Source organism: Narcine bancroftii, chromosome 1 (assembly GCF_036971445.1).
Source record: "Narcine bancroftii isolate sNarBan1 chromosome 1, sNarBan1.hap1, whole genome shotgun sequence".
NCBI lineage: Eukaryota > Metazoa > Chordata > Chondrichthyes > Torpediniformes > Narcinidae > Narcine > Narcine bancroftii.
This window is the reverse complement of record NC_091469.1, coordinates 84,032,804-84,176,982: the sequence shown is the minus strand read 5'-3', so window position 1 is coordinate 84,176,982 and position 144,179 is coordinate 84,032,804. Positions and strand designations below refer to the sequence as shown.

Below are 144,179 nucleotides of genomic sequence, written 5' to 3'. Positions count from 1 at the left end.
AACCTTGGGTTGCTGTAAATGAAACAAGTAAATTATTCCAAAATATTTATACATATTCATTTTATAATCATATAACCATTTACGGAGCGGAAACAGGCCATGTCGGCCTTTCGAGTCCGCACCGGTTCACTAATATATCTAATGTACTGGCCTCATAATTCTAATCAAATGTATTAATATAGGGTTATCCATATTATAATCTTTATGTATATATGTGACTATTATGTGCTGGATGTATGTGTGCACATCATGGTCTGTTTTGAAACATTGCTTTGTCTGGTTACAATTGGATGATAATGAACTTTATCACCCGCTAACTCCAACTCTCACCTGGAGAGGCTGTCTGAGGCTGAACCTGCACCTCTTTTTCCACCCTGTCTTAGCTCATAAACAGCTAAAATCAATGGTCACCACGTTCAACATTTCACCCTATCCCTCCGTTCTCTCACATAAGTCAGTCCCCGTGGCCCAGCTCCTCTGTGGTTCCTGTGCTCACCAGCTCAAACATGGAGAGAGTGAGTAAATGTAAGTTCTTGGGAATCATTTTTCTGGAGGATCTTCCTTGGACTCAACACACTAATGGTATCATGAAGAAAGCATGTCAGTGCCTCTACATCTTCATGAGTTTGTGGAGTTTTGGTATGACATCGGGATCCCTGGCAAATTTATTCAGATGTGTGGCAGAAAGTGTGCTAACAATCTGACTACAATTACTCAGGAGGATTGGAGAAATTTGAGAAAAGATAGTATGACAAAAATTGTGAATGTAAGATACAGATTAGTTCATTATAATTTTATACAACAATTGCATTTAACTCCTGAGAAATTAATAATTTACTTTCCACAGATTTATGTTTTGAATGTCAGAAAGAAGTAGGAATATTTTTACATTCTACATGGCTTTGTGTAAAGTTTAAACCCTTTTGGATGCAGTTTAAGGAACTTCTACAAAATATTCTTAAAGTTAAACTTGCAATGGATCCATCAATATTTTTGTGAAGTAATATTAAACAGATTTGTTTGTAAGTAAGATTAGATAAATTTCAAATAGCATTTTTGAGATCAGCATTAGCAGTAGCAAGAAAATGTATTGTGATTTCTTGGAAAAATTGATATAGAGTTGAATTTATATAGATACCAGACAGAATTGAGATCTTGTATACCACTGGAAAAAAGAACATATAATTTATGAGATAATTATCTTTTTTATCGGCAAGTTTGGAGCACTTATTTGGATTATATGGGTTTAATATTTTGAATAATTTTGCCTCGGTGTGGTGGAAGTACTTCAGTCCATAACAGTTATCTGTTATTGTAAGTTTATATCTCCTTTTTTCTTTCTTTTCCTTTTTCTTTTTGAGGGGGTTAGATAGGTGGTAGTTTAGGGATGGTTTTAGGTAAGGGGTATGAAAAGGGGGAGGGTTTATTGATTAGGGGGAGAAAGAGGGGTTTTTGTTATACACTATATATTAATATTATATATTGTGTACTAATTGTTTATTAATTGTATGCATAATAGTTTTTAAATTTTAAATAAAGTATTTTTAAAAATCTGACCACAGCAGAAGTACCCTGTGAACGCTTCCTACCACCCTCACCAGGTTCTGTCAGTGACCCGATCACAGCTGCTGTACTCCAGGAGCACCTGAAGTGCAACTTCTGCAGCCTGGGCAAGCTCCTGAGGGAACACTGCCCAGTGAAAGACATGGTTTGCTCCAGTTGCAGGAAGGGACACTATGCTAAAGTGTGTAGATTCCAACTCCTTCCCAGCAGTGCCGCATGTGGACTATAGGGGCCACCATCTTGGATGCTACCTTCACCAGGAACTAGCAGCACCATGTGCGAGTCATGGGGGGGCTGCAGTCTTGGGCACCATCTTCGGGACACAGCAGTGTGAGAAACAGAAATACCCTCACAGAAATTGCTCGAAACAAAAATTGAGAACAAAGAACATTTATTATACAACAATGCAAAGTTGGGTGCTTTCCCTTACCCTGGGAATATACACACACACTGGGGCTCACCCAACTTTTATACAGTTTATTTCAGTATAGAAGTACCCTCCAGCTTACATTCCTCTGGATGAGTTTGGCATTAGGCAATCCTGTCTGCCTACGTGCTGTTTCTGTGAACTTGGAGGACCAGGGAGTATCCCTGTCTGTGTCCCATCATGTCATTCCTTATTGTCCTTATTACAAGCCTGCCTTTGCCCTTATTCACACCTTCCCAACCCTCAGGGCTTACTAACTCTTATATGCAGAACTTCTTTGGCTTGGCTTCGCGGACGAAGATTTAAGGAGGGGGTAAAAGTCCACGTCAGCTGAAGGCTCGTTTGTGGCTGACAAGTCCGATGCGGGACAGGCAGACACGGTTGCAGCGGCTGCAGGGGAAAATTGGTTGGTTGTGGTTGGGTGTTGGGATTTTCCTCCTTTGCCTTTTTTCAGTGAGGTGGGCTCTGCGGTCTTCTTCAAAGGAGGTTGCTGCCCGCCAAACTGTGAGGCGCCAAGATGCACGGTTTGAGGCGTTATCAGCCCACTGGCGGTGGTCAATGTGGCAGGCACCAAGAGATTTCTTTAGGCAGTCCTTGTACCTTTTCTTTGGTGCACCTCTGTCACGGTGGCCAGTGGAGAGCTCGCCATATAACACGATCTTGGGAAGGCGATGGTCCTCCATTCTGGAGACATGACCCATCCAGCGCAGCTGGATCTTCAGCAGCGTGGACTCGATGCTGTCGACCTCTGCCATCTCGAGTACTTCGACGTTAGGGATGAAAGTGCTCCAATGGATGTTGAGGATGGAGCGGAGACAACGCTGGTGGAAGCGTTCTAGGAGCCGTAGGTGATGCCGGTAGAGGACCCATGATTCGGAGCCGAACAGGAGTGTGGGTATGACAACGGCTCTGTATACACTTATCTTTGTGAGGTTTTTCAGTTGGTTGTTTTTCCAGACTCTTTTGTGTAGTCTTCCAAAGGCGTTATTTGCCTTGGCGAGTCTGTTGTCTATCTCATTGTCGATCCTTGCATCTGATGAAATGGTGCAGCCGAGATAGGTAAACTGGTTGACCGTTTTGAGTTTTGTGTGCCCGATGGAGATGTGGTAGTAATGGTGGGGAGCTGGCTGATGGAGGACCTCAGTTTTCTTCATGCTGACTTCCAGGCCAAACATTTTGGCAGTTTCCGCAAAGCAGGATGTCAAGCGCTGAAGAGCTGGCTCTGAATGGGCAACTAAAGCGGCATCGTCTGCAAAGAGTAGTTCACGGACAAGTTTCTCTTGTGTCTTGGTGTGAGCTTGCAGGCGCCTCAGATTGAAGAGACTGCCATCCGTGCGGTACCGGATGTAAACAGCGTCTTCATTGTTGGGGTCTTTCATGGCTTGGTTCAGCATCATGCTGAAGAAGATTGAAAAGAGGGTTGGTGCGAGAACACAGCCTTGCTTCACGCCATTGTTAATGGAGAAGGGTTCAGAGAGCTCATTGCTGTATCTGACCCGACCTTGTTGGTTTTCGTGCAGTTGGATAATCATGTTGAGGAACTTTGGGGGACATCCGATGCGCTCTAGTATTTGCCAAAGCCCTTTCCTGCTCACGGTGTCGAAGGCTTTGGTGAGGTCAACAAAGGTGATGTAGAGTCCTTTGTTTTGTTCTCTGCACTTTTCTTGGAGCTGTCTGAGGGCAAAGACCATGTCAGTAGTTCCTCTGTTTGCGCGAAAGCCGCACTGTGATTCTGGGAGAATATTCTCGGCGACACTAGGTATTATTCTATTTAGTAGAATCCTAGCGAAGATTTTGCCTGCAATGGAGAGCAACATGATTCCCCTGTAGTTTGAGCAGTCTGATTTCTCGCCTTTGTGTTTGTACAGGGTGATGATGGTGGCATCACGAAGATCCTGAGGCAGTTTTCCTTGGTCCCAACAAAGCTTGAAAAACTCATGCAGTTTGGCATGCAGAGTTTTGCCGCCAGCCTTCCAGACCTCTGGGGGGATTCCATCCATACCTGCTGCTTTGCCACTTTTCAGATGTTCGATTGCCTTATATGTCTCATCCAGGGTGAGGACCTCATCCATCTCTAGCCTTAGGGGCTGTTGAGGGAGCTGGAGCAGGGCGGAATCTTGGACTGAGCGGTTGGCACTGAAAAGAGATTGGAAGTGTTCTGACCATCGGTTGAGGATGGAGATCTTGTCGCTGAGGAGGACTTTGCCGTCTGAGCTGCGCAGCGGGCTTTGGACTTGGGGTGAGGGGCCGTACACAGCCTTTAGAGCCTCGTAGAAACCCCTGAAGTCGCCAATGTCCGCGCTGAGCTGAGTTCGTTTGGCGAGGCTAGTCCACCACTCATTTTGGATCTCCTGGAGTTTGCGCTGAAGATGGCTGCATGCGCGACGGAAGGCTTGTTTCTTCTCTGGACAGGACGGCTTTGTAAGGTGAGCCTGGTGGGCAGCTCGCTTCTTTGCCAGCAGCTCCTGGATTTCCTGGCTGTTTTCGTCAAACCAGTCCTTGTTTTTCCTGGAGGAGAAGCCCAGTACCTCTTCAGTGGATTGCAGTATGGTAGTCTTCAACTGATCCCAGAGGGTTTCAGGGGACGGGTCCGTGAGGCGGGTTGCATCGTCGAGCTTTGCTTTGAGGTTTGCCTGGAAGTTTCCTCTCGCTTCGTCTGACTGCAGGTTTCCAACATTGAACCTCTTTCTGGGGGCTTTACTGTTCCTGGGCTTTGGCTTGAAGTGAAGGTTGAGCTTGCAGCGAACCAGCCGGTGGTCAGTGTGGCATTCCGCGCTAGGCATGACCCTGGTGTGGAGCACATCTCGTTTGTCACTTTCTCGCACCAGGATGTAGTCCAGGAGGTGCCAGTGTTTGGATCGGGGATGCATCCAGGTGGTCTTAAGGCTGTCCCTCTGCTGAAAAAGGGTGTTTGTAATGACAAGCCGCTGTTCTGCGCAGAGCTCCAACAGGAGGCGCCCATTGTCGTTGCACTTGCCGACGCCATGCTTGCCCAGGATTCCTGGCCAGGTTTCTGAGTCTTTGCTGACACGAGCGTTGAAGTCGCCCAGGATGACAACCTTGTCGGCTGTAGGGGTGCGTTGGATGAGGTTGCGCAGGTCGGTGTAGAACTTGTCCTTTTCTGCTGGTTCCGCCTGGAGGGTTGGAGCATAGACACTGATGAGGGTGATGCGACGCTTGTTTTGAAGGGGGAGTCGCATGGACATGATTCGGTCCGAGAGGCCTGTCGGAAGGTTTTCGAGTTTGGAGGCAATGAAGCTCTTGACCATGAAGCCTACGCCAGATAGGCGTCGTTCATCCGAAGGCTTGCCAGACCAATAGAGTGTGTAGCCCGCGCCGCGTTCTTGGAGGCTGCCTACATCTGCCAGGCGGACTTCACTGAGAGCGGCTATGTCGATGTCAAGTCTGAGGAGTTCATGTGCGATGAGGGCAGACCGACGTTCAGGTCGGTGGCTGTCAGCCTTGGCTAGCATGGTTCTGATGTTCCAGCATGGTAGCTTGAGTTTGTGAGCATCTTTTGAGGGGGAGGACGTGGAGGGGGAGGACGTGGAGGGGGAGGACGTGGACCTGTCCTTGGGCCTGCGCAAAGGAGCTTTTAGGTGGAGTGCAGTGTGCCCAGTACTGGCCCCACCCTTTACACCCATGGTTCGTGTGCCGAAAAAAAATGCAGAACTTACTATTCTGTCTAAGGCTTACTAATTACATATGCGGAACTTGCTGACTCTGTCTAAGGCTAGAAGACCCTTATCTTATTCAAACTAACTTTACTTCCTACATTCTATCCTATTCATACTGGCTTTATTCATTACACATATATCCATACTAGCTTTCTTCATCTCTCATATTTTTATATTAGTTTTACTCATCTCTCACAGCAGTGCCACATGCAACCTGTGGGGGTCGTCATCTTGGACACCGCCGTGTTCCAAATCAGCACGTGATCTCTCTGCTGCAGCAACAAGCAATGTTCTGACACTAGCCTCCATCACACTCGACCAGAACAGCCCACATCAGCTTGCCAGGTCAATGATGGATATTCAAGTACATGGCCACGGACGAGTTTCCTGTTCAATAGTGGGAGCACAGAGAGCTTCATTAATCCTGACATGGTGCAGCGCTATTCCCTTGTGGTAAGGCTAATAAACTAAAAGGTCTCGTTGGCCTCAAAGTCACATACGGCAGATATCTGTGGCTACTGCACAGTGACTCTAACCATGTGGGGTACAGACTATAAAGATTAAACTTTTGGTGATGCTGCAGCTCTGTGCTGCCATGCTACTGGACTTGATTTTCAATGTCGCCTTAAAAGTGTGACAATGGAGTTCGATGGGCCCATTCACCCCTCACTGTCTTTAACCAGCAGTTCTCAAAATCACCCACTGTGCTCCACCCACCCTTCACAGCCCCTCCCCCTCCATCGCACATAGCAAGCAACCCAGTCACTCATCGGCTATGCTCAAAATCACCCTTCCACCGTTGTTCGCCAATCTCACCCCTGACTGTAAACCCGCCGCCACCAAATGTAGACAGTACAGTGCCAGGGACAGGGCCTTTATTTGGGCGGAGCTGCAGCGGCTACTTAATGAGGGGATCATTACATCACACCCCAAAAGTTTAATAAATGGGACCCAACAGTATCAGACAGATGTTTTCGCTGTAAAAAGGAAATGGGACCAACAATACATGCAATTTGGACATGTGAGAAAGTGAAAAAATTTTGGGAAGATCTAAACCAGATATTAAATAAAATCACAAAAAGCAATATACCAAAAAACCCAGAGATCTTCCTTCTAAGTAATATAAGAAATAAAAAATTTGGACTCAATTTGGATGGAGCACAAAAAAGATTTATTATGATAGCCCTAGCTGTAGCAAAAAAATGTATTATGTCAACCTGGAAATTAGAAGACAACTTGAGAATACAACAATGGTACATAGAAATAAATAAATGTATTCCATTAGAAAAAATAACATATAATTTAAGAAATAACACCACAATATTTGAACAAATATTGGAACCATACATGAAATACAATAGAGAAATCCTACCATGGACCTCCACCACCTAAAATGACAGAAGAAGAAGATAACGAAATGAACTGACTCAGTATATAAAAGTAAAAGACAAAAATTTCTTGTTTATTTTTATTAAGTGATGACTTTGTTTAACAGGTTTAATGTATCTTATAGATTGAACTTTGAATAAATGGGAAGGGGGGGGCGAGGGAGGGAGGGAAGGGAGGGGGGAAAGGGGGAGAAAATGACATATATATCATATATCAAGAGAAAAATGTCTGTATGTATTTTGGTCAGTATGGTTTATAGTGTGAAAAATAAAAAAATAATTTAAAAAAATGAGGGGATCATTGAGGCCAGCACCAGCCTTTGGAGAGCACAGGTGGTGGTGGTGAGGAATGAGGAGAAGAACCAATAGGTATACACAACTAGATGCATATCCCCTCCCCCATATATCCGATATGGTGAACCAAATCGCACAGTATCGGGTCTTCTCTACCATCGAACTAAAATCTGCATATCATCAACTCCTTATCTGCCAAGAGGACTGCCAATATACTGGGTTTAAAGCAACTTCTACCACTTCCTGCGGGTCCCCTCGGCATCACCAATGGAATTTTGGCCTTCCAGCTGGAGATGAACCGCATGGTAGATCAGTATGAGCTGCAGGCCACATTCCTGTATCTGGACAATGTCACCATCTGTGGCCTCAACCTACAGGACATGACACCAACCTTCAAAAAATCCTCCAAACTGCCAAGCTCCTCAATCACATGTACAATAAGGTCGTGCGTATTTCGCACAACCCCCCTTGTCGTCCTTGGCTGTATCATTGATAATGGAGTCACTGGTCCAGACCCTGACTGCATGTGCCCACTCCTGGAACTTCCCCTTTCCGACAGCCTTCAGGCCCTGAAAAGGTGTCTAGGGTTTTTGTCTTACTATGGCCAGTGGGTCCCTAACTATGCGGACAAGGCCTGCCCCCTCGTCAAATCCACCTCTTTTTCTCTGATACCAGAGGCCTGTGTAGCCTTCAGCCGCATCAAGGCAGATATTGCCAAGGCCACAATTCATGCTGTGGATCAATCCACCCCATTCCAGGTGGAAAGTGATGCATCAGACTTCACTCTGGCTGCTACCCTTAACCAGGCGGGCAATTGGTTTCTTTTCCCGTACCCACCAGGGCCCCAAAATTCGACACTCCTCTATCAAGAAGGAGGCCCAAACCATTGTCGAGGTAGTGTGGCACTGGAGACACTACCTAGCCAGTAATCAATTAACTCTGCTAACTGACCAGCATTCATGTTCAATAATCAGCAGTGGGGTAAAATCAAGAAAGAAAAGATATTGAACTGTCCATCTTCAATTATGAAATCTTGTACTGGCAAGGGAAACTCAGTGAGCTACCTGATGCCCTATCCCATGGGACCTGTGCCAGCAAACCGACTGACTGCTCACAAGTCCTTCACAATGATCTCTGCCACCCCGTAGTTACCAGGTTCTTCCACTTTGTCAAAGCCCACAACCTGCAGTTCTCCATTGAAGAGATGAGGTCAATGACCAAAAACTGCCAGGTCTGCAGAGTGCAATACATACTTCTACCGGCCAGACAAAGTGCAGTTGATAAAGTGCACCCGCCCCTTTGAATGCCCGAGTGTCGACTTCAAAGGACCTCTGCCCTCCACTGGCACAGCTCATTGCTCATAAAAGAGGATCCCTGATCTCTGAATGCAGCTGGGGAAGCTGAATAGAGTGAAGAGACTGCGCAGGGCCTTGATAACAATGTATACATGATCCACGGATCACAATGTATACTTCCTCATTGTTATTGGTGAGTACTCCCGTTTTCTGTTTGCCATCCCCTGGTCTGACATAACAGCTGCTACAGTTATCAAGGCCCTGCGCAGTCTCTTCTCTCTATTCAGCTTCCCCAGCTGCATTCAGGAATCAGGAATCCTCTTTTATGAGCAATGAGCTGTGCCAGTACCTGCTGGACAGAGACATTGCCACAAGCAGGATCACCAGCTACAATCCCTGGTGGAATGGGCATGTAGAAACGGAGAACACCATAGTCTGCAATGCCGTTCTCCTAACCCTGCAGTCTAGGGACCTTCCAGTATCCCACTGGAAAGAGGTCTTCCGTGAGGTGCTCCACTCTATCAGGACCCTCTTATGTACTGCCATAAATGTCACACCGCATGAACATAGGCTTTCCTTTCCCAGAAAATCTGTGACAAGGACCACGCTGCCAGTGCGGCTGACATCCCCAGGGCTGATCCTCCTCCAGAATCATATGAGGAGCCAAAAGTCTGATCCTCTGGTAGAAAGTGTCCACCTCCTCCATGCCAATCCCCAATATGCCCATGTAGTGTACCCTGATGGGCATGAGGACACTGTCTCTGTCAGAGATCTGGCGCTCTCAGGGGCTTTGGAGACTTCGACATCACTTCACATCCCCCTCACCCCTAGCCACCCACGATGCTCCAGGGCCATCGCACATTCCCTCACCCCCATCAAAGGACACACCAGACTCGTCGCCAGATACCCACCAGCCCAACGCTGACAATTGCACATAGGTGCCACAGAATGCCCAGGTCCCCGCCACTGCGCTGCAATCGCAGTCAGTATTATGACAGTCACAGCAAAAATCCAGACCACCTGAAAGACTTAATTTGTAACTGTAGCATCACCACTTCACCCCGCTGAACTCTTTAAAGAAAACAAGGGGTGAACACATTGGGGACAGAAATAAATCTCAACACAGCCACTTAACTCTGTATTCCACAGTTCAGTGCTGATATTTCAAATATTTTAAATGAGAGTCTTCCAAAGTATTATGAGGTGGTTTAAATACCAACAACAATAAAACTTTAACATTGCATATTTAAAACTGAGGGTCAGAAATTTCAAACCCACGCTTTTCAAAACCATGCTATACTTGTATTTCACAATCAGTTTGTTTACATTTTTATTTGTTTGCATATGTGAATTGAGTACAGTTATTTTTTTGCACTACCAATTATGGTAGTGGTAATTCTGCCTTGCCCACAGAAATAAGAATCTTGCCCCAACCTTAGTTACTTTGATCACATATCCGTCCTGCTCGCCCAGCATACAGACCATTGGCAAACAAATTAGATCAGCTCTCAAGGAGATCAGGATGTGGCCAGTGTGAGGGTGGGGGGTGGGGGGGAGATGGTTGGCCGGGAGCCACAGCAGTGTTGCAAGACTACTTTGAGACCATGGTCTGGAGCTGTTTCAGGGAGGCGGCCACCTACAATGGTCATGTAAACATAGAGGAGTACACGACCTCAGTGGCTGGTTACATTAGCAAATGCATTGAGGATGTCACCTAGATAAAAGGCTTCACAACCAGGGCTAACTAGAAACCATGGTTGAATGCAGAGGGCTGGGACCTTCTTAGAGCTTATGATGCTGCTGCCTTCTGGGCAGGGTGTAGATCAGCCAGGGTTGAACTCTTCCGTGCAATCTGGAAGGGAAAGCGGGGGTACATACAGAAGATCCACAAACAGCTGTGCAACAATGGTGACAGAAATTGCATGTAGCAAGGCATCAAGACTATTACGGATAACAAGTCAACCTTATGAGTTAAGAATGATGACGCCTTCCTTCCAGACAGATTGAGCATCTTTTTTTTTTTATTTTTTTATTTTTCACACCATAAATCGCATTAACCATGATACACACTTTTTCCTTTTCACACATATACAGTGCCATTTTCTCCCCCCCCCCTCCCTCCTCCCATCCCACCCTCCCTACCTCCCCCCTCCCATCCATTTAAGGTATAAAATCTAGGATACATTAAACCAGTCAGAAAATGTTGTCATTCAATAAAAATACACCAGAAATTCTACTGAGTCCATTCTTTTCATTTCCTTTTCCTTCCGTTAACTTAGGTAGTGATTGTCCCCGGTAGGTTTTCGCTATTGTGTTTAATGTAAGGCTCCCATATTTGTTCGAATATTTCAATATTATTTCTTAAACTATATGTTATTTTTTCTAATGGAATACATTTATTCATTTCTATATACCATTGTTATATTTTCAAATTATCTTCCAACTTCCAATTTGACATAATACATTTTTTTGCTACGGCTAGAGCTATCTTAACAAATCTTTTTTGTGCATCCTCCAAATCAATTCCAAATTCTTTGTTTTTTATGTTACTTAGGAGGAAGATCTCTGGATTCTTTGGTATATTGTTTTCTGTAATTTTATTTAATATCTGATTGAGATCTTCCCAAAATTTTTCTACTTTCTCACATGTCCAGATTGCATGAATTGTTGTTCCCATTTCTTTTTTACATCGAAAACATCTATCAGATACTGTTGGGTCCCATTTATTTAACTTTTGAGGTGTAATGTATAGCCTGTGTATCCAGTTATATTGTATCATACGTAACCTCGTATTTATTGAATTTCTCATCGTTCCAGAGCATAACTTCTCCCATGTTTCCTTTTTTATCTTTATATTTAAATCTTGTTCCCATTTTTGTTTAGTTTTACCATTTGTTTCCTCATTCTCCTTTTCTTGCAGTTTAATATACATATTTGTTATAAATCTTTTGATTATCATTGTATCTGTAATTACATATTCAAAGTTACTTCCCTCTGGCAAACTCAAACTGCTTCCTAATTTATCCTTCAAGTAGGATCTCAACTGGTAATATGCCAGCGCTGTATCTTGAGTTATATTGTATTTATCTTTCATTTGTTCAAAGGATAAGAATCTATTTCCTGAAAAACAATTTCCTATTCTTTTAATCCCTTTTTTCTCCCATTCTCTAAAGGAAAGGTTATCTATTGTAAAAGGGAGTAACTTGTTTTGCGTCAATATTAGTTTTGGCAATTGATAATTTGTTTTATTTCTTTCTACATGAATCTTCTTCCAAATATTGAGTAGATGATGTAATACTGGAGAACTTCTATGTTGTACCAATTTTTCATCCCATTTATATAATATGTGTTCAGGTATCTTTTCCCCTATTTTATCTAATTCTAACCTAGTCCAATCTGGCTTTTCCCTTGTTTGATAAAAATCTGATAGGTATCTTAATTGTGCGGCTCTGTAATAATTTTTAAAGTTTGGCAGTTGTAAGCCTCCTTGTTTATACCATTCTGTTAATTTATCTAGTGCTATCCTCAGTTTCCCCCCTTTCCATAAAAATTTCCTTATTATTTTCTTTAACTCCTTGAAGAATTTCTCTGTCAGTTGTATTGGCAATGCCTGAAATAGGTATAATATCCTTGGAAAAATGTTCATTTTAATACAGTTTATCCTTCCTATTAGTGTTAGTGGTAAATCTTTCCAATGCTCTAAATCGTCCTGTAATTTTTTCATTAGTGGATAATAATTGAGTTTATATAGTTGGCCAAGATTTTTGTTTATTTGTACACCTAGGTATCTTATTGCTTGCATTTGCCATCTAAATGGTGATTCCTTCTTAAATTTTGAGAAATCCACATTATTCATAGGCATTGCTTCACTTTTATTTACGTTGATCTTGTAACCCGACACTTCTCCATATTCCTTCAATTTCTTATATAATTCTTTTATTGATAGTTCTGGTTCTGTTAAGTATACTATAACATCATCCGCAAATAAACTGATTTTATATTCCTTGTCTTTTATTTTTATCCCTTTTATATTATTTTCTGTTCTTATCAATTCTGCTAGTGGTTCTATAGCTAACGCAAACAATAAAGGTGATAGTGGGCATCCCTGCCATGTTGACCTGCTTAAGTTAAATTGCTTTGATACATGTCCATTTACTGTCACTTTCGCTAATGGTCCCTTATATAATGTTTTAATCCAATTAATATACTTCTCCGGTAAACTGAATTTTTGCAATACTTTGAACAAATAATTCCATTCTACTCTGTCAAAGGCCTTCTCTGCGTCTAAAGCAACTGCTACTGTTGGTGCTTTATTCCCTTCTACTGCATGAATTAAGTTAATAAATTTACAAATATTGTCTGTTGTGCGTCTTTTTTTGATAAATCCAGTTTGGTCTAGATTTACCATTTTCGGTACATACTCTGCTAATCTGTTTGCTAATAGTTTAGCTATTATCTTATAATCTCTGTTAAGTAAAGATATTGGTCTATATGACGCTGGTGTGAGTGGATCTTTCCCTTGCTTTAGTATTACTGTAATTATTGCTGTTTTACATGAATCTGGTAAGCTTTGTGTTTTATCAATCTGGTTGATTACTTCCAGGAGGGGCGGAATTAATAAGTCTTTAAATGTTTTATAAAATTCTATTGGGAAACCATCCTCTCCTGGTGTCTTATTATTTGGTAATTTTTTTATTATCTCTTGTATTTCTACTATTCCAAATGGCTCTGTTAATCTATTTTGTTCCTCTATTTGTAGTTTTGGTAGTTCAACTTTAGTTAGAAATTCATCTATTTTCCCTTCTTTCCCTTCGTTTTCAGTTCGGTATAATTGTTCATAGAATTCTCTAAAGTTTTCCTTAATTTCTTTTGGATTATATGTAATTTGTTTGTCTTTTTTCCTTGATGCCAATACCATTTTCTTAGCTTGTTCTGTCTTAAGCTGCCATGCTAGGATTTTGTGCGTTTTTTCACCTAGTTCATAATATTTCTGTTTTGTCTTCATTATATTCTTCTCCACCTTATATGTTTATAGTGTTTCATAATTTATTTTTTTATCCGCCAATTCTCTTCTTTTAGTTGTATCTTCCTTCATTGCTAATTCTTTTTCTATATTTACTATTTCCCTTTCCAACTGCTCTGTTTCCTGATTATAGTCCTTCTTCATCTTGGTTACATAACTTATTATTTGCCCTCTAATGAATGCTTTCATTGCATCCCATAGTATAAACTTATCTTTCACTGATTTTGTATTTATTTCAAAATACATTTTAATTTGTTTTTCAATAAATTCTCTAAAATCCTGCCTTTTAAGTAACATGGGGTTTAATCTCCATCTATACATTCTTGGAGGGATGTCCTCTAACTTTACTGTCAATATTAAGGGTGAATGGTCCGATAGTATTCTAGCTTTATATTCTGGGTTTTTTTACTCTATCTTGCATACGAGCTGATAACAAAAATAGGTCTATTCTTGAGTATGTTTTATGTCTAGCCGAGTAATATGAATACTCATTTTCCTTTGGGTGTTGTTTCCTCCATATATCCAAAAGTTGCATTTCTTCCATCGATTTAATTATAAATTTAGTTACTTCGTTCTTTCTGTTAATTTTTTTCCCAGTTTTGTCCATATTTGAATCCAAATTCAGGTTGAAATCTCCTCCTATTAATATGTTCCCTTGCGTATCTGCTATCTTCAAAAAGATATCTTGCATAAACTTTTGATCTTCTTCGTTAGGTGAATATACATTGAGTAGATTCCAAAACTCCGAATATATCTGACATTTTATCATTACATATCTCCCTGCTGGATCTATTATTTCCTCTTCTATTTTAAATGGCACATTTTTACTAATTAATATAGCTACTCCTCTTGCTTTTGAATTATATGATGCTGCTGTTACGTGTCCTACCCAATCTCTCTTTAATTTCTTGTGCTCCAATTCAGTTAAATCTGTTTCTTGCACAAATGCTATATCAATTTTTTCTTTTTTCAGTAAATTTAGCAGTTTCTTCCTTTTAATTTGGTTATGTATTCCATTAATATTTAAAGTCATATAGTTCAACGTAGCCATTTTATACTTTGTTTATCTTCCCTTTCCGTTTCTCGATCATTACCTTTCCTTCTTATCCATTTCTGTTTTCTTGTTTTGAACCCTTTATAAGACAACATTCCTAAAACATCAAACATTTTCCTTATTCTCCTATTTAAAACTTCTTTAGCCCCAATCCCCCCTTCCCCTCCTGAGTTGTCCTTTATCCCTTGTCGGACAACCACATCTCCCCTCTACATTTGGATTTGCGAATTCACTCGCAAGCGTCAGCTGATTTTGCAGTGACCGCAACTCCTCCCCACCCAGCCCCCCTCAGAAAAGATTTCACTTTTCATATGTGACAAAGGTCACTCTTTTAATTCCCTCCTTATTCCCTCTATTCCATTTCCTTCCCTTATTAATTCTTGTCTATACTATCTATATTTTCCTCTAAATATGGATACATTCATGTATGCACATTATACATATACACACATATACCTCTTTACCCACATACATATAAATCGTGGTCATTTTTACTCTTATTACATGTCTTCATCTCTCTGTTTGTTTTGTAGTTTTTCTGCAAATTTCCTTGCTTCCTCTGGATCCGAGAATAGTTTTTTTTCCATAAGATCGTTTTCGATGTATTGAACTCCTTCCTCTTCTTCAGGAGTTCAAAACTTATGTGTCTTTTTAGTTCGCAGTCTTTTGTACTCTCGTTACACGTCTTCATCCCTCAGTCTATTTTGTAATTGTTCTGCAAATTTTCGTGCTTCCTCTGGATCCGAGAATAGTCTGTTTTACTGTCCTGGAATAAATATTTTCAATACCGCTGGATGCTTTAGTATAAATTTATACCCTTTCTTCCATAAAATCGCCTTTGCTGTATTGAACTCCTTTCTCTTCTTCAGGAGTTCAAAACTTATATCTGGATAAATGAAGATTTTTTGCCCTTTGTACTCCAGTGGCTTGTTGCCCTCTCTTACTTTTTCCATTGTTTTCTCCAGTACCTTTTCTCTTGTAGTATATCTTAGGAATTTTACTAAAATAGATCTTGGCTTTTGTTGTGGTTGTGGTTTAAAGGCCAATGCTCTATGTGCCCTTTCTATTTCCATTTCTTGCTGTAGTTCTGGACATCCTAGGATCCTAGGGATCCAATCTTTTATAAACTCTCTCATATTCTTGCCTTCTTCATCTTCCTTAAGGCCCACTATCTTTATGTTATTTCTTCTGTTATAATTTTCCATTATATCTATTTTCTGAGCTAACAGTTCTTGTGTCTCTTTAACTTTTTTATTAGATTCCTCTAATTTCTTTTTTAAGTCCTCTACTTCCATTTCTACTGCTGCTTCTCGTTCTTCCACCTTGTCCATTTTTTTTCCCATTTCTGATAAGGTCATATCTATTTTATTCATTTTCTCTTCTGTATTGTTTATTCTTCTTCTTAAATCATTAAATTCTTGCGCTTGCCATTCTTTAAATGACTCCATGTATTCTTTAATAAGAGAAAGTATATCCTTTGTCTTGCCTTTCCCTTCTTCTTCTATTTCACTGTACTCTTCCTCTTCCTCTTCTTCTTCCTCTGGGTTGGCCATCTGTTGTTTCTTTGTTGTCCTTTTCTTCTCTTCTTTCTTGTTTTCGTTGTCTTCTATATTCTCCTCTTGCTGCAGGTGTCATTGCCGGCTGCGGAGATCGACTCCCCAGCTGGGAGTAGGTGTGTTTTTTTGCATGCGCGGTTGCGCACTTTTACTCGGCTCAGTGAGCCATTTTTGTAGTCCACTTTCTACCGACCTGAGGGAGCGGGTTTCTCTCTCCACCGCCGGCCTCCTTGAACAGGTAAGGCCTTCTCCTTCTTCTTCCGTTGTCTTCTCTTCCTCTCTTCTTACCGTTGGTTTTGACTTTTCTTTTTTCGTCGCCATCTTCTTTCCACCTTTATACTCACTTTACTTTAATTTTTATTTTTGTCCCTTTGTGTTTTCCTTTGTTTTTTCCGACTTTTCTGGAGAGGGCTGGAGTTCACCGTCCGGCCACTACTCCATCACGTGACTCCTCCACAGATTGAACATCTTCTATGCACATTTGATGAGAAGAACAGGATGACGCTAAAGAAAGCTCCGTGTCCCCTGATGAATGGGCCCTCTGCATAACCACGGCCGAGGTGAAGAGAACCCTATCCAAGGTGAACCCACACAAGGTGGCAGGACCAGACAATATACCTGGTCAGGTACTGAAGAACTGCATAGACCAATTGACAAATGTCTTCACAGACATCTTCAACACCTCACTGTAGCAGTCCATCGTTCCCACAGGGTTCTAGACAGCCATCATCATCCCTATGGCACTGACCTCCAACATTATGAAATGCTTCGAGCATCTGGTGATGGAATGCATCGAAACACACCTTCAAGAGATGCTGGATCCCTTTCAGTTTGCCTCTAGAGAAAACTGTTCCACACATGATACTATAGCCTTTTCCCTTCACTCAATCCTGACCCACCTGGAGAACAACACCTCATAAGCCAGACAGCTGTTCATTGACATCAGCTCAGCATTTAATATAATCATTCCCTAGAGGCTGGTGAAGAAGCTGTCCTCGCTGGGACTCAACATCCCTCTCTGTGACTGGATCCTGGTCTTCCTAACGGAAAGACTATAATCTGTCTGGGTTGGTAGCAGGATGTCGAGCAACATCACGCTGAACACTGGTGCACCTCATGGCTGTGTGCTCAGCCCACTCCTGTTCACACTACTGACCCACAACTGCATCGCCAGATCCAGCTCAAACAGTGTCATCGAGTTTGCAGATAACACAACAGTAATCGGCCTCAACAGCATCAATGAGGAGTCGCTCTACAGAGAAGAGGTGGAAAATCTCATGAAATTGTGCGAGACAATGACCTGAGTCTCAACGTAGACAAGATGAAGGAGATGATTGTGGACTTCAGGAGAATCAGGAACAACCACCCTCCACTGCACATCAACATCTCTGTAGCAGAGAGCGTGGAGAGCAATGTTCCTTGGAGTTAACTGAACTAGTGACCTATCGTAGGCACTTAACATCTCCTCATTTGTCAGGAAGGCACATCAGCGACTGCATGTCCAGAGAAGACTGAAGCGGGCAAGGCTACTGGCCACCATTATGTCAATCTTCTATAGGAGTTCTATCAAAAGCTCCCTGACTGGCTGCATCAGTGTGATATGGTTGCTGCAGAGAAATGGATAAAGGTCAATCCACAGGACTATAGGAGAGGATCATTGGAGTCTCCTTCTCCCCTCCCCCACCACACCAAATCCCATCAACGTGATCTACTGGGATCGTTTTCTGACCAGAGCAAACAAAATTATTGAGGATCTCTGCCACTCTGCACACAGCATCTTTCAGCTGCTCCCATTGGGGAAGAGATACAGGAGGATCAGGGCCAGCACTAGCAGGCGGAGGAGCAGTTTCTTCCCACGGGCAGTGAGAAGCTCACCCGAGCCATCAGAGACTCTCTTATTCATGGAACAATACCTATATATTTATTTACTTCAGATAAATGTTGCATTTGCATCGTTTATATGTCTGTTGTGTTCCTATTTATTTAATCTGCTGCATGGTCCTTGAGAAATACTATCTTATCTTTACTGGGCATTGCGTTAGTAGTTAAGGCATGAGCGACAAATTGATTGGTGCGTCTGCACGCTTTGCACCGAAGCCCGGAGAATGCTTTTCACCAGGTTATGCTTGGACTTGAATCTCATGTCTGTCCCTCTATCTGAAAGTCAAACTGTGGAGTCCTTCTCCAGTCCCAAATTATTCTATTTTGAGGGTGGGTTTTTTTAAATTATTTCAGACTAAAATGATCATCGCATTTATTCTTTTTAGCAAAGACCGTTCTAATTCATGGGAAATACTTTATTGCCATTGGTTTGCGCTCTCCTCCGCGTTTTAGTTAAAGTCCCTGAAAAGTGGCTGAGTGCATGGAGATATTTATTTATTTTTGCTTCCTGCGCCTCTTCGCTGCCGCTCTGAACTTTGCCTGCAGCCGGTGCGAGTGCGCTGTGCGGCTGCAGCGAGGGAGCGGCGTGGAGCAGGTACTGCACGGGCGCGCGAAGGGTCCGATCCCGGGGGCTCCGGCGGCTGTCAAGCAAAGCGGGTCGCTGTGAGGGCTGTCAATCAAAACTGGGATTATGGATTTGCTGCCAATCAAAGTGGGGCCGGGGGTGGGGGTCACCAATCAAAGCCGGGAGTAGGGGGCCAACTGTCAGTCAATCCCCGGGACTCCGGTCCAACGTGGCGGGTTGTCGAGATTTCCGATGCGAGGCTTCGGGCCTGTCTGCCGTTAAAGGCCCGGCGTTACAGGGTCGCCTTTCTGCCCCATTCTTATTAACCTTGCATCCTCCGCCATGTGGGCCTGAGGGGTTGGAGCAAGATGGCCTGGCCGAATGGAGGTCTCTTTTGCCCTGCTCTTTCTTATGCCCCGGGTCGGAGGATACAGCTTGGGCCTCGGGATTGGTTTGGATGCGAGCCGGCTGCAGCTTGAGGGAGGACGGAAGCGGAAGGCTCGGCTTCCAGCGGCATCAGGACTGCGGGGAGGGGAGAAGAAGGTGGGGGTGGTGGTGGTGAAGGAGAGGGAGAGAGTCCTGGTTTGAGCCTGAACACAGTGTGGGTCATCACCCCCTTGCACTTGCATGCTACCACAAACACCTCACTTTATGCCCCTTAACGTGAGGAAAAGCTTTCTGTTTTACAGCCTCATCGTAGATGAGCTACCAACTATCCTTCACCCAACTTTAATTTGTATTGTATTAACTGTACAGAATTTTTTTTCCAACAATAGAATTTATTCACAATAAATTATTTACAAAGAAAACCTTTCACAGCCTTTTCACATCCTAAATCATATCTCTACTACATTCCCATTTGGGATACATTTGTTCTCTAAATACCCCATTGCCACCACTGTGGCGCCTTGTTTCTTCTCCCCCTTCTGTTTGATGGACTTCCCCTCAGTGCCGGTCGTGGGAGAACTCTCGAATGTGGTCCTTCCCCACAGTGCCCTTGTCAGTGCATCTCTCAGCATGTACTGCATCCTGAAATGTGGCATTGGCAGCATTCCCACACCAACATCTCTGCAGGCTGAAAGGCTAACAGGTTTCAGGCATACCAAAGTGTGTCTTTCACCATTGATTGTCTTCCATTTGTTCTGGATGTCAGTGTGTATGTGTGTGTTGGGGGGCTGGGGGTGGTGGGGGACAGCCATAGATCAAAGACCCCTCTGTCACTGCTGTTGGGGATGAACCACGTCAAGGACCTTCTTCACACTTTGCGAATCTGCATTCAGCAAAGAGGTGGGAAGCTGTCTCAGAAATGGGTCAACCTTTTCACTAACTGCAGTCTTGGAAGAGGTGAAGAAAGTTCAAGTGTAACTATTTTTAAAATGAATAGATCTCTTGTTTATTTCTTCAAGTTAAAGTGGAATTTTTTTAGCAATTGGGTCAGAACCATTATTAACATCTTGGGTATCTACATTCAAAAGTGACTCTGTGAAAAGAGCGATGCAAACTTTATGAAAGTTTTATTTGCAGCAGCAAATAGCATGTTGCCATAATTTTTTCCATTTCAAGATATCTTGGTTTGGTCATGTGGGCTGTGTGTTGGTTGCATGCTATGTGTGCAGTTTGTGAATTAGTGGTAGGTGAATAGCTCATGTTATCCTGTCATATCTAGTTTGGGTTGTTAGTTCTATTTCTGCATTAATGCTGAAATTATCCCTCAACACATGAAATATTTTCCTTTTGATTAACTTACTTGTTGAGTTGGGATAGCATAACTGAGTAGTGGGGCTTTAGCAAAGTGGATTGTTATACTATTGAAGTTGTGATGGTGAAAGAATGCTGCACCATTGTCCAATTTCAAGGGTGGTTTCTACCATCAGAGATGTCTTCTCAGATAAAACATCTGCCCTTAGCTGCTTGTGAGAGTTCCTAACAGGTTCATATTGGAATAAGAGCAGGAGAGTCCAACAGTACAAAATTAAACCAGATTTTTTTTTCTGTCACTTTCATTAATGACAAAAGCAGAAGAATGTTCCTCCAAATGTACTGACTCTAACAAAGCAACAGCACAATATGTGTTAAGATCACCAGATATAAGAGCAGAAGAAGCCCAATTGGATCTGCTCTGCCATTTAATCATGAGCTGATCCTTATCACTCAGCCCCACTTCCCAGCGTTACTACCCATGCTAGTATCCTTCATGTAATTCCATGAGCTCTAATCTTATTAAGCAGACTCGTATGTGGAACCTTGTCAAGGGCCTTTTAAAAGTCCAAGTACACAACATCCACTGCTTCTCCTGTGTCTATCCTGTTAGTAATCTCAAAAAATTGTAGTAAGTTTGTCATGCATAATTTTCCTTTAAGGAAACCTATCTTGTGATCCTCCTCCAGGTACTCTTTAACCTCATCTTTGACAATTGATTCCAACATCTTCCCAACCACCGAAGTCAGACTAATAGGTCTATAGTTTCCTTTCTGCTGCTTCCTTCCCTTAGAAAGCGGAGTGACATTCGCAATTCTCTAGTCCTCCGGGACCATGCAAAATCCATTGATTCCTGGAAGATCATTACCAATGCCTCCACAATCTCTGCAGCAACCTCCTTCAGAACTCGAGGGGGCGTTCCATCCGGTCCAGGAGTTTTATCTACCCTTAGACCATTTAGCTTCCCAAGTAACCTTCTTTATCGAGATTTTGACAGTATTCACTTCTTTTCCCAGAAACCCTTGAGAGTCTAGTAAGCTACTACCTATACTGTCTTCTAGTGTGAAGACTGATCCAGAATATTCATTCAGTTCCTCTGCCATCTCCATACAATCTCTTCAGCATAATTTTTCTAACAATCCAATGTCTACTCTTGACTCTCTTTTGCTCTTTATATACTTAAAAAAGCATTTAGAACCGTCTTTGATAGTATTCCTTTTGTAATTTCTATTTTCCTTCCTAATCACCTTCTTAGTTGCCTTCTGTTTTTAAAAGTTTCCTAGTCCTCGATCTTCACACTAATTTTTGTTTCCTTGTCTGCCCTCTCTTTAGCTTTTATTTTGGCTTTAACTTCCCTCATAATGGTCTCATTTTTTCCATTCACAACTTTCTTTCCTTTTGGTATGTACCTGTCCTGCACTTGCCTCATTTTTTTTTGCAGACTCCAGCAGATCTGCTATCTTCCCTAACAATGAGCTTTTCTAATCAACTTTGACCAGATCCTTCCTCATGCGACAGGAATTTCCTTTACTCCACTGAAATATCGCCTCTCCTTTGAAAATTTCAGAGTGAACTCTATCATATTGTGATTACTGCCTCCTAAGGGTCCCTTTACCTGAACCTCTAATCATCTCTGGTTCATTTGATAGCGCCCAATCCAAAACAGCCAATCCCCTTTGGGCTCATCAACAAGCTGCTCAAAAAGTCATCCTTTAGGCATTCAACAAACTCTCCCTCTTAGGATCCCATACCGACCTGACTTTCCCAAACTACTTTCTTGTTAAAATCCCCCAGGATTACTGTAACATTGTCCTTTTTTAAAAATTTCCTGCTGTATTTTGTAGTTCACATCCCAACTGTTGTTTGGAGGCCTTTATACAAATCCCATTAGGGTCCTTTTAACTTTACTATTCCTTAACTAAACCCATAAGGATACTACCAATTCTGATCTGATATAATTTCTTTCCAATGATCTAATATTGTTGTTTACCAGCAGACCCGCACTGCCCCCTCTGCCTGCCTGTCTATTCTTCTGATACACCATGTATCCTTGGATATTCAGCTCCCATCCTTTGGCCACGACTCAATAATAGCCACAACATTGTACCTGCCAATATGTAACTGTATTGCAAGATCATCCACCTTGTTTCTAATGTTGCATGCAGTTAAGTATAATAGCTTTAAACCAGTTTCTGAATGCACTATTTTTCTGTCATCCCTCTGGTTGCAATATTGTCCCATCACCTGCTTGTCGTCCTTGCTGCACACTATCCTTGGTTTATTTCTGTTTTGCCCTTCATCAGTTCTGATACACTGGTTCCCTTCTCCCTTCAAAATTAATTTAAGCTGAATCAATTTTAGTTGCAGCAGTTTTTTAATTATTTTGGTTCTGCATTGTTTTACAGGATGTGAGAGGTGCAGCATTACGAGGCCCATTGTCCAGTCTGTCTCTTTCCTGCTATAATGTTCTTAATGAATTTGGTGCCTGTCTCTGCAGTACAGACAGATTGGCAATCTTTTGGAGCATCTTCAAGCTACAGCCTCCCTGTGGGTTTCTCCATTCCAAGGGAGAATTTCTCCGCTGTGGGAAGTACTCTTGACGTAAATGTACAAATGATTGTCGAAAACCTGCAACCCCGTGACTCATCTCATGCCATGAACAATGACCCCAATAGTAACGCGAAAACAAACCTAGACACAAAATGGCGGAGCGAGGGCGCATTAGACAACCGCGTTATCAAAGTTTTAAAAGGGGCCGCTGTAGAGGACTTGAAGACCGGATATCCGACGTGCACACTTGGGACAGAGGAATCCAATTTGGGCCAATGTGTCCTGGACACAGATAGTGATGAGTCTGTTGACCGAAGTATAGAAGAGGCCATTCAGGAATACTTAAAGAAGAAGACAGAAGAAAATTGCTCCATATCAAGCACCTTAAATGACGCAGAAGTCCCCCCTGGGATATATCCAGCCGTCAAAGATTCTGCTCGAAATGCCAATAATGGTATCTCGCTGGAAGGTGAGGTGGTTCCCACTGAGTTTGAACTAGACCTGGTTAACATTGACCCACTGCATGGCTCTCCAGAGGTCACTGCAGATTCCAGGTGTTCCTCTCCCTCCAGCATCAACAGCAATGACTCGTTTGAACTGAGCATACAAGCTGAGATCGAAAGGTTCTTGCAAGACAAGCGGAAGAAGGAAAGCAGCAATCCCAGCCACAAGCTGGCCTCTGAGAGTGAGCCAACACAAAAGGAAAATCTACTTCAGGCAGATCTGAAAAGCAAGAAGAGGTATGTCAAACCCAGCACAGGGAGCCAAATGCAGATTGTCAAAGCGTTGATGACAAATCCCAACACTCAAGTTACTGGCACCAAATCCACTGATGTGGATGAAGCTGGCAGCATCTGCAAAACTGGGAAAAGCAATGAAAGGAATCCCAAGGGCCATAAAAAGATGGCCAGTGAGAAGAAACCAACAGCAATTCCTATCTCTAAGGAACTCTACAGAAGTAGTAACATCCAATGGAACATGAACACTGGATTCTCTGATCCAAAACCCAATTCCATAACCACCGAAACTGAGCTATCTGATTCTAGTAGTGATGACGGGATTGAGGAAGCCATCCAACTTTACCAATTAGAACAGAAGAAAACCAAGGATGTTCCCTTTGCCCTTGGATTGTTGCCTCACAACCCCCCATGCTCTTTGGATGCCTGTGATCCAGCAAAGGGTGAGGAAAAGGAAACACTACAAGTATCTCTGAGAAAAAAGTGGAAGCAAGGTGCACCCAAGTCTGTGGATGCAAAGTCACTACATTCCCTCAATCCTTTTGATACTGTCTCCACTGATCAGATGGCTGCTAACTTCTTAAAACAAGAGGAAAGAAAATGGACAAACTCCTTAGATTTGAAAAGAATGGAAACTTCATCAGAATTTTTCCATAAACAGGAAGTGTCTTTGGTGCTTGGAATACATCCACATACAGACAGCATAACAAGTACGACTCTGTTGCAAAGGGCCACTGCTGACTCCCAGCAAATCACCTCCTCTGACAGTGACGAGAGTTCAGTGGATAGCAGCGACAGCATTGAAAAGGAAATTCAAAATTACTTGGCTCTGAAGGTGAACCAAGGCAATCAGAAATTAAATGGAATGGAAACTGTGAGCGAATCAGACAGACTCGTGCCTCCAGAATTGAAAGAAGAAGATGGTCTGAACAACTCCCCATCTTTATTCTCTGCTTTGCCTTCCATTCAGGTGCCATTATTGCAGAAAGAAAGACTGAAGAATAATGTCAGCACTGATCATAAACTTGGAACAGCAAACCTAAGAGAAAGTCAGCAAAAAGGTAGTGGGTTTCCTATTTCCAGGACTAACTCCAATGCTGCCACTTCCAAAAGTAAGCTTAAAGGTGGCTTGTTGGAACGAGATTCTTTTGATGCAAGTAATGTACAGGACAGCAAGGCAGTCAACAGAAAGCAAGACAAGTTATCCCCTGTGAACTGGGCTGCCAATGAACAGACCTGGCACAAGCCAGTCCATGATGCCTGGCAGACAGATGACAAAAGTAGCTCGTTAGACAGCGATGAAGATCTGGATACTGCTACAAAGGATCTCTTGAAAACCAGAAAAAGAATGGGGAAAAGATTAAGGGACTCCAAGAGCCGGTGCAGGAAGCGAGTACGGTTTACAGGAGCAGAGGTACTTACTTTCACTGACCAAAGCACTGGTTTTGGTGACCAAACTCACAAGGTTTCTGGTGAAGGTTTTGTCGTAAGCCATGCTCCCTTGAAGAGCTGTTTGTCAAAAACTAGCAAAGCAGTTTGTCGAAGTTATTTGGATTTTAAAAGTAAGAGCAGCAAAAGAGCAGGGGAGACATCAGAAGGTGAAGGAAGAGGCAAAGTGGCCAGAATGGGAAGGCCAGTGATGGTATCATTATCTGTTACTCCATCCACTGTGGCTGAAGGGCTGAACCAAAAAACCATAACAAGTGAGAGCAGTTCTGGGGACAGTGATGATGGGATCGAGCAGGAAATTCTGAGGTTCTTGGCAGAGAAGGCTAGGGGGAATAGCACAACAGAAGAGAGCTTGAAAGGCCACATTGCAATGCAAAACTTTACGGAACATGGCAAAGAAAACAGATCATCAGAGGTGTCAGATCATGGTGGAGGAATGCCTTCAGTTTCTCAACCAGTTGAGGGAACTTGCAGCATTGGTACGAAGGGACCACATCACGAGGAAGAGGAGGTTGCGGCTTGGTATTCATTTGGAGGTACGGAGAATACTGCTGCTGAAAGCAAACCTACCCTTCATGGGCCTGATTTGCTTCAGGACCTTCATACTGCTCACAGTGCAGAGCACCAGACTGAGCACAGACAGGTTGTTGGGGAATTATCAGCTGTGTTCCAAACAGAAGCTAAAACTGGGATTGATCAAGGGAATTTACAAGTTACTACTGCAGGCTGTCGAAGTAAAGAGAATTGTATCCGCCACTTTGCCTTGCACAGTAACGTCCTGCAGGACCGAGAGGTTAATGATCCCTTAGGAAGCTGTATCACCCAGAACCTACAGGAGAGAGAGACGGTTCATCATTTCAAAACAATTCAACCCAAGGTTCAGCAGCAAAATATACAGTATATTGCTAATGGACAGCTTCAACCAAAAGCAGCTGAAGTGAGGTCTTCTGAGGAATCTGTAAGCAAATTGAAATTATGGGGTGTCTTCTTGACTGAATCTCTCAATGATATTATGCCAGAAGGCAGGGAGAAGGATGTCAGCTGTGAGGCTAAATGTTCTATAGAAAGTCAGTCACATGTAGGATCCAGTGCAGACCAGAGCCCAAATGCTGCAGTTAAAAGATATTCACACCTAGATTGGGCAGTGAGTGACAAATCAAAACCTGAAACAGGTGGCTATCCAGATAGACTTTCAGGATCTCTGATCCCATCAGTAAGTCCTGGTGTCCTTTCCAATGAAACAAGTGGCCTGCCTTGGATTACCTGGTTGAAGCAGAGTGACCATAATTATCAGAGTGAAATGAGGAATGAGGTGAGGTCAAAGCAAGATGCGAGCTTTGAATGCTCTAACTCTGTGACACCACGTTCATGTGAAAACACCAGCCTATTAATGGCTGTACATTCCACACCCTCAATCTGCAAGGAAACCAGCAGCGTAGATCTGAGCATGCATAGTGCAGAGTCGGGGACTGCTAAAGAAATGGTGAGTGCTGAGGAAACTTCTGAAGAGAAGGCCATCAGTCAGTGCACAGGTAAAGAAAATGATGAAACTTTCCAAGCCTGTAGCAGCCATTGAACAAGGCTCTGTTGGAAACTGAGAATGAGGAGAAAGATGACAGGAAGAAAAGAACAGGAGAGGCAGCTGAGGGGTGGGTATAGACCTGAACCTTTTTATGACAAAGCTAATGGTCAATCAGATGATGACAATAGAGTGGAGACGAGAGTTCAGGACAGCAGGGACAGGATGTTGAGGTGTAAGTATAATATTATACAGTAGTTTTTTTCTCTTAATTATTTAAAAATAAAAGGCAGCACATTTGGTGTAGCAGTTAGCGCGATGCCGTTACAGCACTAGCGATCAAGACCGGGGTTCAAATCCCGCGCTGTCTGTAAGGAGTTTGTATATTCTCCCTGGGTCTGCATGAGTTTTCCCCAGGGACTCTGGTTTCCTCCCACCGTTCGATGTGTACTGGGGTGTAGTTAAATTGGGCAGCACTGACTCGTGGGCCGAAATTGCCCGTTACCATGCTGTATGTCTAAATTAGAAATATAGCTGTAAAGTTTCATTGTAGACAGTGGAATGTTGATAAGTGATCCTAAGACCATTTTTGGCTGTGGTGGTGAAAGGTTATCCCAGGATTTGATTAACAGCTAAGAAAAGATTTTTTCTTCAGAAATATCCTTCACTGTCTTTTCAAAGCAAATAGGTTGATTAAGATACGATTGTAAAGTTTAAGGGATTCCCCCCCACCCCCACGGCTGAGACCCATCCCATGAAAAATATTTGGAATTCATTTTTAATTTCCCTAGTATGCATAGGGTTTGCCATTTCTCAACTGTAGCTGGTTTGCATTTCCCAGGATGTGCAGCACAATGTCCATTCCATTCACCAATGTTACCCATAGCCACCCACACCAAAATCTGAGAAAATACCTGGGTCTAATTCTTGTTCTTTGCCAGGATCTCAATACCAGCAAGGGTTACTTAACATTCTCTTAGTGAATCAAAGGAGTAAAATCAGATCCTGGCTCTGATGAACACATTCGTGGACTAGCACAGAGGATTGCCTCTGTTAGCCCTTGTATTTGAATTGTACTGATAGGGTTATATGTGAATGACGGTTGGATGATATATTCTGAAGAGTGAAAGCCAAGAAGGGTAAAGATTGTTTTTGAATCGACAATAACAGAAAATGTGAAGAATAAGCCTAACTCAACTGCATGCATCCTGCAAAAGGTACCTGTTTTGCATTTAAATTGTACATTTGTTTTGGCTGTCAAGAAGCTAGAGAGATGTTGTTTAATTATTAACTTTGTACCACGATACTCAGCGTGCCAGGGAGTGAGGTAAACCTGCCAAGGGGAATTTAAGTTTGCATTTTGTTTTTGGAGGTTAAAAATACTGATGCTAAAAAATTAAATAGCTACCTAATCAGGTACTATACTACCAGATGCAGAACAAGACTCCTGCTCTTCTTTTCCTGACTTTAGGCCTTTTCTTCAGCCTTACACTAGCAGCTCCCAAACCCCATTGCTGTAGAGTGATCGTCTTCCCATTCCCATGAAGCATGCATCCTTTGGAAAACAGATCACAGTTCCCAATTCTTGGTTCTAGATTTTGGGAAATGGTGTCAGGAATTCACAAGATATAGGAGCAGAAGTAGGCCCATTGGCCCTTAGAGTCTGCTGTTTAACTGACTTTCACCCTGTAGCGTAGATAAAAAGCTCATAATCGACTGAAGAGAGAATTAATGCTTTTATTAGCTTACAACACAGGTAGGGTTCATGAACAGGCTTCAGAGGGTTTCTGGGTTTAGGCGGGAAACCAGAGTTACATACGGGTCCCCGGGGGTATCTTAGTCGTCAGTGCAGCACATTTCTAGTGAATCCCAGTTCACTACACACCCACACCCAGTCATTCAATAGTTCAAAGTGGTAACAATTGCTATCTCTCAATCACCCTGCAGGTTGGATTTCCCCTTGGATTTAAATTCTAATTTAAGTAAATCATTAAATGAGAAAGCAAAGAGTTTTTACCATTTTAATTCAAAGTATTGAGCTTTAACCAGTAGAAGTTACGTTTCCTCTAAAAGGAGCCACAATGCAATGTAAATTGAGTGGAATAGTTTTGAGTATGCTAGACTCATTGGATTAGCATTTATAAAACCAGTTCCACATTATGGCAGTAAAATAGTTTCTTAATGAAGGAGCCAAGAAGCAACAGATTGACTTCTGTAAAACAAATTACCAAACTCCTGTTTTCCGTGAGGGTATAAAGATTTGACCTCTATATGTTACTTTGAAGAGTTTTCTAATGAGCAGCAGGAAGTACTCTAAAAACATTTATCTGCCTCTGATCTCTGGGAAAGGAGTCACTGTGGTTTGTGTCAGGGTCAACCTGAGCAAAATTATCCAGAATAATTTTTTACACCTCACTGTTCAGTCTCAGCATTGTCCAAGGGTGGGGGCTGTGCAGTTCTCTCCCCAGTCAAATAATCTGTCCACACATACTGAGATTAACATAAGACAATGAGAAAGGATGGTTAGGGTCAAGGTTAACTATTCTGTTGAACAGCTTTCCAAGTGTTGGCGCATTCACAGAATCTCAGGATTTCTCACAACCAAGTTCACATGATTCTTCATTCTTAACATTCTGCAGTAATTTGTTGAGTTCCAGGCCTTCATGGATGCTCCTGGACCCGTTTTGAGTAATCATGGTACATAGCACAATGAAACATGACTTCATGTCAACTAATTGAATTTTAATTCTCCACCTCTATTGGTCTGTATCTCTTTGGTGCCTGCTTTAGTTAGTCCTAGACAAGAAAACCATTGTTTTATGAGTGCATGCCCCACTTTTTGAGTCAGCAATGACTTGAAACTTGGCCTCCAATACTGAGTTTGACCTGACATTGACTCTGGAGGGAGGGGGAAAGTAGATTTGATTCTGCAGATTAACTCCACTTCAGTGGAAATGAAGTGAGAACTTCTGAAAAAAATTGGTCAAGAGTTCTTGTACAACCTTGCTTGATACAGGTCTGCATTAAGATTGATGTGAATGTTTTAGTTAGGCAAAGTATTATAAAGCAAGGATACTTCCATGATTATTTCCCTTATTGGCTTGATGGGATTTGAGCTCAGGCCATTGGGTCACTAGCACAGGGTTCTAAACTACATGTTCAGTAACAAATCCCTGCTAAAATAAAACTGCATTTTTTTTTAATTGTTTCTATTTTGTGTTCTTAAACTTCCCCCCCCCCCCCCCCCACCATTTTTGGTGTATATGTTACCAAATCATTTTCCTATTTTGTGAAATTTTCTTGTGATGTTGAAATTTCTCTGTTTTTGCCTGAGGGGTGTATTGATGCACATACTTTTTAACAAATTATGTGAAAATATTTAAATTATACAGTTCCATATCTTCTTGGTAATTATCTAATAAATAGCAGTCTGAGACTTGTGATGTTGGTTATTCTTTCTTGACTTTTCTGTCAGGGCATTAGGATATAGATTATTGTGTTTGTTTTATCCGCTCCCGTCTTCCTTCCACTTAGCCCACATTTCCCCATCTCTCCCCCTTACACTCCACTTCTTTCTATAACTACCCTCCTTCCCACTCTACTCAGTCTTTCTGTTTCTAATCCTCAACTTTTCTTTTGCTCATTCCTTCTGCCTCTCTCCTAACCTACCTATCCCATTCTCTTTTTTTTCTCTCTTGATGCACATTGAAAGATTTCTGTTTGGTATTTCAAGTGAATCATTTTGTAATCGGACTGCAAAGTATGTTTCTCTTCACTTTGTATAGTTTCTCTGACATAGCCACTTCAACAGAAAGTAATTATAAGCAAAGCATTAGCAGTGGAAAAAGGAGCCAAATAGCTCTGCAGTTTGATTCTAACCATAAGCCATGTATGTCAGCAGCATTTATTACTTGAATCCCTTTGCAGCACATTTTCTCAGATCCTGCACATCTCCATTGCCTCATTTGAACTGTTGTTTATGTTGCCACAATAATTCAATTCCAGAAGGAAATGCAACCAAATCTCTCGAAATCAACCCATATTCCAGTAGAGATCATCTGGATAGCGATCAGGAGTGGGAACCTTGGCTCATTTTTTTTTGCTGTTTGCCCTGATACGAAGAACATCACAGGGCTTGTTCTATGAAAGATGTTGAAAGAAGCCCAAAAAAATGTCTTTAAACCTTAATAGACTTGATCCAATTAATGTAGAACTATAAACACTGGACCACGGAGATTTTGCTTCCTGAACACTTTTGAGTGTATTTTATGGATTTTGTGCTACTGATCACAAAAATCACATGAAAAATTTCCTAACATGCACCGTATTTTTAGATATAACCAGCATGTTTCAAGCATATATGCTTTGGTATACAAAACCACAAAGTGCAACATGTCATTGAAAATTTATTTTCTGCATTCGGACTTGGACGTCTTCCCTGCTGATCTTGATGCAATCACTGATGAACACGGTGAAAGGTTTCACCAGGACATTGCGACCATGAAAAGCAGTATCAGGGGAACTGGAATCCATCATTGCTGGCTGACTATTGTTGGATGTTGACCCGAGAGGCATCAGATGCTGAGTACAACAAAAATCAACAGCAAAGCATTTTCAGGTCAATTCAACCAAAGCAATGTGACATGTACCTCTCACTTTGTTCGTTTTGGATTGGTCACAGTGTTTGAGCTACCGAAAGAAAACAGAGACACACACCAAGAGCACTTCAGTTTATACAAATCTTTATTACTAAATCTAAAGCTGATTTCAAAAAACAATATGCAAGCCCTTCCCAATTATACTTATCAACACCTGGACTGGTCCTAACTGCTGAAACGAGGCAACGACCGCACAATGTAGTAGGTTGTCTGGGCGCCGGTAGCAGCTTCTCCACCTCCCCTGACTGGGACATTGGTTGGAGTCTAGAAGTTCTTCTTCTTGCTGAGAGATGTTTCCACCCCTCAGAGAGCATCAAACTTCAGCAGTGGGACCATGGCTTATATTACCCAAAAATTGTTTACTCATAGCTTATCTCTTTGAATAAATGATTTACTTATCTTCAAGGTCTCCTGACAGTCTGCGACCAACAAAAGACAACTGCATCTCTGGGCCTCATGGTGTAAATTAGATTATGTCTTCTGATTCAACTGCATCCCTGGGCCCCATGGTGTAAATTAGATTATGTCGGCTTCATACATTATTCTCAAAGTAGGTCACTGATACTTAAACGTATAAGCAAAAGCATGGTCTAAATCCTCCATTACATTCCACCCCTTGGTCGCAGTCTGTCACTTATGAAACCTAACAAGCATTCGAGTACAAAAGGAGCGTAAAAGAGAAAACAAAACTACAATAATCACAAAAATAAGCAATAATGCGAGCAACCAACGGAGAATAGTGTGGCCCAATCCCCCAAATGTACCAGCTAACCATGAAAAAGGATTCCAACCAAGGCTCAAACTATCTTTTTGTAATAGTCCGAATTCCAAATGCAAATTCCCCCTTGGCTAGTATTAAGGGCCGTACCGGCCAACATATTAATACCCAGGATACACTCGTCAGTGGCAGCCACCAGGGCATGTAACCATACAGGGGAACAGCCATCACCCACCATGGCGCGGAGTTTTATTTCCTTCGCCAGGGTGATCACTCCTCCCATCCCCTCTATTCAAAATGTCGGTCCAGTTCAGATGTTGGGGTTTCCAGGAATCACCGAGTGCTCCGCACCGGTATCGACCAACAAAGCCAAATATTGGCGGTCATTACCCCCACCCCAATGGATTGTTAACAGTATGTAGGGCTGCGGGTCCCCGTGTATCTGCCTTATCTCATTGGAATAGACACAGGAATCCTGCCCACACCCTCATGCCTTAGTAGGGTTCGGGAGCTTCCAGGACCATATGCTACTATTATCCATAACAGCTTTTTTAACCATTGTTATATCTTATCATGGGTAACTGGAGCAAGAGAAGCTGGCTCGATAGGAGCAGCAGTGGGAGCAGAAGGCACAGCTGGGGATGATGTTCCCATGACTTCCTCTTATAAAGGGCATAAAGGACCGCAGTAGGTTTCCCATCAACATCACTTTTAGGTATGCCTAACATTAACAAGGTCAGAAAAAGGTCCTTTCTTGTTGGTCCGTTATTAGCAGCAGCCCCTCTCCTTTCATCCTGCTTGTCTGATTTAACCTGGGTTGTACGTGAGTGGATTTTACCTCCCAACTCTAATTCTCAAAACCCAGATAAGGCATGCACCACCTCAGACGCAGGGTGCCCAATTAGCGGACTAGTTACGGACAGAACCAGTCCCCAAACAGTGGGTTGGGCGGAACGAACCAATCGGATATGCATTCTGGCCATGAACATCTCTTCGTCAGGGCTCCCCCCACATACCCACAGCCTCAAACGCCCTGCATACAAGGCAGAGGCCATGGCCTGTTGACGAATTACTGCTACACCCTCCTCTGGGGTGCCCCAATTGTTTTGCAAATGTAAATCCCAATCGACTGGTGAAGGGTATACTCGTAACAGGGCATCCCTTAGAGTGGCAAGTAAGTAATCCACCCCTCTCCTACCACATAGCTTAGCAGTGACCCGGATATCCGTAGTCAATGTTCCTAATCCCAACAATTCCTCAGGGTTTAAATATACATTACCCCCTCCTTGTTCCCAAACACGCAGGAGCCAGGCCGCCAGAGTTTCTCCCGTCTTTTGCCTAAATTGATCTCCAATGGCAGCCAGCTCTTTTACAGAGAAATCACGTATCATTGACTCCTTCCGACCCCTGTTCCCACTTTGGCCCACAGGGCCCTCTACCCAATGGACGGGAGGAGGCCCAGGCCATCCTGTAGAGGGGGTGGGCCATAGAGCATAAGCAGGGTTGCGGTTACCTTCCCCTGGGTCCGCTTGGGAGATCGGGGTATCTATCCCTTCAATCTCTACCATTACATCATACCAGATATTCCTGTCCCAATCATCAATTACATCAGGATTGTCGCCATTCCTTACCATGGCACGAATACAATGTGGATCGGGTTCTACCCCTTGCTTTTCCTTATCTGCACAGAGCTGCTGCTGGAGTTTAATATGGCAGATCGTTTGGACATGTTTATCCTCCCATTCTTTGGCTCAGTCCTAATTGGTGCGAACAATCTCGCTCATCGTGGAACAGCGTCACATGGCTTCTATCTCCTCCAGTTGCTCTCTCGTGCTGGGATTCTACTTCTCGCTGAAGTAATTCTGCTTCATGCTGAATGGCGCAACGCAAGGCTGTGGCCAGCAACCAAAAACCGTCCATCAGTGTCCCCTTTATATCAGGAAATTTACTTTCTCGAAGGAGAGTGGCAACCCGCTCTCCCAGAGGAGTACTTGATGGATCTAACCTCTCATCCCAACTAATGGGTGGTCCTAACAAAGACAGGGTATTGGCCAACATGCCAAACCCATCGTGTTTGGAAGTCCATCCCAGAATCAAGAACTACTCAGGGCTCACCTCTTTCTTTCGGCGAAACATCTCGAGACCAACCCTACTCGCAGCGCCAATTGTCCTGGGTAAACTTGTACCTCTCACTTTGTTCGTTTTAGATGGGTCACAGTGTTTGAGCTACCGAAAGAAAACAGAGACACACACCAAGAGCACATCAGTTTATACAAATCTTTATTACTAAATCTAAAGCTGATTTCAAACTACAATATGCAAGCCCTTCCCAATTATACTTATCAACGCCTGGACTGGTCCTAACTGCTGAAACGAGGCAACGACCGCACAATGTAGTAGGTTGTCTGGGTGCCGGTAGCAGTTTCTCCACCTCCCCCGACCGGGACGTTGGTTGGAGTCTAGAAGTTCTTTTTGCTGAGAGACTTTTCCATCCCTCAGAGAGTCTCAAACTTCAGCAGTGGGACCATGGCTTATATTACCCAAAAAATGTTTACTCATAGCTTATCTCTTTGAATAAATGATTTACTTATCTTCAAGGTCCCCTGACAATCTGCAACCAACAAAAGACAACTGCATCTCTGGGCCTCATGGTGGAAATTAGATTATGTCTACTGATTCAACTGCATCCCTGGGCCCCATGGTGGAATTTGAATTATGTCTTCTGATTCAAGTGCATCTCTGGGCCTCATGGTGTAAATTAGATTATGTCGGCTTCATACATTATTCTCAAAGTAGGTTACTGATACTTAAACTTGTATAAGCAAAAGCATGATCTAAATCCTCCATTACACACCATAATTATGAGATTAAATATGCTAAATTCATTAAAAGTTTCCTTGTGTTCATATTGAAGTTGTTTATCATAATCCCTGATTTTTTTTCCCCAAGAAGTAAGCCTTTTGAAAAAAAGTTGTTGTCCAGTATAATCAGGACAACTGTTCGATATAGACTATGACAGCAGACTATGAAAGTCACTAATTCAAAAGGTTCCTGCTCAGAACGTGGTGTGTGCGTTAGATCAGACATCACTTTGAACATGTGTGTGTTCAACTTGATTAAATGAAACCTTGTTCACTGTGTCTATTTCTGGTGAGACTGCAAGATTCAAGCTGAATGCTGTGTAGTACCCACAGCAAAGTGAATGATATTTGTGAACGTGTCAGTTGAATTGACAACGCACACTTAATGCCATTCAGTCAGCAAGGGTGGTATAAAAGTGCAGCACACCTTTTAAATTCTGTTCCTGGGCTTCCCGGAGCGATTCTAATTTATTTATCACTTACCTCACACACTCTTAACTTTCCCATCTGGTTGGAATCCAGTATAGAATAAATGTGAACCCCTGCCAAGAATTCTACCTTCTTGTAATTGGGGGTGTGAATGTGAGCCAATTATCACTACCTCAACATGTGCAAACATACAAATATAGTGCAGGAGCAGCCATGATTTTATCAACTTTGGTCAGACTTGCGATTATGTACAAGTTATCATTCTCATTTGAAAGCAATCTATTTGTGATCTTCGGATTTGCTAAATAAGGATACCATCTGGAGTGGTACTGAGTCATAGAGATCAGGGTCAATCACGTGTTGGGAGAAAGCTGCTTGCAGTTCAGACGTTGAAGTTGGCTCCAGTGCCCTCCAACTGGTACAGGATTAAATTAATTCAGCCTGACAGTAATATTTGAATACAGTTCCCATTAATTCCACCAAGTTAACAGGATCTCATGTAAGGGGTTAACCTTTCGTGTTTTCAGCTTATAAATTCTAACAGCAGATAAATATTATATTCTTAAGCCATCCTTTTATGCTTCAATGTTTGTCAGGGAATTAAATCTGATCATTATGACAAACATGAAGCTTTCTTTCATTTACCGATATCTCAGTCTAATCCTGCAGTATCATTTGGATGCCTTCTCAACTGTGTCAACATTGCAGGTGGCCATTTCTGACAAGCGTAATGACGATTCATCTCAACGGGAGAGCTTACAACCTACAGTTTCACATACGTAACAAGACAGACCATCCAAATCGAAGCTGGAAATTGTTGCAGCTGATTCAAGTTATCTGCTGTATTTATGCTTTATTCCGCATCAGTGGAGGTGAATGTTTGTGATTATGCTGCAGTTTATCACATAGACTCGAAATGTTCGTTCCAAAACACTCTGCCTTGCTGCCTTCCACGTGTAGTCACCCAAAATTATGCAATTGGCAAACGGCAATTAAAGTTGCAATGAAAGTTTATTACAGTAAACCCAGAGCTTCCATCTACTTTTATTTATTTATGGGATCTTGGCATCATTGGCAAAGCTGGGGTTCATTACTCATCCTGAATTATTCTCAAGAAGCCATTAGTGCAACCTCTTTGTCGAGATGTTTCCCTTCATGTGTTAAAGATGCATATAAGATAGTGACCCAAGATTTTGACCCATTGATGAAGTGATGGGAGTCCATTTCTAATCTAAGGAAATGTATATAATTGAGAGGGGATTTTGCGAGATGGGTTGCTCCTGTGTATCTGCTGCCTAAATGCTGGAAATTTGCGGAAGTTGCTGCTTGTGGTGAACGTCTGCCAAGCTGCCTGTCTCCCCTCTGGCGAGCCTTGCATTGGCTTTGCATTATCTCTACTGTTAAGGACACCCACCTTGGGTATAACTATATGCATCTATTGTCTTTCATTATTGTACCATGAGTTTCTGCTAATAAAAGCCATGAATATTGTCTGATCGCATCGTCTTTGTCTACTTCATCAACTGGCACTTCAATTTTATTAGCAGAAATGGATGCAGCACTCAAGCCAGAGCGGCTGATACTCGACCAGTCTGCCCCGAGGACCAGAGAAATTTTCAACCACTGGATTGTGGTTGAAACAACGAGGTCGATGAGGCGATAGAGTGGGGCCACCTGAACTCTCTGCTCGGTGAGGTCCCTTTCGCTATAACGCAAGGAGCTACCACTCTGCTATAGCCCGGGAACGTCTGACTGCTTACTTTGCAGCGCCACGGAATGTGGTGATTGCTCGACACCAGTTGCTGACTAGATGCCAGAAACCCGGGGAAAGTGATGCTGCCTACGCACTGGCCCTCGACTCGCTGGCAAACGAATGTGATGTCAGGGCAGTCAATGTGCAACAATACCGCAAAGCCTTGAAGCTGGAAGCTTTTGTCAACGGGATTAACTCCAGTTACATCTGACAAAGGCTGCTGGAGATGGAGCCCTTAACCTACGACCGGGCAGTCACTCCAGCCAAAACACTGAGAAGTGCCATGCGGTCCAGTGAAATGCTAGAAACCGAAAAGGAAACATCCAGAAGTGCTGGAACCCCGAAGGAAAGAAAAGGGCGAACACCTGAAAAATGCTACTTCTGTGATAAGAGCTGGCACCCCAGAAAGAAGTGCCCAGCTCGATTTGCTACCTGCAGCTATTGTGGGAAACTCGGCCACTTCGCTAAAGCGTGTAAGGCGAAAAGTACTCACACTGATAAGAAGAAGAGAAGCACCAAGAAAATGCATCCTGGAGCTGCAGGAGTGAAAGACAACTGTGAAAAGAGGGAATCTTCAGATGAGCAGACTGAATCGAGTTCAAGTGACAGTGAGGTGAGATCCTCTGTGATAGCTCAATTGACTCCAAAGTTTGGAGGATGTTACGGACTGGAACGGTCGACTATGAAGGGGGAGGTGAATGGCAAGACTCTTGATTGTCTAATAGACTCGGGGAGTACTGACAGCTACATCCACGAGAGAGTTGCCAGAGCCTTAAATTTGTGGAGATATCCAGCAAACCGAAAGATATCGATGGCTTGTAATGAACTTACAAAAACTGTACGGGACAAGTGTAAAGTTACTTTAAATTTGCAGGGACATTGCCTTGCTGATGTGTGGCTCTTTATTATGCCAGAGCACTGCAGCCCTGTGTTACTGGGGTTAGATATTCAATCTCAGATGAACAGTGTAGTGTTAAATTTCGGTGGGCCACTACCCACACTTAACATCCCTCGCGCTAGTTACTGTGGTCTGTCCGCATTAAAGATCAAGAGTGATTTTCAGTGATTTATCCCCTGAGCGTCAGCCGATTGCCACTAAGAGCCGTTCTTACAGCAAAGAGGATCGTGAGTTTATCAAAGCGGAGACCCAGAGTCCTCTTAAAGAGAGAGTAATTGAACCTAGTAAGAGTCCATGGCGGGCCCAAGTGGTAGTCATGAAAAATCACAATAAGAGACAACTGGCTATTGACTACAGCCAGACAATCAACTGTTACACGAACCTGGATGCCTACCCCTTGCCACGCATCAATGAAATGATTAATCAGATAGTGCAATACAAAGTGTAATCCACTATCAACCTCAAAGCAGCTTATTACCATCCCCATTAAGAAAAGGGAACAGCATTATATGGCTTTTGAGGCTGATGGGTACCTTTTGGGGTCACTAATGGTGTGTCAGTGTTTCAGAGGGAAATGGATAAGATTGTTAGGATGTATGAGTTACAGGGTACGTTTCCCTATCTGGATAATGTCACTATCTGGGAAAACACAGATTGAGCACGACAACAACTTAAAGAAATTTTTAGCAATAGCTAAAGAACTTAACCTTACATTTAACGAGGGCAAATGTGTGTTCAACGCGACAAAGCTACCCATTCTGGGCTACATTGTCTACAAGGGCAAAATCTGCCCCGACCCGGAAAGAATGGCCCCCCCCCCTTAAGCAGTTACCACCCCAAGACTCAGCAAAAGCCCTTAAAAGATGTATGGGATTCTTTTCCTACTACTGTAAATGGGTTCGGGACTACGCCACAAAAGCACGCCCTCTGTTTGACACTAAATATTTTCCTCACTCTCCAATGGCATTGAAGGCGTTCGAGAGAATTAAAGCTGATATTGCCAAAGCTGCACTCTCGTCCATTGACGACGATGTCCCATTCCATATGGTAATTGATGCCTCAGATTATGCCTTGGCAGGAACCCTTAATCAAAAGGGCAGACCTGTGGCATTCTTCTCCCGCACGTTATGCGGACCTGAACTTAAACATCCTTACTCTCTAGAAGAAGTCAGGAAACTGACTAAAAGCTGTCCCGTTTGTGCAGAATGCAAACCACAATACTTCAAAGCTCTGGAGGCCACTCTTCGAGAGGATTCGGTTAGATTTTAAAAGACCGTTACCTTCCAGCAACAAAAATGTATATTTCCTTACTGTAATTGACGAATATTCCAGGTTTCCCTTTGCGATACCCTGCCTTGACATCTCATCAGCGACTGTCGTTAAGTCATTTGACAGAATTTTCAGCATTTTTGTTTGTCCCAATTACATTCATACCGATCGGAGCTCAGCATTCATGAGCGCTAATCTGCGGCGAGCCCTGCTACAGAAGGGGATTGCCACCAGCTGTACCAAAAGCTACAACCCGCAGGACAATGGGCAGGTTGAAAGGACTAATGCTACAGTCTGGAAGACTGTTAATCTTGATTTAAAAACATGTGGTTACCCGGTGGCAGGAGGTGCTGCCTGAGGCGCTACATTCTATTCGGTCATTATTGTGTACTGCAACAAATCAAACACCTCATGAACGTATGTTTGCCTTTCCTAGGAAATCAGGAACTGTGATGGACTGGCCAGCCTGTTTATCTGAGCCTGGAACTATGCTGCTGAAGAGCCATGCTCAGGCGCGTAAAACAGACCCCCTAGTCCAACCAGTTCAGCTACTGCATACCAACCCCAACTACGCTCACGTTAAATTTCCAGAGGGGAGTACTGACACTGTACCCTTAAGAGATCTGGCCTTGCCTGGTTTGCTGCTTCCTCACACCCCTACTTAGAGTGAGCCTGAGAGATTAGATGGCCATGCTGAGGCTCCACTGCATGGGTCCTGAAGCCAGTCCTTCCCACACTACAGACCCAGGAACTGTACCAGTTCCCAAGGTTGCAAAGGACCCACCTGTTTCGAGAAGAAGCACCAGAATTTGTAAACAACCTGATAGGCTGACATAGTCTTAAAACATCTCATTATATTTCAATTGCTTGCTAGATACTGGCATATTTTGGCTGTTAGAGTATTCTCAATACCAAACATGGTATCCATGTATCACTTGCTTCAGTCTTTCCTAGCTGCTGTCCTTTTGATTTTAACCCTTCTTCTGCGGGGGTGGAGAATGGTGAATGTCTGCCAAGCTGCCTGTCTCCCCTCTGGCAAGCCTTGCTGTACTAACATTGGCTGTGCATTATCTCTACTGTTAAGGACACTTCCCTTGGGTATAACTGTGTATGCACCTATTGTCTTTCATTATTGTACCAAGAGTTTCTGCAAATAAAAGCCATGATTATTGTTTGATCACATTGTCTTTGTCTAATTCATCAGCTGGCACTTCAATGCTGAAGAAGACACTGCACAATATCTTACAGATAGTAGAGACTTCAATGTGCCAGCACAGCCTTTGGTCAATCGAGGGAAAGGTATTTGAAGATGAAGTCCTCAGACTTGGTACAAAATTCATCCCTGCACTTACTAATATTTCTGAGACTGACAGTCATTTCAGGCCACTGGAAAAAAATATTAACACTGCCCTAACAAAATCCTCCAAATTTACTGGAAAGACGTGAACCAATGTCAGTCACCTCTCCCAAATAACATCCACAATCTTGGGGCGACATCAGGAAGGCCACGATGTTTGTGTACCTGACATGAGTCTGCTGAAATTGACACCCCATTCCAAGTTCTTTCATGGAACTAGATTACCAGACCAAAAAAATAATTCAAGGATGTTTTCAAAGTATCCTTGAAGAAATGCAACACTCTCACCGACCCTTGTAAATCTCTAGCCTATAAATACTCATGCGAGAAGAAGCATTCAGGCTGGTTTTGAGAACCCTGAAGCTTTGCACTATAAGTCCACAGAGGACCTGCACAAGCAATGGAAGCAGACCACCACCATCTGTTCACCCATCTCAGTGACCTTTATGGAAAATGCTGGCACACAAGGCTGCAACAGCCACTTTGGCTCCGTTTAACGGCCATATCCCTGACCCTATACGTTTTGTTTATGATCATCAAAAACTCAAAGAAATTAGAAACACACATAGAATTTTAAAGTAGAGGATCAGACTGCTAAGATTCTGAGTGGTTTTAACTTGCTGAAGAAATAGAGCCAGTCTATAGTAAACTGTGGAATGGATTGCTGAAGACACAAGAAAGACCATTGGAGATGCAAGGGAGGCTGTCTGAAGAACTGCTGGAGGAGGCAAAAATATGGCAAGATGCCTGGCATCGGAATCAGACCAAGAATTAATCTCTTCAGACCTGCACTCCCAATGATCTTACTCACTGGAGGAGAAAATGGATCTCCTGAGGCTGTATATGAACCATAGAGAACTGCAAAGTTTCTGTGCTCTGGTGATTACAGAAATGTGTCTCCAGGAAACCTCCCAGACTCAGCGATCCAGCTAGATGGCCTTATTTCTCTAGGGCAGACAGAGATACTCCTGCTTCTGGCAAGATTCGAGGAGAAAGACACTGCATTTACATCAGCGAGTACTGGTGCACAAATGTCTCTGCTGTAAGGCTTTCTGCTCTTCAAAGTTACCTGATAGTGAAATGCAGACCCTTTAACTTGCCCAGGGAATTCTTGCCACACTGATTACTACATTTTACCACTAATTTGACTAATGAAGGTGTTGCAATGAGGGAGATTTATGGTGCAATCTCTAAAGCCCAAACCTCCCACCCTGAAGGTGCCATTATTGTAGCTGGTGACTTCAACCATGCCAACCTGAAAGCAGTTCTACTACAGTTTCCAACAGCATGCAAACTTGACCACCAAAGGAGAGAACATCCTGGAACGGGTGTGCACCAACATCCTTGGTGCATAAAAGGCTCCCCTCACCCCCACCTTAATTACTTGGATCACATATCCATCCAGCTAACCCCAACAAACAGACCATTGCAAAACGAACTAAGCCAATTTGCAAGGATATCCCGACATGGCTTGGGCATCGTGACAAGACTGCTTTGAGACTACAGACTGGAGCTGCTTCAGGGAGTCAGCCACCTACAGTGGTCACATTAACATCTAGGAGTACACCAGCTCAGAGACTAACTGCATTAGTAAGTGCATTGAGGATGTCACTGACATCAAATGCTTCACAACCAGGCCTAATATGGTTGGATGCAGAGGTCCGGGCACTTCTCAGAACTTGTGATGCTGCTTTCAGGAGAGAAGACAAGATGGCACTAAGATCAACCAGGGCAGTACTCTCCTTTGCAATCCAGAAGCCAAAACGTGGGTGCACACAGACAGCTGTGTGAAAGCCACAACACAAGGCATGTGGCAAGGGATCAAAACTATAACAGACCACAAGACATTCTTGCAAGTCAAAGACAGCAATGCCTTCCTTCCAGACAGACTGAAAATCTTCTATACGGTTTAATGAGAACAAGATGATGCCGAAGAAAGCTCAGTATCTCCCTCATGACCTACATAACCACGACCAGGGTGAAGAGAATCCTATTTAAACTGAACGCATACAAGGCAGCGGGAACAGACAATGCACCTGGTCAGGTACTGACTGTCTGCGTGGGCCAACTGATGGAGGGCGTTACAGATCTCTTCAACACATCACTGTAGCAGTCCATCATCCCCGCAGGTTTCAGGAAAGCCACCATCGTCCCAGCAGTAACAGGCCTCAATGACTACGGATCAGTGGAACTGATATCCACCATTATGAAATGCTTTGAGCATCTGGTGGTGGAATGCATCAAAGCACACCTCCCAGAGATATTGGACCCATTTCAATTTGCTTCCAGATGGAATAGTTTCACTGATGATGCTACAATCTTGTATCTCCATTCCATTCTAACCCACCTGGTGAATAACACTTCATAAACCAGGTTGCTGTTCATCAACCAGATCAGCATTTAATATGATCATTCCCCAGAGGCTGGAGGAGAGGCTGTCCTCACTGGAACTCAACACCCCTCTTTGTAACTGGATTCTGGACTTCCTAACAGTAAGTCTGTTCAGGTCAGTAGCAGAACATTGAGCACCATCACACTGAGCACTGGCTCACCTCAGGGCTGTGTGCTCAGCCCACTCCTGTTCACACTATTGACCCATGACTGGAAAGTGAGATCCATCAAGTTTGCAGATGACACAACAGTAGTTGGCCTCATCAGCAACAGTGATGGCTTGCACCACAGAGAAGAGATGGAAAATCTTGTGTTATGGTGCAAGAATAACAACCTCTCAATGTGAATAAGACAAAGGAAATGATTGTGGACTTCAGGAGGTCTAGGAACAACCACTCTTGACTACACATCAATAACTATGCAGTGGGGAGAGTGGAGAGTACTAAGTTCCTTAAAGTTCACTTAACTAGTGACCTATCCTGGACACACAATAGGAAGGCACAACAGTGACTGCACTTCCTGAGAAGACTTAAGTGGGCAAGGCTACTGGCCACCATTATGCCAACCTTCTATGGGAGCTCTATCAATAGCGTCTTGGCCAGCTGCATCACAGTGTGATACGGTTGTGCAGAGAACTGGATCAGAGGCCACACATCTCAGAATCCACAAAACCAGAATGGTAATAAGTCACTGTTAATCCCAAAGGACTAGGTAAGAAGCCAGTGGCGACATTGGCTGCCTTCACTTTGCAGATACATGCAGTCAACAATCTGTCAATTAGGTATGGGATTCCTTGAGGGGATCAATACAAATTCCAAACAATTTCGCAGTCAAATTTTTATCAAGTTACAGGAAGTTGGAGTTGATAGCAAGGCAGCATGCGTTGATCATCCCAAACTACACTTGAGAAGGTAGTGATGAGTTGCCTTCTTAAACTGCTGTAAACTTGCTGGTGAAGGTACACTCATTTCATTGTTGGGTAGAACCTTCCAGGATTGACACTGAAACAATGAAGGAATGGCATCCTATTTTAGAAAGGTACGACTTTATTGGGAAAGTGCAGCTAACTTCTTTGTTCATGTTGCCCTTAACCTTTTCTCTGTGGAAGAGATTGGGTTTGAAGGTTACTCTTGGAACAGCTGTGGCATCCTGTCTTCATTCACTGTCAATGTCATGAGTTCAGACTCCTTGCAGATTGAGTTAAGGTTGAAACTGTTTCACATATCCAAAGGAGTGCTACATAATCTGACCTGACATCTTTCAAATGAGTTGTCTGCCCTTGCAATTGTAAGTTAAAAAATATTTTCAGTGCTTTTGGAAGAAAAACAGTAGAATCTTGTTTTCTGATCAATATTCCTACATCAACATCACTAACACAAATAATATGGTGGTTTAAATCAGAGTTGTTTATGGGAATTTTCCATGTACAAATATCTGTTCTTAACTTCATTATTAAAATATTTTACTTGCCAAAGCCTTGACACAAATTAGTATCACGTCAGACTGATAAAATAACATTTCAGAGTTTGCTACCTTGTATCCAGGCAAATTAAACATAGAAACATAGAAAAAAGGTGTTGGAGTAGGCCATTTGGCCCTTCAAGCCTACACTGTCATTCATTTTGATCATGACTGATCATCCACTCAGTACTCTGTTCCAGCTCTCTCTCCATACCCCCTGATCCCCCTAGTCACAAGTACTAAATCTAACTCTCTCTTAAATATAGCTATGGAACTGGCCTCAATCACTTCCTGTGGCAGAGAATTCCATAAATTCATCACCCTCTGAGTGAAAAAAAAATCTTCCTCATCTCAGTCCTAAAGGACTTCCCCATTATCCTTAAACTGTGACCCCTGGTTCTAGACTTGCTCAACATTGGGAACAATCTTCCTGCATCTAGCCTGTCAAATCCTTAAGAATTTTGAATGTTTCTATTAAATCTCCTCTTAATCGTCTAAACTCAACGGAGTTCTATCTGACTCCCAAATCTATAACTATCTTTCCCACAAATTCTTAGTTTGAATCTCACCAACCAGGTTCCACGCTTCCACAGAATAAAAAAGGTTCCTGCCAATGTCATAAATAATAAATTTGACTATGGTCAAGGCCAACAAGCTTGATGGAGTTGAACAAATCCTCCTCCTCCTCTAACATGTTTAGCCACTGTACAGTTGGGGTTAGTTCTAAAACTCCTCTGGTTCCATTCATATCCACTTTGAGATCACCAGGAATTGTTTAATCTTCCCATTCTCACACACTTACCCTGGTCCTTCCCTCCTTCTTTAGAAATGATCCTCAGCTAAATTATCTGAAAACAGGTCAGTTTTCAAATCTATTTTGACAATATACAGAACTCCACACTACTATTTCCTCCTTCTGGAAATTAAGGTAGACAAAACTGTTCATAACTCTGGGTATCATATTTGATCTGAGATGAGTTTCTGGCCTTTTAACAAATGTGACTTTCTTAGCAAGATTTTTTGCCATTGACAGGAGGACACCCTCTTGAAGTACTAGAGTCACGATGAAGATCTTGTTGCATTGCTTTGAGGTAAGAATTCCACCAACCCAGCAGTGAAGAAGGAAAGGTGATATATTTATTAACTTGGCAAGTGACTTGGTGAAGAAATAAAAGGTGGTGATGTCCCATTATATAAATTTTATTTTTTTTAATTTTTATTTTAAATTTAGACATAGAGTCTAAATAATTGACCTACAACCCCCAATACTTTTTGGAGGGGGGGAGGAAACCGGAGCCCCCAGGGACAACCACATAGACATGGGAAGAATATACAAACTCCTTACAGATCACGCAGGATTCAAACCGTGATCCCGATGGCTGGCGCTGTAACAGTGCTGCGGTAACTGTTACGCTAATATCTACTTCCCTTGTGCTTCCAACACAGCTAGGGTAAGTTGTTGGTAAAGAGAATTACTATTTAAAGCGTAGTATGAAGTGCCAATGAAGAAGACTTTCTATCTTGGTCTTGAGCTTTATGATTATGAAGCTAAACACATTCAGATGAGATATGATCATTCCAGCCGACTCCAGATAACCATATGAATGGTGTTCAGACTTTGGCAAATCAAAGGTGGAGTCACATTTCGATCATTTTTCCTTCAATTGGAGCCGCTGGATATGATTGCTGGTCTCTCTGAGTTTCTAATCAATGGCAACTTCCAAATTGTCAATGGTGTGAAATTTGGTGAAGCTAATGCCATTGCATGGCATGGGGACTGGTTAGACATGTATTGTAAAATACTAATTGCTAGGCATTTGTGTAGCATAGATGTTTCTTGCCAGATATTTGTCCATTCTTGGATTTTACTCAGGCCTTGCTGTATATGGGTATGGACCCTGGATTTGCAAACATCCGCATCAGTGCCATCACCAGAACCATTTATTTCAGCCTTGATAACTTTTCCTGGCCATCCTCTGAAACTTCATTATGCTTATTTTATTTCTAGATTTTCCTATTCCAATATAATCTTGTCATTCTTCCATGTTCTAATCTCTGTAAACTTTTGTTCATCCAGAACTCTGTTGCCCTTATTCTAATCCAAGTCCAATGTTTTATCATGTATGTAATATAAATGCAAGTTGTTTGCAGTTTGTTCTCATCGCACTAATTTTAAGGATCTTATTTTTTTATCAGCATTTAATTGCAGATTTTTAGATTAGGGATCCATTTATCATCTTACAACAATAATTTTTTTGAAAATAGTGCATGAAAAGTAAGGCAGTGTTTTTGGTTCATTTATTATTCACAAATCTGATGGCAAAAGGGAAGAAGCTGTCCTTGTGCTGTAGAGTGCTCATCTTTAGGCTCCTGTACCTTTTTCCTAATGAAGAGGGCATGACCTGTGTGGTGGGAGTCTTTAAGGATAAAGGCTGCTTTTTTAAGACACCACCTCATGTAGATGTCCTCAATGGAGTGAATTCTGGTGCCTGTGATGTCACAGGCCGAGTTAACAACCCTCTGGAGATTTTTCTTGTTTTGAGAGTTGGCGCCTCCATACCAGGCAGTGATGCAATCAGCCAGAATGCTCTTGAAGATACACCTGTAGAAGTTTTTGAGAGACTTCGGTGACATACCAAATCTCCTGTAACACCTCACAAAGTATAGCCGCTGGTGAGCCTTCTTTGTAATTGCATCAGCATGGAGGCTCCAGAACAGATCCTCAGAGATGTTGACACCCAGGAATTTGAAGTTATTTATCCTCTCCACTACTGAGCCCTCAATGAGGACTGGGTCGCATTTCTCGGACTTCCTCCTAAAGTCCACAATCATCTTTGTTTTGCCAATGACAAGTGCACTCAATGAGAGAATAAGGAGTTTGTTCAAGATTATAATTATTTTTTTTCAGTCTAGATCACCTAAATAATTAAATTTAGCACACACACACTCCCTCCCAAGTAAAATAGTAGAACCAATCCATTAGAATAACCATAGTGCTAATGTGCCCCTAAAACCTCCAGGAATAGAGGGAAAGGGAATAGGTAAAGAAGGCTAATTAAACAGTGCTCTTAAAGGATCCTATAATTTTTGTGTAATTTTATGACTTTTCAAGATGACATAAGTAGACACAGAATAATTACTGTTAATTACAGTTATAGAGGAAAAAAAGTGGAAGAAAACTTTGTTGTTGTAATCATTGGGAATGTAGAGTTGAGGTTACAATTGGATAGCCATGGAATGATGGAGTCAAATAGTCTACTCCTGCTTCTAATTCATATTTTTATATATCAATAAATGAAAAATCTTAATCACTAACAACCATTAATATAAATTCTGGAGATATTTTTAGCTGTTTGTATAATTATTTTGATAAAGTTTTAAATCTGAATTTTATTGCAAAATTGCTCTAGCTGATAATTGAGAAGCCTCTCCCTCTCAACCTACTTCAAAACAGTGCAAATGGTTTTCATAACCTAAAAGGGCAGAAACTAGGTTTAATTTTTGTCAGCTGTGGCTCAGTGGATAATCAACAACTGAGAGTCTGAGGCTGAAGATTAAAGCCTCATTCCAGAGACTTTGGCATAAAATTCAGACGAGGACACTAGTGCAATGCTGAGTGAGTGCCAGACCATGGAAAATGGTCCTTGAAACCTCTCATTGACTGTTCCCTGTCTCTTTATTTTAATGGTTCCATAGTTAGTTCACTGTTGGTGCTATTACAGATATAGTATAATAATCTTATACCAATTTGATCACATGGATTATTTCTGTTAATTCTTAAACATATCTGGCATTGTTCCATCTAATCCTTTATTTTCACATTGAATTTATCAGAAGACTCCGTATAATCACTGCTTAAGATGTGTAAGTACAGTAAAACCTCTGGTATCTGCCACATATGGGGATTGGCAGATGCCAGGTAAGTGAATTTGCTGGTTGCTTGAGATTGTGTGTTGCGTGATTGGTGAACGAACCGCTGGGGGAGGGGAGGGTGTCCCATTTTTAACTTTTATAATTTTTACCTATTTGTTTTCCGTGATTGCTTGAGGCTGTCGGTTGCTTGAATTCTGGATAACAGGGATTTTACTGTATTGCCTAATTGTTTGCTCCTGGTTATAATGTAGATACCATGGACTGGAAATTATATCACAGCATTTTTATGCACTATATAGTTTGTTATCTGACTACTGATTCGAAACTTTGACAATGCAGAGCTCACTTTTGTAATTGCATTGCAGCTCACCATATGTAATGAAGGACATGGACAGAGAATGCTGGTACACAGCAGACGTAAAGTATGCCTGGCATAGCTGTTGTAATAAAAACACACAGAAATGCTGGAGGAACTCAGCTTATCTCGCAGCGTCCATATGAGGTAAAGATATATCAGCAATGTTTCGGGCCTGAGCCCTTCTTCAAGGAATAAGCAAAAATCGGGAAGGGATCAGAATAAAGACAAGACTGGCAGAGGGGGGAGTTCAGGCTGACAAAATGTGTCAATTGGGAATGATAAGAGGAAAGGTGGGAATTTATTTTGGCTCTGTGAAAGGAAACAGAGAGTAAAGGGAAGAGAGAGAGAGAGAGCTGGGGGAATGGCGATGGGGAAGATGATGGTGGGTAGGGTTTAATGGAAACCAGAGGTCAATGTTAATGCCATCCAGTTGGAGGGTTCCCTGAAGGAAGATGAGGTGTTGTTTCTCCAATTTGCAAGTGATCTCTCAGACATGACGGCAAGGGAATGGGATGGAGAATTGAAATGGGTGGCCACTGGGAGGTACCAGCTATTGCGGTGGACAGAGCCAAGGTTTTCAACAAAGCTGTGGCCAGATTTTCCAATGTAGAGGAGACCTCACTCCATAGATGTTGTAATGTTCTGCTGTGAATACATATTCAGGGCAGCTGAGAATTCAAACACAGGAACACTCCTAAAACTACTGTGTAAATTACAGCATTCATTCTAATCTGTTGCTTCATTCATTCTAATCTGCTGTCTGTGAGACTCACAAAAATGGTCCCAATTCCTTGAATCTCAATGATCTTTCTTTTCTTATATGGAGTTCTGACTGTTATGATCCCCACTCCCTATTCCCACCTAATAGTACATGAAGTTCCATCAGATCTCAGAGATACATTATGTATCTAATCCAATATCATCAACTATACACCATTTAAAGATCAAATCTGCCTCAAATTGGGAAGTGCCAGATTAAGTTCTGCTGCTATAGCCGGATACAGTAATACTATATTCATCGAGGATCCTTCGGACTTGAGTGATGTCGCACAAGCAGTTTTTCCAACTAGCAGATGTTAACTCACTTTTTTATATATCACACTGTAGTATAATAAAATTTTCAATAAACTGAGAAAGTTTAAACAAACCCAAAACATACAATCGCTCCAATTTCACCTCAGGCCATAAATCTACTTGTGTTCCTGATTTCCACTGTTCCCATCTCTGATCCTGGTTGCAGCCACACAACCATCCCTCTCTCTGCCTTTTATAGTATTCTGTGTACTAATGAGTGAATCAGATAAGGTAGAAGAATGTCGTATTTTGCAGTATCATGCGGCAAATTTGTCTTCTGGCTATCTATCCCATAGGATGATGATGGTACCTTTCAGTCAATTTGTGAGATTTGATACCCCACTCCCCAGAAACGAACAGTGTGTGTGTAAACTAATTTAGGTGAATAAGGGTTGAACAGGTCCAGATCCAACCTCTCGACATTCCCTCCCGAATCCAGCAGCATGGTGATGTCCAAGATGCCTGGAGTAAGTTCTGTTGCAGTGAATGGCCAGACCAAGTTTGGATGCAAGGGATGCCCTTTCTGTACTTCATGGCATGTGTTCACTAGATGGGATTTGACCCTATGCAATGAACTTGAATTCACTATCTATGTATTGTTCTGATGGTTGGCTTCTCCCTTGGCTCCACCCTCTCCTATCCTAATATAAACCCTGGTTTTCCCGTCTTACCTCAGATTCACCTGAGGACTATTGTATCTACCTGCCATTGATTGTCATCTATTAAAAGCGTGTTTGTACTTACTTGTTTCTAAGTGCAATCAATTGCGTTACAATTTTAATAGCTTAACTTTGAAGCAGAATGGAAGCCCTGTTGAAGCCAGGCATGCTCCAGGTCGACCCTCTGTCCCCAGAGGAATTCACCTACTGGCTGGAGTGCTTCCAGTCCTACCTGTTGGCCACACAAGACGTCTTCCAATCGATAGTCTCTGGAGATCTGCACTTCTCTCTCGAGTTGGCCCCAAGGGATTCGCTGTCATCAGAGACTGTGCTACATACGAGTCGGTCATAGAAGGCTTGAAGGCCCACTACAATGAATGTACAATGGTCAGAACAATGTGCTGACAAGGCACCAACTCTGCAGACTTTCACCCAGTGCTGTCACTTACCACATCCTGAGCACATGGTGTCCTTCTTGGGGCAATTATGTCCTTGAACTGTTGGCCCTGACCAGAAAATTTCACTACAAAGTGCCCAAGGCCTGGGTGAGAGAGGAGGAACAAATCCGAGACACTCTTGTGGCAGGAGTGAGGTTGAGGTACGTGAGGCAGCGACTGCTAGAGTTGGGGAAGAAAGATTTGGTCAGCACCCTGGAGCTGGCAAAAGCACTCAGATAGAGCCACCTGGGAGCTGACGACCTCATGGGCGAAAGCAGTGCCTTTTCAGAGGAGCAGGTCATTGGAGTGCCTATGATTCCCCCCGACAGTCCCAGCGCCGACTGCTGCAGCCACGTGTGACTGGGTATGCTACTTCTGTGGACAGGCACAGCACCAGCACCCCTGCGCCCGATGCCCCACAAGGACACCATGTGCTCAGGATGTGGTAAGCGAGGGCACTGGGTGAAGGTCTGCTGGGCTAAAGGGAACTCAAAGAGGGTGACTGCATATGCAACCCCTGTATCAGTGTTCAACCTGTACCAAAGTCCCGAAGTGCCGGTCTCAGCCTCTCTGTGCTGCTCACTACCAGCATCTTGCTGCGGCTCATGGCGAGACCTGCCACCGGAAGTAAAGCATTGCGGGAAGCAGTGGTGGCTATCTTGCTACACCTCGAGGTTAGTACCACCTAGTCCTTCGTCAGATCAAGATGGAGGGTGGCCATCTTGCCGTGCCTCATGGTCGATGCCATTTTGTCTGCCCATGGGCCAAGAGGAGAGAGTCGCATTAGCATAGGGAGCGACGGGGTTTCTGGAGCACTGGCATCAGTCGTCCTGGATCAGGCAATATCTCACCAATTGAATAACTCGACGATGGAGGTGAGGGTAAACGGACACTTGACTGATTTCTCAGTAGACAATGGCTCCATGGAGAGCTTTATAAACTCTGCGACGGGTCTGTGGTACAACTTTAAAGTGAACCTTAAAAGTGTTCCTAGCATTTACACTCTGCACATCTAACTAAAATGGGGGGGGGGGGGAGGTGGAATTTTGTAAGTTCCGATTGTAGGTACTGAAGGATTTGTGGTCTTCTGTGTTGCTGGGCCTGGACTTCCTGTCTCTCCTTAAAAGTGTGGCCATGAAATACTCAGGCCCACACTCTCCAATCACGGTGTGGAATGGAGGGTCCCAAAAGCTGGACACCACATACGGTCTCTCCACCATATAATATTGATCATCCCCCCCAACTGTTTCCAAACCAACCTGACTCCCAATTGCAAACCAATAGCCACAAAGAGCAAGACGATACAGTGCAGTGGGATCAGGAATTTATTAGAGCCGAAATGCAGCAGCTGCTCAAAGAAAATATCATTGAACCTAGCAACAGCCCATGGAGATCGCAGGTAGTAGTCGTGAAAGGGGAAGAAAAGTCCAGACTATAACCAAACAATTAATAATTTCACACTCCTGGATGCATACCCCGACCCTCGAATTTTGGACATGGTAAACAAAATTGCGAAGTATCGGGTCTATTTGACCATTGACCTGAAAGCTGCATACCATCTACAATAGACAACCTATTTTTTTTAGAGAATGGGAGAGAAAAGGAATCAAGAGAATAGAAAATTGTTTTTTGGGAAATAATTTATTAACATTTAAACAATTGAAGGATAAATACAGAATAACTCATGGTACAATGTTTGCATACCATCAATTGAAAGCTTATTTAAAGGACAAATTTGGGAAGCAGATTGAGACTACCAGAAGGAAGCAGCTTTGAATATATAATTACAGATACAATGATAATTAAAATATTTATAACAAACATGTACATTCAACTACAATCCAAGGAAAATTATGAAATAAGGTACAAACCTAAACAAATCTGGGAAAAAAACTTAAACATAAAGATAAAGAACGAAAAATGGGAAGAGCTATGTACTGGAATATGAAGAACACAATAAACACAAGACTACGTATGATACAATATAATTGGTTACACAGGCTATATATCACCCCTCAGACATTAAAAGAGTGGAACCCAACAATATTGGATAGATGCTTTCGGTGTAAACAAGAAATTGGAACAACAATACATGCAATTTGGGCAAAAGTGAACACTTTCTGGGAAGAGCTAAGTCAGATATTAAGCAAAATTACCAAAAAAAAAATACCAAAAAAAATCCAGAAATTTTTCTTTTAAATAATATAAGAGGTAAAGAACAAGGTCTCAAATTGGAAAGAGCCCAAAAAAAAATTCATTATGATAGCCCTAGTAGTCGCAAAAAAAATGTATAATGTCAACCTGGAAAATGGAAGAAAGCCTGAAAATACAACAATGGTACATGGAAATGAATAAGTGTATTCCATTGGAAAAAATTATGTATAATTTAAAAGACAAATATTTATTGTTCAAGCAAATTTGGGAACCATATATGAAATATGATAGAAAATGCTGGCTTTGGACCTGCATGTCCTGAAGTGATAAGATAAACATGATTAGATTTAATGTGCAAAAGTAGACAACACGACTTTCTTTTTTGTTTTTCTTTTGTGTGAAGATATTGTTTTCTTGTATTTTATATGTTTAATATTTATTGGTTTTAGAGGGGGAGAAAAGAGGGGAAATGTCACTGTATATTTAATGAAAAACATTTGTACATATTGTTGTTGATATGGTTCATAGTGCAATAAATAAAAAGTTACAAAAAATAGCTGCATACCATCAGTTACGGATCCATTCTGAGGACCGCCCCTACACAACACTTGAGGTGGATGGGCGGATTTATCAGTTCCAGAGAGTCCCTTTCGGTATCACTAACGGGGTCTCGGTCTTCCAGAGACAGATTGACAAAATGGTCAATGAATATGGGTTGAAGGCCACCTTCCCTTGACACCGTCACCATTTGTGGACACTCTCTGGATGACCACAATGTTAATCTCCAGAAGTTTCTCCATACGGCCAAGGCCCTGAATCTCACATACAACTCCAGTAAATACGTGTTTGAGATGAAACGTCTGGCAATTCTGGGCTATGTGATGGAGAATGATGTCATTGGTCCTGATCCTGATCGAATGCACCCCTCCCAATCCCGAAGAACATGAAGGCCTTAGGGAAGTGTCTGGGCTTCTTTTCTTACTACGCTCAGTGGGTCCCTCACTATGTGGATAATTTCCGCCCCCTCTTAAAAATGCATCTCTTTCTCATTATCGACTGAAGGCCAGGTGGCTTTCGACTACGTTTGGACCTACATTGCAAGGGCCACTATGCATGCAGTGGACAAGAATGCACCTTTCCAGGTGGAAAGCGATGCCTCTGATGTAGCTCTGGCCGCTATCCTTAACCGGGCAGGCAGTCTGGTTGCCTTTTCTTTCCTACATCCTACAAGGCCATGGGCTTCAGAATCCATCAGTGAAGAAAGAGACTCAAGCCATTGTCGAGGCCATCAGGCACTGGAGGCATTACCTGGCTGGCAGAAAATTTACACTGCTCACCAACCAGTGATCAGTGGCATTTATGTTTAATAATGTAAAAGGGTAAAATAAAGAATGATAAGATCCTGAGGTGATGGATCAAATTCTCCACCTATAATTATGATATAGCATACAGGCCAGGTACTCTCCAGATGCCCTGTCAAGAGGAAGCTGTGCTTCTGCTCACATCAGCCAGTTGAGGTCACTACACGATGAGCTTTGCCACCCGGACATCACTTGCATGGCTCATTTCGTCAGGGCACACAACCTGCCCTACACCATTGAGGATATCAGGGAAATGACCAGTTCCTGTCAGGTCTGCGCTGAGTGCAAACCGCACTTCTACCACCCTGACAAAGCACACCTGATAAAGGCATCCCACCTCTTCAGGAGTATCAGAGAGAACACCACTAGGCTGAGAAATAGCTTCTTCCCACGGACAATGAGACATCTGAACAACTGAATGAACTGCTCATACTATCCCTCCTAGACTCTACTATAGATTAAACAGCATCTATTTATTTATTTATTTATTTATTTGTATATGCAGTATGAATACCTGTCCTACATATGTATTGTCTGTCTGTATGTTTGTTTTGTCTGGTTGTATGTACGTGTTTTGCACCAAGGACTGGGCAACATGTTTAGTTGGGTTGTACTTGTGCAATCAGATGACAATAAACTTGACTAATATTTCACACATTTTTTATTTTGTTTCCCTGGAATTAAAATGGCATGAAATAAATTAACCAAAGGGACAAAATAAAACCAAGAGCTAAAAAGAAAATACATTACAGCTGAAGTAGAATGCAACTGGATTCAGTTCCCGCTGACTTTTATTAAAGGCAAAAAAGTAAATATTATTAACTCAAAATACTGTAAATTAGAACACCATCAACTCCCAGAGCTGTAATTCTGTAGTACTCTAGTTTACAAAAAGTATACATTCCAAAACTGAAGCTACATATTGTGGTGCCCTGAGGTAGCAGCAAACAAGCACAAACTCAAAAAAGACTGTACAACAGGCTTTGTTCCAGTAAAAGTCTGAACACCAGTTCATGCCTTGGTGACTCCTCACGTGACTGGCACAGGTTTATATTCAGGTCAGCTAATTGACAGCTGGCCAGGTGGAGTCAGCCCATTAGGTGGTCTTCCTGCAGTTACAGAGATCATCGACCTGAGAAGATGGCGTTTGCCGTGCGGTCCAAAATGGCAGCCCCCATGACTCGCACAAGGCATCCCTGGTTCATAGAGGAGATGGCACCAATTGTGCTGTCCGGTGTGGTGACTGTCCACATGTGGCTCTGCCAGGTTTCACGGATTGTTTGGACTCACAGACTTTGGCATGATGTCCCTTTCTCCTGCATCTAGTGCACACCACCTCCTTGACAGGGCAGCGTTTCCTCGAGTGCTTACCCTGCTTGCAGAAGTTGCATTTGGGGTGATCACTTGCAACAGTGGCTGAGGTCAGGTCACTAGAGGAGTGCAATGGTGTCAGTGACCAGTCGCTCACAGCTCGGAACAATTCCCCCATGCCAAGATAGTTGCATCTGTGGCGACCAAGAGGCGGCCGAGTAATCATCCGAGTTTTGGAGGGCCACCTCCAGCGTCTCTGTCAGCTCAACCACCCTCTGTAGATCAAGTACCTTTTGTTCTAGGAGTCTCTGCCTTGTGTACCCAGAGCAGATGCCGGCCATGTAAGCATCCCAGATGAGGTCCTCAGCATTCTGGGCCTCTGTCACGGCCTTGCAGTCACAAGCTCTGCATAGGTTCCAGAGAGCCCGCAGATACTCGGTGCTTGACTCACCAGGTCTCTGCTTTCTGGTGACCAGGAGATCCCTGGCATAGACCTCATTTACCCTCCTGTGATACTGGGCCTTCAGTATCTCCATGGCCTCCATGCTGTTGATGATCGGGAATACCAGGTGTCCAATTCTCAAGAAGACGAGCCTCAGTGAGTTTGCATCCATGGTGATAACATCCGCAGCAGCTGTCAGGAAATCTTCAAAACAGCGTAGCCAGAGTTTGAACATGTTCAGGGCGACCGGTGATCGAGGATCGATGTTGAGCTACTCAGATTTCAGGTACTGTTCCCCGTGGTTTTTAAAAATACATAGTTAATAAGATTGATGCATCATCAATAATCACAAAAGACTGAAGTTGTAAAACTGCTAGGCTTTTATTAACTAGAGACTGGAACAGCTGTCAACCTCATTTACTGATCAAGGCAGAATGGAGTGGGGAGCGTTGGTCTCAGGAGGTGTGTCCAGCTGGCAGCAGCCAATCATAGGATAATAGTGGTTAACCACTCTGCAACTGCATGCACTCCGGTGGAGATGCTGCTGAAGTGTAGGCCCAAGTCAAGATTGGAGCTGCTGTGCCTGGACATGAAGGCAAGAGTGGAGAGAAAGCAGGAAAAACAGAAGGAGGGACATGATCAACATGCGTGAGAAAGACAGTTAAAACCAGATGACAATGTTTGTGTGAGAAACAATCAGCAATGGCTACCCGGGGTTATTCTTAAGCAGAGTGGGCCCGTCTCCTATGTTGTTAGGCTGACTGACAGGCATGTTTTCTGCAGACATCAGGACCATATGCGCTTGTGTCATACATACTCAGAGGCAGATAGTTCCATGGAATTTCCAATGGTGAGATGGACTACAGTGGAAGAGTGTTCCCCAGTGACTTTGCCAGAGTGAGAGACACTGGCAGTGGGGCCTGGGTCCCCTGAAGAGGATCAACATTCCCACACAGACCCCTCTTATGCCCCCAACACCAGAACCACCCAAAATACCTTCGTCAGCGGTGCCTGCTGAATCATGGGGATTGTGCGCAGATCACAGCACCCTTGCAAACCTCTTGACAGACTAAATCTTTGATGGGGACAGTTTTTTTTAGTAGCCTGAATGGGAATTTGCCACGTTATTTTGAATGTCTTTATAATACTAAAGTGTTGTTGAGATGTTACTGTAAATTTTAGGAGTATGCAATCTAATGGCACCATTGTTCTTTATATTTGGGACATGTTTAATTCTAAGGTTGTAATGTGAGCTGTTTTTAAAGTGAGGCTGGGAGGGTTTTACTTCCTGTCTGTCTTCTGAACTTCCTGTGTATAGCTTGAAGGCCAAGCTGTGCACAGTAGAGAAACAACAGAGGAAGAAGACTAGCCTCTGTGTGGGTGTATATATGGTTTTGCTGCTCCAAATAAAGTTGTTCTTTCAAGCTTGATCACTTGCAACAGTGGCTCTTTCTCAAAGTAGAAGCTACCACAGTAGGCAAGATGAAATGCCCACAGTTCACACATTTTTTTACAACTGCAATTCTTCTCATAGTTCAAACACCTTTGCCACAATGTTTCCTGTTGATAGCCAATGCATTTTGGTGTAGTAGAGTAGGTTCTTATGCTCTGAATCCACACCTTCACACAATTGTTTGAATAACTGAGAGTTCAAAGCTCCACTTTTCTCATAGTTCATAATTTTTATGACTTGACTAAGAACATCCTGAAGAGGAGGTGGAAGGGTTAGTGAAGCAAGAGTTTGCCAATGTAACATACAGTGAACAGCAACGACCTTTGGAAATCAATCTCATCCAAGAGTTTGGAAGTCACTTTTGGCTCCTAACATGGCAGGTGCACCATCAGTGCACATTGCACATAGATCATGCCAGTTCAGACCCTCACGGTCAAAAAACTCTGATATCTCTTCCATCATGTCCACTGCTCTGGTATTTGTCTCAATTGAACAGCAAAATAGTATTTCTTCCTTGATGGATTCCCCCTTCACATATGGAACAAAGCCAAGAAGCTGGAACAAGTCAAAACATCTGCAGATTCAGCCAGTTGAAATGAGAACAATTCAAATGTAGCATCCCTGAATTCTGCAATCACTGTTCTTTTAATTCATTAGATAAATCAGCAATCCTCCTTTGCACTGTAGAATTTAACAAGGGAAAATTTTTCAGCATCATTTCACTTTCCGGGTGGCAGTTAGCATAATGGTTAATGCACCGTTGTTACAGTGGCAGTAAGGAGTTTGTATGTTTTCTCCATGTCTGCATGGGTTTTCCCCAGGGACTCTGGTTTCCTCCCACCATTCAAATACATACCTGGCAATGTAGGTTAGTACAATAGAACCAGAGAACATTACAGCACAGAAACAGGCACCTTCAGCCCTTCTGTGCCAAACCAATTTTGTTTGTCTAGTCCCACGACCTACACCCATTCCTCTCGCATCCATGTATCTGTCCAAATTCTTAAAAGTTAAAATTGAGACTGCATTCATCACTTTGGCTGCAGCTTGTGTCACATTCCCACAACTCTCTGTGTGAAGAAGTTCCCACTCATGTTCCCCTAAGCTTTTCCCCTTTCACTCTTAATCCTGGTTTGTATCTCATCTACCCTCAGTGGAAAAAACCTATCTACATTCACTCTATCCCCCTCATAATTTTAAATGTCTGCATCAAATCTCTCCTCATTCTTCTATGCTCCAGGGAATAAAGTCCTAACCTGTTTAACCTTTCCCCGTAACTCAGTTCCTGAAGTTTAGGCAACATCCTAGTAAATCTTCTCTGCACTCTTTCTATCCTATTGATATCTGTCCTGTAGTTAGATGACCAAAACAACACAAAATACTCCAAATTTAGCGTCACTGATGCCTTATACAACTTTACCATAACATCCCAACTCCTATACTCAATATTTTGATTTATGAAGGCCAATATGACAATATCTCTATTTACAACCTGACCAACTGAGATGTCACTTTCAGGGAATCGTATATCTGTATTTCCAGATCCCTCTGTTATACCACACTCTTCAGTACCCTACTATTTACTGTTTATGTCCTTCCAAATTACCACACCTCACACTTGTCTGCATTAAATTCCATCTACCATTTTGCAGCTCATTTTTCCAGCTGGTCCAGATCCCTCTGCAAGCTTTGAAAACCTTCACTGTCCACAACATCTCAAATCATAGTGTCATCTGCAAACTTGCTGATCCAATTTATCACATTATCATCCAGAACATTGATATAGATGACAAACTACAATGGCCCCAGGATAGATCCCTGAGACACGCCTTTAGTCACAGGTCTCCAGTCTGAGAAGCAATCATCTACTACCACTCTCTGGCTTCTCCCGTCCAGCCATTGTTGAACCCAATTCACTACTTCACCATGAATACCTAGCATCTGAACCTTCCTGACTAACCTCCCATGTGGGACCTTGTCAAAGGCCTTACTAAAGTCCATGTAGTCAACATCCACACACTTTCCTTCATCAACTTTCCTTGTAATCTCCTTGAAAAACTCTATAAGATTGGTTAAGCATGACCTACCATGCACAAAACCATGTTGACTATCCTTAATCAGTACCTGGCTATCCAGATAATTGTATATCCAAATTCTTAGAACACCTTCCAATAATTTACCTACTACTGACATCAAGCTCACTAGCCTATAATTTCCTGGGTTACAGTTGGAGCCTTTTTTAAACAACGGAATAACGTGAGCTACCTTCCAATCCTATGACACCAGACCCGTGGCTAAGGACAGTTTAAATATTTATGCCAGAGCCCTTGCAACTTCTACGCTAGCCTCCCTCAAGGTCCGAGTGAACATCTTGTCAGGCTTATTTGCTTTAAGACAGCAAGCACCTCCTCCTCTTTAATCTGTATTGGTTCCATGGCTTCACTGCTTGTTTTCCTTATGCCCCATGAACCTGCGCCCATTTCTTGACTAAATACTGTTGGAAAAAACATTTAAGATCTCCCCCATCTCTTTTGGCTCCATACAAAGACAACCACTCTGATCTTCAACGGACAAATTTTGTCCCTTATTATCCTCTTGCTCTTAATCTCCCAATAGAAATGCTTAGGATTTTCCTTCATGTTGTTGGCCAAGGCAACATCATCTCCTCTTTTCGCCTTCCTGGTTTCTTCCTTTGGGTTGTTCTTGCATTTTTAATACTCCTCAAGTACTTCATTTACTCCATGTTGCCTATACCTGCTATACACCTCTCTCTTCTTCTGAATCAGATCTCCAATATCTCTCAAAAACCAGGGTTCCTTATGCCTGCAAACCTTGACTTTGATCCTGACTGGAACATACAAATTCTGTACTCTCAAAATTTCACCTTTGAAGGTCTTCCACTTACCTCGCACATCCTTACCAAAAAACAACTTTTCCCAATCCACGCATTCTAGATCCTTTCTCATTCCCTCAAAATTAGCCTTTCTCCAATGTAGAATCTCAACTCGAGGCCCAGACCTATCCTTCTCCATAATTAACTTGAAACTAATGGCATTAAGATCCCTGGACCCAAAATGTTCCCTAACATACTGTATATTTAGTTCCCTAATAGGAGATCTAGTATTAAACTCTCTCTAGTTAATACTTCTATCTATTGATTTAGAAAACTTTGCTGAACACATTTGACAAACTCCAAGCCATCCAGCCCTTTTACAGTATGGGAGTCACAGTCAATATATGGAACATTTAAATCTCCTACTATCACAAGCTGATGTTTCCTGCAGCTATCTGTTATCTCTCTACAGATTTGCTCCTCCAATTATCATTGATTATTGGGTGGTCTATAATACAACCCCATGAGTGTGGTCATACCTTTCCCATTCCTCACCTCCACCCAGTAGATGAACCCGGGCATAGCTGTGATATTTTCCCTGACGAGCAATGCCACTCCTTCCCCTTTCATCCCACTTGTTCTATCGCATCTAAAATGACATAAGCCCAGAACATTGAGCCACCAGTCCTTCCTGCAACCAATGTTCACTGATGGCAACAATGTCATAATTCCACATGCCAATCCATGCTCTAAGCTCATCTGCCTTTCCTACAATACTCCTTGCTTTGAAATAGAGGCACCTGAGAACACTTCCACCATGTACAACCCATTGACTTCTAACGGTGCATGCAATTTTCACATAATCTTTTCACTCCTCTATCGGCTCTGGTACTCTGGTTCCTATCCCCCCACAAATCTAGTTTAAACCAACTGAAGCAGCACTAGCAAACCTTCCTGCAAGGATGTTAGTCCCTCTCCAGTTCATTTGCAAACCGTCTCATTGGAACATGTCCCAACCTCCCTGGAAGAGAGCTCAATGATCCAGAAACCTGAAGCCCTCCCTCCTGCACTATTTCTTTGGCCTTGTGTTAAGCTGCATTATCCTCCTATTTCTAACCTCACTAGCATGTGGCATGGGTATCAGTTCTGAGATCACTACCCTGGGGGTCCTGTACTTCAACCTATTGTTTAATTCCTTGAACTCTCCTTTCAGGACCTCCTCACCCTTCCTGCCTACATCATTGGTCCCTATATGGATCATGACATCTGGGTGTTCACCGTCTCTCCTGGGAATGCCATGAACTCAATCTGAGGTATCTCAGACCCTGGCACCAGGGTGGGAACATATCATCTGGGATACTCTATCTCTTCAACAGAACCACTTATCTGTCACCCTAACTATGCAATCTCTTATCCCTACAGCTCACCCTTTCTCCTCCCTTCCCTTCTTAGCCACAGGACCAGACTCCATCACCATGGATTCTCTCTGGTAGGTTCTCCCTCTAACAGTATCCAAAATTGTATACTTGTTATTGTGGGGACAGCCATAGGGGTGCCCTGCTCTGCCTGCATTTTCCATTATAAATGTGAAGCAAATGTATAGAAAGTTTAAAAGACTATGCCGGAATAGCTTTAAGAATATGAAGCTATGTATTATTTTTGTGTTGCTTTCCAGGCAACAGACAACTTAATTTGCATTATCAGCTTATAATTAAGTTAAATAAATATGTTGCTTCAAGTAATTGGAAGTGATTATGAATAATATAAATGACTCAAAATATCTTATGGCAAGCAATGAATAGAGCTTACCATTAGCAGAACATGTTTTTCCTATTTCATGTCAACAAATATATTAAGTTCCAAGTTGTGAACAGTGTGAGGTGGAAATAGCATGTTGAACCCTGTGAGACAAATGAACAGAGCAAGCTGCAGTATAAACCCTGACCAATCAGATTAAGAATGTGAAATATAGAGCCCTTCATAACGTTTGGGACAAAGACACTTCTTCCCTTTATTTGCCCCTGTGCTCCACAGTTTTAAATTTGTAATCAAACAATTCATGTGTAATTAAAGTGCACATTCCAGATTTCATTCAAGGTTATTTGTATACATTTTGGTTTGCCCTTGTAGAAATGACAGCACTTTTTATACATAGTTCCCCCCATTTCAGAGCACAATAATGTTTGAGACATCACGGGAGTTTGTGAGGATTCAAGGATGTTTAATTGCTTCATTGATGCAAGTAAAAGAGAGGTATATTGCTTCAAACCTTTGGAGTCTATAGTTGCCACTTTTCAATATGAGGACCAGAATTGTACCAATCAAAGTCAAAGAAGCTATTGTGAGGCTGAAGGACAAGAATAAAATAGTGAGACGTCACCCAAACCTTAGAATTACCAAAATGAGCACTCATTAACATATCCACACCTGCCTCCTGAAGTGTGTTTCTGATCTATCATACATACATTTGGGGTTTTTTCTTCATTATGATGAGAATTCTTCTGTCATTAGCAGTGGAGGTTTCCTTGGAATATTAGTCCTTTTGCAATTACTGAGCTCACCAGTACACTTTTTTCAAACTGTTGATTTTAGTAACCCCAAGATTTGGGCAGATCTCTAACTGTTTTATTCTTGATTTCAGCCTCATAATAGCTTCTTTGACTTTCATTGGTACAACTCTGGCAGCCAGGGCAAGGATCCGTGATCAGGAGCTAGGATGCGCAGGCAGCCAGATTGTTGGTATTTCGGATGTACAGTTAGCCAGGGCCATCTGCCCACTGAATCTCCTGATGCCCCGGCCACCCTCTCATTCAAGTTCCTCATGCCCTGACCGTGGATTCTCATCTGGGTCTCGGCCAGTGCCTGCCCATCCAAGCTCCCGATGTGCCAAATGTGGACTTACCACTGGTCCTGGCCACCCACCCTTCCATCCAAGCTCCCGACGCCCTAACCGTGGACTCTCTCCTGAGACCCACCCACCCCCCCGCTACCCATCTGAGTTTCTGATGCCCCGAACAAGGACTTACCACCCGGACCTGGCTACTCCCGTCCATCCGAACTCCCAACATCTCGAACGACACAAAAGTAATATTTTTGTAATAGTGAACCCCTAAATTTTACCCTAAAATTTAGTCCACAAAATTCACCTATTACACACATATATACAGTATGTGTGCTTTTTATTACTGAAACTAATAGTTTAAAAATTACATACACAAATAGATATTATTATTATTATATACATGGATTTCTTAATATTTATAGAAAATGTTTGTAACAAAATGTGCATGTAACTTTTTTTTATGTCTAATATTTATTTGGGGGGGGGTTAGACTAATTTTAAGTTAGGTCATTAATGTTGTGTAATAATTATTGGGGGGGGGTTATTATCTTACTTTTATTCTTTTTAAATGTAATTTTCTATTTTATTCATGTTATAAAATTTTAAATAAAGTTTAAAAAAAACAAAAAAAAACATTTTTTTATGTACCATATTGGGCTCTCATGTTAAGCAGGTTTGGCCCCACCTGACCTATGGCATCCTATGCCATAGGTGTTCTGTGGTTAGCAAAAACACAATGTTGGAGAGACTCAGCAGGACAAACAGTGTCCTTTATATAGTAAACATAAAAATACATAACCACTTATTTGGTCATGAGGTTGGAAATGGTGTTGGAGACACTGGCTTGATGTGTAGTGATGGGATCCTGTTGGAGGGGTCAATAGGAGGAGGTGTCTGAGAGCTGTTGTCTGGCCTCAGCAAGATAGAGGTCAGTACACCAGACCACAACAGCACCACTCTTATCTGTGGGTTTGATGGTGAGGTTGGGATTGTTGTGGAGAGAGTGGAGGGTGAGTGTTCTGATGAGGGAAGATTAGAATACGAGAGGGAAGTGGTGAAGTGGAGACGGTTGATGTCTTGGTGGCAGTTGGAAATAAAAAGGTCCACAATGGGCAGCTGGCCAGGACGAGGTGTCCAGGAGGAGAAGAGGGCTTAAAGCAGGAGAAAGTGTCTTGGGTGGTAGAGAGTCACGGTCATGGTAGTAGGCCTGGAGACAGAGATGATGCAAGAAGATTTTGACATCACTGCATGCACAGAACCATTGAGGTGTGGGCAGAGGGGGACGAAGGTGAGGCTTCTCCTGAGGACCTAGCACTCTGTTGCAGAGAGGGGAATGTCAGAAGGGATAGTAAAAACCAAGCAGGGGTCAGATTGGGAATCGGTGTGGAGGAGAGTGTTGGGGAATTTGGAGGGTTGTGGAGGTCATAGGGTGGGGATGGAAGGTGGGGGTTGGAGGGAGGAGGGTTGGGGAAGTTGGCCAGGGGAGCTCAGAAGGGGGGAGGTGAGGGTGGGGGAGATTAGAAGAGGGAGTTGGGGTAGGAGGAAGCGGGTGAGGGAGGTCAGAGCAGGAGCTGGGGGGAGGGGTGGTAACCAGAGAGAGGTGGGATGAGGTTCGAGGTCGGGGATTGGGGAGAGGAGGGGGAGATGGTGGTGGAGTAAGGTGACAAGGAAGGGCAAGGACTGGTATGGGGGATGAGTAAGTGGGACGCAGCAGCGAGATAGGGACAACAGTAGGAGTCTGTGTGGAGAGGAACGTGGATGGAGTCAGCGTGGAAAGCTCCGGCCCAAGAATGACCAGGGCTCAGGTGGGATTCGGGGAGTCACCGGCATCAGCGTTGGGACCTCCAGCAGGTCGGCGGATTGGATCAACGCTGGAGTCGGCGGTCGAAGTGTCGGGACTCCGGTAAGGTGAGTGGAATAAGGTTGAGAAGCCACGATGCGGTAATGGGGAGGAAAATTAATTAACTGCAGAAGGCTCATGGCAGTATCAATGAGGTCTTATGCTATTTACAAAGTAGGGAATTAAGGGATATGGGGAAAAGGTAGGTCGGTGGAGATTAACCTATCAGAACTTTTCCTTAATGACTTGATTGTTTTATTGTCATCAATAGAGGATGAGCAAATGTAGGTTCTTGTGAGTCACTATCTTGGAAGATCTTTCCTGGAACCAACACACCAATGGCATCATGAAGAAAGCCTCTACTTCCTCAGGAGTTTGCGGAGGAGCTAGTGGAGTTGTTCAAGTGAACCGGTATGGACTTGAAGGGCCAACATGGCCTGTTTCCGTGCTGTAAACGGTTATATATGGTTAAGTGGACTCTCAACTTCAGATGTTCAGCATTGTACATTCTCCAAGAGCTTCGTGGCCCAAACTTTAATACTTAGAGCACCCATAATAACATGAAAAGGACGCCAACTCCCCAGTAAAAGGCAAGGCTGCCTTTCACTAAGAAAATATCTATGACAAATATTAACTGGGGGAAATTGATCAGCACATGGTGCAATGGCCTCTTTCCGCTGTATTCAGGATGAGGTCGGACAAGTCGCTTTAACCCACTGCAGGAGCCGGCCGAGTGCAAACCTCGCCACTGACCCAGCGGCTCCATGACAAACGTTGCACTCGCCGAGCTGTGACGTCAGCGGATAAAACCCGGAAGTGCGGCGGTGCTTCCGGGTTTCACCGAGAATGTTGCGGATTATTCGGAGGTCATGGGTGAGTTCAGCCTTAGGTAAGAGTGTCGACTAAAGTACCCTTTCTCCGTCCCTAATGTGCACCCCAATGTGGCATCTTGGTGAAATCCGCCTCGTTTTTAAATGGCTTAAACCGAGAGGATGGGCTGAACGGCCACCTCCTGAACGGTGGAATCGGTGTGAGAGGAAAGGATGGACAACAGAGGGAAGTACACACACGCAATCCCTGGTGTTTAAGCTCTTTGGAAATTTTCCTCAGTCTTCTCTTTTCATTCCACAGATTCTGAATAACTGCTCAACAGATGTCGCCAGTGATAGCCAGCTAATCTTGCCCTTTACCACTGGGAAGACTAAAAGCAAGAAAGTACTGTACAGCCACAGTAAGGAAAATGTGTGCAATAACTTGCATTGACATACTGTTGATATTAGAAATGACCAAAATGTTGAGCAGTGTTTTTTGAGGGAATGCCTTGGAGAAATGTGAAAAATTTTGGGTACATAACTCTGGAATATTGGGCCTTGGTGACCAAACGTATAGTGGAATAATTAAAACTGAGGATATACAAATGGAATTAAGAAGTTACAAGTAGGAGCAGGAATAGTCTTTGTGGCTCCTTGATCCTGCTCTACCAACCATGGTTAAACTGATCACTGACTTCAGCTCCACTTTACTATCTGATCCCCAGAATCCAGGATTTCTCTGTGGTGCAAACCTCCATCACAGTGGAGAAGAGATTCAATGGGTGCCAATAATTCACAACCCTCTGAGATGAGAAATCAGTCTGCAACCCAAGATAGGGTGGCACAGCAGTTCGTGTTGTTGTCTCATTGCTCCAATGTCCCTGACCAGTATGCATTTTGCATGTTTTCTTCTTGCTTCCCCAAAATGTGCAGATTGATTGGGTAAATTACTGCAGGTGTATGTAAATGATAGGAGAGTCTTAGTTGGGATTTATGGGCTGATGAGAGAGAATTGGCTACGGGGGATAAAATAGGCGAATGGGAGTTTTCTGTTGACTAACCCTTAATCTTGTGAGTTCTATTTCTAGAGCCGTCCACCAGGAGAAATATCCTCTGAGCATCCACTTGATGTTCAGACTGGAAAGGTTAGGGTGATGATAAAATTTGCTCCCCAGATTTTCCTGATACTCAACTGTCTTTGTAATTCAGAGATTATTGTGCGACACAATGTAGCACGTAACACCACTGCAACCGAGTCTGAGGGTACTGATGATTCCTTCCTGAAATGGACCCTGCTTCTGATCCCAGTCACCACCTTTGGTCTTGGAACCTGGCAGGTATGTTGCCTCACGTTGCGCTGTGGGAAATTTGGTGTAGAGGATGTGTGGCACGTCAGAGCAGAAGCTGATATGCATAGTAAGGCCTGGTTTACAAGTGGGTGGGTGGGTCAAGGGAGACAATATCTGCAGTCACTGGGTTCAGAACTAGAATGGTCTGAGCAGTGAAGGGGAGGGCATTGAGGAAAGCTGAGGAACAGAGGGATCTTGGAATAACAGTTCAGCGTTCCTTGAAGGTGGATTAACATGTAGATAGGGTGGTGAAGAAGGCTTTTGGTATGCTGGCCTTTATAAATCATAGCATAGAATACAGGAGCTGCGAGGTGATGTTGAGGCTTTGGTGAGGCCAAGTTAGGAGTATTGTGTGCAGTTCTGGACTCCAAATTATAGGAAGGATTTAAAGAATGTAGAGAGGGTGCAAAGAAGGTTTCCAAAAATGTTGCTTGGATTGCAGTATCTTGAATATGGAGAAAGATTGAGTAGACTGGGACTTTATTCGTTAGAGGTAGAAGGTTAAGAGGGGATTTGATAGAGGTATTTAAAATTATGAAGGGAATAGATAGAGTAGATGTGAACAGGCTCTTTCCCTGAGGGTAGTGGAGATCAGTACAAGGGGTATTAAGTTGAGGGTTAGGGGGGGAAAACTTTAGAAGTAATATAAGAGGATGCTTCTTCACTCAGAGAGTGGTGGCTGAACTACTAAATTTACTGAAAAAGGAAAAAATAGATATAGCATTTGTCCAAGAAACACATTTAACTGAATTGGAGCACAAGAAATTAAAGAGAGATTGGGTAGGACATGTAACAGCAGCATCGTATAATTCAAAAGCAAGAGGAGTGGCTATATTAATTAGCAAAAATGTGCCATTTAAAATAGAAGAGGAAATAATAGATCCAGCAGGGAGATATGTTATGATAAAATGTCAGATATATTCAGAGCTTTGGAATCTACTTAATATATATTCACCTAACGAAGAAGATCAAAAGTTTATGCAAGATATCTTTTTGAAGGTAGCTAATACGCAAGGGAACATACTAATAGGAGGGGATTTCAATCTGAATTTGGATCCAAATATGGATAAAACGGGGAAAAAAATTAACAGGAAGAACAAAGTAACCAAATTTATAATTAAATCAATGCAAGAAATGAAACTTGTGGACATATGGAGGAAACAAAACCCAAAAGAAAAGGAATACTCATACTACTCGACTAGACATAAAACATACTCAAGGATAGACCTATTCCTGTTATCAGCCCACATACAAGGGAGAGTTAGGAAAACGGAATATAAAGCTAGACTATTATCGGACCACTCACCCCTGTTATTGGCAATAGAGCTAGAAGACATCCCTCCAAGAATGTATAGATGGAGATTAAACCCCATGCTACTTAAAAGACAGGATTTTAGAGAATTTATTGAAAAACAATTAAAAATGTACTTTGAAGTAAATACGGAATCAGTGGAAGATAAGTTTATACTATGGGACGCAATGAAAGCATTCATTAGAGGGCAAATAATAAGTTATGCAACCAAGATGAAGAAGGACTATAATCAGGAAACAGAGCAGTTGGAAAGGGAAATAATAAACATAGAAAAAAAATTAGCAATAAAGGAAGATACAACCAAAAGAAGAGAATTGGCGGATAAAAAAATAAAATATGAAACATTACAAACATATAAGGTGGAGAAGAATATAATGAAGACAAAACAGAAATATTATGAACTAGGGGAAAAAACACACAAAATCCTAGCATGGCAGCTTAAGACAGAGCAAACTAAGAAAATGGTATTGGCAACAAGGAAAAAAGACAAACAAATTACATATAATCCAAAAGAAATTAAGGAAAACTTCAGAGAATTCTATGAACAATTATACCGAACCGAAAACGAAGGGAAAGAAGGGAAAATAGATGAATTTTTGACTAAAATTGAACTACCAAAACTACAAATAGAGGAACAAAATAAATTAACAGAACCATTTGGAACAGTAGAAATACAAGAGATAATAAAAAATTTACCAAATAATAAGACACCAGGAGAGGATGGACTCCCAATAGAATTCTACAAAACATTTAAAGACCTAATAATACCGCCCCTCCTGGATGTAATCAACCAGATTGATGAGACACAAAACTTACCAGATTCATGTAAAACAGCAATAATTACAGTGATACTAAAACAAGGGAAAGATCCACTCTCACCAGCGTCATATAGACCAATATCTTTGCTAAACACAGATTATAAGATAATAGCTAAACTATTAGCGAACAGATTAGCAGAACAGGTACCGAAAATGGTAAATTTAGACCAAACTGGATTTATCAAAAAAAGACGCACAACAGACAATATTTGTAAATTTATTAACTTAATTCATGCAGTAGAAGGAAATAAAGCACCGGCAGTAGCAGTTGCTTTAGACGCAGAGAAGGCCTTCGACAGAGTAGAATGGAATTACTTGTTCAAAGTATTGCAAAAATTCAGTTTACCGGAGAAGTATATTAATTGGATTAAAGCATTATATAAGGGACCGTTAGCGAAAGTGACAGTAAATGGACATGTATCAAAGCAATTTAACTTAAGCAGGTCAACGCGGCAGGGATGCCCACTATCACCATTATTGTTTGCGCTAGCTATAGAACCACTAGCAGAATCGATAAGAAGAGATAATAATATAAAAGGAATAAAAATAAAAGACAGGGAATATAAAATCAGTCTGTTTGCGGATGATGTGATAGTGTACTTAACAGAACCAGAACTATCAATAAAAGAACTATATAAGAAATTGAAGGAATATGGAGAAGTGTCGGGATACAAGATAAACGTAAATAAAAGTGAAGCAATGCCTATGAATAACGCGGATTTCTCAAAATTTAAGGAGGAATCCCCATTCAGATGGCAAACGCAGGCAATAAGATACCTAGGTGTGCAAATAAACAAAAATCTAGGCCAATTATATAAACTCAATTACAATCCACTAATGAAAAAATTACAGGACGATTTAGAGCATTGGAAAGAGCTACCACTAACACTGATAGGAAGGATAAACTGTATTAAAATGAACATTTTTCCAAGGATACTATACTTATTTCAGGCATTGCCAATACAACTGACAGAAAAATTCTTCAAAGAGTTAAAGAAAATAATAAGGAGATTTTTATGGAGAGGGGGGAAACCGAGGATAGCACTAGACAAATTAACAGAATGGTATAAACAAGGAGGCTTACAATTGCCAAACTTCAAAAATTATTATAGAGCCGCACAATTAAGGTACCTATCAGATTTTTATCAAACAAGGGAAAAACCAGACTGGACGAGACTAGAATTAGATAAAATAGGGGAAAAGATACCTGAACACATATTATATAAATGGGACGAAAAATTGGTACAACATAGAACTTCTCCAGTATTACACCATCTCCTCAATATATGGAAGAAGATTCATGTAGAAAGAAATAAAATAAATTACCAAATACCAAAACTAATATTGACGCAAAATAAGCTACTCCCTTTTACAATAGACAACCTTGCCTTTAGAAAATGGGAAAAAAAAGGGATTAAAAGAATAGAAAATTGTTTTTCAGGAAGTAGATTCTTATCCTTTGAACAAATGAGAGATAAGTACAATATAACGGGAGATACAGCGCTGGCATATTACCAACTGAGATCCTACTTGAAAGATAAATTAGGAAGCAACTTGAGTTTACCAGAGGGAAGTAACCTTGAATATGTGATTACAGATACAATGTTAATCAAAAGATTTATAAAAAATATGTATATTAAACTGCAAGAAAAGGAAAATGAGGAAACAAATGGTAAAACTAAACAAAAATGGGAACAAGATTTAAATATAAAGATAAAAAAGGAAACATGGGAGAAGTTATGCTCTGGAACGATGAGAAATACAATAAATACGAGGCTGCGTATGATACAATATAATTGGTTACGCAGACTATACATTACACCGCAAAAGTTAAATAAATGGGACCCAACAGTATCTGATAGATGTTTTCGATGTAAAAAAGAAAGGGGAACAACAATTCATGCAATCTGGACATGTGAGAGAGTAGAAAAATTTTGGGATGATCTCAATCAGATATTAAATAAAATAACAGAAAACAATATACCAAAGAATCCAGAGATCTTTCTCCTAAGTAACATAAAAAATAAAGAATTTGGAATTGACTTGGAGGATGCACAAAAAAGATTTGTTAAGATAGCCCTAGCTGTAGCAAAAAAATGTATTATGTCAACCTGGAAATTGGAAGATAATTTGAAAATACAACAATGGTATATAGAAATGAATAAATGTATTCCATTAGAAAAAATAACATATAGTTTAAGAAATAATATTGAAATATTCGAACAAGTATGGGAGCCTTACATTAAATACAATAGCGAAAACCTACCGGGAACAAACATTACCTAAGTTGATGGAAGGAGAAGAGAAGAAAAAAATGGACTCAGTAGAATTTCTGGTGTATTTTTGTTGAATGACAACATTGTCTAACTGAATTAATGCAACCTAGATTGTATAACTAAAATGGATGAGAGGGGGGGGGGGATGGGGGGGTGGCTTGGGAGGAGGGAGGGGGGAGGGAGAAAAAGTCACTGTAAATGTGTGGAAAAGAAAAAGTGTATATCATGGCTATTGTGATTTATGGTGTGAAAAATAAAAAATTTAAAAAAAAAAAAAAAAAAAACTCAGAGAGTGGTGGCTGAATGGAATGATCTACCGGAAGAAGTAGTGTGGCAGGGTCAATTCTGTCATTTAAGAGGAGGCTAGATGAGTACATGAATGATAGGGGGTTGGAGGGTTATGGGCATGGGAGTCGGTAGGTGGAACTAGTGGAGTTTCACGTAAAACAGTGTGGACTAGAAGAGCCAATATGGCCTGTTTCTGTACTGTAAATTGTTATATGGTTATTGTTTGGGTTGGTGGTCAATATGTGTTTCAGTAGTCACAGTGGTGGAGGGGCGGGGGGAGGAGAGGAGTGAAGGATCAGGGATCGTTTCTGTTGTCGTCATGGAATTGTTCCAGGGATCTGAGTTTAGGGAGAAGTCAAAAGAACAGAAATACAAGCAGGAGTAGATATGTCAGGCACTGAGGACAGCTCTGCCACTCAATAAGATCATGGCTGATGACAATCACATATTCACATGCTGGAAGTGAAAAGAATCAGGCAGCAACTCTGGAAAGACATTTTGGGTCTGGGACCCTAGCATCAGATCATGCTGATCTTTTATCAACCTTTCACACAACCCATATTGCTTGAAGTCATATTAATATTTAAAATTCTGTTTATTTTTATTTTGACCATGATAACTGAACTTCCACAGCCCTCTCTGGTAGAGAATTCTAATGATGAAGACATTTCTTCCCATGGCTTAGACTTTGGTCCTAGTTCTTGACACCCCATTAACTCTACATCCACTCTGTCAGGCCCCATTTTAAAAAAAAATGTTTCAATGAGGTCATCTCTTAAATTCTTCTAAACTCTAATGTATGGGCCCAGACTGTTTACTTTCATCATAGGGCAAACCTGCCATTTCAGGAATCAGTCCAGTGAACCCTTACTGCTTTCCCTCCATCACAAATATATACTTCAGTAGGGAGTCCAGACCTGTATGCATTTTTACAGGCATAGTCTCAATTGAGCACTTACCATTTTGCAGTAACTGCTTTAATTGCTCACTGTACCTGCACATTAAGCTTTGTGTACTGTATCAACATCAGTCTCTCGCATTTTAATATATTACCAATTAGCAGTTAATGTGAGGAGTCAGGGATTAGATTGATTGGAGTCATTGTGGAGCTTCTGGGATTGGGATGGGGTTTACTAGTATATATGCTGTGGAGCCAATGGACATTGTGGGATTAAGGTTCACTCTGGAGGTCAAAGATCAGGATGTCATGGTATTAACTCTTGGTTTGTAGGTTAATTGGGTTTAATTGTGGAAGATAACTTCAGGGAAGGACCAATACAGGTACACGATCCTTTATCCGGACATCTAAAATCCAGAAAGCTCCAAAGTCCGGCAAGTGGGGAGAGAGTCAGGTGGGCGAGAGACCGGCAGCACGAGTCGGGCAGGCGAGGAGGGGTTGGGGTAGACGGCAGGGCGACTGTAAGGTGGCGGGGGTGGATACGGCAGCACAATTCAGGTGGACTTTCCGAAATCCAGAAAAATCCGAAATTCGGAACACACTGTCCCCCAAGAGTTCCGAATAAAGGATTGTGTACCTGCATTCTCCCTGCCCAGCACCAAGTCTGGACAGGTTAACTGTGCTGCTCAAGGTGAGTGCAGGATTCAAAAAAAGAATGATCCTAGAACAAAGACATGATTTGTAGGTTAATTGGGTATAATTGTGATTTGGATGCCAGATTTTCCTAGAATCCACCCTGAAAATATTTGTTTTACATCAGTTCCTCTCTAGGTCCATTTCCCCTCCTTGGTGTGTCTTGCCTCGTTGGGCTCTGTGTTAGTCTCTGACACTTTGATTTTCCATTTCATTAAGGTTCAACGTCGGAAATGGAAACTGGGGCTAATAAAGGAACTGTCAGAAAGGAGCCATTCAGACCCTGTGCCTCTACCCCTTGAGTAAGTAAAACTGACATCATCTCCCTTCCCCCTTGAGTAACACTAACTCAACCCCCTCAAACACCTAGGCTAAGTAAAATGTAACTGTTGTCATAAAAAGAAAGTGTTGTAACAAAGTGACAGTATCTGGAGGGTGGCCACAATACCCGACTGTAAAGCAGTCTATTGTACTCCTATCTGGCTGTCGTGTGGCCACCTGAAAGTGGAGAACCCGGCCAGGAGGTTTACCTACCCAACCCTTCTCCTGCAGGTATAATATCCTGCTCCAAGAATCCCCCATTGCACCTGAAAGCAGCTCAGGCAAAGCTGCTTGCAGCTTTCAGGAGCCTAGCAGTGGGCAGGCTGTTGGCAGTCAGCTGTCGACCCGCTGAGAACAGCCACCCTCCCCGCTGCCTGACAGTCCCCCAATGTGGGACTGCAAGGCTGGGGCGGCCGGCGGGGGACTGCGGGGCTTGGGCAGCCGGCGGGGTCTGTGGGGCTGGGGCGGCCGGCGGGGGACTGCGGGACTTACGCACGCACACAAATTCCCACTAAATTTAAGATGAGAGCTCTCGATAAGTCAGGATTCTCAGGGATGGCCGCCCCAGCCCCGCAGTCCCCCATCCCTTCGTAGACACTTGCAGCCTGCTCCGGAGCCGCATTCTCCAGGCGATTCCACCTGAAAGCAGCTACAGACAGACAACAGCCACACACAGACACACTCCCACTCTTGTACATTGCTGTACCCTTTGAGAATTTCAAGTACTTTCATGATTCTTTAAAATCGGAGAGAAACATAAAAAAACTGCAGATGTTAGAGGAAATCAGGTAGCATCCATGGTTAGAAATTATGTACTTAAAGGGTCCTGACCCAAAACCCACTTCTACCCAAGCAGGCTGTTTAATGTTGACTTCCTCCAGCTTCTGTTTGTTTGCTATTTAAAACTAGACCTCAATATTAGCTGATCCTCCATCCTTGGCTGTTATGGGACCTGAGCAAACCTTGGATCACCTTGACTCTCCCCATAGGAGCCTCAACTTTATTAATGTCTTCCAGTTACAAGCCAGTGTTGGGGTGGTAAGTCAAAGGACAAGGGAGAGTGCAGTGACTCTCGCTTTGAATAATTGTTTAAGTTCTGGGTGAATCGGGGTTTATTTTTGCAGCTGATCTTGTTGATGCTATTTTCATGGTTACACCAATTCTCTGTGTCCCATGAACCACAGTCAGGTGGAAGTGAAGAAGCTGGAGTACAGGCCGGTGAAAGTACGTGGAAGGTTTGACCACTCCAGGGAGCTTTACATCATGCCCCGGTCCCTGGTGGACCCCGACAAGGAGGCACGAGAGGCAGGCCGTCTGACCTCCAGTGGAGACACCGGCGCCAACGTAGTCACACCGTTTGTTTGCACAGACCTAGGGTATGTCAGTCTGTGCACCTTTGGAGGCAAACTGTTTCTTCCCCCCCCTCCACTGGATGTATTAAAGTAAGGAGGAAAGGCCATTCAGCCCCTCAAGTCTAATAAAGCCTATCAGCAGGAGGAGGCCATTTCTGCACAGGAACACGAGGAGACCTTCGGCCTCTCAGATAGAATCTGAGGTCAGATGTCACTGTAAATAACCCAGGACATTCTCAAAATCTCCCAAATTGTCTCCACATTTCAACATGAGACTGTTTATATTTTATGTTAAAATAATGTTTTAAAAGCAGAAAAATAGCTGAATATATATCAGATATTTTCAAGGTGGAAATTGCCAAGATCATATTTGTGTGCTGAGATCATTCTTTATGTAAATCCTGCACTCATTTTGACCATCTAACAGCTAGCCATAGTTAACCTGCTCTGGGACCCCATAGGGATTAGGTATATTTTGATGCCCCCAGCTATGCTTGCTCCATTAAGGTGGCACGGTTTATGTAGCAGTTAGTTCAACACCCTTACAGTGCCAATGGCAGGGGTTTGAATCCCTTGCTGTCTGTAAAGAGTTTGTATGATTCTCCCCGTGTCTGCATGGTTTTTCCCCAGGAGCTCTGGTTTCCTCCCACCGTTCAAAACGTACCAGGGTTTGTAGGTTAGTTGGATGTAATTGGGTGGTATGGGCTTGTGGGTGGAAAGGGCTTGTTACTGTGCCATATGTCTAAATATAAACCTTCCAAGGCATAATTAAGGTGGCTCAGAGTATGATCAGTATAACAGTTTTTCTATATCTATAGTTCTCATTCAACCTGGGACAAGCAGGGCCAATATCAAAGCTCTGAGCTCAGCCAGCATGTAGAGTTCACGCCCAATTTTCACCGTGACCTCTCAAGAGAACTGTGTGTACTTTTTCCTTTCAGACAGCGAATCCTCGTGAACAGGGGCTTTGTACCTAGAAGGAGGATCAATCCAGAAACAAGGAAAAAAGGACAGGTGAGGGGAATGAAAGTAAAGGGCAGATATAGGATGAAAGGAGTGGGAGGGGAATACTGTGGTAGGTTAGAGCCCACTGAGGGCCTATTTTGCAGTGGAAAGGGCACAGAAGATTCCCCACTAATTTGCTGGTATTAGAAAGCTAGAGTTTAAAAGGAATGGCTGCCGTGTAGGAGACTGAGAGGTGACCTTATAAAAAAAATAATGCAAGGTAGAGCTAGAGGGCAATGGTTTAAGGAGGGGAGAGATTTAAGAGGGGCCTGAGGGGCAACTTTTTTGCTCAGAGTAAGCTATAGAACTGTACAATTAGGATGTTCAAATATGATGCACTGATACAGTAAAATCTGCTACTGAAATTCAAGCAACCAGCAGCCTCCAGCAACTAGTGTAAAGAAAAATCAAGTAAAATAAATAGGTTAAAAATTACAAAAGTTTAAAATTGGCACCCCACTAGCAGTTAGTTCACCAATCACACACCAACACAAATTCACTTTTCTGGCATCTACCAATCCCCATAAGTGCCAAATATCGGGGGTTTTGTGCTACATAGATAAGGAGTTGAACCAAATGGGACTAACCCAGAATGCCAGCTTGTTTGACATGGAGGAGTTAAGCCAAAAAGCACGTTGTGTGCTCCTTGAGATGCGTTTGAGAGTTTGTGGTCCTGAGGTGCTCTATTAGCTGTAACACTGCTTATTGCCATCTATAGAGTTGAAAGTGGAAATGATTCTTGTATTGGCCATAAGATACAAGGCTTGAACAGTAGACTATCACAGAAAGGCGGTGTGGAATCTGATGGGACTGTTTCCACATTGTGGCCTGGAGTCTGTACCTTTGTGTTGCACCTGAGAGAACTTGTAAAACTTTTCCCAGGCAAGTCATGCTACGTGTTCACTCTCCTAGATTATGGATGAGGTGGAACTGGTTGGGGTCGTTCGTCTATCTGAAACAAGGAAACCATTCATGCCTCAGAATGACATTGAGAAGAACTGTTGGTACTACCGGGACTTAGAGACAATGGCACAGATTGCAGACACGGAACCAATCCTCATTGATGCAGACTTTGGTAAGACGTATTGGTCAAGAGGTGTCGGGCTTATTTCTTGGTGCTGCATCATCAGTGGGACAGGACTGTGGGAGCATTGTGCTTTCTGATGAGGAAGGTGAAGTTCCTTATGAATGCTGCGTATTTACAAGAGCAGTCCCAAGGCAGCGCTTGATTGTTAAGGCAGTGCAGTACTGTCAGAGAGGGACGTATTGACAGGGTACTTCATTTTCAGATGGTAGCTGCCAAGAGAGTATTTTCAGTTTCTGTATCATTCGAAAGGCATTGGTGGTTACGTGATTCATAATTTTTAAAAAAATTTCTCCATTTTGTGTATAAAGTGATAACCAGTGGTCTTCAAACACTGCAATCTCACCCAGTATTGTCTGCCAGTTTAACATTGCCTCCCTCTATTAAGTGACCCTGAACTCTCATGAGCCTTTCACTACTATTTTAAGGATTTGAGCATCCGTACTGTCTCCTGCTCCAGTACATGTTTTAGGCATCTATTTCCCAAAGACAATGTAGCCTCTCTATTGTTCCTCTCAAAATGGACCTAAACTTGGTGACAGATGGAAGATGCAGTGGATGACCGCCAGTGGGATGTTTCTTCAGTGTAGAATTAAAAAAATTTGATAATTTAATGTACACCATGAATTGTGAAACACCTTGGGATGGTCAGAGCAGAAACACATGCATCTAACTGCCCCATCGTTTCTTAGATAGCACAGTCCCTGGAGGTCCTGTTGGAGGACAGACTCGAGTCACCTTGAGGAATGAACACCTGCAGTACATCCTAACCTGGTAAGTCCACAGCATTTTGCCTCAGTTGAGGTATGGCCAAAGACCACTCAAAAGATTTTAAAAATGCAATCCCATATCTTACTGAAGGGCACAATCTCCAAGGTAGAATGGTTACTAGATGAGTTCAAGAGCTTGGAACAGATTGGGATGTCCCTTACCATAGGACCACCCAGCCTTCAAAGACTCCACCAATGGCAATATGCAGGACTTTCCAGAAGTACAATTTCCTAAGAAATGAATATATTTACCTGTGTAAGTTGACACCCCTTCCCACCCCCCACTGTCTAATAATGCCTGACAGTGGACCTTTGCCCCAGCTGCCTGCCCATCCAAACTATCACCCTGCCAGCACTCCCTGATTGCAGAATTTAATGACACTGGTACTTCCAGGACAAAAATTTGACCTGTGTGCAAGTCGGCCACCCCTTTTTGGCCCCCCAAAAAATTAAATGATTACACGAGTATACACATATATAAAAAACATTGAAGCAATGGACCAGGCTTCAGGTGGTCTGACATGTCATTCACATTCAATATTCTGCTTCACAACCTAATGTCTATTTTTTATTTCTGTCATGACTTAAAAAAGCAAGACAGATATATTTTTTTTAAGTTCCAAACTCACTGGGGTGGAAAAACATTTCTTCCAAATCCACCAGTTTCAATATTGACCCTCTCATCTTCAGATTCAAATGGTATCTCCATTACCCATTTTGTTAAATCCTTTTGGTACACTTCCATAATCAGGGCAAGAGCTTGAAGGTTCAGTCTTTCTCATGGGCATCATCTCTCAATGTGTTTTTTTTAAAGGTATGGGCTTTGTGCAGCTACATCCTACATGTGGTTCCAGAAATTCATCCGGAAATTGCCATCCTAGAAACCAATTTCATGCATGTTGGTGGATCCTGTGGAATTGCATTCTACCTGTTGCTTGTTTTTTCTCCATTTGGAAATAAATCAAGTGTTCCAGCATGAAAACAGGCCCAACTTGCAATTCTGTATGTTATGAATATTTCCCATTAAAATTAAGTATCAAACTAGCCTATGATGCAAATTTTTTTCAGTTGTCCCTCTGGGTTCTTAAGATGGCTACAAGGGCATTTGTAGGAATCAGGTTTCATAAATGGGGTAGGTGGTGTGTGTTGATTGGAGGTACATCTCTTGCACATGACCTCAAGTCTAATGCAAAGACTCAGCTCTCCTTGAGCACCCATGCTGCAGATTTCTGGATTAATCTTTGAATCGTCTTGCCAGTTGGTAATCCCTTTGTAAGGGAAGCTGATAATCCATTAGGTTTGTGTTCTGGCAAGGGCAAAAGTGCCAGATTTTACAAACCAAGTGCAATGACATGCTGAATCATTCATCTCGACATTATCATAGGTCAAGGTCAACCAGGCACTGTCTTTAAAAAAACAAGCAGAAGTTATGATTCTTTTTATTTATGTACAATGAGCAGAGTTGACACAATTTAACCAAGTTTGGTGGCCAATTCCTTGGCTTTGGCTTTCTCCAGCTTCGCAATACGAGCCATAGATTTAGGTCCAAGGATCCCACCACCCCAGTGTCGACGGATCTGAAAGAAAACATCCAGTGAAAAGTCAGGCCACTCTTGAAATAATCCTGCACCTAGCTCTATTAAAAATACTTGCAGTTACAACTACTTTGGATGCACCAACCTCAGCCTATATCATTTCAGGCAAGTTCAGCATCTCCTTTCTAAGTGATAGGGCCACCATGGACCTTTCAGACTCTTACCATTGTGGCTGATCTAATGATTCAGCCGATTGTTTGGTGTCCCATCTCTAACAACCCCCACATTCTAGGACCCGCAAGCATCACCCACAACCCTCTACACAAAACAGCAAATAGTTTTCAGATAACCCACTGACATTTATCCCCTTATTGCAAATCGTTCAACTGAACAGGATGCCAAAACAGCGTACCTCATCATATCGCTCATTGTAGTTTGTCCGCACAGCCTCAATCAGCTTGGCGATTGCACTCTTGTCCTCACTGAGGGGGGAGAAACAGATTATTGGTTTTTGAAAACAATGGAGATGGTGAGAATGCAAGGATATTGTAGTTGAGTGAACCAAATGCTCAGGGTTATAAAAAGCTCAAAATGCCACACAATTATTCAGGTGAAGAAATCCATTGCACATCATTACAGTTTTGGCTCAACTCTTTTCAGAATGGATCCAATTGCTGAATATCCTGACTTAATGCACTATTCTCCAACAGAGCACTGATGAAATCAAACGCAAAACACTCAAAATAGGCAATTAACATCTCTGATATTGCTACCAATGGGCCATGTCTGGATGGATTCTGTCTGATCAAACCATCCCCTAGAATAGGGGTGAACACGCAGTCAGCCAAAGCTGGAAATATTGTATATTGGACAATGCTGTGAACAGGATCTACTAACTACTCTCCAATATGCAAGATAACCAGTGTGAAGATCACTATCTCAGGCAAAGAAAAAAGCAAGAGATGGGTACAGTGACTTGATATCCATGCCTTATCATCACCATAATAAACAAAATACTCACGGGTTGACTTGTGTAAAAGCAAGGCAGGTGGTAGTCTTCCTGTGTACAAGACGTCCTAGTCTGGCTTTGCCTTTGACAATGCAATAAGGAACTCCCATCTTACGGCAGAGTGCAGGCAGGAATACAACCAACTGAAGCAGGTGCCAGGAGGGAGAGAATAGAAATGATCATCAGTCTGAATTTATTTAACAGCTTTAATATTCAAACCATCCTAGCCATTCCAATGAGAAAATTACCCTCAAATGGATATAATATCAAAGCCCCAACTTAGTTGGTAGGTCTTAAGAGCATCTCAAATAGCTCAACAATCCCAAACATTTAAGCTGAAGCACTAACTGTCCAGGAATAAGAGATAGGAGTAACTGGGGCTGGAGCAGGAAGGCTGGATTGTAAACACCAAGGTAGCATACTGGCAAATCTTGTCTCAAATAAAAATGGCTGCAAGCGACAGTGATATTGATCTTCTAATCATTACCTAACCACCAGGTTAAAAAAAATTGAAAAATGTCTGGGATTCTTGACTCCAACACATGACAGAGCCTTGGCTTGTTGCTCAGTGTTAAAAAGCTCGTTTGTTTGATCTACACATAATTTCAGGTGAAGAAATTCAAAAATCATCATCGCAACAGCCAGACTACTGCATTCAATATCAACAGGTGTTTTGGATTTTACCAAGACACATTGAAACAATCATGCACCCCCCCCCAAAAAAAAGTGCAGCAAGGGAATATTTCAATTGACTGCTTGAGCAAACTGCTATTGATTAGAGAATACCCCCTCCATAAATAATGGAAGGAAGCACAAGGCTTTCCCCAAACAGTACTGTCATTGTTCCAGATTGGAGATCTCCAGCAGCATTTGTCATTGATACACAAGCCTAAAGCCACTCTCTAGATCCAGTAAGCAAACAATCCACGGCTTCTTACCTCAATAGGATCAACATCATGTGCAATTACCACCAGTTGTGCTTTCTTATTCTCCACCAATGTGGTGACAGTATTCACACCTTCAAGAGGGAGGAAAGGGCCATTATTAAAAGGAAAAGAATAATTTGATTCCATATCATCACCTTTGCAATATTGGTGGCAGCAGGGGGAGGAGATAAATGTTAAACCTTTCCACTTGCTGCACCAATTAATCTACAGTTGTTTTACATTTTATTTAACTTGCTTTTAATCCCTGAAACTGCAGTAAAATCCCCAGTATCCAGCACCTATGGGGATTGAGAGATGCTGGATAAGTGCATTTTCTAGTTGCTTGAGATTGTGTGTGGTGTAATTGGTGAATTAATCACATGGGGTACGTATTTTATAGTTTTTTTTAAACCTATTTCCAAGATTTTTTTTGCCAGTTGCTTGAATTCCAGATAACAGGGATTTTTACTTTATTTAGACAATAAAAATCTCTACTCTTAAAAGCACAGTATGAAACCATGGCTTATTGCTCAGTGTAGAAAGTTCATTGATCTACATGCTAATCTTCAGGTGAAGAAATTCAAGAACATCATTGCAACATAAGCCAGCTTTGAAGCACAGGAATGAGATCAATGGTGGGGAGAAAACGGGGACACACCAACAGAATTCAAAATCAAAGATTGAAGCAGTTATCTTTACCTCAACCCTGATGCACAAACCAAGGAAAGTTCAATACAACATGACCTGCATTAAAGGCTCTGCAGCCAGTAGAAAAAAAAACCCTAGACATTAATGCCAATCTGTGAGATAGAATTCATGGGTGAATGATGCAGTGCAAATTAGGGGAAGAACAGGTGGACCAATTTGAAGGCAACTCAAGGGAGGCCAGATAGGAAGGACGACACTGGAATTGTGTCTGAAATTATAAAACAGACAAAAGCTTCCACAGAATTTGAGAGAAACAAAGGATGGAATGTAAACAGGAATTCAATGACAATTAATTGTCTAAGCAGCTTCTTGAATTAGCACACCTTTTCCACATTCAGGAATTGACTTAATGGTTAATAATTGACATCCACACATCTCAATTCTTCCTTCCAATCTCAGCCACCGGTTTAGGATAAGAACATCAAACACAGCTGACCTGATCGAAGAATAGCTGGCCTCTTTGTGGGGGCATCAGCTTTCCCAGCTGCCTTCTGTTCAGCTCGGGCCAGTAATCTCTGCTTTTTCTCTTGTTTAGTTTCAGGCCTGTACTTTTGTGCCAGTTTGAAGAGTTGGGTGGCTATAAGGAAAAAGAAGCATCATTTATGAAAATAGGAAAAGCATTGTTTACTAAGAGCTACAGCTGTGTTGCGAGGCTCATGTGCATCAGCGATCTTGGTGGATAAATGTCATCAGATGTGTTCAGATAGCAAATATTCTGTTTACATCATCTGCAGAGGCCCCCAACCAACAAACCCTTCCCCATATGCTGAGAAATCCACAAAAGGATTCATTCAAAATGAATCCACAGCATTGAGGTAGGGGGGAAGAGAAATTTGCAACAGACTAGAATTCCCATGGAATCATTCAATGCGCCAGAACCCACCAGTCTGCCTGTCCAAGGCCTGGGTGAACTGATTGATTGCAGGAGGCACCTTTAGTCGTTTGTATAGGATTGCCCTCTGGCGCTGAAGCCGGATGTACTTCGGCCATTTCACAAACCTTGTCAGGTCCCTCTTGGGCTGAATATCCTGACCTGTAGAAAGAATGGGAATGAATGAATGAATGCCAGAACTCCATCCTATCTAATAATAATCATGCCCCACACAAACACCTTTACTCCTATATGCCAAATGATCCAATGCTTTTAGTTTTTTAAATTTCCTTTGTCTCTTTAGTTTACAATGAAAGCAACTGTCATCAACAATCACAGCTACATTTTACACGCAGCAAAGTACAGGTATGCCCCATTTCACAAAAGTAGAGCATTCCTATGAAACCTAGCATAAGCTGAGATGACATAAAACAAAGTCCCATTCACTACTATTGAAGGCTATTTTTGTAAAAACAAAAACCCTTTCAAATGTCTTTTGGATAGCGAATACAGGCTTCTTTGTAAAAGCGAATTTGCATAAAGTGAGTATTTGTAAAGTGGGGTATACCTGTACTGAGGATCTATTGCATTAAGTTGTGAACTACTGCAGACATTCTTTATGAAAAAAATCTCAAATCTTTACACCATTAACAGTTGAACTGCAAATTGAACCCATCCACAATCCAAATAGGCAGTTTTGATGGACAAGGCGGCCACCTATTTTCACCTGGCCTTGGCTGCTTGTCCATTGGAGGTCCCGACGCCTCAGCCTTAAAAGCTGCTGCTCGGGCACCAGCTTACATTTTGTCATACCTTGATGAAAGGCTCCAGTCCAAAATGTTGGTTTTGTATAATTGCTATACATATGTATATATATTTATAAATACACACACACACACATATATATAAATAAATAAACATTACATATATATAAAGTACAGTTTGACTTACTGGGTTTCTCCAGCAATGTGTTTTACTACAGTTTTTGCTGGTATTGGAGATATGAACAAAAAAGCCACTTACACACCTGGCATAATGTATTGAACCACCCAGATGTATTTCTACATTCAATAAAGTAGAACATATCTACATATTCCTGTAAACAACATCTAACCAAAAGTTTAAGCGCAGGACAAAAACTGAACGACCAATATTTATAGAATGGAGTTCCAAATTTCTACCACCCTCTGCAGACAGAAGCCTCTCCCAAAGGAACACGAATTAAACCGTTGATTGTCTAAGCAGGGAAGACTGGCCCTACAGCAATTGAAACTGGGAGTTTCTTTTCGAACAGTAGCCCAGACCTATCAATGCTCTCTGCAACAAAATAGCTAGATTCGCACCTGAAACCTGCTCACAGCAACCTCCCAGAATCTTGATTGGATGCTGAACTCACCAATCCCAAAGTTCTTGGGTCTCTTTTCAAAGAGAGGATTCACGACTTTTTTAACCTCATGCTTCTTGACCACGGAAGGGGCTGGGGCCACCTTTTTTCCTTTGGCTTTCTTCCCTTTCGGCTGAAAAAGGTAGAGAAAACAGATGACACAACACAACTGACCACACTCCATTCCACAGGTCAGTTGCTTCCCCCTGTTTGTTAACTTTGGGTTCCAGCAAAAGAATCCAAGTGATTTAAAACACAGGAGGCAGCTATTGAACAAATTGTCCATATCACCTCACTGCGTGAGCAATGCACCAACACTTTTTTTCTCCATGTTTCCAGTTACCTTTTGAAGGCCACAATGGAATCTGCCTTTACATCTTCCCCCGCCCCCCGCCCAAATTCTATTCAAAGACTGCATAAAATGTTTCCACCTCAAACATCTCAAATCTCCTCCCTCCCAACTTGAACTCATGATCTCTAGTCTTTCACCAATCCAAATTAGCAGCAACTCCTCTATTATTTCTGTCCAATAAATTTCAAATGTTATCAGGTCATCCCTCAAAATTTAACAGTGCCGGGCCCTGAAATACATCCTTTTAACTCTAGGTTATGTCAGGAACAATTCACATCCTCTGTGACAACCTGAACCAAACACAGCACAGCAGATGAAATGTAAGAATGAGGTGAAACAACATAGAACAAAGTACGCTGTCCTAAAAGATCCAGGTGTAGAGAACTGGAAGTTGGTTATAATCAGTGAAAGTTATGGGGCAGCTTGAGCCACCACTGACTAAACGCCTCTTCCATCACTTATTCAAACTCCCCTATAACTTTCACAGATTTATAATTAGGATAGAATACTTTGTTCTATATTGCTTCACTTCATTCTTACATTTCATCCACAACCAATTCAATTCCTGTCAATAAATGCGACAATTTGTCACCACCATCCTCCCCGCTCCTTCCACCTCGGTCATCTGCAAGTTGCCCTGCACCCGAGTCTGGTTTATTACTGTAAATCCAATAACAGTAATGGCCCTATCAGGGGAAGCGGCCTATAGATCCAAGAACAGTACGAATGGTCCCATCAGGGGAAGCGGCCGCGTTCGTGATGCAAGTCGGGCCCCACGTCTGAATTAGGCAGAGGAACTGGCTGCCGGGCTCCTCTACAACCAAATCCCGTGGCGATCTGAACCGAATGGGCCTCGGGTTGGGGGGGACCGTCTCCTCCCGGGCTTGGTCGGACCCGCAAAATGGCGTCCCCCCCATCCCGTTCCAACCGGACCTAAAACCCTCTCAAACCTCAGCTTCGAGACACCATCCCGTTCTAATTTCGGACTGTGGGTGGAACAGAAGGCCTGTCAATGGACGGCGGGGAACCAGAGAGTGGGACGAGGACAAGGCACGGCCGATGTCAGCCGATTATGAGGAGCCCACAGTAATCCACCACACTCACCATGGCGGGAGGGAAGCAAGAAAGAGGGGGCAGGCAGCGAATGCCGGGTAATACCCACACCTACTCTCGCGTGACTACACGTCACTGCGAGATTTCAATTTAAAAGGTCGGGCGGCCGCTTCAGTCAAAGTCGGAAGTGTGCGGTCACCGTGATGGTATGCAGTTTATATACCAAAGGTATATTTAGTTCGGGCGCCTGGCTACATTTTGCTTATCCCTTGATGAAGGGCTCAAGCCCCAAACTTTGGTTGGACATCTTTATCTTTGCTATATAAAGTACACTGAGTTTCTGCAGCATTGTAGTTGTACTTCACCGCATTCACTACCTCACTCTCTTTGCACAAATTTATTTTTTAATTATAATTTTTGCAACATTTGCACTTGTAATGCTGCTGCCAAAGAACGAATTTCATAATATGTTCATTACAATCTATTCTGATTCTGATCCAGAAAATGTTTATTCCGGGGTCCGTTATCTCGCACTCTCTCCACAAAACCTCCACCTGCCCCTTGTTTCCCCATCCTCCCCACCCTTGCCATTTTGGTCAGGCAACTGTCTACATTTTGCTCATAACTCCATGAAGGGCTCAAGCCCAAAATGTTGGTTATGATTTGCAAGATAAAGTACACTGTTTGACCTGCTGAGTTTCTGCAGTATTGTGTTTATACAGCCTGGCATGGGGCATTGCAAAGGAATTATACATTTGCAACATGCCCATCATTGACAATAAGGATGGCAATGTAGCAGTACGGTGAACTGACCTCTATCTCGCAGAAATCAAATGGTAGCTCTCAGACCACAGGAGATGAAACATGGATTGCAAAGTGAAACACTGAAGTCTGCAGATGCTGTCATTGTAGTAAGGACATGCAGTAAATGCTGAAGGGACTCAGCCAGTCTCACAGCATCCATAGGAGGTAAATATATATTATCGACATTTTGGGCCTGAGCCCTTCTTCAAGGTATAAGCAAAAATCAGAAAGGCTTAATAAAGAATGACAGGGTGGAGGAGTCAAGACCAATAAAAGGTGTTAATTGGATATGAGAAGAGACGTCAGAATTGATGTTAGCTCTGTGTAAGGGGAAAAGAGAGACAGACAGAGAGATGAAGATTGGCATGGGTAGGGAGATGTTTTTTGGAAACCGGAGAAGTTGATGTTAATGCCATCCAGTTGGAGGATGCCCAAACAAAAGATGAAATGTTGTTTCTCCAGTTTCTAGTGGTCTCAGTCTGGCAGTGCATGAGACCATGGACAGACATATCAGCAAGGGAATGAGACGAAGAATTGAAATGGGTGGCCATTGGGAGATCCATGCTATTGTGGACAGAGCTGAGGTGCTCAAAAAAGTAATCTCATAGTCTGTGCCCAGTCTCTCAAATGTCAGGGAGACCACAACAGAGACCCCAGATATTGTAGATGAACCCTGCAGATTCACAAGTGAAGTGTTGCTTCACTTGGAAGGACTGCTTGGGGCCCCAAATGGTGGTAAGGGAGGAGATGTGGGTGCAGGTGGAGCATTCCTTGCAGTTATAGGGGTCACAGAATGGATGGTGAATTCAGGGATGGGTTGAGTTCAGCAAACAGTTGAAGCATAGGGCAAAAAAAAGGTGGGGGGGGTGGGGGGTTCTTGTTTGTGCAGATGCCACATTGCTAAGATAACAAATAACAGTTTTGGTGAATGATTTTTCAGATAGAGGAAGATAGAAGCCATCAAAAATTAGAACTGTTGCTATTCTTTCATCTGTAGCAATAATCCAGGCTTGGATGCAAGCCATATTTCTAGTGACAAAAATTTCATTGTGAGCTGAGGTGGTGGGGGAGGGAGGGGGAGGTGGGAAAGGATGCTAGTGAAATTGTCATTTTACTTCATCCCTTTATTCCATCCAAGGATCCAAACAATCTTTGAACATAGAACAGTACAGCACAGTAAAGACCCTTTTGCCTTTGATATTGTGCTGACCTATATATTCTGACCAAAAAAAAATGAACCCTCTCTACCCCATAACCCTCTATTTTTCTGTCATCAATGTGCCTGTCTTAGAGTCTCTTAAATGCCCCTGATGTCCCAGCCTTCACCAACATCTCTGGCAAAGTTAGGTTGTGAGGGGAATGCAGAGTGGCATCTCTGGCACCCACAACTCTCTGTGAAAAACTTACCCCTGATGTGACCCTAAACTTTCCTCCTTTACTTTGTACAGATGTCCTCTAAAGTTTGCTACTTCTGCCTTGGGAAAAAGATGCTGGCTGTCTACCTTACCTATGCCTCTCAGAACTTTGTAGACCTCAACTAAATTGAAGCAGCAATTCACTTGCATTTCTTATTCTCTAGCATTTCCAATGAGATCTCCTCTGCACTGGAGAAAGTAAATACACATTAAATTACTTCAATGATTTAGATGAGGAATCAAGACCATTGGGGAACCTCTTCCTATCATGGAGGTCATCTACTACACTAGACGCAGACGGAAAGCAATAAACATTGTGAAAGACTCCACACATCCCACATGTAAACTGTTCTCCATCTGCCATCAGACAGCTTTTTCCTAAGCCATCATGCTCCTGAACTCCCAAGACAAATGTTAAAGTGTACCATGGACTTTCAGAGTATACATCTCAATAGCTTAATATTTTAATGTGTTAACTTCATTCCTAACATATCTAAGTAAATATGCTCCATGGTCAGAGAGAAATGCTATTTTGTCCTACCATGCGAGTATGGTATGAATGATAAATAAAATTGATTGACTTGAAGTCAATATATCCTATTTTCCTGATAATAAACATAAAGTTAGCTGGTGGGTTAGGTTGTGAGGGGAATGCAGAGAGGCATCAAGGACATAAAACATATTAAATGAAAGGGAAAGGACTTTAATATGCAAAAAATTCAGGCGTTAATTTTAATGGTGAGAAATTCAAAGTGTTGATGTTTGGGGGACCAAGGCATTCCTTGAAGGAAAGAATATTGTTCTGATAGAGGAAACTCAGCAAAGGTTTATCAGATCCTGGGTGGCAGCTTGTTTTTTGAGGAGAGACTAGGCGGTCTAGGTTTAGAGTCTTCAGATTTTAGAAAAATGATCTCATTACTTTAAAAATGATTTTTCCCTGGCTGGTGTACCGAGAATCAGGATCATATCTCAAAATAACTATTTTCCCTTTCAGGGAAATGATTTTAAAAATCCTTAACCTTTTAACAGGAGCTCTATTGAGTGTGTCCTACAGTAGTGTCTAACCACCTCCCTCTGCAATTGGATTCTTGAGTTCCTGTCAGAGAGATCTCAAGCAATCTGGATCAGTAAGAGCACTTCCAAGACCTTCATACTGAGCACGGGGGCCCCCCAGGGCTGTGTGTTTATTCCACTGGTGTTCACTCTGCTGACCCACAACTGCACAACTAAACACAGCTTGAACCACATCATCAAGTTCATTGACAACACAATTTCAGTGGGCCTTATTAGTAAAAATGGGGAGTCAGCAAACAGAGATGAGGTGCAGTTGCTAATGGATTGGTGCAGAGCCAACAACCTGTATCTAAACGTTAAGAAAACAAAAGAGATGGTAATCAACTTCAGGAGGGCCCAGGGGACCACACTCTGCTGACCATTGAGGTTGTCAAGAGTATAAAGTTCCTTGGAGTCCACTTGGCAGAGAACCTCACCTAATCCCTTAACACCAGCTCATAGCCAAGAAAGCCCAGCAGCACCCCTACTTCCTTCAAAGGCTGAAGAAAGTTCATCTCTCACCTTCCATCCTCACTACGTTCTACAGAGGATGTATCAAGAGCATCCTGTGCAACTGCATCATCGTCTGGTTTGGAAGCTGTACCACCTCGGACCGCAAGACCCTGTAGAGGATAGTGAAGTCAGTGGAACAGATCATTGGTGGTTCTCTTCCTAGAGGGGAGGCGATTCGAGGTCTTCACGGATCATAAGCTGCTGAATTTTGCCTTCATTAAAGTGTCGGACCCATGGTCAACCAGGCTGCAGAGGTACCTGTCCTACATATCCGAGTTTACCATAGATATAGAGCATATACAATACCATTGTATTGTATGGAAGGTGTCGTGGGGTGCAGCAGAAAGCAAGCTCCAAGACTCAAATCAAAATCACCGTAGTGTCCAGGATCCGGTCAGGGAGAAGGAACATTGAGACTTGAAGAAAAGAGAGTGAGAAAGAGCCCACTCAGACTTAAATATTTCCTGCTTTGCTGAGCTGGGACCAATGATAATGCCTGAATTTCCCATTCTGCAGAGCAGGGGCCAATGGCAGTCCGTGCTCAGGCTTATGGGTGGGCACACACCTGACTGGCTGGTTGCTGGACAGCAGGGTGTGGCTTTTGATTAAAGGAGATCGCTGATTGGCCAGCAGTACATTCACTGGGAAGACCAACGTGGTGGCCAACACACCGTCCGGGCCAACAGTCCAGGCAATGCATATTCTATCCCAGTGCTTCTCAACCCTTTTCTTTCCACTCACATACCACTTTAAGTAATCCCTATGCCATAGGTGCTCTGTGATTAGTAAGGGATTGCTTAAAGTGGTATGTGAGTGGGAAGGGAAGGTTGAGAATCACTGCTCTTGACCAAATTGTTACTGATATATTGTCATTGGCCCATTTCCTTTGGAGTTATGAAACCATGCACATAATGAGTCAATTAGGTACAATTAAAACAGTGGTTTTCAAATGTTTTCTTTCCACTCACATATCATTTTAAGCAATCCTTTACTCATTACAGAGCACCTATGGCATAAGGAATACTTAAAGTGGTACATGAGTGGAAATAAAAAAGTTGAGAACCTCTGATCTATCCCAAGGAATGAATCACATAACCCTGACCCAGGTACAACAGACAGACCCTGGCATCCCCATGTACAGGATGCAGTAACAGGTCTCAAGCTGGAAGACATCCACATTGGCCCCGGCAACTAGACCCTTCTTTGCAACATTTTGTCCAGCAACCCTCTCCCCATCGTCCCAGCAGCAAGGAGACGACTGGTATTTGATATGGTGCACAACCTGGCGCACCCAGCCATCAGGACTACCATTCAGATGGTAGCCAGCAGGTTCGTTTGGCATGGCCTCTGCAAGCAGGTCAGCCAATGGGTGAGAACTTACATGTACTGCCAGACGTCAAAGGTACGTTGAGGTGCCATCCCCCCCCAACCATTTGAACTGGCACGACGGTGATTCAACCATGTGCTCATAGACATTGTGGGACCCCTGCTGGAGTCACAGGGGGCAGGATACCTGTTGACAATGATGGACTGTCTCACAAGGTGGCTGGAAGCAGTTCCACTGGCAGAAACCTTAACAGAAGCCTGCGCCAGAGCCCTAATAAACACATGGATGGCCCGATTTGGAGTCCTGGAGCATCTGACATCAGAATTCACCTCAGGGCTCTGGGCAGCCTCCTGGGAACCCAATTCCACCACACCATAGCATATCATCCCCAGGCCAACAGGTTGGTGGAGAGGTTTCACAGGCACCTCAAAGCAGTGCTGATGGCCCAACTCAAAGGTCCGAACTGGGTCAATGAACTGCCATGGTCCTCCTGGGAATCTGCATCGTCCCCAAGGTAGACTTCAATGCCTTGGCAGCGGAAATGGTGCATGGACCACCCCTGGGCAATTCCTGGCTACCACCAAGGAAATGGGCAAACCACCAGCGGCAGCCCTTGAGTGACTGAGAGAACTGGGCACACTGGTCCTGGCTCAGCCTTCAGCACACAGCCATCCCAAGACATTCATCCCCGGGGCCCCGAGAAGTTGCACATACATTTTTGTGCGGTGAGGGGTGCACCAAGTGCTGCTACAGCGCCCATACGAAGGACCCTACCAGGTGGTGATGCATTACGGGGCTTCGTGTGTTCTGGACATCAGCGGCAAGGAGGAAACATCTACTATTGACCCCCTCAAACCAGTACATTTGGACACCAGCCAGAAGTCAGTATCGAATGTATCACCTCATGTCTTGCTTTCATTCTCTGCTGTACCATGCGCTACATGGTAAACATTTTGGGTTGATGGTGTTCATCAAAACTGGGTATTCAGAGAACCCAGTACAAAGAGTACAGGGTGGGAGGAACAGGACAGAGGCATGTGAGATTGGTGAAGCAATGAAGAAAATTAGCAGGTGCCAGAAGGACATGTGGCAGTGGAAGCGAGTCTGGGTCAGGTTATGGCTGAAGGGCTGGAAGAGAGTAAAACCATGGAAGAGAGCAGTGAGAGAGACTCACAGAATCCCTATCAAAGAGAGGAGGAAAATCTCTTCAAAGCTGGTACACCTTGAAGAGTCGTAAACTGGAGACATACAGAAGAATGCAGCTGCTGGAATTTAAACTTAAACACAGTCTGTTGTTGGAACTCAATGGGTCTAGCAGTTTTAGTAGGAGAGAAAGAGGACATCATTTTCAGTTGAAACCTTTTATTGAGACTAAGTGGCTCGGGCGTTAGTTAGACAGAGGGGGCAGTTACATATATTAATTGAAGACAAATATCAAGATTTTCAATAATTATGTCGATACTTTTGTATTGGACCGCCTCCATTCTCACGGAGATTGTTTTCCTTGCTTTTGTGGACATGCAGCGTTCTCAGAAAGCAAGAGACATTCGGGCCTGAGCCTTTCAGACTGCGTCCGAACCACGTGACACGCCCTGACGAAAGACGTCGCCTACCTGGCACTTATGATCGAGTTTCCATCGTGGACGGGGTGCGGGGATGAGCCTGGTTCGCGCGTTTGCTCGGTTAGAGGCAGCGGGGATCTTGGTCTGCCGATGCCGTGCATTGTACCCAGGCCGGACTCTCCTTGCTCGCGCTTCAGAAGGCGGCCAGCCTCCAGCCAACTGCAGAAGTGTCGGGAGCGGCCAGGGAACGCGGGCCGCCGTCGGTGCGAGCCAGGCCGCTGCCAGCCACTATCAGCTGGTGTACACCTGCAAGGTGAGAGGGCGCCTTGACCTCACGCGTATGGGAGAAACAACATTCTGCGTTTCTCCTCCAGCAGTCAAAAGGCAGTGAATGTGGTTGGAACTCAGCCCGTCTCGCACGAGAGGTAACGCGTCCATGGACATATCAAGGTGTGAGCAAAAAATCAAGACAGGCGTCTGAATAAAGACTGGGGAAAGGGGGGAGGCGTCTGAATAAAGACTGGGGAAAGGGGGGAGGCGTCTGAATAAAGACTGGGGAAAGGGGGGAGGCGTCTGAATAAAGACTGGGGAAAGGGGGGAGGCGTCTGAATAAAGACTGGGGAAAGGGGGGAGGCGTCTGAATAAAGACTGGGGAAAGGGGGGAGGCGTCTGAATAAAGACTGGGGAAAGGGGGGAGGCGTCTGAATAAAGACTGGGGAAAGGGGGGAGGCGTCTGAATAAAGACTGGGGAAAGGGGGGAGGCGTCTGAATAAAGACTGGGGAAAGGGGGGAGGCGTCTGAATAAAGACTGGGGAAAGGGGGGAGGCGTCTGAATAAAGACTGGGGAAAGGGGGGAGGCGTCTGAATAAAGACTGGGGAAAGGGGGGAGGCGTCTGAATAAAGACTGGGGAAAGGGGGGAGGCGTCTGAATAAAGACTGGGGAAAGGGGGGAGGCGTCTGAATAAAGACTGGGGAAAGGGGGGAGGCGTCTGAATAAAGACTGGGGAAAGGGGGGAGGCGTCTGAATAAAGACTGGGGAAAGGGGGGAGGCGTCTGAATAAAGACTGGGGAAAGGGGGGAGGCGTCTGAATAAAGACTGGGGAAAGGGGGGAGGCGTCTGAATAAAGACTGGGGAAAGGGGGGAGGCGTCTGAATAAAGACTGGGGAAAGGGGGAGGCGTCTGAATAAAGACTGGGGAAAGGGGGGAGGCGTCTGAATAAAGACTGGGGAAAGAAGGGGTCCAGACCAAAAGCTAAAAAGTGTTAATTGGATGAGGAAAATGAAAATTTATACTGACTCATTCGGGAGGCAGAGGGGGTGATAGGAGTTACAGGGACTCTATCCCACCAAGGAGGCTAGATGGGTGACAGGCAGTGCAGGACCCCCCCCCCCCCCCGTGGCAGTTCACTTCAATAACAAGTACACTATTTTGGATTCTGTGTGTGGGTGGGGGGTGGTATGTACCAGGGACGAGCCATGACAATCAGGTATCTGGCACGAAGTCTGGTCCTATGGCTAAGAAGGGGGAGGGGGGGTGGAGGAGAAGAGGTGAGCAGAGCTGAAGTGATAGGAGATTCCATAGTTGGGGGAACTGATAATAGGTTCTGTGGAGATGATCAAGTATCCTGGATGGGGTGTTGCCTCCTTGGTGCCAAGGCACATTCTTTGGCCCACAAAATCAATGCTACCAAGTTAGTGCCACCAAATGTCATTTTCTTTTACAACAATCCTAACCTCTTATTATCCTGTATGTTTTTGTGATGTGAGAAGCTGGAGCAGACAGAGAAACCCATGTGGTCACAAAGAGAACATGCAAATTCCATATAGACAACACCATTGGGTGGGTTAAATCTGGGTTGCTGAAGTTGTGACAGCAGCTCTACCTGTGCTACTGCACATAGAAACTCTTTGTATGTCGGGAGCTCTATGAGGACAATTGTCAAGAAAACAGAGGGATAGGGAAGTTCCTCTTTTAGCTCTGAGCATTTTTGGAGTATTCTGAGGTCAGAGAGTTGATTGCCATGCTCAATATCCAGCGCTTGTTTACAAAATGGAATGAGTAGAAAGGAAGGGTTTGGTGTGGGGATGCATGGTTAAGCTATCAAATAGAGAAATGGAAGTAGAACTAAGCACAAAGATCATGTAAGCTGTGGCTTAACAATACAAATGGATATCATATTTCAGGTGTGCCAGGCAAGATCTGCAAAAAGAATTTCCAAGCTTGCATATCACAATGGAGTGGTTATTGTAAAATGCCCTGGATGCAACAATCATCATGTAATTGCTGACAATTTAGGATGGTTTTCAGACCTAGAAGGAAAAAAGTAAGTTCTAGTTAACTTACTTTAATTATAATTTCAAAAAGGTAGTGGGGATCAATTTTGGTTTTCTCAATCAATTGCTAAAGTTTTCTTGTGCTAGTTTTTTTCTGAAGGATAGTAATGGATTATAAAACTAAAACCCAGCATTAATGGAAGGGTTTGTGATATAATTGCACAAAGTATCAGGGTTTGTATGCAGTAAATTGTGAAAAATAAATTTATTTTGAGGTAACCTTGTCTGAATTTCTACATAACTATAAGTACACTTGGAAATTTAAATTTAATTTTTTTTTAGACACACAGCAAGGTAACAGGCCCTTCCAGCCCATGACCATTTATACCTAATTGACCTACAATCGCGGTACATTTTGAAGGGTGGGAGGAAAATGCAGACCCGAAGAAACCCACACAGACATGGGAGATTGTACAAATTCCTGACAGAGACCACTGGTCCCGGTTACAGGCACTGTAACTGCATTGCACTAACCACTACACTAACTGCCACCATGTTCCCTGATCCAATCTGAGTGCCAATATATTTCAAGTAAGGTCGCCACACCTTAAAAAATACGTTATGTTTCTTCCTTAGATTGTATGTGATTTTCTCCAGGGGACTTCCACGAAACCACTATATACTTCCTGGCTACCGCCAAGGCAACCTTCACGAATGAAATTTGGTATTTGGACATTCTAAAACTCGTGTCCGCAACGTCTCCCAGAAGGTACACTTCTGGATCCTGTGGAAAATCCACTTTTGTATTTTTTTTAGAATGTACCCCAGGCCTTCCCAGAAAGATCTTACCTTTGTACATAGCCAGATGGAGTGGACAGAAGTTCCAACCTTCACAACACACCTAAAGCACATTTCTGAACGTCCTGGCTTTGATTTATGCAATTTTTGTGGTGTGAGGTTCTGTACCATCCAGTATCTGGCATTGATGACATGGGTCCTGCATCCACTCTTCATTGATTGTTGTGCCACCCAAGTCTGACTTGCATCTCTCCCTCAACCAGTGTAAGTCCAGCTTCAGGCCCTCATTTTGGAATGTGTAATATATCTTAGAGATAAATTTACACACATTCCCCAGTCGAATTAGAATCTCCATGTTTACTACATCTAGGTAGTATATTTCCCTTAAGAAATATATTATTTCCAGATAGCATAAGAATGTTTTATTAGAGAAATCGTATTTGTTCCTTAACTGCTTGAATGACATGAGCTGCCTTCGCTTGTAACAATCCTTGATACACCTGATCCCCTTTTGGCACCAGGTGTCCAGGATTTTATTACTCAGAGTCAAAGGTAGTAAATTGTTCTGGGTCAAGGTGTTTTGGGGATAACTCTTTTGCCCCACTGTTAGTAACTTAAGCAAGCAATCTCCAAAACATGAATTTTCTCTCTAATTTATTATTAATGTAACAAAACCAGATCTTTGGAAGTAAAGTCCTGAGATTCTAAAAGCAGGAAAAAGAAACAGCAGTGTCATTGGGCCTTGACTGATAACACTGGACAACAATTTTTAAAAAAATGTTTTCTTCCTGAAAAAAAATTGGGCATTATGATACACAACTTAAAGCTGAAAACAAAAATAATTTCAGATTTGCTGGATCACGTAGGAAGTTGGAGAAACATTACATTTTATTACATTTATATTGTGTAATCACATAATGATGCTGACACATAGCATTAGTTCAATTGACCTAAACATGGTTTGCCTCTGATTTTCATTTGTACTCAGCATCTGATGCCTCTTATGTCAGTGTCCAACAATAGTCGGTCAGCATCGATGAACTCCAGTTGCCCTGACACAGCTTTTTCATGGTCGCAATGTCCTGGTGAAACCTTTTACCATGTTCATCACTGACTGCACCAAGATCAGCAGGGAAGAAGTCCAAGTGTGAATGCAGAAAATAAATTTTCAATGACATGTTGCACTTCATGGTTTCATCTGTTTGATGTAGATTTAAAATATGACAGGAAATTACAAAAATGGGTTATATCTATAAAACAGTATGTGATAGGAAATCTTTAAGGCGATTTTCATGATCAACAGTCCAAATCCAACCAAAAATGTTCATAGAACAGACCATAGAAAATTATAACACAGAAACAGGTCACTTCAGCCCTTCTAGTCTATGCCGAACCACATTTTTTTACCTAGTCCCACTGTCCTGCACCCAATCCATAGCCCTCCATACCTCTTCTATCCATCTACCGGTCCATATTCTTCTTAAATGTTAAAATTCAGCTCGCATTCACCTCTTCAGCTGGAAGCTTGTTACATAACTCCACCACTTTCTGTATGAAGAAGTTCTCCCTCATGTTTCCCTAAACATTTCCCCTTTCACTCTTCACCCATGTCCTTTGGTTTGTATCTCACCTATCCTCAATGGAAAAGGCCTGTCTATAGTTAGTCTGTTTGCCTCCCTCATAATTTTAAATACTCTGTCAAATCTCCCCTCATTCTTCTATGCTCCAGGGAATAAAGTTATAACCTGTTTAACCATTCCCATAACTTGGTTCTTGAAGTCCGGGCTGCATCTTAGTAAATCTCTGCACTCTTTCTACCCTATTGATAGTTAGGTGACCAAAACTGCACACAATACTCCAAATTTGGCCTCACCTATGTCTTATACAACTTTAACATAACATCCCAATTCCTGTACTCAATTTTGTTCAGGAAGCAAAATTTTTGTAGTCCATTCTACTTCATCCCTCTTCATATGGTATTCTGCCATCCCTGCTTACGAAGTTTTAGCTTACTATTCAATTGATAAATATAAATTTAAAGTATAACTTTAAAATGCTCTAATGTCAATGTGCTCCAATTATCTTTCATTGACTAATCTCGCACAAGGTTTCTTTGGCACATGTAATTGCAATGAGATGTATTAAAGTCATTTTTTAACTATTTCCTTTTGATTGATGCCATCAGAAATATTGAAGAAATATTGTCCGCAAGAGGAGAGAAAGTTCAACGCGTGGTTGGTGATGGCTCTCTGGAAATTATGATGAAGGTTGTCAGTGATAACCTTGGAGATTCAGCTGAGGGGAATATTTCTGAGGAGGACGCCTTGAGTTCTGAAGATAAACTTAAATCATAATACTGTTGCCAGGGTAGACACTTTTGGTGAAGCAGAACTGGAATACAACTGCATTTCTGACTTCCAGTGGGTCAGGCTCAGTTGGGAATCAGATTTCCAAGTAATGGAAACCTCCAATGCAAGATTAACAAATTTCAATTGATATTTTGATTTTCTCATTTGAGGTCTTATATCTGCTAATTTCTCCATTAAAAACAAATCTAGCACATGAGGGTATTGAATTCTGGTAATATGTTCCTGGAGACATATGCAAACTTTCTTGTTTAACTCTATAAAATCTTTATTGTTTCTCAATGACCTTTAAGCAATATGAAAGCTATTTTATTCTTTCTTTTCTCACTCCTTACCCCTGCAATTATTTTTCTTTGCATTTTACACTTACTAAAGTAGGAAAGGAAGTTATTCTTCCCATTGTACCAGCACCTGCAATTTGGGGAAGCCATCCAATTAGTCCTACACTCATCCCTTTGTTGAATACAGCATCTCCCCGACTTACGACCATCAGTACATACGACCAATAAAACATAATGGCTGAAAGGAATACGATAGTGACCGTCTCTCAGTTGCCATTTGGTAGGAGCAGAAAGCTCGCCAAAGAAAATGGCAAGCAAGAGGAAAAACCCATCCCTTGTTGATAGATCTGACAAGAAGCCAAGGAAGATGCTCAGTTTGGATTTGAAAATGACTTGATTTACGACTTTTACTTGCCATACTAACATACTTCCGACTTGTGGACATTTCGAGATACCACCAATAGGTCATAACGTAACTGGGACGTATGTCGGGGAATAGCTGTATTCAATTTCATAACTTGTAACGTCAGTATATCTAAACTACAAAAGTCTTTGCCTATTTTACTCTTTTGAAGAGGAAATGGCCTCAAGGTGATCCCTTCTTTGGAAAGTTATATACATTTTGTTCTGGTATTTTGCATCATCACCATTGCATATCAACGAGACCAGAATGATGATTATTAAAGGGATATACTCATTCTGCCTTTGAGTTTCAGAACGGCCTCACAAAAGCACCCAAACCTAAAGTAATGGGTTTGTTTTTCTTACAATTTTGTACGTGTGTGTGTGTGTATGTATATATATATATATTCTTTCTTTGGCTTGGCTTCGCGAACGAAGATTTATGGAGGGGGTAAAAGTCCACGTCAACTGCAGGCTCGTTTGTGGCTGACAAGTCCAATGCGGGACAGGCAGACACGGTTGCAGCGGCTGCAGGGGAAAATTGGTTGGTTGGGGTTGGGTGTTGGGTTTTTCCTCCTTTGTCTTTTGTCAGTGAGGTGGGCTCTGCGGTCTTCTTCAATATATATGCAAGAAGCAAATACTCCATAATCTTATTCTTGCAAATGAATTGCATAACTTCAATGTATTTGACTCGTGCCTACATTTCCAACAAAGCGCGTTTTGAGTCCAAAGGGGTTAAACGTGAACAAGATGAAACTGCACTTTTAGATTCAGAATCAGACTGTATCGACATGAACAAGTCACGAAACTCTGATTCCGAGATTGTGGAGAAAATAGTAGAATTAATATTTCAGTTCATTCCCTTCAAAATATGACATTGCTTTTTTTCGTTCGAAGGGAAACGTCGCATTTATTTACCTACTGCGATAGCAGATCATAATTTAATGTCTGAGCTGTCTCTTATGATTCCTCGTGTGGAGATTTTTGAGTTCAAGTTACGGCCACCATGTTCCCCAAATCCCACCAGCATCGAATCTCCTTTGCGGCGACGGCGCGACCTCACCAACATGGTGTGACCTTCCCAAAATGGAGTTCGTCACGTGCTGGGGTCCCGCGCCACTGTTAACGGGCAGCGCTGTCAGCCATAGAGAACGCGCAATATCCCGTCAACTCAGCCGTAGGTGCCAATCAACTCCGCCAGAAGGCGGGATGTCGGGTAGTGGTGGGATCGGTGGGAGTGCAGCGGTGGCTGAGGTGAGTTGTTTTCGGGTGTGGGATCGAATCTAGTTCCGCGCAGCCACGTGCCTGGGCGTGAGGACGGGGGAAGGCGGGTGCGTCCAGCTGTTGGAGATCGGAGATCCGTTGCTGAATTTGGGGAGGAATGGCCCTGGGTGAGAGGGACGTCGTGGGAGATGGTCTCCGCATTGGGCGCCCCCTGGAGGCGTGGGCACGAGGTTCAGCGACCCGACTGAAGTGTCCTGCAGTCCCTGGCTGAGCCTCGCTTATGGTTTACTTGATCTCTTCGCTGATCACCTCGCCAATATCGTCGATCTCCCAGTGACTACCCATTTCTGAAAGAACAATGAACCTTACTTTCTATTTTATTTCTCGTTCGTGAAAATTCTGATTCATTTCAATTCCCCTTCTGATTCCCTTGCTGACAGACCTGTTCATGGTCTCATGCAATGCCTGACTGAGACCACCCACATATTACAGGAACAACTCCTCAACTTCCGTCTGGGCACCTTCCTATCAGATGACATTAACATTGACCTGCGGTTTCTGTTAAAACCATCCCCCTTCTTCCCCCCCCCCCCCCCCCCCCCCGTCTAGTTTGGTCTCTCTCTTTCCCTTTTCCCTCTGTCTCCTTTTACAGAGCCAAAATCAATTCTTACCTCTCCTCTTACCATATCCAGTTAGCACCTTTTGTTGGTCTGGACTCCTCCCCCTGCTATTTTTTGGTCTTTATTCTGACACCTTCCTGTTCTTTGCTTATACTTGAAAGAAGGGCGCAAGTCTGAAACTTCAGTGATATATTTTTTACTTCCTCTTGACACTGCAAGATTGTCTGAGTTCCTCCAACATTTCTGTGTTTTTACATGTTTCACTCGCTTTTGCTTGATTCTGATTCAGAATGGTGAAGCCCTGCTGCAAAGGCACCAACTCTGCAGTTAACCCTGTTTCTTCTTCCACAGATGCTGCTTGACCTGTGATTGTTTCCAGTAATCTCTCTTTCATTTCAGTTTTCCAGAAGACGAATAAAAGATTCATTGGCACTACTTTGCAGCAGAACAAGGGTGTTAATCCTTGCTGCCTTGAACCTCAGTCAGCATCTACAAAGTGACTGACCTGTTATTTTTTATGTGGATCTTTGCTTGGAGCACTTCAAAAGGTGTTTCATTGGATTTAAACCAGATGAGGGCATTCTGTGATTGTTTAAAAAATATGAGAAAACATTGCAACCTTCAATTGTGTATTGCTTGTTTTCTTTACAGGAAAGACTTGTGTAGCACGAGTCAGAATATTAGGCTGTACCAATGCATTTTTCAGTCTATAGAGTACTGTAATTTTGAAATGTGGTTAATTTTGTAATGTGGGAAATGCGACAGCCATTTATTTGTATTCAGCAAATTTCTACTAACCACAATAAAACTAGCTGATGTTAATAGTGAGGCTGGTTGTGAAATAAATATTGCTGTGTACCCCAAAAAGATCTTTATTTAATTTTAAACAGTGCTATTGAATTGTTCACATCCATCTAAGATGGGGAAGCAATCCTGATTTAATATCATGCAAGAAACCAAAACAGTCTCTAAATTCTATGCTTAAGCTCCTAGCTGGACTGGAACTCAACCTTACTTCTTTGGAACAAATCCACAAACCGTAGTCATTGCACTCATTACCATTGTTTCAAGGTTTTTGTGACCTGCACACTATTGTCATGAGCCCTAGATCAGGACAATTCAAGAATTGTAATCACTTAATCAAAAAGGCTGTTGAATTGTCAACAGAAAAAGTGTTGAAAATGCTTTAATAATCTGTAACTTTGCCTATTGTTTCCCTCAGTTCAGGGAAACAAACTAGAATGTCACAGCAACGGACATTGCCTCAAAGTAAAGAGCTCCTACTCCAATCTTACAACAAGAGATTGAAAGATGACATCAAATCTATTCTGGATAACTTCACAGAAATCATTAAAAGTGCTCGGGTATGTGGTGACCAATCTGGACAAGATTGCCTGTTTGTGAGAGTGCTTTCAGTTTACCTAATATTAATTATTTAAGGAAATATTTTTCAATGGTACATATCGCCCCTGAAATTTACTAGGGTGTGACTTCCAGGAATAGTTGTCAGGAAATTGACAACACTGAGGTTTTAACTGCACTGTGTGTGTGTGTTTTTCTGGCAGTTTGATTGACAGGTTGAGTTCCATGTTATATGGAATGGTACAGAGAGATTGCAACCCAGGAGAAGTTAGATTTTCACCTGGATGGGGAAGAGATTGTGGGAAGATTGATTATATAGGTTTCAGAATCCGAAATATTGTCACGAACAAGTCATGAAATTCGGTGTTTTGAGGCAGCATCATAGAGCAAACATTCATATTATGAACCATCTTACAATAGTATATAAAATAAAAATAGGAGTGCACGTCAGTAAGACGGTGCCTTTGGTTCATTGATTATTCAGGAATCTGATGGCAGTAGGGAAGAAGCTGTCCTTGTCCTGCTGTATCTAGGCTCCTGTATCTTTCTCCTGATGGTAGCAGAGTGAAGAGGGCACGGCCTGGGTGGTGGAGGTCTTTGAGGATAGAGGCGGCTTTTTTAAAACACTGCCTCATGTAGATGTCGTCAATGGAGTGAAGTCTGGAGCCTGTGATGTTGCAGGTCGAGTTAACCCTCTGGAGTTTTTTCTTGTCCTGAGATTTGGCGCCTCTATACTAGACAGTGATGCAACCACCAGAAGGCTCTCCGTGGTACACCATAGAACCAATGAAAGTTACAGCACAGAAAATAGGCCATTCAACTCCTCTGGTCTGTGCTGACTAATAAAACTAGCTAATCCCACTGACCTACTCTCCTTCCATAACCCTATCCATGTATTTATCCAATTTATTGTTAAAACTGAAGATTGAATCTGCATTCACAACATCAAATGGCAACTCATTCCATACCCTTGCCACTCTCTGAGTGTTCTACCTTCAAACATGAGTTTCGGCTTTCCCTTTTCCACTGATTTTATCAGTATGCCGGCATCATCAAACGCCAGGGATATGAGTAGGGTAGAGGTGCTTAAACCTCTGTGTGAAATGATGTAATTTGATGTTGACATTCAGACAATGTTCCTTTTCCACTGGACCCTGTCCCAGTAAATTCCCAGTTAATTCCTGGGTAGGGTGCTAGTGGAAAAGAGGCTGTTGACACCCAGGAATTTGAAGTTCTTGACCCTCTCCACTATTGAGCCCACGATGAGGACTGAGCCATGTTCCCCTGACTTCCTCCTGAAGTCCACAATCATCTCCTTGGTTTTGCTAGCATTGAGCACAAGGTTGTTGGTATGACACCACTCAAAGAGCTGATCTATTTCCCTCCTCTAGGCTTCCTCATTGCCGTTTGTGATTTTGCTGACTACTGTGGTGTCGTCAGCAAACCTGTAGATAGAGTTGGAATTGTGCCTGGCCACACAGTCAAGGGTGTATAATGAGAGGAGCAGTGGGCTAAACACACATCCTTGGGGTGTGCCTGTGTTGATAATCAGTGAGGAGGAGATGATGTTTCTAATTCGTACTGACTGTGGTCTCCTAATGAGAAAGTCAAGGATCCGGATGCAGAGTGGTGTGCAGAGGCCTAGAGTTTGTAGCTTCTTGAAGCAATGTTATTGAAGGTTGAGCTACAGTCAATCAAGAGCAGCCGTATATATAAATTGCTGTTTTCAAGGTGATCCAGAACGGTGATGTGAAGGTTTGTGGTCTGATTGTAGGAGAGAGGTTTGAAAACGTAAGGAACTCTTACTTTGTTTCTCTTTGAGTTGGAGTCAAGAGGCTACAATTGAGGTAATTGATTAGGGCTAGGGAGCAATTGAGATTATAGATAAGGACATATAAAAAGAGGGGCAGCCGTTAAAGCGGCCAGTGATGGAGTGGCTCAGAGAAGGAGATTGTGGCTTTGCCGAGTAGTGGCTGAGGAGGAGTTTGCTCCCAGTAATGTAAGAATGGCAAGTTTCTTTAAGCTAGTTAATTAACTGAGAAATTGGGTAATTGAGGCAGTTGTTAGGGTTGCCCAGTGTTCCGACTGCAGGATGTGGGAAGTCGGGGACAATACATTTGTTGCTGATGATTACACTAGCAAGAGGTGCATCCAGTTTCAGCTCCTGATAAACCGAGTTAGGGAACTGGAGATACAGCTGGATGAACTTCGGATCATTCGGGGGGCAGAGGCAATGAGAAAGAGGAGTTTTAGGGAGGCAGTCACCCTTAAGAGTCAGGAGGCAGGTAGTTGGGTGACTGTCAGGGGAGGCAAGGGGAAGAGGCAGAAGGTGCAGAGTACCCCTGTGGCTGTTCCCATCAATAATAAGTATACTATTTTGGATATTGTTGGGGGTGACGACCTACCAGGGACAAGTTGTAGTGGTCATGTCTCTGGCACCGAGACTGAGCCCTCAACTCAATAGTGATAAGGGATTTGATAGTTAAAGGGGACAGATAGGAGGTTCTGTGGGAGAGATTGAGTATCTCTGATGGCCTGTTGCCTCCCTGGTGCCAGGGTCCAAGATATCTCAGATCGAGTTCTCCTGACTCTAAGGAGAGAAAGTGAGCAGCCAGGTGTCGCAGTCCATGTAGGGACCAATGATGTGGGTAGGAAGGATGAGGAGGTCATGCTAGGAGAGTTTAGGGAGTTGGGTGCAAAGTTGAAGCACAGCTGATAATCTCAGGATTGCTACCCAAGCCATGTGCTAATGAGCCTAGAAATGGGGAGATCATGCAGCTAAACATGTGGCTAAAGAGTTAGTGCAGGAGGGAGGGCTTCATGTTTCTGGATCGTTGAGCTTTGTTCCAGGGAGGTTGGGACCTGTTCTAATGGGATGGTTTGCAACTGAACTAGGTCAGTGGGATTAGCTAGTTTTATTAGTCAGCACAGACCAGAGGGGTTGAATGGCCTATTTTCTGTGCTGTAACTTTCAATGGTTCTATGGTGTACCATGGAGAGCCTTCTGGTGGTTGCATCACTGTCTAGTATAGAGGCGCCAAATCTCAGGACAAGAAAAAACTCCAGAGGGTTAACTTGACCTGCAACATCACAGGCTCCAGACTTCACTCCATTGACGACATCTACATGAGGCAGTGTTTTAAAAAAGCGTCACTTTGCTAGTGCTTTTCTGGAGGGTTTAAACTAGATTTTCAGGGGAAGGGCAACCAGAGTGATAAAGCAGATAGAGAGATGGAGGATGGTAAGGGTCATGTGAGGACTGCATATAAAGACAGAAAGCAAAGGTTTGTGCATGATGGAAATAATATCAGATGTATCTATTTTAATGCAGTAAGGCATGTAAGCTTAGGCATGGATTTGTATGTAGCATTATGACGTTATTGCTGTTAGTTGCAAGAGGAGTAGGACTGGCAGCTCATTGTTCTGGGGTTCTGATGTTTCAGATGTATAGAGGGGGAGGAGTGGCATTGCTAGTCAGGGAAAATATAGCTGTGCTTAGATAGGACAGCACTGTGGACTCGCTTTCAGAGGCCATATGGATGGAACTAAGTAACGGGAAAGGTATAAGCACACTAATGGGCTTGTATTTTAGAATTGGAGGTGTAAATTTGTCGGGAGATGGCAGACCATTGTAAGAAACAGAAAGATTGTTAGTAGGAGTTTTTAACTTGACGCATATTGAATGGGACTCCCATACTGTAGAAGGACTGGATGGCTTTGAGTTAGTCAAATGTGTACAGGAAAGTTTTCTAAATCAATATGTAGAAGTACCAATTAGAGAGGATGCAATACGATCTGTTAGGGAACCAGGCAGGTCAGGTGGAAAAAGTGTGTGTAGGTAAGTATTTTGGGTCCAGTGACCATGATGCCATTAGCTTTGTAACTTTTGGATAAAGATAGGTCTGGTCCTTGAGTTGAGGTTCTAAATTGGAGAAAGGCCAATTTTATGGAAATGAGAAATGATCTTGGAAGAGTCAATTGGAATAAGCTGTTTTCTGGCAAGGATGTGTCCAGCAAGAAGGCATTCAAAGGCGAGATTTTGAGAGTACAGAGTTTGCATGTTTCTGTCAGGATTAAAGGCAAAGTAACAAGCTTAGGGAATCCTGGTTTTCAAGGGATATTGGTAATCTGGTTAAAAGAAGAGAGAGGTGTATAACAGGTATAGGCAACAAGGAGTAAATAAGGAACTTGCAGAGTATAGAAAATGTAAGAGAATACTAAAGAAGGAAATTCGGAAGACAAAAAGAGGGTGCTTTGGCAGATAGTGTGAAAGTAAATCCAAAGGGTTTCTACAAGTATATTAAGAGGATAACCAGGGACAAGATTGATACCATAGAGCAGGGGTGTCAAACTCAAATTCACAGAGGGCCAAAATTAAAAACTTGGACTAAGTCGTGGGCCAAACTAAATATTTTTTTTTTTTTTTGAAATTTATTTATAGTATCTCCATACATTCATTTCAAATTGACTTAGTATAATATTACATAATAGATACTAAATAATTTTCAAATTTTCACCCCCCCCCACCTCCCCTAACCCCTTAGGAAACCACCTTGTGGTTAATTCCCAAAAACCCAAATGGGTGTGGTATAAACCACAAGTGGCCTATGACTTTCGGGAGCAGAAGTACCACCCCCTCTCCCCCCCCCAGGCAGACAAAATACACATATAAACCGAAAAATCATCATTTCTTATATCCATAAAACCCCGATCCATCAATTTAACCAATCTTATTCATAAACTCTTTTTTTTGAAAATCCAAACTTGATATTAAATTTTGCACCCTTTCCACCCTCCCAACACTGAGTTAAACATTGTTTACAATCAATAAAAGTTTTTTAAAATTTTTTTTTCAAGTCTTCCTGAATTTCATCCACTGAATTAAAACACCTCTGAACATCCCAGTTCAACACTGAATCTTCCATTCTTCTCAGTCTCAAGTTGAATTTGTATTTGTATGTACTTCTACATACCAAATTTTCCACTTTGTCAATCTTCTCAATGTTAAGTTGAAATTATTGTTTATTTTCAAGAAAAACTTATTCAAAATTTTTAACTCTTCTTGGACATTGCTCCTTCAACTTTAATTTTATAAATCATCAATCTTGTTCATAGTTTCTTTCTACTGAGTTTCCAAATTTAATAAAGTTTCCGTTTTTTCCAATTTTCTCAATATTAAACTGATCTTGTTGTTTAGTTTAAAAAAAAACCTTTTCAAAACTATTAAAATCTGTTTGTAATGTATGCATACTCACAGATAATAAATTCACTCTTCCAATATTCCATCCAAAAAAAAAATCACTGATAAACCTTATTGCAGGTCAAGGAGTTCCATATATATGTTTATCTTCAGAAAATATTTCAAATATTTCAAATCAACATTCGTCGCCATCTTTCAAAAAGGAGTCCAAAATCAACTTTAATAAGTTCTGTTCTTGAGAAAATTCCAGCACCAACTCCAGCTCTGTCTGGGCAAATAGGTCAAATTTCTTCCAAAGTCAAAGAATGTAATTTTGTTCTGTATTTATAGATAATAAGTTCATCCTTCCGATATTCCATCCCAAAAAAATCACTAATAAACTTTAATGTTATCTGGATTTTTAAAACTCATGGGCAACCAATGCCAATTACTGCAATTTATCTTCATAAAACATTTCAAATCAATATTCATCACCATCTCTCAGAGGGGTGTCCAAGGCCAGCTTATCCGACAGTCCAATTAATGAGCTCCGTTCTTAAGAAGATTCCAGCCTTGACTCCGTGGTTCTGTCTGGGCAAGTAGGCCGAGTTTCTTCCAAAGTCGGAGAGTGTAGTTTTGTTCTGTATTTGAACTCTATTTTCCTTAATCTTTGTTGCCATTTTAAACTAAAAACAATTGATAAACAAAACAAAGACTTTTAACAGAAAAGAAATATTCTTAAAATGGGTATTTATATAACTGCCTGGGGGAGACCGGCAAGGCACGTCCGCTCCCTACGCCATCTTGCCACGCCCCCCAAACTAAATATTTATTGAAAATTTTCAACAACATCTGCATGTTTTCTCTTCTTTCAACATATGTAATGTTAAACTTTTTCTTATTAAAATAAATGTTTAATAATAGTTTTGGTTAAACTCTTTCCAGAAGAAGCATTAACAAATGAGAAATAAAATATTCAATAAATAATATTTCTCTATAGCCTTTAAGCTCCTTTTAAATGTATTTTTTTTCACAAGCCAACAAGTCAAAAAAATAACAACTTGCTTCAATGAAAATCCAATCTTTCAACTATGAACAGTCCGAAGTTAACCAAAGAAAATATTAATCCAAGCTTAGCTTGCTACACTGTGATTTACTGTGATGCACCTGGGTCTAAACCAGATACTTGGCATCTCTTCTTAGATGCAAGTTCATCAAACTCTGGGGTCAGAGTTTGCCTCCCACCTGTTTTGAAAGGTCCTGTTTTCTGTCTTTGGTTTGGCCATTTTTCGTAAGGGGTTTATTACTTGTGAGTTGGGCGACAGGTCACAGATGCTAATGAAAGTAAAGAGAGGAGGTGGGGGCGATTAGCGGGTTGACGGGCCAGCGCCAATGCATTTGCAAAGCATTCTGGGATTTGTAGTATTAGCTGTGCATGCGCTATACTGGCGCGACGGCCAGCGGGCCAGCTCTAATACATATTTGATATGATCTTGCGGGCCAAATATAATTATATCACGGGCCAAATTTGGCCCACGGGCCTGAGTTTGACATGTGTACCATAGAGGATCAGAGTGGTCAACAATGTGTGGAGCCTCACAAAATGGGGAAGATCTTAAATAGTTTTTTTGCATCAGTATTTACTCTGGAAACTGGCAAGTGCATATGGATGGAAGGAGTTCTGAGAGATAGGATATATAGGTATTTGGACAGCCATGTGCTGATTAAGGACTGTCAGCATGGCTTTGTGTGTAATAGGTCATGTTTAACTAATCTTGTAGAGTTTTTTGAGGAAGTTACCAAGGTTAATACACTAGGTATGCATAGAGGGGTTGTAAACTGGATTTGAAATTGGCCGTGTGGGAGAAAACAGTGGTAGTGGATGGTTGATTTCTCAGACATAGAGTGGTGTCTCTCAGCTATTTGTGTGGGGACCATTGTTGTTTGTTTATATCAATGATCTGGATGATAATATGGTAAACTGGATCAGCAAGTTTGCTGATGACAAAGATAGGAGGCATAGTGGACAGTGAGGAAGATTTTCAAAGCTTGCAGAGGGATCTGGACCAACTGGGAGAATGGGCCAGTAAATGGTTGATGGAGTTTAATGTAGACAAGTATGAGATAATGCACTTTGGAAGAGCAAATAGAGGAAGGACTTGCACTGTAAATGCTAGGGCACTGAGGAGTGCAGAGGAGCAAAGAGACTTGAGGATACAGGTACATTGTTTGCTGAAGGTGGCGTCACAGGTGGATAGGGTTGTAAAGAAAGTTTTTGGCATATAGGAGTTGGGATGTTGTGTTGAAGTTGCATAAGAGATTGGTGAGGCCAAATTTGGAATATTGTGTGCAATTCTGGTCATCTAGCTACAGAAAGGATATCAATAAGATTGAAAGAGTGCAGATATGATTTATTAGAATGTTGCTGGGTTTTCAGGAGTTGAGTTATGGGGACAGATTAAACAGGTTAGAACTTTATTTCTTGGAATGAAAAATAAGGGGAGATTTGATAATGTTTACAAAATTGCAAAGGGTATAGACAGAGTAATGCAAGTAGGCTCTTTCCAATGAGATTAGGAGAGATAAATACAAAAGGACATGGCCTTAAGGGGAAAGGTTTAGGGGGAACTTCACTCAGAGTGGTGGGAGTGTGGAATGAGCTGCCATCTTATGTGGGTGCAGACTCGATCTTGAATTTTAAGAATAGATTGGATAAATAAATGGATAGGAGAGGTCTGGAGGGTTATTGAATGGGAGCAGGTTATTGGGACTAATTGAACAATGGTTGGCACAGACTAGAAGGGCCAAATAGCCTGTTTTCTGTGCTGTAATGTTCTCTGGAGAGGTATGGTGCTGGAAGGTCAGCTTGGTTTCCTTGAAGGAAAATTATGCTTGACAAACCTTTTGAAATTTTTTTAAGAGATCACAAGTAGGATGGACAGGCGAGATGTAGAGGATGTTGTATATTTAGGCCTTCGACATGGTGCCACACATAAGGCTGCTGAATAAGATGAGAGCTCATGGAATGGAACTACAGGAAGGATAGATACTAACATGGGTAGTGCAATGCCTGATCAGCAGGAACCAGAATAAAAATAAAGGGATCTTATTCTGGTTGGCTATTGGTTACTAGTGGTGTTCCACAGGGGTGAGTATTGGGGTCGCTTCTTTTTACGCTGTATATAAATGATTTGGATTATGGAATGGATGGCTTTGTGGATACATTTGTAGATGATGCCAAAATACGTGGTAGGCCAGGTAGTGCTAAGGATACAGAAAGGTTACCAAAAGACTTGGATAGATTAGGAAAAAGGGCAAAGAGCTGGCAGATGAAATATAATGTTGGAAAGTGTACAGTCATGTGCTTTTGTAGAAGAAATAGGCAGACTATTATTTATATGGGGAGAAAATTCATAATTTCAAAGTGCAGAGGGATATGGGAGTCCTCATGGAGGATACCATAAAAGTTAACCTCCAGGTTGAGTGGGTGGTGAAGAAGGGAAATGCAATGTTGGGATTCTAGAGGACTAGCATAAAAGAGCAGGGATGTAATGTTGAGTCACTATAAAGCACTGTGACACCTCAGTTGGAGTACTGCATACAGTTTTGGGCACCTTATTGGAGAAAAGATGTGCTGGTGTTGCACTGTACTTGTTGGAGTACAGAAGGATGAGGGGGACCTCATAAAGGCATTTTGAATGCTAAAAGTCCTGAACAGAGTAGATGTGGTAAGGAAGTTTCCCATGACAGGAGAGTCTAGGTTGAAAGGGCATCAATTTAAAACTGATTTGGGGAAATTTCTTTAGCCAGAGGGTCGTGAGTCTGTGGAACTTGTTGCCACTGGTGGCTGTGGAAGCTAGGATGTTGAGTGTATTTAAGGCAGAGATTGACCAATATTTGATTAGTCATGGGATCAAGGGTTGCAGGGATAAAGCCTGGGACTGGGGCTGAGTGGGAGGATGGATCAGCTCACGATTAAAATGGTGGAGCAGACTCAGTGGGCCTACTTGTGCTCTATATCTTGTGATCGTAGAAGTATAACTACTCCTCAAATACACAAAACCTGACTCTTGTATACACTAGTTCTGGTTTCCACTTAGCCACTGAGTTTTCATTTGGCACTTTAAAGGTGTGTGCTTATGGTTTTTCTGTTACAAATTATTTACTCCCATCTGCTTCTTGCCCTACCTCTCCAAGCTTTTAATATCTTGTGAAAACTAACTTCATTCTGCTAACTGCCATACTTTAAGATTTCTATTTTTTTTCAGAAATGCTAAACTTTTATAAAAAAAATGTCTACTTCATAATTCTATGATCGAGAATCTCATTTTTTTTCTCATCTCCCTTCTGATTATTTTTGAGATCTATCTTAAATTTTTTCCTCTCCTTTCTGGCTCACAGACTTGTGTAATTTTAGATCCACTCTCAGTTTGGTCAATTCAACTTATTTTCAAAAGTTGTAAGAATCTGGAAGTGGATTCACTTAGGTAGTATATTCCAGATTATAAAAAGTTGCTTTGTGCTACCTTACCTCTTCCTATTTGCTCTAAAAACATAGAACAGTACAGGCCTTTCAGCCACTGAACCTGTATAAACCTACTCATCAAAACCTCCCTTACCTTTTATTTTTGAATCCATGTGTCAGAGTATTTTAAATGCACCTATTGTACCAGCCTGCACCACCACCCCAGCAATGCATTGCAGGTACCCACTACTTCTGTGTGTTTATATAAAAAAAACCTGATGTCTCTCTTAAACTTTCCTCCCCTCACTTTATATAGATATCCTCTGGTATTTACTGGGAAATGGGTGTTGGCTGTCCACCTTGTCTATGCCTCTGTATAGAGGTATTCAAAGCATTAAATAATTTTAAATCGCTTTATATAATCTCATTAAGTACATCGGTCTTGAGAGATCATGATAGGTTGGTTAAAAAAGGATGTTTCGTCATATGAGAGAATCCAGAACCACGGGTCATTACTTAACCATAACTGATGGCCCACTTAACACAGGGATGAAGCAAAAATGTATCTCTCCAGAGTTTCTAATAACTATATAACCAACAAGTTTCCAAAAGGGCAATGAAAGCAGTAGAATATTTTTAGGGGCTAATTATTTAATTCCGGATCAGTAAGAGTGTAGAAAATTTATATGGGTAAATTAGAAGATGGTCTACTCTTGCTCCTAATATACATGTTCATGTGTTGCAATGGATATTTATTATCAAAGGAATTAGGGCAATGGGGAATTGGGGGGGGTGGGGAGAAGAGATGTAGCAATGAGTAGGTTTGAGGTGCTGAGTAGTCTACTCCTGCTATTTTCTTGTGTACTGGTGTGAAACATTGTTAGGTTGGGTTACCCATGATCTGAGTGAAGGGATGAACAGCGCATCTGCATCATATTCCAGACACCATGCACCAAAGAGCTAAAGGGTAGTGAACTCCCAGCTGGCTAGACCCACCTAAGATTTGGGATATCCTTGCAGGTAGATGCAAATCCCTAAAATATTCACCTGAAACTGAATTTTACTTTGCAGATTGAAGATGAGACACAGGTTTCCCGTGCAACTCAGTGTGAACAAGATCACTACGAGATGCATGTGAGAGCAGCAAATATTGTACGTAGCAAAAACCTTGAACACACAATTGTAACAGTGTAATTTCTTCTTTGCCTCTCCTCTTGGGCTGTGGTTGGTGTATGGGGTCCACAACCTTCACTGGGGTCTGGGTTCCACAGACACTGATTTGGAGCACAGTTTCTCCATGATTCCGGTATCATGAGCTCTGATGGGTCCCATGCAGATATATCCTTTTCTTCACTATTGTTAATGCTACTTCTATAATTCCCATTTTAGATTTCCATGTCTCTTTTGCTCTTTAACATATTTCTGGAAAGCTGTCTATAGGCTTTTGTTTAGATCATAGTATTTCCATATGTTACTCAAATTTTGTTTTGATTTGCTCTCTTGTTGAACCTTGGAGCAATATATACTGCATTAAATGTACAGAATGATGCTGATAATGATGAATGTCATTAAGCTATTTGAGCAATAAAGGAATTGTTTTCTATTTATAAATATGGGCAATGTTTTGTAATGGAAATGTGCACAGAGTGAGAGGAATCCAGAAGAAGCACTATTTAAAAATTAACTGGACTATTTGGAGATGAGGCCAGGAAGCAATATTGCAAACAAAGGATGGGGAATTGTGGAACTCTGAACCCTAAAAAGTTGCAGTGGGAGGAAGGCAGTTGAAACTTTCAAAGCTGAGATAGTGAACAGTGAGAAGGTGAAGATGCTCAATGGGTCAGACAGTATCCACGGAGAGAAATAGTCAACGGTTGGGTCAGGACTCTTTTACAACCCTTGTTATTACAAAAGCAGAGCTATATGGAATATTCGTCTTACCAGCTGTCTCTTGTAAGGATGCTACCCCTTTCTCTCAATTCCTACACTGCACCTGTTCCTGGGATGAAGCTTTCCGCACCAGAAGCTCACACCATTTCTCATTTTTTTGATAAGGACATTCACAGATATAGAAAAGTAGATGAATTTGTAGAATATGATTTAAAAGTGACAGAGATTCAAGGAGCTGAATGCATTGATGTTTGCATACAATAGGGTGAGGCAGTTGTTCCATTATTGTCACGTAATACTACATTTTAGAATTCAACATGCAGGAAATTCTTTTAACTTTTGCCTACTGTAAGGAAAACAGACCCCACTTGTCCAGCACTCCTCACAGAAATGAGGCTCCAGCAAAGAATAAACCTGCAACCCCTGGTTTACAAGACCAGTGCTCTAACCATTGAACTGTCATTCTATTATCTTTGGAGTACATTGTTGAACTCAAAAGAAGGAATAACTGCACATCTTGGTCCCATCATCTCTCATCTAAATCTTGACACCAGATGAATTATGTTCAGAGAAATTGGCTTGAAATTCCACAGCAGTGTATATTTGACAAATGTTATCACTTGTTTTTCTGTGCTGCCTTGGTTTAGGTGCGTGCTGGGGAGTCTTTAATGAAGCTGGTGTCAGACCTTAAACAGTTCCTGATTCTGAATGACTTTCCCTCAGTGAATGAAGCTATTAACCAGCGAAAGCAGCAACTTCGAAATCTACAGGAAGAATGTGACAAGAAGTTGATCACACTGAGAGATGAAATTGCGATTGATCTGTACGAGCTGGAAGAAGAATATTACTCCTCCAGGTACAAATAGTGTGGGACTGCCCTTCCTCAGCCTCAAATGTCAGAGCACCTACAATGGGCCCCTGACATATTCCACAGTGTAACCAGGCTCACTTCTCAGCATGTAATACTTTCTTAATCCCACAACACGATATTATTCTATCACCAAATTTAACATTCTGAAGTTTGCACATTGTAATATTCTTGTACTAATTCCATTGCACTAGTGTATTTTCCTTGAGATGAGAAGGGATTTCAATTTAAACTGTGTCAATATGCTGCTTATTATCAATATCCTTGTGTTATGCACTAGAAATGAGAATCTTTCTTTCCCAGTATTTTCTCAGTATTCTTAGTGTTCTGGTCATGGCTATTTTTAAACACATGATAACTAGTTGATTCTCAATCTAAAACAAATAGCTACTTTTCCAATCCTACCAATTGGTCTCCATTATCTTTGTGTAAAGTTTTATATAAGGGGGTAGGGGAAACTACTGCATTATTTTACATACATCCTCCTTGTCCAAACTTTGCCTGATATTAAACAAATTCCAGATGCATAACTGAAAATCGTAAGTACATGAAAAGTTTCTTCACAACCCCCACCCTTTTTCCACGATGCCCTTCAAAACAAATTATGTTAATCCCTCACTGGAGAACTATGGAATGTGCACAGACTGCTTAGAGGAGCAAACCCAACTGCAGATGTTTGTCAATCACTTAATCTTCAGACATTCTTTGGGCACAAGGAGCATCACTGAAACATGCTGATGGGCATTTGATTAAACAGTGATTTTTTAATATAATATACTTTTATATTTTGATAAATTTTGTAAGCCGTGAAATTGAAAAGAATGTTTCCTAGATGGCAAATGTTAAAAGTTGAAGAGCTGTGCTATTCAGAAACTTGTCCACATCCACCCTGAAATGGACAATAATGCCACCAGTGCTGTTAGTTTTGTGTTATAAGTAATGAACCCACTTTACATCCCACAACATCACAAAGGCTGCATACTCCTTTTATATCTCATTATTATCAGTGTTGCCAATAGTCTGCTGCAATTTGCTTGCTATCTCGTATATCTCGTATTATGTAGCACATCAAAATGGGCTTTTAATATTAAATCTCATAATAGTCTTCAACTAGCTGTAGATCCCAGAATATTCAATGTCATTCAAATGTATTGCACTGCATCCCATTATATCACTGTGTTTTGATTGAGTTGTGCATCCTACAATATTCCAGGCACAGGCCATGTACTTTTCCCAACTCCCTTCTGCTCACTAAGTAAGTCTGCTGATCAGCAGCTAAGGATTTAGTCATGGCCTGGCCAAGCTAACCCAAGTAACCACTATTATACTTGGGGTCTCTATCCTGTGCTTAGAATACCTTCTCAGCCACACAAAATTGATTTTCATCCCTACTAAGGATTTAGACGACTAGTCTTGAGGCACTTTCAAGCAGGAAAAACACCAGTCTGTAAAGGTGGAGGTTCTTCGTCCTTGTGGCTAAAGACGTACCTTCTTGAATGTGCCATGGCTGACTCCAAGGTGCCGATTTTGACCCTTTTTGGGGAAGGATAATTGGCAGAGCAATGTACTCCACCGCGTGACCTTAATGTACAGCCACTGCAAGCAGCTCGTTAGGGACAGGCTGATGATGCCATCAGCCCATGACCCATCTCCCCACTCACCACTCTTTCTCCAAGGCAGGGGCAGCGGGGGGGGAGCCGTTGGGGCAGCCAGTGTGGGGTGAGACGGCCACCGTGGGCCACTTTGGCCTTTGGGGCCGCTCTCTGCAGTTCAACGCAGCAGAGCAATGGCCATCTTCCCTACTCGTAATCCCACACACACCTGGAACTGTTCTGGTAATCACAGAGCTGTTCCAGCTGTGTGGGGGATTATGGGTAGGGAAGACGGCCATTGCTTGCTGCGTATTTATGACAGGTGGCACTATGGCACCAGTCTCATTGGCTCCAGAGGGCGCTAAGAGGTGCCTCTAGATATGAATGGGATGCTGGAGCAGCCTTTTAGTGCTACTATCTGTAAGGTAAGTTTTAAGTTTTTGTTTGGCTCTTGTAGCCAGCCTCCCAGGTGGAGGCCTGACATGAAATGGTCTTTAGCCAGGGTAGAATCCATTCTTGTATGGCTGAAAAGGTCAATTCCTTCTGATCTTTGCCATTATGATGCATGCATACAATTAGGTAAGAACGGTATTGGATTCAGCGGCAATAGCACCCATAACTAAATAGAATATCACAAAAAATCATCAGACTGGTTCTGCATAAGTATGTCCCCATCACCCCCAAAGAATGGCAATTTGACGGTGGTTTACAGTTAACAAAGAAAGCCAGCTCATTTGAAACAAAAGAGAAAGAATAACTAATTAGGGAGTTTAAAAACTTGCATGTAGGAAAATAGCATATGAAACTCTCCCAAATATATTTCATGGTATCAACATGAGCACTTCCTGCACACATTGCGGATTCTGCTTCAGTAAAATACAATTCAGTACGTTCTTTAAAATTTCAAAGCTTTTTGCCATTGGGGTCTCTAATTGCTTCGAGTGTGGACTGGAAGCATATCTTGCTTTAACAATTAGTCCTTCTGGTAGTAATGTCCAAATGAATGTTGCATTTAAAAATTGTATTTTAAATCTTGTGCCTTGTTCACTGTTCTGACATTTTAAAGAAAGTTATTTTTATTTCTGTACTTGTTTCTTTTAAAATTCATATATAATTTAGATTGGATGCTTAATTTTGTTGCACATTCGAGCATCTCACTTTAAAGATTCAACATTAAAAAAAAAACTTAAATAAAGTTCAAACATGCAGATCCTTGATTTTTAATTTGTTTCCATTTAACGTCACACCTCATCTAATTTAAGTTTCACCAGTTTCCCACCAGCTATTTACTTTCTCTTGAGTTAATTTTCTCAGAATTGATATTTAAAAGACACGCTTTTAAATAAATACATGATTTCACAGAAACTGTGAAGCAGCCAGACTTTGCTGTGTTGACTGATCATTTGTCAGAATATAGGATCGCTCTTCAATGGGTCAGGGGAGAGGGAGTTTTAATGTATCTAACCTGTACTGATCTAGCTGGGATGTTTGATGTAGCCTCTGTCTGTACTGTCTAAGTTTATTTTCCAATGAAGAACCCACATTCAACAAGAACTTGCATTAATTTGGTGCCTTTAATGTAGCAAAGCATCTTCAAGACATGTAGTAATGGGATTTTTCAGATCTCTCACCATACCAGGAAACCTTAGGACTGGTGAACAAAAGGTTGGCCAAAGAAGTAAATTTAAGTAGTGTTTATGGTGGAACTCTAAAAATCAGGTTGTACTGACAGCCAGAATTAGAGCAAGAAAGAGATTTGTGGAATTATAGAGATGGAGTAGGGTAAACTGTGGAAGGATTTAAACAGGAGGGGTGAGAATTTACAAGTTTGCAAGCACTTAAGGTGGATGAACATTAGGACTGAAAGATGAACAAGACAGAATGAATTAGGATATGGGTAACAGCTCTCAATAGCATGAATTTGAAGGTGGCACAGAGTGTAATAAGTCGTTTGGAAGGAATGGTGAACTGTGAGGGAAGAGAGAAAATGGTCAAAAGGTGGTGAGAATGTTTGTTCACCAGTTCAACCATAAGGACCCTTCAGTCCCTAGAGTCCAGTTGTGGATCTTGTTTGAGATGTGAGCAAAAGAAAATCCAGTGAGATACTGAGGGAGTGCTGCATTGTCACAGATGATTTCCTTTTGATTTGGTTAACGGAGGCACTGATTTGAGGAAGAGTGGGGGAACCTTGTTGCTTGGCCAATATTTCTCCCCTAAACAGCGAATACAAAAGAAAATTATCTGGGTGGCCATTATCGCATTACTGCATGTAGGAGCCTACTGGGCTTAAATGTGCTGTTTCTCAAGTATTATTACTGACTAAATGTGAACATGGGTATCTTTGTGTACATCTGTCATTGAAAGTCAGGATGCTGAGACATCAGAAGGCAAACAATTGTGTAGGGTCCTGTGTACAGCTTTGGTCTTCCTATTCGAGGAAAGGATGCTCTTGCTATGGAAGGACTGCAATGAAAGTTCACCAGGCTGATTCCTGGAATTGTTTGGTGTGTGAGGACATCATGAGAATTGACATTCAAAGGGAGATTAGGCTTTTTGACTAGAGTTTTGAAAAATACAAGGGGATCTATTGGAACTTTATAAATCCTTGAGTGGGAATGTTGCAACATAAGCATACAGGGAGGTCATTTGGAGGAGAGATTTTCATTCCGAATGGGGAACTAGAATTTGCAATTGAGGTCAAATCATTAAGTAAATGCAATAGAGATAAAGTTATGATGAAGGTCAGGATTTGAAGAGAAAGCAGAAACTTGGATGATCAACTTTGGCCATGTTGATGGTGGAACAGGTACATTTTCTATGGTAAAAGTACTTTGGTGATGATTGAACACTGGGAGATTGAGTTGTTGAAAGGCACCACAGAAATGCAATTTCTTCACTTTCTTTATCACTAACTTCCTTTTTTTTGGTCATACTCTTATTTCGTTCTTACATCCATTGCTCTTCTTTCTTACATCATCTTTGTTCCTGGCAAGCTACAGCCCGTGGGATGGTGCTGATCTCCCACTCTGTGAAGCATTCCGGAGACGGGAGGAAGAGGGGGCGATCACGCCTGAAGAAGAGATGGCAGCTGAAATCGTTCCTTCAGCTTCGGTGGTGGCACCAGGAGATATTAATGCTGGAACAGCCCTGATTGCCGCTACCTTGCAGCCACAAGTGAACGGCCATGGAGGAGTGACCTCTGATCCTGTCTGAAGATCAGGAGGGACTCTGGATTGGACAGTAAGCTCAACCAATACCTTGTCCAAAGCAGAGCTTGCCTCCTACATCAAAATAGAGTAGCAACAAAAGACATGTGAAAGTATCACAACATATGTAACAAAATGGCTGTCCCTCCTCTAACATTGTTCACAAGCTATTGACCAAACAATTGTGTCAATTTATAAGGAACTTCTGGGGAAATTGTGAGGTTGTTGCAGAACTTGATGGATCCTTCCAACATCTGAAAGAGAAAGATGGAGTTGTCATGTGATTGAGTGAAGCTGGTGTCACGTGTCATTGTTTAAAGTGTGGGTACGTAAATGTATTGGTAACAGTTTTATTTGCTTTTTGAGTTTTAAAATGGAATTATTTGGCCAAAACAGCCAAGGAAAATGGGAACCTAAAATAGGAAACTTAATATACTCTTAATTTCAAAGTGCTTAATCTCAGAGTGTCAAACACCAAAAGTATAAACAAAATCTTTAGGTGAGTGAATGACTAAGAAAAATGCTTCCTGAAGCTGAATGACTAACAAACCTCAGTAATTCTCAATAGTATTACTTGGCATTGTCTTCAACTCATGAGGTAGACCTCTTAAAAAGATGTTTTTTAAAAAAAAATGCAATTGTTCCATCTCTCAAAGAAATGTACCGACAAAATGTGTAATATTTGAACTTGTTAGTAAAGTTTAACTGGAGACATTCTCATTCTGTGCTTTTTGTTCTGTCAATTCTCAGGCAAGGTATGTAAATATTAAACCACTGTTATGAAGTTAATATCCCACAAGATCAGTGAGGGGGAAGGGAGGGTGTTGGTGTATTAGTTATCCCCCATGTAGTAAAGCGGTTATTGTCTACCAGTTTTGGAAAGGGTATAGGAACATAGGAAGTTGGAACAGGAGTAGGCCAAAAATGGCCCATCGAGCCTGCTCTGCCATTCAATACGATCACGGCTGATCTAATTTATGACCTAATTCCACCTACCTGCCTTCTCCCCATATCCCCTAATTCCTCTATCATGTAAAAATTTATCTAACCGAATTTTAAATATGTTTAATGAGGCAGCCTCAACCACTTCCCTGGTTAGAGAATTCCAAACATTCACTACTCTCTGGGAAAAACTATTTTTCCTCATCTCTGTCCTAAATCTACTCCCCCGAATCTTGAGACTGTGTCCTCTCGTTTTAGTTTCCCCGGCCAGCTCAAAAAATCTTCCTACATCTATCCTATCCATACCCTTCATAATCCTATATGTTTCTATAAGATCTCCTCTCATTCTTCTGAACTAGAGCGAATACAATCCTAGACGATTTAATCTTTCATCATAAGTCAACCCCTTCATCCCAGGGATCAACCTAGTAAACCTCCTCTGGACCATCTCCAAAGCCAGTATATCCTTCCTCAAATATGGAGACCAGAACTGGACACAGTACTCCAGGTGCGGTCTCACCAGTACCTTATACAGTTGGAACATTACCTCCCTACTCCTGAATTCAATTCCTCTAGCGATGAAGGCCATCATTCCATTTGCCTTCTTAATAACCTGCAACCTAACTTTTTGCGATTCATGCACAAGCACTCCCAAGTCCCTCTGCACAACAGCATGGTGTAGTTTTTCACCCTTTAAATAATATTCAGCTCTTTTATTTTTCTTGCTAAAGTGGATAACCTCACACTTACTAACATTGTACTCCATCTGCCAGACCTTTGCCCACTCATCCAGCTTAACTATATGAGTGGGGGAAGGGGTAAAGCTGGAAGAAACAGATGATTTCCCACACCTGTTCACCAAAACTCTACCAACAGATGGCTGCCCTTATCATACAGTACATTTTGTGGAAGTCATCAGGTTTCAAACATGACAAATGAGAGGATTGTCTTGTGATCTTTGCATTATTAGGAAAGGAAATAAACATTTCTCGCTACAACTCCACTCTGACTTGAGACAAGTTATACAGCAAGGGCTATGATACTTGTTAAGAAAAATTCTGATTGATCCTTAACTGTTTTACATTTTTTTTTGTATGGGGATGACTCTTCCTAACCCACTCTTATTTGATGTTGCTGCTCTTGGCCCCTTTCCTTATCCATACCAGAAATTGCATAACCAGCAGCCAGAAAACATACAAAATGAATAGGTCCAGTTTGAGATGACAGAATAAATGAGGACAAAAGGCAAATGATGAAAGCAGTGCAGGAATAACCAAGAGAATGTAGAACAAAAGATAAATTATTAAGTAGCACAGAAGGACAAAATTCAAATGAAGAAAAGTAGCATATTAGTTTTCTCAGAAGGGAGAGAGAAATGAGCACCTCCAACACTGCAGTGCTCCCTCTGGCCTATTTCTGACAGAGATACTTCTGTAGTGTCTCTTCAGTAATACATCCCCTGCTCACAGTGCAGTATTGTATTGCTTCTCCAGCAGCACTGATATGCCATTTTGAAAGTACTCTTTGTTGTGCAAGTGTTGGCCTGAACTAGATAATGAAATCTCTGGAAGGGATTTCATTTCACAAGTTATGGGGTGAGAGTGAGGGCAGTCACTCAGCATGAATGACAGATTTAAAATTGTACAAAATCTATTGAACCTTTTGAACAAATCCTTTAATACAATTAATTTACATTGATACAGATGTTAAGAGACAGACATAAAAATTGTAGTTAATTGTTGTAGTGAGTGGGCAGCAGGTGCAATATCTGGCTATCCAACTGGAAGCAGTAGGAAATCATATTAACTATTCCGTGATTGATGGTCCAGACTGAAAGTAGGAGCGGTGGAAGTTCAGGCGGTCTTGGAATCTAATGAGGTTGTCCGGCCCAGTGACCAGGGATTTCTCCATGCCCACGTTAAATCCATTGTCTTTGTACATTCCACATTTACTTAAATGATCAGAAACTTTCCGAGATATTGCAAAGTAGCTGGTCTGAAATCAGAAGAGTAGTAGGGATTATTCTGAGGGAAAAGACAGAACCCACCACCACTCTGCCTTAGTCCCTGGCTCAATACACCTCCAACACCACAGGAGAGCACTGATTTTGTAAACAGATGCCTATATATATTTACAGTGCCTGATTGTCACTGATGTAGTGGTTCCATGTTCACTGGGCGAGAGTTCCATGGATACTGACTCGATCGGCATATGATTTCTACACACACTGAACCTCACTGGGGTAGGGGTCGACACACACTGAACCTCACTGGGATATAGGTTCTACTCAAACTGACCCTTGCTAGGGCGCAGGTCCTGCACACATTGACCCTCACTGGGGTACAGATTCCACACATACCGACCTTCACTGGGGTACAGGTTTCACACACACTAACCATCACTAGAGTATGGGTTCTACACACTGGATCTTGCTGGGGTACTTGTGCTATAAATTATGAATTTGAACAGTTGGTCACAGTAGATTACTAAACCACATTAAAGCAGCGGAATTCAGAAATTACTTTTCTTACCGGCATTTCATGAACAGTTGGCTGCTGACTCCCATAACTTTGGTTAGTTGTCTGATATAACGGATTAATTGATCGTGTTCTGTAAAATATCAGTCAACCAAAAAAAAACTCATTTGATGATCACTTATAAGATGTTAAATATCAATTTGTATTGACACCATTGCTGAGACTAACAGAGGCCATTCAGCCTATCCTGACCATTTACCCCCCCCACCCAGGCTCTGGATGTTTCTGCACTTGTGCCTGGAGTTGAGCAATATGAGAGATGGACACTGAGATGGTTCTTCCCCTCAAAATCAACCATTTACTTGGTTCTACTCTTAATTGTCTGCCCTTTTTTCATATATCTAACCCAACACTCTTCTGTTGACTCTAAACCATCCTGCTATCTGGAAGATGGAGTTCCAGATATCCAGGATACTATGTGGGCATAGAAATATTTCTTACATCACCTCCAAATGGGTGAGTTGTAATGTAAATACTTTAGATTCCAGTTTTGAAGGAAATGGTTTACCATTCTACCATTAAATGCCCGTCTTTTAAACCATAGATTCTCAAGGTGGAGCATAGGAATATTTTGGGAAATAATTAAACAGTTGGTTTGAAAAAATAAACTCATTATGTTGGTGTGAAAGATATGACTTGGCAACACTAAGTAGAACACAATTGTAACTTCCAAGTAAAATCACTTTGTTCTTTTTATTTTCATGACGTGTTTTTGCTCTTCCGATGTTTCTGTTGTTTCTCCATTGTGTCTCTTATTTTAATTTTTGTTATCCTTGGTTAACATATTTTTTCTGGCCAGTCTTCTTATCATCCATTCCAAATTATTTCATTGGCGATGAGGATTCCAAATTATCTCAACAATCATGTCTCCGTCCATATCCCTTTACTTTTTCAGTTCAGTAGTGAGTGAGATCTGCATCTGTATGTATCTTTGTGCACTAGTGTATTGATGGGGGGGCGGGGGAGATCTCTGTTGCATTGGCTGCACAGAGGGAAGGTCCTCGAGGTCGGTTCCTGGACTTGATGGCCATGGCCAGGATGATGCTGATCTGGGCCCCAGCGTCAATGAGGAAGCGCCGGCCACTTCCACAGGTAGAGGGGGCTGAGTCCTTGGCCAGGCGCTGCAGCCATTAACAGTGGCCAGCCTGCTTGTTTCCCTGGAACAAGCAGGGCTGACGACACTTCCGAGCCTTGGCTCCCCAGCGTTGGAGGTAGAAGCAGAGGCCTGGAGCGGATGCCGTGCCCCTGGTTATGCTCTTGGTGGCCACTGCATGGGCTGGGTGTTCTACCGCAGCACTAGGGGCAGGCTTGGTGTAGTCATGCCTGTGCCTCGTGACCTGCTGGATCGCTGAGCCCTCTGGGAATCGCTCATGCCATAGCACTGGGCCTTCTGAGCAACCTTCCTCTGGTCGGTAAAGCTCTCTTGGGCCAGTAATGTCCGGATGTCATTGGGCAGATGTTCGAGGAAAATTTGCTCAAAGAGTGGGCAGTTGGTGTGATCACCCATGAGCGCGAGCATCTCATCCATCAGCTCCACCAGGGACCTGTCCCCCAAGGCGTCAAGGTGCAGCATCCGAGTGGCACACTGATGCCTGGATAGTCCAAGGGATCCGGTGAGCACTCACTTGATAGTCCCGTATTTGTCTTCAGCGGGCAGGTGCTGAACGAGGTGCAGCACACGTTTGGCGGTGGCCTGATCCAGGGCAGCGACCACATGGTAGAATTTGGTCATGTCGGACGAAATCTGGCAGAGGTGAAACTGAGCCTCCGTGTCGCCAAGCCAGGTCTCCGGCTCCTGAACCCAGAAGTCAGGCAGCTTGACGGCTATAGCTTTGATCCCAAGTTCGCTCATGTTGGGTTCAAAGACGTTTGTACAAGTCGGGGTCACCAATTGTAGCAGCAGCTACACTGCTACTGAAAGAACACACAACCAGATGGGTTTAGCTCAGTGAGCAGAAAAACTGGTTTATTGCTGGCTGCCGGGCTGGACTTATTCTCCCAGCCCAGACCTGGCTGAGAACCGCGCTGGGGTCACTGAGGTCACTCGGGCGTCACGTAGTCCCCCAGTGCAGGCTTCTTAGCCCGGTGCTGAGAAGGGGAAACCCCCGACGGCGCCAATTTGGCCGGCTGCCCCGCCGCATGGATTTACAAGTGGGGCCGGTTCACCTGCCTAGTGGCATGCCGCCACACCAAAATAATATTTCTGCAAGAAATTTCAGTTAATTCTATTGGTTGAATAAGTGTGAGGTAACTAATACTGCTACAAACATCACCGTTGATCATTTGAAAATGTTGGTTACAGACTTCAATGATAGATTTTGTGATTTTAAATGCAATGGATTTTCCCTCTTGGTTAACTCAGCCATTGCTGGTGGACTTATCTGAAGTTCCAGTGCAATACCAAGAGGAGTTATCTGACTTACCACATGATTAATCTGTGAAAACTGTTCAAAGTGAAAGGACCATGATGTGGCTGTCTAATGAGATTGAAAAGAAATACCCAAACTTGACTACTTTAGCAAGGGAACTATTGATACATTTTCCATCGTCTTATTTAGTAGAATGTGGCTTCAGTGCTGTTAGTGATTTGCTACAAGCTAAGAGAAACCGACTGGAAATTACAAAATGTGGAGATTTAGGGTTGAAACTAACAAAATTAGTCCCTCAAATCAAAAAAAATCTGCAGCCAGCATCAGGGGCAAGCTTCCCAATGAAGTGATGACAATTGTTAAATGTGTGTTTGAGATGGATGACATATTGAAGTAGTAGTTGAATAGGAAATATGTGTTCCAGTGTATTCCCAACCTTAATTGCATTGAGATACACTTGCAGTAAATGATTTAATGAAAACTTATTTTGAACATATGGCTTTTTTCCGCTAATGATAGGGCGTACTTTGTTTGAAAAATTAAAGTGGGGCCTAGGGCAAAAAAGGTTGGTGCTCTAATAACAACTGCTCGAAGAACAGGCAAAGCCTATGGCCATCTGCCAGTGCCATCATGTCATTCATTAATTCCAAAGGGGCGTGGTCCCCCAGGCCATCGATATGGAGGAGTCATGCAACTTGCTCGCGCTGTAAGAGACCGTAAATCTGGAGGAGGGTTTTTAGGGTTTTGTACTTGCTGAGATCTGGTGGGTCCCGAAGGAAATCCACTACTCAACCAGCCGTGTCCTGATTAAGGATGCTTACTGCATGATAGCACTTACTGGTGTCCAGTTCTATCTTGTGAATGTGGAACTGCACCTCAGCCTGCAGTAGTCCAAAAGACAGGGAGTTTGAGCAAAACCGCTGTGTTGTCCATGGTGGGTCCAAAATACTTTTGGGCCTGTCAGGGTCACCAATGTAACCACTGTGTCACAGTGCGAAATGAAAAATGAGAAAATGATCAGACGTAGTTGAGTCGAAGTTCAGTAAAAGTAATTTGCTTAGTCGTGTGCAGCTTTTTAAAACCCTGCGCAGTCCAAATGATGCCATTGCATTGTGAAGTCTTGATGTCACTCAAAACCTCCCAAGCCGGTTTGATTAAGCCTCCGGTGAGCCGCTACAATGTCATGTATGTACTCTGATAATAAATCTGAACTTTGTGCAATGATATGATGTGAAACAATGACCCATGCCTAGTCTTCTCATCCATCCTTGCCTACACCCCTGAAGTATTCACACATTCTTATTGATCCTTGTAAAAAGCTAGCATCCTCCACAACTGCCATTCATTCATTATCCTTTTTGAGATGGCAGCAAACTCTTTTCTCAACTAACTTCAGTCCTTCTGGTAAAATAACACCCACAGTGTTTTAGGGATTAAACTTCCAGTATTTAGATCTAGCAAGAATAGAGGTGTAGAGTATATCCAAATCAGGGTGGTCTATGGCCTGCAGATCCTAAAGCATATGGAGGAGGGAAGGTAAAAGTAAGAGAAACTTCTGGACAAGTTGACCTAGGGAATGCACATATGTATTCTGTATGTAACTGTGTACAGCTACTATGGCCATGTCTTTGATTGCATTTATTTGTGGCTTTATAGCTGAGTGGATGTCTGTGCCAGCCTATCTGTCCATTGGTAGGGGATGTGTGTAGCTAAACTTGTTTAGGTACATTATGTGAGTGTGTGCTTGTATGGATGTGTAGTGCATGTCGAAAGAATCAAAGGCTTATTGATCCAAACCAAGGCTTTTATTAACTGGAAGACTGGAGTGTATCACATGTAGGTCAACCAATCCAGAATGAGCTGGGTCTGGCTAGGAGCAACCCTTTAAGACCTGCCAGTAGGCGTGGCTACGCTCTCAGCCAATCACAACCATCCTATACCACAATATATACATATACAAATTGGTGATAGAATCCATACTATCACTGGATTTATGTGGTTTTTTTGTATTTGTGTAAATGCTATCATTCAATAATTGATTACAGACATTTAGAAAGCAGTAATAAGTCTGAGCAAAGTCAAAATAGATTTATGAAAGGGAAACCACAGATCTGACAAATCTGATTTTGGAGATTGTAACCAGTAGATTAGAACCAATGGTGGCAATGTATTTGCATTTTCAGGAAGATCTTCAGTAAGATGCTACACAAGTGATTATTAAACTTAACTTATTCAGATGAGTGTGAGGTGATGCAAACTCTCAAGTTGTCAAGTTTATTGTCATCTGATTGCAAAAGTACAACCTGACATAACACACATACAGACAAATAATGCATATGCAGGACAAGTATTCATATATACTAAATAGATAAATATTGTTTCATGAACATGAGAGTCTCAGATGGTTAGTTTGAGCAGTTCCTTTGTTCGTTCAGCATTCTCACTGCTTGTGGGAAGCTGTCCCTAGCCTGGTGGTGCTGACTTTGATACTTCTGTCTCTCTTTCCAGACAGAAGCAGCTGAAAGATGCCGTGTGCAAGATGGAAGGGGTCCTCAATGATTTTACGCATTTTGGAAAAATGCATTTTGGAAGATCAAACCTGAAATATTGGGAGCATTTAAGAGACTCTTAGACAAAAGTAAAGATGAAAGAAAATTGAGAACAGCACAACATCGAGGGCTGAAACGCCTATATTGTCGTGTAATATTCTATAACTGGAGAAGATTTGATTATGGATGATATACAGGTTTGGATTGGGGATTGTTTAATAGGAAAAAAACAGTAAGAATAAAGCATCACTTCCTAGTCTGTCCCTAGTGCATACAAGGATTGATGTTGCTCTAGAGGTGTCCAGAGTTCATATCAAGCATTGGGATGAATAGACCAAGTGTAATAGAATAGATCCAAGTTTGGTGATGATGCAAAGCTGAGCAGCAGTATGAGTTGACAAAAGTGTGAAGAAAAGTTTGAGTGGATATAGTCAGGTTAAGTGAATGGGCAGGTGGAATTTTTTTTTAGTCATACAGCATGGAACAGGCCCTTCTGGCCCAAGCGACTGCCACCCAAATAGCCCAACTACGTCCCTGGTATATTTTGAAGGGTGGGAGGAAACTGGAGCACCTGGAGGAAACCCATGCAGAGACGGGGAGAACATACAAACTCTTTATAGACAGTGCTGGATTTGAACCCTGATCGCTGGTGTTGTGGTAGCATTGTGCTAACCACAGAGCCACATTAAAAATGTGTGGTCATCTACTTTGATAAGATAAATGTTCAGAGTTGAAAAATGGGTGCTCAGATGGCTGTTGGTGTCCTTATATAGAAGACACAATAGGGAGCATACCATTATAGCAAGCAATAAGGAAGGAATACAGGTACTCCCTGACTTAAGTTGTCGTCAAATCTAAGATGAAAAAAAAATTAATTAAAAAGTTTGCTTTAAGACTTCAGTATTCCATGTGCACGGCAACATTTCAACTTGCATCTATTTCGATTATGACCAATCCCTCAATCCCAATTAGTCAGGGAGTAGCTGTACAGTATTTGGATCTAACATATGGACCTTCTCTCGGGAACTTCTTTAAACATTAACACATATGGGGAAACACTTCCAAAAATAGATCCAATAGACCTGGGAACCTCATACAACAACTGACACAGTCTCGAGGATACATTGAAAATACTGATAGGCTCAACAAATCTGCAGCAGACAACTATCTGGTATTAGGACTTTTGATATCACTGTTGCAGTTTCAAGTTTAGACACCAGGATGGTAAATGTAGCAATTCAAAAATGTCCAGTTCCAAAATGACAATGAAAATAAGAGAATTCAGACATTCAATGTTCAAATAGAAACTGAATCTGGGATCTACTGAAATAACAGCCTCTGAATCTCTCCATGTAATGTAGATGCTGCTTCACATATTACTCATGGTGTTTTATGCAATGTAATGTAAGTTAAAAAAAAAGAAAATATAATAAAAACTGAAAGATACCAGAAACCTGAAATAAAACAAAACATAATGCTAACACTCAGGTCAGGCAGCATCAGAAGATCAGAATTAATGTTTCAGCTCAAAGACACTTCTTCAAGACTTCAGCACATGCAATATCTGCGCTCACCCCTTCTCCACCAAACCCATGTTTCCTGGTCCTCACCTTTCTCTTCACCAGCTTTTTGCATTTGACAAATAAACCTTGGAATTTCTCAGTTCCATCAGGATTCCATCACTCTCAACAGACATCTACAAACCCACACAGTTACCTTGACTACACCTTTTCACATCCTGTGGTCTGAAAGGATTCCATTCCTTTCTCTCAATTCCTTCATCCCCATCGCATCTTCACCCAGAATGAGGTCTTCCACAACGACTGATCATCAGATATGTCCTCCTTCAAACAAAGTGGCTTACTCTCTATCACCATCAACTTGACCCTCACTTACATTTCTTCCATTACCTGCACATCCAGCCTGGCACCTTCCACCCCAAAATGCAATAAGGACAGGATTCCCCTTGTTCTCACCTACTGCCCCACTATCCTCCATTTTCAACATATTCTTGACTGCCATTTTCGCCACCTACTATGTGATACCACCACCACAGGGACCAATCCTTCTGTGACTCCCTCGTCCACTCCTCCCTCCCCACTAATCATTCCCTCAGCACTTATCGCTGTGACCGCAGGAGATGGTCCATCTGCGCCAACACGCTCTCTCCAAGTGAATCAACACTTCACTTGTGAATCTGCAGGGGTCATCTACTACATCCGGTGCTCCTGTTGTCTCTGCTACATCAGAGGGAGCAGATTGGGTGATCACTTCATTGACTACCTTGGCTCTGTCCACCTTAACAGTGTGGATCTCCCAGTGGCCACACATTTCAATTCCATGCCCCATTCCTTTGCTGACATGCCTGTTCATGGTCTCATGTACCACCAGAGAGATCATCTGTAAATTGGAGGAACACCACTTCATCTTCCGTCTGGGCACCTTCAAACCATATGGCATTAATATCGACTTTTCTGGTTTCCATTTCGACTCCCTCCCCCTCCTCTCTTCCCACTAGGTCATTTCATGTCAGGCCTCTGCCTGGAGGCCAGCTACAAGAGCAGATCTAAAATTTAAAGGTTGCCTTTCAGACAGCAGCCCTAAAAGAATGCTCCACCTCTCATATCGAGAGGTGCCTCGTAGTACCCTCTGGAGCCAATGGGGACGGCGCGCTGGTGCCGTAGCGCCACCCGTCATAAACACATGGCAGAGCAATGGCTATTTTCCCTACCCATAATCCCCCACGCAGCTGGAACTGCTCTGTGGTTCCCAGAACAGTTCCAGCTGCATGAGCGATTATGGGTAGTGAAGCCGGCCATTGCTCTGCTGCGTTTTGAGCTGCAGAGAGCGGGCCTCGGTGAGGTTGTTACAGCCCGAACCGGCCACTCCCTGACGGCCCCTTCTGCATGATGGCTCCTTCTGTCCAGATGCCCCAATGGCTCCCACCCACTGCCCCTATCTGTTTTCCCTGCTTCAAAGTGCCTACTGATCTTTTCCCCCAGCTCCCCCCCCCTCCTTTTACCCTCTGTTTCAGAGTTAAAAAATCAATTCTCACCTCTCCTCTTATCATAGCCAATTAACACCTTTTAGTTGGTCTGGACTCCTCCCCTCCCAATGTTCACCCCTTTTCTCCGCAGTCTTTATTCAGACGCCCGTCTGCTCTTTGCTTCTACTTTGATGAAGGGCTCAGGCTCGACGGTCGTATGTGCAATGGACGCTGCGAGACCTGCTGAGTTTCTGTGTGCTTTTACTGCAATCACAGCGTCTGCAGACTTCCGCTCCATTCAAACCCTGGATCTCTGACTGCATCCCATTCATTGGATATCCAATGAATGGGATCCGGGCCTTCGTGCCGGCATCCCAAACCCTGGGCCGACTGCAATCCCCTCGGTACCTGTAACCCTGGAAGCAGTGCGGATGCTCGAATCTGTCGGGGAGTCCCGGCTTCACTCGGTAATACTGGCTGGTCCGAGGCGGTACAGGAGGCTCTGGCTCCGGCTCCGGCTCCAAATAGTTCACCGTGGGCTCCTTCACCCCACACAGATCCATGACGACGGGATCGCGAACAACCGCCGGTTGCCGGGCAACCGTGCCCGGCAGACAGGAAATGGCGCACCAGCCAATGGGAGGGCTGGGGCACCTGCTTAAATTCTCTCTGTGATGTCCATGCTTTAACTTTTCCTGCTGTCCCCTTCTATAGAATTGCCATGGCCTCAATTGTCAGTGTCTTGAGGTAACTGGCCTTCTGCCTGCCATTAATTCCCCAAAGATAGAGACACGTTTCCTCATGGATGCCTATCACATTGCCAGTCTTCTCCTTGGACCAGACAGCCTCCCAAAGTTGGCCAGCTTTGTCCTTCAGGAAAGCATTTCTGTGTGCAGTTTGGGTCACCAAATGAGAGGAAGGTAATAAACAAAATCGAGAGAGTGCAGAGAAGGTTCACAAGAATGTTGACAGGATAGAAACATAGAAACATAGAAGATAGGAGCAGGAGTAGGTCATTCGACCCTTAGAGCCTGCTCCACCATTCAACGAGATCATGGCTGATCTTAAAGTTCAGTACCCCGTCCCCGCCTTCTCTCCGTAACCTTTAATACCCTTATACTGAAGAAATATATCTAATTCCCTCTTAAATATATTTAATGAACCTGCCTCTACTGCCCTCTGTGGCAATGAATTCCACAGATTCACCACCCTGTGGGTAAAGAAATTCCTCCTCATCTCGGTCCTAAATGTTTTGCCTATTATCCTCAAACCATGGCCCCGGGTTCTGGATTTTCCCATCATTGGAAACATCCCATCTGCATCCATTCTGTCCAGTCCTGCCAGAATTTTATATGTCTCTATGAGATCCCCTCTCAATCTTCTAAACTCCAGTGAGTACAATCCCAATTTGCGCAATCTTTCCTCATAAGTCATTCCTGCCATTCCAGGTATCAGCCTGGTGAATCGCCTCTGCACTCCCTCCATTGCAAGAACATCCTTCCTTAGATAAGGTGACCAAAACTGCACACAATACTCCAGGTGGGGTCTCACCAAGGCCCTGTACAGCTGCAGTAAGGTATCCTTGTTCCTATACTCAAACCCTCTTGATATGAAGGCCAACATACCATTTGCCTTTTTAACCGCCTGCTGTACCTGCATGCTCGCCTTCAGAGACTGATGTACAAGTACCCCTAGGTCTCTCTGCACTTCCCCATCTCTTAATCTATTGCCATTCAAATAGTAATCTGCCCTCCAGTTTGTATTACCAAAGTGGATAACCTCACATTTATCCACATTGTAGTGCATTTGCCATGTATCTGCCCAGTCCCTCAATTTATCCAAATCACACTGGAGCTTCATGACCCCCTCTTCTGTGCACACAACCCCTCCTAGCTTAGTGTCATCTTCAAATTTGGAGATATTACATCCAATCCCCTCATCCAGATCATTCATGTAAATTGTGAACAGCTGGGGTCCCAGTACAGATCCCTGTGGCACCCCACTGGTCACCGCCTGCCACTCAGAAAATGAGTCATTTATCCCAACTCTCTGTCTTCTACCTGCCAGCCAGTTCTCAATCCACATCAATACTTTGCCCCCAATCCCATGAGCCTTGATTTTGGAAGCCAGTCATTTATGCGGGACCTTATCGAAGGCCTTTTGGAAGTCTAGGTACACCACATCCACTGGCTCTCCCCCATCTATTTTACCTGTCACCATCTCAAAGAATTCCAATAGGTTTGTCAAGCACGATTTACCTTTTGTAAATCCATGTTGACTCCGTCCGATCCCTTCTCTGCTAGTCATATGCTCTGCTATTACATCCTTAATAATGGATTCCATCATTTTGCCTACTACTGATGTAAGGCTCACCGGCCTATAATTCCCCGCTTTTTCTCTACCCCCCTTTATAAATAGTGGGGTAACATTAGCTACCCTCCAATCCATGGGTACTGATCCTGAGTCTATCGAGTTCTGGAAAATAATTCTTAAAGCATCTGCTATCTGAATGGTCACTTCCTTAAGTACCCTAGGATGTAGATTATCAGGCCCTTGAGATTTATCTGCTTTCAATCCCATCAATTTCCCCCAGACCATGTCCTTAGAGATACTGATTTTTTTCAGTTCCTCCCTTGCATTAGTCTCTATGTTTCCCAACATCCTTGGGAGGTTATTTGTTTCATCTTTTGTAAAAACAGAACTAAAGTAAGAATTTAATTGGTCTGCCATTTCCTTATTCCCCATTATTCCCCTGATTCTGACTGCAAGGGACCTACTCTGGATTTCACCAATCTTTTCCTCTTGACATATTTATAAAAGCTTTTGCAGTCGGTTTTTATATTTGCCGCAAGCTTACTTTCATAATTTATTTTTGCTCTCTTGATTAATCCCTTTGTCCTCCTTTGCTGCATCTTGAACTGCTCCCAGTCTTCGGTTGTGGTACTTTTTATGGCCAATTGATATGCTCTCTCTTTGGACCTAATGCTGTCTCTAATTTCCCTTGTTATCCACGGTTGAGTCCCCTTTTTTGGTTTATTTTTATCCCAAACCGGTATAAACGATTTTTGCAATTTCTGCATTAGATCTGTGAATGCTTTCCATTGTCTATCCACAGTCAACTCCCCCATAAACACCACCCAATCAATCTTACTCAACTCCCGTCTCATACCATCATAATTCCCTTTATTTAAATTCAGGACCTTAGTCTCAGTTTTAATTTCATCACTCTCCATGTCGAGTGAGAATTCGATCATATTGTGATCGCTCCTACCCAAAGGGCCTCGTACAACAAGATTGTTGATTAGCTCCTTATCATTGCATAATACCCAGTCTAAAAATGGCCTGCTCCCGAGTTGGTTCCTCGACATATTGGTCTAGATAAACCGTCCTGTAAACATTCAAGGAATTCCTCCTCCTCAGTATTTTTACCAATTTGACTAGTCCAATCTATATGCAAATTAAAGTCTCCCATGATGACAGCTGTTCCCTTATTGCACGCTTTTCTAATTTCTCTTTTAATGCCTTCCCTCACCTCTACACTACTATTTGGAGGCCTATATACCACCCCCACTAACGTTTTCCGCCCCTTGCTAATCTTCAGTTCTTCCCATATAGATTCCGCATCTTCCGAGTTGATATCCTTTCTGTCAGTCGTGTCAGGGTATGAATGACAGAGAAAGGTTGAGCAGCCTGGGGCTTTTTTCTCTGGAGCGTAGAAGATTGAGGAGGGATTTGATGGAGGTGTTCAAGATTTTAAAAGGGACAGAGAGAGTCAACGTGGAAAGGCTTTTTCAATTAAGAGTGGGGGGTATTCAAACCAGAGGCCATGGTTTGATATTGCAGGGCGAAAATTATAAGGGGAACATGAGGGGAACTTGCTTCACGCAAAGGGTGGTTGGGATGTGGAATAAGCTTCCAGCAGAGGTAGTTGAAGCAGGGACGTTATTTGCATTTAAGGAAAGACTAGATAGTTACATGGAGAGGAGAGGACTGGAGGGGTATGGACCAGGTGCTGGTCAGTGGGACTAAGAGGGTGGGGATTTGTTCCGGCATGGACTAGTCGGGCCAAACTGGCCTGTTCTGTGCTGCATATGGTGATATGGACATAGCTGCCAAGCTTGGCCTATCCTCGGCTCCTGGCACCACCGGATGCTGAAGATTTTGGTTTCTGAACACTCTTGGTATTATTTGGATTTTGGGCTGCTGATCTTGAAAATGACCTTAAAATTTCCTATCACAAACCATTTTTCAGATATAACCTATTTTTTTTATTTCCTGTCATATTTTGTCCACAAGAATATCAGCCGCAAATAAGGTGGCCATTGGAAACTTACCAAAATGGAGGACATAGAGGGTTAGAGTTAGAAACTTCTTTGGTGGGGGGGGGGGGGTTGTCCTGGTAAACTTGTACCTCTCACTTTGTTCGTTTTAGATTGGTCACAGTGTTTGAGCTACCGAAAGAAAACAGAGACAGACGCCGAGAGCACTTCAGTTTATACAAATCTTTATTACAAAATCTAAAGCTGAATTCAAACTACAATATGCAAACCCTTCTCAATTATACTTATCAAAGCCTGGACTGGTCCCAACTGCTGAAGCAAGGCAACGACTGCACACTTGTAGAAGGTTGTCTGGGCGCCGGTAGCAGCTTCTCCACCTCCCCCGACCGGGACGTTGGTTGGACTCTAGAAGTTCTTCTTCGTGCTGAGAGACGTTTCCATCCCTCAGAGAGTCTGTAATTTCAGAAGTGTGACTATGGCTTATATTACCCAAAAATAGTTTACTCACAGCCCATCACCCTGAATAAATGATTTACTTATCTTCAAGGTCTCCTAACAGTCTGCGACCAACAAAAGACAACTGCATCTCTGGGCCTCATGGTGGAATTTACATTATGTCTTCTGATTTATATGCATTTCTGGGCCCCATGGAGGAATTTAGATTATGTCATCTGATTCACATGCATACATTCTTGCATAAGCTGGTCTAAATCCTCCATTACAGGGCGGGGGGGGGGCGTGGCACTGCTGTCACACTTACCCTTCACCGCACGTGTGCCAGCCAGCACTTTGTGCACTGTTGTCACACTTCCCCTTCATCGTGCATGCACGCGAGCAGAAACATGGCCATGCATGCCACATTTAACAGGTAAGTACCTTTTCTGCCAATTAATTCGTCTTTTATTTAGGAGTGTAGGGCCTACACACCCAAATGGAGGGCAAATTAACGTCCTGCTCAAGGTGGCGCCAGACAGAGGACAGAGGGCTCAAAAGCCAGATGTCTGGCTCTGCTAGCCACAAAGTAAGCTGTTTTGGTCAATTCAAGCATGCCTGGGCATATACCCTGTGCAGGTGCTATCCAAATGTTGTCTTAGGTCTGGGAACACTTAGTCAGAATAGACTATAAAAGGAGCTCATATATACTGATGCTGTACATTGATTATAGATTGAATTTGTGTTAATGAACATGTTCTTAAGCCAATAGCATAGTGAGTGTACTTAACAATACCAGTTATTGTCTTCAGGAAGATGCAATATGGCAGAAATGTCTTGTTAATGTTGCAACATCTGCGATACATTCCGTTACATTAAAAAAAATAAAATTAATAAGTCACAATGTTCCAAACCGGTAAAGTTCCATACATAAATTCAATATGTATATGTACATAGAGATATTGTCCATTTTCTTCCCATCCCACACTCCCTCTCCACCCCTCCAAATAACTATAGAAAAACGAAAGAGAAAGAACAGGAAGGAAGAAGAAGTAAAAGAGTGTCATCTAGCTATTATTTTTTTAAATTTTAATAAGTATAACATATCTCGTTAAGAGTTGGAGATTTGAATCTGGTGTTCACTAATAAAGTTTATATCTGGGACCCAATTTATTTAAATTGACCATAATTGTCTCTTAAATTAGGTAATTTTTTCTAATGGAATACAATTACTATATTTCTATATACCAATGTCATATTTTCAAAGGTGTTTCCATTTTCCAAGTTATAATTATACTCTTTTTGCTGCTGCTAAGATGATCATAATAAATCGTTTGTGAATCTCTATCCTTTATATTGCTCAACAAAAAGATTTTTGGGTCTTTTGGTATTTTATTTTTTGTAATTTGATTTAATATTGAATTTAGTTCCTCCCAAAAAGATTTTACTTTTTCACATGTCCAAATTGAAAGTAATATTGTACCAATTTCCTGTTTATAGCGGAAACACAGATAATATGGGATTCCATTCTTTTAATTTTTGAGGTGTAATATATAATCTATGCAACCAATTATATTGTATCATGCGATATCAAACATATATTGTATTTGTCATAGTACCCGCTCATAGTTCCATCCAAGTTTCATTTTTTATCTGATAATATTTAAATCTTTTCCCAACGTTGTTTGGGTTTGTACATTGCTTCATCTTTTCCATTGATTTGTAATTTAATATAGATATTTGTGTCCTGGGTAAACTTGTACCTCTCACTTTGTTCGTTTTAGATTGGTCACAGTTTTTGAGCTACCAAAAGAAAGCAGACACACACCCCGAGAGCACTTCAGTTTATACAAGTCTTTATTACTAAATCTAAAGCTGAATTCAAACTACAATATGCAAGCCCTTCCCAATTATATTTATCAACACCTGGACTGGTCCCAACTGCCGAAGCGAGGCAACCCCAGGTTGTCTGGGCACCGGTAGCAGCTTCTCCACCTCCCCCAACCGGGACGTTAGTTGGAGTCTAGAAGCTCTTCTTGCTGAGCGATGTTGCCACCTCTCTGAGAGTCTCAAACTTCAGCAGTGGGACCATGGCTTATATTACCCAAAAATTGTTTACTCATAACTTATCTCTTAGAATAAATGATTTACTTATCTTCAAGGTCTCCTGACAATCTACGACCAACAAAAGACGACTGCATCTCTGGGCCTCATGGTGTAAATTAGATTCATGTGCCTCTCTGGACCCCATGGTGGAATTTAGATTATGTCATCTGATTTACATGTATACATTCTTCCATAAGCTGGTCTAAATCCTCCATTACAATTTGTAATAAATGTTTTTAACTATCGAAGTATCTGTACTTATATATCCAAAGCAAATTAATTCAGGTGCAGAGGCTGCTACACAGATTGAAACACACCACGACCACGTTGGAGGTTTCAACGAACTGCTTTATTCAAACTTCACGCGCGTCCCTTTAAGGGCGGTGTGAGCTCCAGCCCTGCGTCGGCGGTGATGTCACCATCTAGAAAGATAAGTCCTTGTGTATTTGATAAGTATAAAAAATTGTCTTGCATAAATTTCTGATCATCCTCGTTAGGCTCATATATATTAAATAATGTCCGAGATTCTGAGTGAATTGAGTAAGTTATCATAACATACCTACCAGCTGGATCTGTAATTACTTTTTCTATTTTAAAGGCAATTTTTTTTCTAATTTAAATAGCCACAACTCTAGCTTTTGAATTATAAGATGATGCTAATACATAACCAACCCAATCTCTCTTCAATTTAAGATGTTCTGCCTCTCTTAGATGTGTTTCTTGTACAAATGCTATATTTATTTTTTTATTTTCTAAATGCCAATAAATGTTTCCTTTTAATTTGATTTTGAATTCCATTAATATTAATAGTAATAAAATTCAATGTATTCATTTTGTTAATCCAAATTTTCCTATATACCATCCCTTCAAATCCTCATGAAAAAAGTAAGAATTATAAGAAGATTAAATAAAATGAAAGAAGAAAAATAGAAGAACCCTCCCCCCCCCCCCCCCCCAAATTAAGTTGTCTTTACTAACCTGTAAGACAACCACAACACCTTTAACATGGTGGGTTGAGGATTAAATTGCAATTGTCAGCTAAATTTTCAGCAGACCTTCCTTTCCCTTTCCCAGACCTCCTCCAGACATACTAGTTATATATTCTTATGTCTACTAACATTTTCTAGAACATCAATTTTGTGGGCCAATAATTTCTGTGTCTTCATTACATCTTTATTCATAGTTTCCATTTTTTCTTTCAAAACAGCCATGCCTACTTCCACACCTTTTACTCTTTCTTCCATTTCTTCAAATTGCTTTTTCATATCCATCATTACATTCTCCATGCATTGTATTTTAACATCTGTTTCCAGTACAGTTTCTATTGACTTTAATTTCAGACATCAGTGTTTCCATTAGTATTTTCAACTGGTTATCAAAGTATTGTACATCCACCACTTGAGTTTGATTTTTACCTTTCACTTTCTTCTGCATCTTTTTTGTTTCTTCTGTGACATATTATGTTGTGTTTGTTTTGTATATAGATATGTTTTTGGGAGATAAATTGGGGCGTTTTTAGTGTAGGTCACATACAAACACTTTAAAACAGATTTTATTTAAAGTACTGGAACTCTGCTCATGCTTGATATGTCAGCCCCAGAGACTTTGCAAAACATTTGGAGCATGCCCAAGAGACTTCACTAAAGTATTGTTGTTTACAAAAAGGCAACAGATGAAAGAACTTGTCAGAGCCGCACACTGTCTGGAGTGGAACTTTCTGTTCTAGGAGGGTCATGTGGCTTTGCGAGCAGAGAGTCAAACAGGTTTTTCTCTATGAGAGAGAGAGTTCAAGCTCAGTTCTACAGTTTTACAGTCAGCAGCAGCAGCTGGAACAGGACAAGCTGTCAAACTTGTGGAAAACCTCATTTAGAAGATGGGTTGTGACTGCTTAGTTCAGCCTGGTCAAAGCCCTTGTGGTTCATGCAAGTGGAGAAGATTGGCTGTCTAATGTTTTACTTGGAATAAGTGAAACAAGAAGGAACTCTGTGGTGACCTGAAAGAAAGAGGTTATCACCTGGGGGACCCTGATGGGGAAAATTTCTTTGGCAAGACACTGAAGTGGCTGATTAAAAAGCAATCAGTTTTGGGTGTCCAGCATACAACAAATCACTCTCTGAAGGCCAACAAGAACTTTCCTGAGCGGTAACCATTTAGCTTTCAATTACCTTCTTCCTTATCTTTGGACGTTTTCATTATCTTCTTTGCTAACCATTAAAAATTTCTCTTTCTTTGGCACCATCCTCAAGTTTTTCTTCAAGTACCTAACTGTCCATTTTAATTATTTTAAATTAAAGCTCTATTTTCTTACTACTTTTTTAAAACATTTCTCTGGAGAGGGCTGGTTACACTGGACCAGTCACTGCTCCATCACGTGACCCATCACATTCTGTTAAATTTGTGGCAAGTATATGCTTAAAGCTCTCTTAGAGATACTGGACACAGACTGGGAACCACTTTGTGGAGCACCTCAGCTCTCACAGAGATCACCCACAAATTGGAGGAACAACACCTCATCTTCCGACTGGGCACCCTCCAACAAGATGGCATTAATTTAGAGTTCTTTGGCTTTCTTTTAAACCCCCCAACTTCTTCCCCATCACCTTCCCCTATCCCTGTCTCTCTCTTCCATCTCCATTCACATAAACATGATAAATTCTTACCTCATGCCTTATCACATCCAATTAACACCTTTTGTTGGTCTGGATTCCTCCCCCAGCCAGCATTTCCTGCTTCTTTCTTATTTTGTTTATTTTGTTTATTTCTGACTTTCTGAGATTTCCTGCTTCTTTCTTATTTTGTTTATTTCTTGAAGAAGGGCTCAGTCCCGAAACATGGGCAATATATCTTTGTCTCATATGGATGCTGAAAAGACTGGCTGAGTTCCTCCAGCATTTTGGTGTGTTTTTACTCCTGTATCTCTTTCCCGATATGAGCAGCTGAAAGCTACTGTGTTCGGGATGAAAGGGGTCCTCAATGATTTTGCGCTCACTCTTCAGACAACACTTGCAGTAGATCATATTGATGGGTGGGGAGGGGGGGTGGTTTGGGGGAGTGTGGTGACTCAATTATTCTCTCAGCTGCTCTTATGGTCCTGTGGTTAATCTCTGATTCATTTCTCTCAGACCTTCCTCATCTTCCTCCACTCAACGAAACAAACCCAACCTATTAAATGTTGTCTGGATGATGCAACTTGAGCAGATCCCCTTTTGGTTTCTGAATATTGGTAGCATCATGTTTCAGAATACATCAAACATTTCACAATACCTGTTTCCAGTAATTCAATTTTATTTCTAGAAGCCAATGTATTTTTCTAAACTTTTCTGTTGATACAGCATTCTCCCCTATCTCTCTCTCTCTTCCCCACCCCCAGGAGTTCTTAATGGGGTGGTAGTGCAGAGGAAAATTTTTGCTGTACTTATCTGTATTGGACTTAACCTTTTATTGAAACAGAAATCTATTATGTTCCACAATGATAAACTTTTGTGGGGAACAGTACAGACAGATGACTACATTTGTATTTTGACAAATTGGTGATGGTACTCAGTAAAATTCATAGAACATAGAGCATTACAGGCCCTTTGGCCCACAATGCTGAGCTCACCTATGCATATAAAAAAAACCTAAACCCTCCCTACCTCATAACCCTCTATCTTTCTTCCATCCATGTGCCTGTCCAAGAATCTCTTAAATGCCCCTAATGTTTCACACTCAACCACCACCCCTGTGAAGTGCCAGTTAATGAAGAAACTGAAGGCTGTGTAGTTAACCAGAAATCATGGCTTTATTAGTAGAAACTTAGTAATACAATAATGAATGATAATGGATGCATACACAGTTATAGCCAAGGGGAGTGTCTTTAGTGGTAGAGATAATACACATCCAATGTCAGGAGAGCAGACTAAGCACAGCGAAAGACTGACAGCATGACACAGATTCATCACAGTCTCCCCCTGGCAGAAGTTGAGTTAATATTAAAAGAACAACTTCTAAGGTAACAATGAAGCAAACAAGCAATTCTACTAAGCATAAAATAAAACGGTCAAATAAATAGCATTGAGAATTTACTGACATAGCCAAAACAAGGCTTGCAACTATCAACGCAATTCGAATATAATGAGATATTTATGAATAGTGGAGCCTCTCAGGTTGTTTTCGAATGCAAGAAGACCTCCTTATCGGAGCAGGTGGAGGTTTTGGAGGAGTGATGACCTTGGGAACTGGCGGTGTTGATACAGTTCCCTGGTCCATAGTGTGAGATGGCAGGACATCTGGACCCGCTCCAGAACCACCAGCATGAGGCTGTGGGGCCTCAGCATGGCCATCTGAATGCTTACTAGGGGGTCACAGGCTAGGGTGGTGCGTCCAACCTCTTAAGATCACTCTGAGTGGGGGCGTGCAGAGGGGTGAGCCAGGTGGGGCTAGGTCTCTTAGGGGTACTATGTCCGTGTTCCCGTCTGGAAATTTAACATGGGCATAATTGGGATAACTGTGCAGTTAGTTGAACTGGCTGGACTAGAGGGTCTGTTCTGCATGTCCGAGTGTGTCTCTTCAGCAGCATGGTTCCAGGTTCAGATAGATAGGCTGGCCAGTCCATCACAGTCCCTGATTTCCTAGGGAAAGTAAACATATGTTCATGAGGTGTTTGATTTGTTGCTGTACATAATAAGGACCAAATAGAATCTAGCGCCTCAGGCAGCACGTCCTGCCACCGAGTAACAGGGTAACCATGTGTCTTTAACACAAGGTTAACAGTCTTCCAGATTGTGGCGTTAACCCTTTCGACCCTCCCATTGCCCTGGGGGTTGTAGGTCGTGGTGCAGCTGGTGGCAATCCCCTAGCGCAACAGAGCTTGGCGCAGCTCTGTGCTCATGAATGCTGAGCCTCTGTCTGTACGAATGTAGCTGGGAAAATCAAAAATACTGTAGATTCTGTCAAGTGCCTTAATGACAGACATCATTGAGATGTCAGGGCAGGGTATCGAAGTAGAATTGCTTGTTTACTTCATTGTTACCGTAAAAGTTGTACTTTTAATATTAACCCAACTTCTGATGGGGGGAGACTGTGATGAATCTGTGTCATGCTGTCAGTCTTTCGCTGTGCTTAGTCTGCTCTCCTGACATTGGATGTGTATTATCTCTCTCACTTAATGCACCCATTATCATTCAATATTGTACTACTTAGTTTCTACTAATAAAAGCCATGATTTCTGGTTAACTACACAGCCTTAGGTTTTTTTTATTAACTGGCACTTCAATTTTATTAGTAGAAACTTAGTAATACAATGATGAATGATAATGGATGCATACACAGTTATAGCCAAGGGGAGTGTCTTTAGTGGTAGAGATAATACACGTCCAATGTCAGGAGAGCAGAGCTAAAGACTGACAGCATGACACAGATTCATCACACCCTGGCAAGGCATTCCACACACCCACAGGTCTCTGGATAAAAAAAAATACCCTTGATGTCTCCCCTAAACCTTCCTTCCTTCACTTTGTACAGATGCCTTCTAATGTTTGCTACTCCTGCCCTGGGAAAAAGGTGCTGCTGTCTACCTTATCTATGCCTCTTATAATCCTGTAGCTTTCTATCAAGTCTCCTCTCATCCTTCTTCCCACCAAAGAGAAAACCCCTTGCTCTGCTAACCTTGCTCAGGAGATATATTTTCTGATCCAGGCAATATACTGGTAAATCTCCTTTGCATCCTCTCCATATCTTCAATATCATTCCTGTAACGAGTTGACCAGAACTGAACACAATTCTCTGTGTGGACTCACCAGAGATTTGTAGATCTGCAACATTACTTAATGTCTCCTGAACTCAGTCAACCAATTAATGAAGCCCAGCATACCATAGGCCTTCTTAACTATCCTATGAACCTGCTCGGTGACCTTGAGAGATCTATGGATTTCGACCCCAAGGTCACTCTGGTTTTCCATACCGTTATATGTCCTACCATTAACCATGTAGTTCCTCAACATGATTATCCAACTGCACGAAAACCAACAAGGTCGGGTCAGATACAGCAATGAGCTCTCTGAACCCTTCTCCATTAACAATGGCGTGAAGCAAGGCTGTGTTCTCGCACCAACCCTCTTTTCAATCTTCTTCAGCATGATGCTGAACCAAGCCATGAAAGACCCCAACAATGAAGACGCTGTTTACATCCGGTACCGCACGGATGGCAGTCTCTTCAATCTGAGGCGCCTGCAAGCTCACACCAAGACACAAGAGAAACTTGTCCGTGAACTACTCTTTGCAGATGATGCCGCTTTAGTTGCCCATTCAGAGCCAGCTCTTCAGCGCTTGACGTCCTGCTTTGCGGAAACTGCCAAAATGTTTGGCGTGGAAGTCAGCCTGAAGAAAACTGAGGTCCTCCATCAGCCAGCTCCCCACCATGACTACCAGCCCCCCCACATCTCCATCGGGCACACAAAACTCAAAACGGTCAACCAGTTTACCTATCTCGGCTGCACCATTTCATCAGATGCAAGGATCGACAATGAGATAGACAACAGACTCGCCAAGGCAAATAGCGCCTTTGGAAGACTACACAAAAGAGTCTGGAAAAACAACCAACTGAAAAACCTCACAAAGATAAGCGTATACAGAGCCGTTGTCATACCCACACTCCTGTTCGGCTCCGAATCATGGGTCCTCTACCGACACCACCTACGGCTCTTAGAACGCTTCCACCAGCGTTGTCTCCGCTCCATCCTCAACATCCATTGGAGCGCTCACACCCCTAACGTCGAGGTACTCGAGATGGCAGAGGTCGACAGCATCGAGTCCACGCTGCTGAAGATCCAGCTGCGCTGGATGGGTCACGTCTCCAGAATGGAGGACCATCGCC

General features: G+C 42.4%; 5 protein-coding genes, 1 long non-coding RNA gene and 4 other non-coding genes across 22 annotated transcripts; 3 read left to right on the top strand and 7 right to left on the bottom strand.

Moving 5' to 3' along the window:
* Positions 1-18,667: 18,667 nt before the first annotated feature.
* On the top strand, positions 18,668-50,503 carry ppp1r26 (protein phosphatase 1, regulatory subunit 26). Of its 4 annotated transcripts, XR_011355824.1 has the most exons (6): positions 18,668-18,753; positions 22,827-26,115; positions 36,051-36,214; positions 45,505-45,562; positions 48,710-48,846; positions 50,216-50,503. XR_011355824.1 is itself a non-coding variant. In XM_069931700.1 (3 exons), exons 2-3 carry the CDS (start codon positions 22,885-22,887, stop codon positions 36,123-36,125), a joined length of 3,306 nt encoding a protein of 1,101 aa, XP_069787801.1. In that variant the 5' UTR covers positions 18,668-18,753; positions 22,827-22,884; the 3' UTR covers positions 36,126-36,780. The 4 variants fall into 4 exon arrangements, 2 of the variants coding, with proteins under 2 accessions (XP_069787801.1, XP_069787793.1); XR_011355823.1 differs by having other exon boundaries at positions 48,710-50,503; XM_069931700.1 differs by lacking the exons at positions 45,505-45,562; positions 48,710-48,846; positions 50,216-50,503 and having other exon boundaries at positions 36,051-36,780.
* A 15,375-nt stretch (positions 50,504-65,878) lies between these two features.
* Positions 65,879-79,130, top strand: surf1 (SURF1 cytochrome c oxidase assembly factor). Its single transcript, XM_069931677.1, has 9 exons — positions 65,879-65,981; positions 66,240-66,339; positions 67,130-67,257; positions 73,774-73,856; positions 75,060-75,251; positions 76,169-76,241; positions 77,145-77,307; positions 78,009-78,090; positions 78,901-79,130. Exons 1-9 carry the CDS (start codon positions 65,955-65,957, stop codon positions 78,965-78,967), a joined length of 915 nt encoding a protein of 304 aa, XP_069787778.1. The 5' UTR covers positions 65,879-65,954; the 3' UTR covers positions 78,968-79,130.
* Positions 79,131-79,493: 363 nt separating this feature from the next.
* Positions 79,494-84,820, bottom strand: LOC138760701 (large ribosomal subunit protein eL8). Its single transcript, XM_069931664.1, has 7 exons — positions 84,532-84,820; positions 83,148-83,297; positions 82,701-82,841; positions 81,569-81,648; positions 80,643-80,773; positions 80,034-80,103; positions 79,494-79,663 (listed from the first exon to the last, which is right to left on the bottom strand). Exons 1-7 carry the CDS (start codon positions 84,803-84,805, stop codon positions 79,559-79,561), a joined length of 951 nt encoding a protein of 316 aa, XP_069787765.1. The 5' UTR covers positions 84,806-84,820; the 3' UTR covers positions 79,494-79,558.
* LOC138752164 (small nucleolar RNA SNORD36) lies at positions 80,186-80,260 on the bottom strand. Its single transcript, XR_011350419.1, has one exon. It is a non-coding gene; the product is annotated as a small nucleolar RNA SNORD36 (small nucleolar RNA).
* On the bottom strand, positions 81,191-81,268 carry LOC138752161 (small nucleolar RNA SNORD36). The gene has a single exon (XR_011350417.1). It is a non-coding gene; the product is annotated as a small nucleolar RNA SNORD36 (small nucleolar RNA).
* Positions 82,082-82,154, bottom strand: LOC138752162 (small nucleolar RNA SNORD36). The gene has a single exon (XR_011350418.1). It is a non-coding gene; the product is annotated as a small nucleolar RNA SNORD36 (small nucleolar RNA).
* Positions 82,924-82,997, bottom strand: LOC138752165 (small nucleolar RNA SNORD24). The gene has a single exon (XR_011350420.1). It is a non-coding gene; the product is annotated as a small nucleolar RNA SNORD24 (small nucleolar RNA).
* Positions 84,821-92,636: 7,816 nt separating the features above from the next.
* On the top strand, positions 92,637-127,781 carry med22 (mediator complex subunit 22). Of its 10 annotated transcripts, XM_069931499.1 has the most exons (7): positions 92,639-92,911; positions 94,783-94,922; positions 101,786-101,927; positions 112,641-112,721; positions 114,107-114,315; positions 118,913-119,159; positions 127,482-127,569. In XM_069931499.1, the coding sequence occupies exons 1-6, from the start codon at positions 92,693-92,695 to the stop codon at positions 119,130-119,132; spliced, it is 1,011 nt and encodes a 336-aa protein (XP_069787600.1). In that variant the 5' UTR covers positions 92,639-92,692; the 3' UTR covers positions 119,133-119,159; positions 127,482-127,569. The 10 variants fall into 10 exon arrangements, with proteins under 10 accessions (XP_069787610.1, XP_069787600.1, XP_069787618.1 ...); XM_069931517.1 differs by lacking the exon at positions 118,913-119,159 and having other exon boundaries at positions 127,482-127,781; XM_069931506.1 differs by lacking the exon at positions 127,482-127,569 and having other exon boundaries at positions 118,919-119,840.
* Positions 96,541-100,722, bottom strand: LOC138760699 (uncharacterized). The gene is made up of 2 exons (XR_011355817.1): positions 100,615-100,722; positions 96,541-96,868 (listed from the first exon to the last, which is right to left on the bottom strand). It is a non-coding gene; the product is annotated as an uncharacterized lncRNA (long non-coding RNA).
* Positions 121,721-131,112, bottom strand: LOC138760693 (piercer of microtubule wall 1 protein-like). The gene is made up of 3 exons (XM_069931642.1): positions 130,917-131,112; positions 122,599-122,677; positions 121,721-122,062 (listed from the first exon to the last, which is right to left on the bottom strand). Exons 1-3 carry the CDS (start codon positions 131,069-131,071, stop codon positions 121,874-121,876), a joined length of 423 nt encoding a protein of 140 aa, XP_069787743.1. The 5' UTR covers positions 131,072-131,112; the 3' UTR covers positions 121,721-121,873.
* Positions 131,113-144,179: the final 13,067 nt, after the last annotated feature.

What these genes read in the sequence shown, in the direction of transcription:
- LOC138760701 (XM_069931664.1), bottom strand. Translation starts at nt 84,805, where the DNA reads ATGGACAATTTGTTCAATAGCTGCCTCCTGTGTTTTAAATCACTTGGA. An exon ending in GGCCTTGGACAGGCAGACTG is followed by an intron (nt 82,842 to 83,147) that starts GTGGGTTCTGGC and finishes TTTTCCTTATAG; the next exon opens with CCACCCAACTCTTCAAACTG. An exon ending in GCTTTTACACAAGTCAACCC is followed by an intron (nt 80,104 to 80,642) that starts GTGAGTATTTTG and finishes CTCCCCCCTCAG; the next exon opens with TGAGGACAAGAGTGCAATCG.
- LOC138760693 (XM_069931642.1), bottom strand. Translation starts at nt 131,071, where the DNA reads ATGGATCTGTGTGGGGTGAAGGAGCCCACGGTGAACTATTTGGAGCCG. An exon ending in CACTGCTTCCAGGGTTACAG is followed by an intron (nt 122,678 to 130,916) that starts GTACCGAGGGGA and finishes GATATTTTACAG; the next exon opens with AACACGATCAATTAATCCGT. An exon ending in CAACTGTTCATGAAATGCCG is followed by an intron (nt 122,063 to 122,598) that starts GTAAGAAAAGTA and finishes TTCTGATTTCAG; the next exon opens with ACCAGCTACTTTGCAATATC.
- med22 (XM_069931499.1), top strand. Translation starts at nt 92,693, where the DNA reads ATGAGCCTGGTTCGCGCGTTTGCTCGGTTAGAGGCAGCGGGGATCTTG. An exon ending in AAATCATTAAAAGTGCTCGG is followed by an intron (nt 101,928 to 112,640) that starts GTATGTGGTGAC and finishes TTTACTTTGCAG; the next exon opens with ATTGAAGATGAGACACAGGT. An exon ending in GAAGAATATTACTCCTCCAG is followed by an intron (nt 114,316 to 118,912) that starts GTACAAATAGTG and finishes GTTCCTGGCAAG; the next exon opens with CTACAGCCCGTGGGATGGTG.
- ppp1r26 (XM_069931692.1), top strand. Translation starts at nt 22,885, where the DNA reads ATGTTCTTAATGAATTTGGTGCCTGTCTCTGCAGTACAGACAGATTGG.
- surf1 (XM_069931677.1), top strand. Translation starts at nt 65,955, where the DNA reads ATGTTGCGGATTATTCGGAGGTCATGG. An exon ending in CCTGTGCCTCTACCCCTTGA is followed by an intron (nt 73,857 to 75,059) that starts GTAAGTAAAACT and finishes CATGAACCACAG; the next exon opens with TCAGGTGGAAGTGAAGAAGC. An exon ending in TTTGTTTGCACAGACCTAGG is followed by an intron (nt 75,252 to 76,168) that starts GTATGTCAGTCT and finishes TTTTCCTTTCAG; the next exon opens with ACAGCGAATCCTCGTGAACA.